Below are 144,179 nucleotides of genomic sequence, written 5' to 3' on the forward strand. Positions count from 1 at the left end.
CCCGTCAGTGTGTGTCCCCTCTCAGCAGTGTGTGTCCCCATCCCCGTCCCCTCTCAGCAGTGTGTGTCCCCATCCCCGTCCCCTCTCAGCAGTGTGTGTCCCCATCCCCGTCCCCCCGTCCCCATCTCAGCAGTGTGTGTCCCCATCCCCGTCCCCTCTCAGCAGTGTGTGTCCCCATCCCAGTGTGTGTCCCCGTCCCTCTCAGCAGTGTGTGTCCCCATCCCCGTCCCCTCTCAGCAGTGTGTGTCCCCATCCCCGTCCCCTCTCAGCAGTGTGTGTCCCCGTCCCCTCTCAGCAGTGTGTCCCCATCCCCGTCCCCTCTCAGCAGTGTGTGTCCCCATCCCCGTCCCCTCTCAGCAGTGTGTGTCCCCATCCCCGTCCCCTCTCAGCAGTGTGTGTCCCCATCCCCGTCCCCTCTCAGCAGTGTGTGTCCCCATCCCCGTCCCCTCTCAGCAGTGTGTGTCCCCATCCCCGTCCCCTCTCAGCAGTGTGTGTCCCCATCCCCGTCCCCTCTCAGCAGTGTGTCCCCATCCCGTCCCCTCTCAGCAGTGTGTGTCCCCATCCCTGTCCCCTCTCAGCAGTGTGTGTCCCCATCCCCGTCCCCTCTCAGCAGTGTGTGTCCCCATCCCCGTCCCCTCTCAGCAGTGTGTGTCCCCATCCCCGTCCCCTCTCAGCAGTGTGTGTCCCCATCCCCGTCCCCTCTCAGCAGTGTGTGTCCCCATCCCCGTCCCCTCTCAGCAGTGTGTGTCCCCACCCGTCCCCTCTCACAGAGGTGTGTCCCAGTGTCCCCATCTCAGCAGTGTTGTTATCTCAGTCTTTCACTGTGTGTGTCCCCATCCCCCAGTCCCCTCTCAGCAGTGTGTGTCCCCATCCCAGTAGTACCCAGTCTCAGCAGTTTCCCCGTCCCCTCTCAGCAGTGTGTGTCCCCATCCCCGTCCCCTCTCAGCAGTGTGTCTCAGCAGTCCCCATCAAGTCGTCCCTCTCAGCAGTAGTACCCAGTTCACAGAGACTTTTGTACAAGTCTTTCCCTCTCAGCAGGTGTGTGTCCCCAGTTCACAGAGACTTTTAGTACAAGTCTTTCAGCGGTGTGTGTCCCCATCCAGAGAATTTTCCCCACCAGCACAAGTCCCCTCTCAGCAGGTGTGTGTCCCCATCCACAGTCCCCTCTCAGCAAGTGTGTTCCCCATCCCGTTCCAGAGACTTGTGTACAAGTCTTTCACTGTAGGTGTGTACCCAGTTCACAACCGTACTCACAGAGTTACTGAGACACCCAGTTCAGCAGAGACTTTTATTACAAGTCTTTTCAGCAGTAGTCTGTTCACAGACACATCCTCTTTCACTGTAGGTTGCAGTAGTACCCAGTTCACAGAGACTTTTAGTACAAGTCTTTCAAGGTTGCAGTAGTACCCACCAGAGACTCAAAGTCTTTCACTGTAGGTTGCAGTAGTACCCAGTTCACAGAGACTTTTAGTACAAGTCTTTCACTGTAGGTTACAATAGGGACTAGTTCACTGAGACCTTTAGTACAAGTCTTTCACTGTAGGTTGCAGTAGTACCCAGTACACTGAGACCTTTAGTACAAGTCTTTCACTGTAGGTTACAATAGGGACTAGTTCACAGAGACTTTTAGTACAAGTCTTTCACTGTAGGTTGCAGTAGTACCCAGTTCACAGAGACTTTTAGTACAAGTCTTTCACTGTAGGTTGCAGTAGTACCCAGTTCACAGAGACTTTTAGTACAAGTCTTTCACTGTAGGTTGCAGTAGTACCCAGTTCACAGAGACTTTTAGTACAAGTCTTTCACTGTAGGTTGCAGTAGTACCCAGTTCACAGAGACTTTTAGTACAAGTCTTTCACTGTAGGTTGCAGTAGTACCCAGTTCACAGAGACTTTTAGTACAAGTCTTTCACTGTAGGTTGCAGTAGTACCCAGTTCACAGAGACTTTTAGTACAAGTCTTTCACTGTAGGTTGCAGTAGTGCCCAGTTCACAGAGACTTTTAGTACAAGTCTTTCACTGTAGGTTGCAGTAGTACCCAGTTCACAGAGACTTTTAGTACAAGTCTTTCACTGTAGGTTGCAGTAGTGCCCAGTTCACAGAGACTTTTAGTACAAGTCTTTCACTGTAGGTTGCAAAAGGGCCTAGTTCACAGACACTTGTCTGTGATGTTTCTCACGGCCAAGGAACAGTGCTCTGATGCTATATTCATAGTCACTATTTTGGTATTTAGTAAATTACGGTTGTTTTTTCCCCCTGGGCTGTCTAAGGATGTCTCGCGCTCGCTCTTCAGGGAGTTGGGTACAGCCCGGGGTGTGTGGAGTTTCTTCCCTTGTAAAACACACTCCTATCCCCAGCTGTTTACATCTCCACGACACACGTTTGCTGTTTCCATGGTGATGGGTGTAAAGATAGTTGGGATGTCTCTGAGTTACCGGCACGTAGGGGCTGATTGCCGCCGGACGCCAGCTGGAGAATTAGAGGCAGCACAGGAGAGAGAACTGGGAAAAGGCATATCATTATCACAACGACTGCTATCATTATCGTTGACGATAAGCCGTAGGAGTACAGGGTGATGCTAGATATCTGAATGAAAATGGATCCTTCTTCAATTCGTCAACAGAGTAAAATGGTGTAGCTTGAACAAAGACAATTACAATGCAATTACCTGTGTGAGTCTTATGAAAAAGGATGGACCTTAGTTGGATCAGCGTTGTGCTATAGACGTTCCCCTATCAAAGACAGTACTTCTGCTGCATTTGTGTGAAGTAAAGAAACAACAATGGTTTAAAAGTTAAATATGTTTATGTGATTTTCTCACATGGCATTTCATTTTACACATCGCTTGGAACGTGATATATGTTGTCATCCTGTTTTACCATTTGACATGTTTCCTTTTTAGAGCATGCACTTCAGAATGACAACACGTGCTCCACAGATACAGACTTCAAACTACAATTGTCCTCACATTAAAAGATACACAACATGAAGCTGGATCAAGCCCAAGTGACAGTTGTAGACGTAATGGAGAGAAACAGTGTTGGGATACTATGACTTTCACAAGTAAACCAAGCACTCCACAAGAGACACATAATTACATGTTCTGGATTCAAAAAAATAAACACATTTAAATCACTTTTGTCATAGAAGAATAGATACTGATTGGTGTCCCTTGACATTTCAAAGAGTTAAGCAGCATTGCACTACACAGAGAGTTGTGTGTGTTTGTGTGTGTGTGTGTGGGGGGGGGGGTCCTCACTGTGCAGGTCACAGTATTCCAATCCCCCAATTACTGATGGTCAAAATCAACCCTCACTATCAAGTCAATGGAGGGGTGCTTTAGCATTGTCCTGTTATTTAGGCTGTACTAGACCAGTGTATCATTTCTTGTGGCAGGTAGCTAAAATCACAGTGCAAATCGGTGCCTTTTGTTTGGGTGTCATTATTGCAAATTGTATCTGATTGTTGGGGTATGGTGTCCAGGATAACACATCTCTACAGGGTACTTTAAGCTTCCTTGTTATATGTGTTCAAACTAGCTGGAAGAGTGAAATGGGTCTCTTATAGGTTTTCATTTTTCTGCTTTACAACTGCATGTTGTCTAGATGTTACCCTGGAGTTCAAAACACACGCATTTAAACGCACACCACAGCAATGTCATGGAATCCACCAAAACGTCTAAGGGAAACAAAAGCATTGAAGAAACCCTATGTCACATGTATTCAACTTATCCCACGTTATTCTCTCTTCACTCTATATGAAGCAGAATTCACATATGAATACAGTCCATTTCCAGAACACGTAGTGCCTGATGCATCTTCATAACACGTATTACGAGGAGGGAAACCACGGAGAGGGATGGATCTGGAGGTCTCAGCATGACCGTGTACCTGGCTCCCAATCCAGAGGACAGATGAGAGAGAGAGGAGCTCCTCGACCATGTGCTGTATCATGTTATTATTTACAAACACAATATCTAGATAAAGCAGCTGGCCTCGTCTTCCTAGAAGGGTCCTTTCTTCTTCTTCTTGTGACAGTTTTATGCTTCACTCAATATCCATGACATTGAGAATCTGGGAAAAAGACAACTTCCCCTGTCCCATCTATTCCCAGAATTCCAATTGACCTCAGTCTTGGACAGTTCCTGTTTTCCCAGGCAGCGTCATTGGACCTGACGCTTGTCAGTCAACAATCCTTCACCGATGTGAGTGTTCTGGTTGGTTCACGTCCTTGAGTGACGCTGTGTGATCCAACAGGATCCACACACCAATAGGTCTTGTTAGTCCACTGATTGGCTGATGACTGCCGTCATTCCAATAGGACACGTAAACGGCTAAACAGAATGTAAAGCAGGTCACATCTCTAAATATCAGAAATGCATCTCTAATGATAATAATCTAGTCATTATACGAATAACCACATGCAGATTCATGCTATTTTTGTGTTCAGATATTTGCTTCTCATTTACAGTTTATATGTAATGATGAATATATACAAATCGATGGCATTCTATGAAGTCATGATCGTAAACACTCAATCTATGAACAGTATTGCAATGGGAGGGGGGTGATTCAATAATTATTTTAATATAGAAATATGGAAAGCGCTGGTCGTGAGCTTTTCGTTTGAATTAGGAGACAGTTTCTGTGTTCAGCAACTGTGAGATGCGTCCGACTATGTGCCAGTTGCTTAGCAACCTTCCTGCTACTAGTATAGACAAAGGATTGGGTGAGGCACATTGCTGAATGGTAATGTCCTCTGTCGTGCGACACACCTGTTAGCATCGGCAACAATTTATGTGAGTAGTAAATTCTCTCATCAATAATGAATTACATCGCTATTAATAAAACAAAAGCTCTGTTTGATAGGACCATCAAAGGCATTCCTGCTGTCTTTTAAAGAATATACAGAAATGTGTGTGTGTGTGTGTGTGTGTGTGTGTGTGTGTGTGTGTGTGTGTGTGTGTGTGTGTGTGTGTGTGTGTGTGTGTGTGTGTGTCTGTGTGTGTGTGTGTGTGTGTGTCTGTGTCTAATGTGGTGTGTGTGTGTGTGCACACGCCTGTCAAATGTTTGTGTGTGTATATGAGTGCACATGCACGCATGTGTGTATAAAGCCATGAGTCATGATGCAGAGGGGCTGCCGATGTCATTTCCGTGACTACAATTGTTGAATTACCCCCTTCTGCACACACACTAAAACAAAAGGCCATTAGCCAGAGGTGACCACCAGGGATCAGCAGCACAGTGTTCAGCAGGCAGTTCACATGCCATTGAGAATGACAATGTTACCTTTCCACCAGGGATGTGCCTTCCCCCAGCAATTAAAGAATGCTGCTCTCTGCTTGCGTGAAACCAGTAAAGACAGTCTCTTTGCAGTTATCTGTGAGTAAACAATATCAGAGACACTTCAGCTTGGCAACACAGCGATTGACAGTTAAATAAGATCACAGTAAAACATTTGAAACAGTAGCAAACCAGCATAGCCCACATGCAGAGAAAACAGAAAAACACTGTTGTGCATTACATGTTGTGTGTTCAGTCCCCCAGGTGGAGGCCAATGGCACGATGCAGACACACAAGTCCCATCCCCATTCCCACGGCCCAGGCCCACCGTTTCTAACCTGTCTTCTCTTTAGTTTTTATCTCTCCTTCTCTCTTTCTCACCACTCCGCTGGCAGATGATTACACAGGATGATCCATGCAAACAGGATGACCGGGCCCAGCCAGAGGCAGGTGAGAGCAACAGGGTGGCAGGTGAGAGCAACAGGGTGGCAGGTGAGAGGGACAGGGTGGCAGGTCAGAGGGACAGGGTGGCAGGTCAGAGGGACAGGGTGGCAGGTCAGAGTGACAGGGTGGCAGGTCAGAGGGACAGGGTGGCAGGTCAGAGGGACAGGGTGGCAGGTCAGAGGGACAGGGTGGCAGGTGAGAGAGACAGGGTGGCAGGTGAGAGGGACAGGGTGGCAGGTGAGAGTGACAGGGTGGCAGGTGAGAGAGGACAGGGTGGCAGGTGAGAGGGACAGGGTGGCAGGTGAGAGGGACAGGGTGGCAGGTCAGAGTGACAGGGTGGCAGGTGAGAGGGACAGGGTGGCAGGTGAGAGCGACAGGGTGGCAGGTGAGAGTGACAGGGTGGAAAGTGAGAGTGACAGGGTGGGTGGAAAGTGAGAGGGACAGGGTGGCAGGTGAGAGAGACAGGGTGGAAAGTGAGAGTGACAGGGTGGAAAGTGAGAGTGACAGGGTGGAAAGTGAGAGGGACAGGGTGGAAAGTGAGAGGGACAGGGTGGCAGTTGAGAGGGACAGGGTGGCAGTTGAGAGGGACAGGGTGGAAAGTGAGAGGGACAGGGTGGAAAGTGAGAGGTACAGGGTGGCAGGTGAGAGGGACAGGGTGGAAAGTGAGAGTGACAGGGTGGAAAGTGAGAGGGACAGGGTGGCAGTTGAGAGGGACAGGGTGGCAGTTGAGAGGGACAGGGTGGAAAGTGAGAGGGACAGGGTGGCAGTTGAGAGGGACAGGGTGGCAGTTGAGAGGGACAGGGTGGCAGTTGAGAGGGACAGGGTGGCAGGTGAGAGCGACAGGGTGGCAGGTGAGAGGGACAGGGTGGCAGGTGAGAGGGACAGGGTGGCAGTGAGAGTGACAGGGTGGAAAGTGAGAGGGACAGGGTGGAAAGTGAGAGGGACAGGGTGGAAAGTGAGAGGGAGCAGTGACAGGGGGTGGAAAGTGAGAGGGACAGGGTGGCAGTTGAGAGGGACAGGGTGGCAGTTGAGAGGGACAGGGTGGAATGTGAGAGTGACAGGGTGGCAGTTGAGAGGGACAGGGTGGAAAGTGAGAGGGACAGGGTGGCAGTTGAGAGGGACAGGGTGGCAGTTGAGAGGGACAGGGTGGCAGGTGAGAGGGACAGGGTGGCAGGTGAGAGGGACAGGGTGGAAAGTGAGAGGGACAGGGTGGCAGTTGAGAGGGACAGGGTGGCAGGTCAGAGGGACAGGGTGGCAGGTGAGAGGGACAGGGTGGCAGGTCAGAGGGACAGGGTGGCAGGTGAGAGCGAGAGGGTGACAGGTGAGAGTGAGAGGGTGACAGGTGAGAGCGAGAGGGTGACAGGTGAGAGCGAGAGGGTGACAGGTGGAGAGCGAGAGGGTGACAGGTGAGAGCGAGAGGGTGACAGGTGAGAGCGAGAGGGTGGCAGGTGAGAGCGAGAGGGTGGCAGGTGAAAGCGAGAGGGTGACAGGTGAGAGCGAGAGGGTGGCAGGTGAGAGCGAGAGGGTGGCAGGTGAGAGCGAGAGGGTGACAGGTGAGAGCGAGAGGGTGGCAGGTGAGAGCGAGAGGGTGACAGGTGAGAGCGAGAGGGTGACAGGTGAGAGCGAGAGGGTGGCAGGTGAGAGCGAGAGGGTGGCAGGTGAGAGCGAGAGGGTGACAGGTGAGAGCGAGAGGGTGGGTGAGCGAGAGGGTGGCAGGTGAGAGCGAGAGGGTGGCAGGTGAGAGCGAGAGGGTGGCAGGTGAGAGCGAGAGGGTGGCAGGTGAGAGCGAGAGGGTGGCAGGTGAGAGCATGTGAATCAAGACATAGTCCATGACAAGTTCTCCCCCCCACAAAATAAAGTGACATTTTTCTTATTTTTAATGGAAGCACGTATGTTCTAAGTATCTAAATATAGCAACATGTAAATCTCCCTGATTATGAATACGTAGTTACTAAATGTTGTGGCTGCTACTTTTAGAGCCACCATTCAAGAGTCATTTTATTGCCATTATTAAAGTACAACAAAACTGAAGTAATGGGAATTCAAAGTGATGCACAGCTACTTCAGGGGTGGTCACCACATCTACAGTTCAAAGCAACGTTTGTATGGAAGAGGAGAAGAGCAGGGTCAGTCTGTGGTCGAACCCACTAAGGTTAGTCTCTAAAGTAGCTAACAACATTCACAAAGTATGTTATATGATTCCAGGATGCTACAGAGAGCTAACACCTATGAAGCTGGCTTCTGTCGGGTGTTTTGGGGGTGGGGGAGGGGAGTGTGCTCAGACGGAAGGCAAGCCTCGCTCTGGGCCGGGCCTCACAGGACGGATGGTATTGGGGAGCGGGAACGCCTCAGGGGGCACGGTGAACCGTAGGGTGAGGTCGCTGGAGACAGCCTCAGGGCGTTACCAGCCAAGCCCGCTATGTTGCTTAAGCTTGGGGATTTCTCACAGCCTTCGGAAGAGTGGGCGAGGGTGCAGGAACGGGACATGAACACACACAGGCACGCGGTCAAGTATTCCAGGTCCAAGCCAGCCACGTGAATGAAACAAGACAGGAGACGGGAGTGAGACAGAGCAGCAGTACATACATACGGTGATTCATGCACACATGTAGTTTCTCATGACACATGTCAGACGGCAAATTTAATTGAATATGTTGACAGAACTTTGTTTTAATTACTGCTTTTGAAGTTAGGCCAATATGAATGTCTCATATAATGGCATCATTACTATGTTTTGTCACACACAATTTATTCAAGCAATAATCTCATACAGATGTGTTCATATTTCAATTGCTAATTAAATATATATATCAGGCTGAAAACTGCTTTTCATTCAGGAGCTCTAGCTGATGTGTACAAAGTCTCTGAAATAAAGCCAGCATCAAAAACACAGGGCGTGCAAATGTAAAATAACTGTGTTTAAATGTAAAATAACTGTGCTTAAATGTAAAATAACTGTGCTTAAATGTAAAATAACTGTGTTTAAATGTAAAATAACTGTGTTTAAATGTAAAATAACTGTGCTTAAATGTAAAATAACTGTGTTTAAATGTAAAATAACTGTGTTTAAATGTAAAATAACTGTGCTTAAATGTAAAATAACTGTGTTTAAATGTAAAATAACTGTGTTTAAATGTAAAATAACTGTGCTTAAATGTAAAGCAAGATGATGAGGAGTATGATGATTGTGGAAATGATGGTGATGATAATGGGAAAGAGAACCGATGAGCCTGTAATAATGACTGTGATGATAGACAGTAATCAGCGAAATATCACACTATCCTTAAATGGCCTGATCAGCAGGTGGTGCACACCAACTAAATGTACATTCATTTCTATCAGCAGTCCTTTTTAAATGTCCAGACGCCAGTGAGAAACAAACAAACGACAAACCAGCCAGACCATTAACAGAGTTGGCCAATCAGCTGGCACAAAGACAGAGGGAGAGGAAGAAAGACAAGCTAATGGGATTGCAGCATCATTACCATACTGTAGATGGATCCATTTGTTTCAGCGTTTACTCAAAAGGGACGGCGCGCAAATGAGTCCGCTTCAGAACCAGCCGAGCTGCCAGAACAAAGGGCAGCTTCAGCTTGTGCCGACAGGTAGTGCTGGGGACTAGAAAGGACCTCATGTTTTATGCATTAACCGCTGCACTGCTGCGACCGCCACCGCCGGCTGAGGAGGCTGAGACGAGGGCACAGCTGGACACTCGCCTTGTGGCACCCAACTGTTCCATAGCCCATGATGAAGCAGAGTCGCCCTGTGGTGGGCACGGGTCCAGGTGGTGGGAGGCCCAGGGTTGTCTCATGCCTGGCAGATTGCCTCAAGACCCAGGTGGGCTGAGCATGGCACAGCACTGTCCCGGTCAACACGTGGGGGGCTGTGAGGTTTATGAGTTGGTACCCCAGAGAGATTTACTGACTGGCTATGTGTGTGTCTCCGTGTAATGGATGGTTGAGTTAAACAGGAGCACTAACTGTGCAGACATCAGAGCTGCTCTAAGTCAATATCAAATCAATGAATCAACCATAACAATGTGAACCATAGAATGAATCATAATAAGAAAAGACTCCTGCAACAGTTAAAAGTATCCTATAGTAATAATGTAATAATTAACATTAACCCCAAATGACAGTTATAACCATGTCCTTCTCCAATTACACACAGAGGAGTGGGTTGATTGCCAGGCCATACAGCAGACCCAGTGTAAGCATGAGATTTAGATTGCCTTCTGGAGAGGCAGTTCACTTCTGATAAGAGGCAATTAGCAAAAGCGTAACGGAGTTCCATATTACAGTGTAGAATAGATTAACACAGCATTAACTGCTCAAGATGACAGAGATAAAGCTTGGGAATTAAGACAGTGAAGCACGATTTAGGCCTAAACGTTCATTAGGCCCGAAATGTAATTTCTCATTCCAACAAAAAGGTTATTTTGAAGACACTATACAGTATGGTAATGACTTCTAACTCAACACAGGCATCACCTGTACAAACAGCAGGTCATTCTAACTCAACACAGGCACCCGTACAAACAGCAGGTCATTCTAACTCAACACAGGCACCCGCACAAACAGCAGGTCATTCTAACTCAACACAGGCATCACCTGTACAAACAGCAGGTCATTCTAACTCAACACAGGCACCTGTACAAACAGCAGGTCATTCTAACTCAACACAGGCATCACCTGTACATTCTATTTCTATTGTTTCTATTTGTCTAGTTTTTAGTATTGTTCTGTGTTGTGTTCTTTAGCCTACATTTTAGTGACGGCATCTAGCATGCCTTTCAGAGATAGAAAGCTTGTCGCGCACTTTGTCTGCTCTGTCTGGTGCTGCAGATGGATACTACCTTCCAGATGACCTTTAGGGCACAGTGGTGGGAAGACTGGGTCACCACACAACATGACCTTTCCATAGACACACTACAGGACTGCGCCATTGCAACATCCCCCTATAGCCTCAGGCTGGATTACATTAGCAGACGAGGGCCTCTGTCTTCCTCCCTTTTCCTGGGAGGAATTCAACATGTGGGCAGATACAGGAAGGAGACTTTTCGTGGATCATCTGATCGTTGTCCATATCCCAAGGGGTGAGTAGTGTGAACTGAATGTAGCAGTAGGTCTCCCTTATCACACAAGCTAGACTAGTGGATTAGGTTTGGTGGCGGTATTTTAGTGACCGATACCACAAATGAAGCCCCACGGCCTTGAATGAGCAATGACAGAAACGCCTAAATGATTTAGTTATGAATCACCGTTAATGAATGATGATTTATGAATTCCCAATAATGATGTAACAATGAATAATGGATCATGGATAAATGTCAGGGAAGAACATGACATTGACATTTGCCATGCCTTTCAAAACCAAACAAAAGCCATGAAAATAGACACGTCCATGATGACGGGTGCTGATGCACATGCATGAAGATGCTGATCCAGAGCGGTGGTGCAGTACCTGTCTTCCTGACCCCACCGTCGGCAGGGCAGGTGTAGTCACTGGCAGCCAGCAGGAAGCACGTCCCCCCACTCCTCCGCTCCTGCTCTGGGCTGCTGGACCTGCGCATGGGGACCCTCTCCTCTGTGCTGGGGGACATGGTGAGATCACTGCCTCCACTGCCGTCCCCTGACAGCACTGGTGACCGCAGGGAGAGAGGAGGAGGGGCAGGAGGAGGGGTTAAGGGTGGTAGGGCGGAAGAGGGGGCGAGAAAAGGCAGGTCAAGGGATCGAATCAGGACACATCAAACAGCCTCCCACATCAAGAGTGCTTGCCAAATGCCACGAGGACCAGGCGCGCTGGGGGACAAGGGTCAAAGGTGAAATAGACAGGACCCCAATCGATGGTGTCAGCGCACCTAGTGTCTGCCTATAAAAGAGCTTGCCAATGTCAAAACAAAACAGGCTGAAATTGAGCATTTATCACATCTTATAATGAAAAGGCTTAGTTAGGATTAATCTATGAAACAATTCCACTTTGAATTCAGCATACCATTTAATTGCACACAGCATGTTAAGAATAAATAGCCAATGTTATTGTCTGCATTTCAAATTACCCGCACCACCCCCACCCCCCAAAAAAATTAGATTTAATCTGTGTTTGAATACATTCATTAAAGCATGTCTAGTTCTGAACTTATTAAATGTTAATATTTCACATCTAATAAAGCAACATATTGCAAAGAAACCAGAGCATGTGCATACCCTGAGGAATTTCTGGATTATAGTTCAAACAAACTATGGAGACAAGGGTCAACACTCATTTCCATCAATATCAGATGTGTCAGAGTGATTTATAGATGAACGCCTGCAGGGGGAAAACGGCCACCTACAGTCAAGTCACAAATGAACAATCCCTACTTTAAAACCTTAAGAGTCAAAGGCTTTTTCTGTTTTCGTCCAAAATCTTATTAGTGAAGAAATATTTCACAGCAATCAGTCTCATCTCCGACCCATCAATTCCTTTCGCATCATTCTCTTATCTCCGTGGCAACAGAAGTGCAAAACATTCTAAGGACATCAGTGGTGCTAGAGTCTCTCAAGAGGAAAACCATGTGTAAACCCAGGGGGTCTGTTAAAAGGCCACTGTTTTCCACCTGAATGAGACCCCTTATAGATTCTCCCCTTGCCCCCCCCCCCTTCTGTCTATACATGAATAACCCCTAACCCACTGACAAATTCCACCTTCAGATACAATGGTGGTGTGCTGGCGGTCTCACCTGATTGGTTGCGTTCCAGCACCCTGCTCCCCTGCATGTTGCAGAGGTCCCCCTGGGGGCTGTTGAAGGTGGTGTTGAGGTCTACTTTGAGGCAGGTTGGGGATCCCCCCAGTGCGACCTGGGGGATGTGCCTCTTTCTCTTCTTGGGAAGCTTCTGCTTGGCCATGGCCAGCGAGTAGTACATTCCAAAGTTGTTGACGATGACGGGCACAGGCATGGCTATCGTCAGCACGCCCGCCAGGGCGCACAGCGCGCCCACCAGCATGCCCGACCACGTCTGCGGGTACATGTCACCATAACCCAGCGTGGTCATGGTGACCACGGCCCACCAGAAGCCGATGGGGATGTTCTTGAACATGGTGTGTTCGCCAGCCGTGGGGTCGTTGGGGTTGGCGCCGATGCGCTCGGCGTAGTAGATTGCGGTGGCGAAGATAAGCACACCTAGGGCGAGGAAGATGATGAGGAGGAGGAACTCGTTGGTGCTAGCCTTCAAGGTGTGACCCAGCACCCGCAGCCCCACGAAGTGTCGCGTCAGCTTGAAGATACGCAGGATCCTGACAAACCTTACCACTCTGAGGAAGCCCAAGACGTCCTTAGCTGCTTTAGATGAGAGTCCACTTAAGCCTACCTCCAGGTAGAAAGGCAGGATAGCCACAAAGTCGATTATGTTGAGCAGGCTCTTGACAAACTCCAGCTTGTCTGGGCTGAAGATGACACGCACCATGAACTCCAGGGTGAACCAAAGAACGCAGACACCCTCCACGTAGGTGAGAGCTGGGTCCGTCTCGATAATGTAATCAGGACCCAGGTCCGGCAGGCTGCCGTTGAGCACCGCCTCAGACTTGTTGATGATGGTGATGGTGTTGAATGCCTCATGGGTCTCCAGGCAGAAGGTGGTGATCGAGACCAGGATGAAGAACAAGGAGGCAAAGGCCACAAACTGGAGAAGAGGAGATGAGATAAGGAGAGAGAGGGGGGGAGATTAGAGAGAGAGGGAGGGGGGGAGATTAGAGAGAGAGGGAATTAGAGAGACTTTTGAATGTCAAACTCTGTCATTGCAGCTCATAAAGCACAATATATGCAATCTGGATAACCTTCTATTTACTCATTAATTTATTCACTCATCACACAGAGAAAGAAAGAGAGAAAGAAAGAGAGAGAAAGAGAAGAGAAAGAAAGAGAGAAAAAAAAAGAAAGAAATAGAGAGGAGAGGGAGGGGGAGGGAGGGAGGGAGGGAGGGAGGGAGGGAGGGAGGGAGGGAGGGGGAGGGAGGGAGGGAGGGAGGGGGAGGGAGGGAGGGAGGGAGGGAGGGAGGGAGAACCATAGCAACTTTAATTAACATCACCTTCATCGAATACAATACACTCCATAGAGAGAGAGAGAACAATCTATTATTACTAGCAATAAACCCAGCCAGTGGCTCACTGGGCTGTGCCCTGGCAGTCTTAATGCAGTACAATCCTGCTGACTGGCCCACTCATTCCCTCAAACCTATCGGTGAAGGTTCATTGATGCAGAAGGGCTTACAGTATTCAAGTCTTAATAAACGTTCAGTCACTGTTATAAAGTGTGTTGGAGTGAATGAGGTGTCATCCTGTTGAGTGGATGAGGAAAGATCTGTCCAGTCCATTTGGTAGCCTGGTAGTGGGTACCAGTCTGTTTCTGCCATCATGCCACTCCTTTCCACCCTGTCATGCCATATTTGGTTTGCATGACCGTATGGAGTAGGTAAGAGCTCAAACAGATAAAGGATCAGGCTGGGTTTTTGTTCAGCACGTGAGTCACAAATTGTAACAAATATATTTATAAAAAGCCATATACAAAAACAAATACTTGATTGATGGATCTCATTGTCTGCGTTTAAACAGGTAGCACAATTCAGATTTTTTTCCTCTCTTTGGTCTTTTGACCAATCACATCAGATCTTTGGGTCATAAGACACAAATTAGTATGGAAATGCAGCCCTTGTCCTCCACATTACAGATTTACAATCCAGCCCCAATGACCGAGTAGAAAGCGGTATAGAATTGTCGTTCTACACAGCACAAGCCCACATCCTCTGTGTAATGGACTCAGACTACATCTTCAGGTCAGTTCAGATTGTCTCTCGAAAACTAGTCTGTACACATTGCTTTAGATGAGCAGAGTGGCACAAGGGAATTCAGCTTATAGGTTAGTCAATAACAAATATTTCAGTTGAATGTAGCTAAAGGTGATAACTACAAGAGGAAATCCTTGAAGTATATTATTTTCTAATATAATAGACAACAAAAAAACATTATTTTTTACATGTGGTGAATGTCAACCTTATATTAGTCAACCTTATAAAACCCCCTAAATAATAAAGCAATTGTGTGATTTTAACCAAAACATCTGTCACGCCCTGACCTTAGAGATCCTTTTTATTCTCTATGTTCGGTTAGGTCAGGGTGTGACTCGGGTGGGAAGGTCTATGTTTTCTATTTCTTTGTTTTTGGCCTTGTGTGGTTCCCAATCAGAGGCAGCGGTCTATCGTTGTCTCTGTTTGGGGATCACATATAAGTTGTTATTTTCCTTTTGGGTTTTGTGGGGTCTTGTTTTCTGTTTAGTGTCTGCACCTGGCAGAACTGTGCGCTTTCGTTATCACTTTTGTTATTTTGTTTGAGTGTTTTTTGAAAATAAAAATCATGAACACTTTCCACGCTGCGCTCTGGTCCACTCCTTTCGACGAGAGCCGTTACAATATCGATGCAGAGAGAGAGAGAGACAGTGACAGAGACATAGAAGGATATATATTCCTAGGAATGAGTCACCTTTTAATTAAACATCAGCTGTTGGTGAGACACAGTGAAGATTCCTTAATCCGTCTCTCTGTCCACTGCCTATACCTCTGTTTCAGTCTTCACGAGCTGAAATCTCTCTGTCACTCACAAAACATATCTCAGGGTCTGCACAGTGCCCCCACGGCAAAGTCAAGCAGAGACAGGGATGACTAAATAGCCCTCATTGGTCCTATTCATTAACACCTGTATAACGATATGCGCTGAGAGTTGGAAAGCAAGTTCAGGGAGTGAGTGTTTTAATCAAATAAATGGACCATAATACAAAACAAGAAACACTAACAGAACACAGACATCAAACTGAAACAGAAACAATGATGCCTGGGGAAGGAACCAAAGCGAGTGACATATATAGGGAAGGAACCAAGGGGAGTGACATATATAGAAAAGGTAATCAGGGAAGTGATGGAGTCCAGGTGAGTCTGATGACGCGCAGGTGCGCGTAACGATGGTGACAGGTGTGCGCCATAACGAGCAGCCTGGTGACCTAGAGGCCGGAGAGGGAGCACACATGACACCCTGGGTCTAGTTTACTGACCAAAACCTTGTCTTTATGGACAAGCCAGAGGAAGTGGGAGACGCCAGGGGGATTGATTTCATTGGGACTATGTTGTATATCCTCAGTGGCAGAGATTGTGACCTTTCTGGTTTACATGCATCCCTATCCATGTTTTTATGACTACCGTGAAACATTCAATGAATTAGTGTATTCTTCAGTGGAAGACTTTCAGCTTTGCCCTTTAAAAGTAGCCACTGTATGTATGAATGTCAACAGCATGGTCGCTACACAAAACTATTTACTTCAGAATGTCCACTGCAGCCAGACCTGATTTCCTTGGCAGACAAACTTCAGTCTGTTTGACCCAGATGTGTAGACTGTGTGCGCGGGCGTATGCATTTGTGTTTGTATGTGCAAATGGAGCTGGGTCCAGAGAGGTGCACAATTTGCTCCTCTCCTCCCTCCATCGCTCTCCCTCCATCTCTCCTAGAGCTCAGAGGAAGTGGTTTCACACCCTCCCTTGTTTTGAATTGTATGCGTTTCTGGTAGAGCACTATCTAGGGAATAGTGTCCCATTTGGAACGTAGCCTCTGACTCATGCAGTCTCAGAACATCATTCTGCACTCATAAAGTGTATCTGTGCATTCATCCTGGCAGTCACTGGTTGCATACAGCCTTTTCACATGTATTATTTATGTCTATTCCAGAACGTGACTTTATTTTATTCATAAACTTTCTGTATTGTTTTCACCAGGAGCACAAGTTCTAAAAAGGCAGCAGGCATCAGGCAACTGAGAGAAACTATAAATGAAAACCCCTGAATTTACTTTGCAAAGTTAACAAGCATTCGTTGTTACAGAACCGAGGTACTAGCTATTTAATAATGGATCTCTAGAGCGAGCCAAGTGAATAGTCAAGGCCGCAACAGAACAGAACATGAAATGGTGAAGCACATTTACCATTTTGAAGTAGGAGGCACGGGAGCCATACAATGGACAGAAGCTCAGATGTTTAGTGATTTACAATGTGCCGCAGCGCCATCTGTTCCAGACAACATCTTTACTTTCCAGAGTTTCACAAAAGCCCTCACGTTTTTCTACTGCATCTATTTCAACATAATAATGAGCAGATTCATAACACACTTCCCCCTAACCACAATCTTGTGCAACTTAGGCACAAAAACACCACTTTGACCAGAAAAACAGTGCGGCGGTATCAACAACAGCCGGGTTAAGTGTGTAAACTGGTCCTCAAAATGGGGAATATCCTCCTTTTAAAGTAGCAACCTTACTAATAAATATCTAATGTATCTTGAGGAATTGTATAAGTTATTGTATGAGTTATAAAGCTCAAACTATAACTTATACTATTTCTCTTTCTCCTGCCATTCTCATGAACACAAAACAAGAAGACTGGCGGCCATTATGCTTCCTTCCTTCCTACCCATGAGGCTTCCTTCCTTCCCATGATACTTTTTTCCTTCCTACCCACGAGGTTCCCTTCTTTCATACCCATGATGCTTCCTTCCTTCCTACCCATGAGGCTCCCTTCTTTAATACCCATGATGCTTTTTTCCTTCCTTCCCATGATACTTCTTTCCTTCCCATGATACTTCTTTCCTTCCTACCCACGAGGCTCCCTTCTTTCCTTCCCATGATGCTTCCTTCCTTCCTACCCATGAGTCTCCCTTCTTTAATACCCATGATGCTTCCTTCCTTCCTACCCATGAGGCTCCCTTCTTTAATACCCATGATGCTTCTTTCCTTCCTTCCCATAATGCTTCCTTCCTTCCCATGATACTTCTTTCCTTCCTACCCATGATGCTTCTTTCCTTCCTTCCCATGATGCTTCCTTCCTTCCTACCCATGAGGCTCCCTTCTTTAATACCCATGATGCTTTCCTTTTCCCCTTCCTTCCTTCCCATGATACTTCTTTCCTTCCCATGATTCTTTCCTTCCTTCCCATAATGCTTCCTTCCTTCCCATGATACTTCTTTCCTTCCCATTATGCTTCTTTCCTTCCTTCCCATGATGCTTCCTTCCTTCCCATGATGCTGTGAAGAATAATGGCAACTGTCATTTCACGCTGTGGTGTAATTGTCTCGAATACGCACACACTCATCATTCCCAGAGATGGGGCACATTATATAGTCTTCCCAGCTTCTGTTGATTAATACATACCTGTCTGCCCCCTGATGACCTGTAACAACTGAATCATGTCATGTAACAGAGAGGGGCTGCCGTTGACACACAGAATACACACATGAATTATGTCATATATCAACTGAATCATGTCATATATCACCTGAATCATGTCATATATCACCTGAATCATGTCATATAACAACTGAATCATGTCATATATCACCTGAATCATGTCATATATCAACTGAATCATGTCATATAACAACTGAATCATGTCATATATCAACTGAATCATGTCATATAACAACTGAATCATGTCATATATCACCTGAATCATGTCATATATCACCTGAATCATGTCATATATCAACTGAATCATGTCATATAACAACTGAATCATGTCATAACAGAGGGGCTGCCGTAGACACACAGAACACACACATGGGAAGGCAGACATAATGCACACACACACTCTCTTGCATACAGACACACACACAAGCATAATCACATCCTCTCTCACACACACACGCGCGTGCACACACACACACACACACACACACACACACACACACACACACACACACACACACACACACACACACACACACACACACACACACACACACACACACACACACACACACACACACACACACACACACATCATCTCTCTCTCACACACACGTTATGAATGACAGGCATCAAAATGCAAAAAAAGAGATGCTGCTTCCATTCCATCTGATGTAAACACTCTAAACACACTTAGTAGGCCAAATTAGTTTAGGGAGCATTACCACGTGGAAAGCACACCACCATATAAATCCTACTTTGTGGTGCGTGGAGGTTTGACGCCGTCCCTCCTGGCTGAGTGTTTGGCCCAATGCTCGCCGCACTGAAACAAGTTCCATCCCTCTTAAGGCCTCCATAGTGGCTTGATCTAATCAGAGGGCTCCATCAGCCAACCCAAACACTTGACAGGAAGCAATCTCATACCCTGGCAGAGAAGACGGGGTAAGACAGGCCCTCTTGATAAGATGAATCACTGCACTTTGCCCATGTGCATCTGTCGCGTCCGCCGCCTCTTGGACCTACGCATGTTTTCAGATCACAGCAGAGACTTGTGAGGAAAGGGGCCATACGACACAGTTCCATCAGACCACTACCCCACAGATTAGGTTAAACCCTTTGACTAGAGAGCTGAGAGGAGAGCCAAGCTGCACCCCAAATGGCACCCTACTCCATACATCGTGCACTCCTTTGGACCAGAGCCCTATGGGAGCCACGACCTGCCCTATGGGAGCCACTACCTGCCCTATGAGCCCTGGTTAAAAGTAGTGCAATACACAGACAAATCAAATCAAATCAAATGTTTTTGTCACATACACATACACATGGTTAGCAGATGTTAATGAAAGTGCAGTGAAATGCTTGTGCTTCTAGTTCCGACCATGCAGTAATATCTAACAAGTAATCTAACCTAACAATTTCACAACAACTACCTTACAAGTGCAAAGGAATGAATAAGAATATGTACATAAAAATATATGAATGAGTGATGGCCAAACGGCAGAGGCAAGATGCAGTTGTTGGTAATCAAGCCTACCAAAACTATCGGCCTGTATCAAATCTTCCATTCCTCTCAAAACATTTTGAACAAGCCACTCACTGCCTTCCTGAAGACAAACAATGTATACGAAATGCTTCAGTCTGGTTTTAGACTCCATCATAGCACTGAGACTGCACTTGTGAAGGTGGTAAATTACCTTTTAATAGCGTCAGACCGAGGCTCTGCATCTGTCCTTGTGCGCCTAGACCTTAGTGCTGCTTTGATACCATCGATCACCACATTCTTTTGGAGAGATTGGAAACCCAAATTGGTCTACACGGGCAAGTTCTGGCCTGGTTTAAATCTTATCTGTCGGAAAGATTTCAGTTTGTCTCTATGAATGGTTTGTCCTCTGACAAATCAACTGTGAATTTCAGTGTTCCTCAAGGTTCCGTTTTAGGACCACTATTGTTTTCACTATATATTTTACCTCTTGGGGATGTCATTTGAAAACATAATGTTAACTTTCACTGCTATGCGGATGACACACAGCTGTACATTTCAATGAAACATGGTGAAGCCCCAAAACTGCCCTCGCTAGAAGCCTGTGTTTCAGACATAAGGAAGTGGATGGCTGCAAACTGTCTACTTTTAAACTCGGACAAAACAGAAATGCTTGTTCTAGGTCCCAAGAAACAAAGTGTTACGATAACTAGGAGTGGTGGGTGGAATCAGGCGTAGAGAGCAGGGTTCAGTCGTTTGTCAAATTTATTCACCAGCGCAACAAAAACGGTCACGCCAACACACAGGGCATATATAAGTTGCCAGTCCAAACAACAGGACAGAAATAGTCCGGCGAATAACGACAAGAACCAAATAACACCATCCAACACAGAGTAACAAGAAACAAGCCCGCACAAATACCCAGCGGGCCTAGTGCCCTTAAATACCCTACAAACAAACCCTAATACAAAACAGGTGTACCCAATTAACCAAAAACAAACGGAAAGGGAATCGATGGCAGCTAATAGGCCGGAGACGACGACCGCCGAGCCCCGCCCGAACAGGAAGAGGCACCATCCTCGGCGAGATTCGTGACACAAAGAGATCTTCTGTTGAATCTGACAATTCATCTTGATGGTTGTACAGTCGTCTCAAATAAAACTGTAAAGTACCTTGGCGTTACTATGGACCCTGATCTCTCTTTTGATGAACATATCAAGACCGTTTCAAGGACAGCTATTTTCCATCTACGTAACAAATTATGCATAAAAATGTATCCATGCTTTTGTCACTTCTAGGTTAGACTACTGCAATGCTCTACTTTCCGGCTACCCGGAAAAGCACTAAATAAACTTCCCTACACTGGCTTCCTGTTAAGGCAAGGGCTGATTTCAAGGTTTTACTGCTAACCTACAAAGCATTACATGGGCTTGCTCTAACCTATCTTCCGATTTGGTCGTGCCGTACATACCTACACGTACACTACGGTCACAAGACGCAGGCCTCCTAATTGTCCCTAGAATTTCTAAGCAAACAGCTGGAGGCAGGGCTTTCGCCTATAGAGCTCCATTTTTATGGAATGGTCTGCCTACCCATGTGAGAGACGCAGACTCGGTCTAAACCTTTAAGTCTTTACTGAAGACTCATCTCTTCAGTAGGTTATATGATTGAGTGTAGTCTGGCCCAGGAGTGTGAAGGTGAACGGAAAGGCTCTGGAGCAATGAACCGCCCTTGCTGTCTCTGCCTGGCTGGTTCTCCTCTCTCCACTGGAATTCTCTGCCTCTAACCCTAATACAGGGGCTGAGTCACTGGCTTACTGGTGCTCTTCCATGCCGTCCCTAAGAGGGGTGCGTCACTTGAGTGGGTTGAGTCACTGACATGATCTTCCTGTCTGGGTTGGTGCCCACCTTGGGTTGTGCCGTGGCGGAGATCTTTGTGGGCTATACTCGGCCTTGTCTCAAGATGGTAAGTTGGTGGTTGAAGATATCCCTCTAGGGGTGTGGGGGCTGTGCTTTGGCAAAGTGGGTGGGGTTATATCCTTCCTGTTTGGCCCTGTCCGGGGGTATCATTGCATGGGGCCACAGTGTCTCCTGACCCCTCCTGTCTCAGCCTCCAGTATTTATGCTGCAGTAGATTATGTGTCGGGGAGCTAGGGTCAGTCTGTTATATCTGGAGTATTTCTCCTGTCTTAATTCTTTCTTTCTTTCTCTCTCTCGGAAGAGGACCTGAGCCCTAGGTCCATGCCTCAGGACTACCTGGCATGATGACTCCTTGCTGTCCCCAGTCCACCTGGCCGTGCTGCTACTCCAGTTTCAACTGTACTGCCTGCGGCTATGGAACCCTGACCTGTTTACCGAACGTGGTACCTGTCCCAGACCTGCTGTTTTCAACTCTCTAGAGCAGGAGTGGTAGAGATACTCTTACTGATTGGCTATGAAAAGCCAACTGACATTTACTCCTGGGGTGCTGACTTGTTGCACACTCGACAACTAATGTGATTATTATTATTTGACCATGCTGGTCATTTATGAAGATTTGAACATCTTGGCCATGTTCTGTTATAATCTCCACCCAGCACAGCCGGAAGAGGACTGGCCACCCATCATAGCCTGGTTCCTCTCTAGGTTTCTTCCTAGGTTTTGGCCTTTCTATGGAGTTTTTCCTAGCCATCGTGCTTCTACACCTGCATTGCTTGCTGTTTGGGGTTTTAGGCTGGGTTTCTGTACAGCCCTTTGAGATATCAGCTTTATAAATACATTTTATTTTATTTGATGTATAGAGTACAGTATATACATATGAGATGAGTAATGTAAGGATGTAAACATTATATAAACTGGCATTGTTTAAAGTGGCTAGTGATACGTTTATTACATACATTTTTCCATTATTAAAGTGGCTGGAGTTTAGCCAGTATGTTGGCAGCAGCCCCTCAACGTTAGTGATGGCTGTTTAACAGTCTGATGGCCTTGAGATCGAAGCTGTTTTTCAGTGTCTCGGTCCTCGCTTTGATGCACCTGTACTGACCTCGTCTTCTGGATGATAGCAGGGTGAACAGGCAGAAGATCTGGAGGGCAGGTAGTTTGCCCCCGGTGATGCGTTGTGCAGACCTCACTACCCTCTGGAGAGCCTTACGGTTGAGGGCGGATCAGTTGCCGTACCAGGCAGTGATACAGCCAGACAGGATGCTCTCGATTGTGCATCTGTAAAAGTTTGTGAGTGTTTTTGGTGACAAGCCGAATTTCTTCAGCCTCCTGAGGTTGTAGAGGTGCTGCTGCGCCTTCTTCACCACACTGTCTGTGTGGGTGGACCATTTTAGTTTGTCCGTGATGTGTACGCAGAGGAACTTAAAACTTCCCACCTTCTCCACTACTGTCCCATCGATGTGGATAGGGGGGTGCTCCCTCTGCTGTTTCCTGAAGTCCACGATAATCTCCTTTGTTTTGTTGACGTTGAGTGTGAGGTTATTTTCCTGACACCACACTCCGAGGGCCCTCACCTCCTCCCTGTAGGCCGCCTCGTCGTTGTTGGTAATCAAGCCTACCACTGTAGTGTCGTCTGCAAACTTGATGACTGTGTTTGAGGCGTGCATGGCTACGCAGTCATGGGTGAACATGGAGTACAGGAGAGGGCTGTGAATGCACCCTTGTGGGGCCCAAGTGTTGAGGATCAGCAGGGTGGAGATGTTGTTACCTACCCTCACCACCTGTGGGCGGACCGTCAGGAAGTCCAGTACCCAGTTGCACAGGGCGGGGTCGAGACCCAGGGTCTCAAGCTTAATGATGAGTTTGGAGGGTACTATGGTGTTAAATGCTGAGCTATAGTCGATGAACAGCATTCTTACATAGGTATTCCTCTTGTCCAGATGGGTTAGGGCAGTGTGCAGTGTGGTTGCGATTGCGTCGTCTGTGGACCTATTGGGGCGGTAAGCAAATTGGAGTGGGTCTAGGGTGTCAGGTAGGGTGGAGGTGATATGGTCCTTGACTAGTCTCTCAAAGCACTTCATGATGACGGAAGTGAGTGCTATGGGGCGGTAGTCATTTAGCTCAGTTACCTTAGCTTTCTTGGGAACAGGAACAACAGTGGCCCTCTTGAAGCATGTGGGAACAGCAGACTGGGATAAGGATTGATTGAATATGTCCGTAAACACACCAGCCAGCTGGTCTACGCATGCTCTGAGGACGCGGCTGGGGATGCCGTCTGGGCTTGCAGCATTGCGAGGGTTAACACGTTTAAATGTTTTACTCACATTGGCTGCAGTGAAGGAGAGCCCGCAGGTTTTGGTAGCGGGCCGTGTCGGTGGCACTGTATTGTCCTCAAAGCGAGCAAAGAAGTTTTTTAGTTTGTCTGGGAGCAAGACATCGTGGTCCGCGATGGGGCTGGCTTTTCTTTTCTAGTCCGTGATTGACTGTAGACCCTGCCACATACCTCTCGTCTCTGAGCCGTTGAATTGCGACTCTACTTTGACTCTATACTGACGCTTAGCTTGTTTGATTGCCTTGCAGAGGGATAGTGAATAGGGTTCCATTTGGAACACACTCCCAGTCCAGCCAACAGACACTATAGTTATACTACTGAGCTGCAGCCGTAACGGATACCATGAGAGCTTTGGCGAGGAGTAGGACATGTTGTTGGTACTGTATAGGCATCCTGGATGCAATTTCTACTGGACGCAACAACATACTTACAATTGAGCTAGAACTTTACCATAGGGAGTTTGTGAGAACAAATGCATTCAAACCCTGGTCTGTGAGCCACAAGCTTGCTAACTCTCTGAGCTAATGCCATAGGCTTGGGGAGCTAATACGAGTCTTCAGGTATCCGGAAAGGTAATTCGTCATGTGTGGTTCACCAAACCTCTGTTACACTTACAATGAAGCACTATACAGCACAGTCATCCCAGTGGGGGCAAAAATCAGACGGATCCATCTCAGTCTGGAAACAGAACGTCCATCTTGGCTCCAAGTCCACACACATTGCTTTGACTGCTGGCACAACAACAGACGTGGATGGGAAAACCCTGGCGTCAGTCCATCAGAAGAAAAACCCGATCAGGCTACTACTCCTCTGCTATCCGTGTCATCGACAGCCCGACACATTCGGCCAATCAGAGGGCCCATTAGCCCTATCCAGCACTGAGCCATTGTGACGTCATCTCCCACCAAGGGGAATTCAGAGGTTTCTGACATTAACATGGAATATTTTCAAAAACCCTGCTTTCCAACCCAGGGAGGCACTGTTTATCTCCTGCTTTCCAACCCAGGGGGGCACTGTTTATCTCCTGCTTTCCTAACCCAGGCGGGCACTGTTTATCTCCTGCTTTCCAACCCAGGGGGGCACTGTGCATCTCCTAAAAGGATTACTGTCGCACACAGACCCCCTCATCAAACATGCCATATGGAACATGGCGTGTGCTGGTGGTGGTGGGTGTCATGTCGACGGTTTGGTTTCAGCTGAATGTGATAAAACAGAGGATAACAAGTCAAGAGAGGGATGATTGGTAGCGCTGGTGCACCACCATACATACTAATACTGAATAAGATTAATTAATCATGTCAACCATATTTGCTCGTCTTGTCGGCTCAAGTTTCCTATGCCTGTTCCAGAAATAAACAGTAGTTAAAACCTACATCATGTACCGCAGTTTCCAGATCTGTTCATTTACAAACGACATAACACACATGTAATTAATCTGCCAAATAATAGGTTTTCATCTCAGCTGAATTCTTCAGAGACCTTGAAGAGTCTGGGGTTCATAATAAGGTGAAGCTGATGAAACAGTATTCCCAGGGAATATCCTCGGGAGGAAACAGGAGTGAATTGTCCCCATGTAACAATGAAGTCCCACACAAAGCCATTGTCACACACCCTGCCTGCTCTTCTCTCTTGATCAAGTGCATGGCGCCGTGGTAACGGCAACTTTTTCTGACAACTTGGCATGGTAAAGTCCTGTTGTCGAGAGAGAAAGAGAGAGACAGGGAGAGAGAGAGACCAGGCTGAAGAGAGAGAGAAAGCGAGAGACAGGGAGAGAGAGAGAGACCAGGCTGAAGAGAGAGAGAATGAGAGAGACCAAGAGAGAGAATGGGGGGGTGAATGGATGTGTTCCTGGCAGAGAAAGGAAAAGGGTTTCCTCCTCTTTTCCCCAAACACAAACGCAGCGGAGAAGAGATTTCTGTGCTGACAGACTAAGAGAAAGAATCCATTGAGGTAAAAATAGAAAAGGTGGAATCAACCTCAACTGAAGATGATTAGAGGTAGAGAAAGCCCTTCCTCTATGAGAGACATTTGCTATTCTCTCCCTCGCTCTTTTTCTCTCCCACTCTACTTCACTGTCTCCCTCTCACACTTACCCTGGCTTCCGTTCTCATTATGCATCTCGCTGTGACATGACAGCAGATGCGCTCGGGGAACCCTTCTAAAACCCCATAGCTTTTGGCAACCAGCCAGATACCGGGTCTAAAAATAGCCTATCAAACCTTTCCAGACGTTCTAATTTGAATAATTCATTATTACTTTTCCTCATAAAGTCGACGTGGGGGGATGAGAAACTGACAGTTGGATCCTTGCCAGACACAATACTGTCAGTCCATGGAGCTTCGCAGGGCCCCGCAACAATAATACTCAAAGCAGCTGTCCAATAGAGACGAATTGTAAACTGCAGGCCTACACGTGTGCCCTACCATGTGTAGGAAATTAGTCGGAGAAGAAACGCTGACCCATTAGAGGTCAGAGGTCAGGGACTACAAGACCCAGGTCATCCTGCTGCTGGGGCAATGACATCAATAGCGGAGACATACACGACAACAGCAGGTAAAAATAGACATAGTTGGTGGCCTGCCCAATGGGGAAACTATTTGGTTGTCATTCACGGGAATGGTGTTTATAGGAAAAGAGTGTTTCAAACACCTTAACAAGTACCAATGTGCAGTTTGACACGTTACAGAGACTGAGGAATGGGCATTCTGAACACGTGAGTACGTATGGGGCATCAGCGAAGGTCTTTCTTGAAATACCCTCCACATAGAACATCCATGTGTTGTCATGCCAACATCACACACAACATACTCTAGGCGCCGTACTCTTCTTCATTCACTCATCTGGCCATAAATATTTCAAGACGTGCTTCTATCGCAGACATGCTATTGACTCACCAGAGCCTGTGTTTCTGAGAACGCATGTGGCGGATGCATAAATATCCCCCATGACACAGGTGATGTTCACCGATGGGGGAAACCCCATGAAGAGTGTATCACAGAGACATGACCGAAGCATGGCGGCGTTTTGGTGATGTATTGCATTGAGGGACTGTCTATATGAGATGTAATGAAACACGTCTGCCTCTCTGCACTGCATTACTTTACATTTTTAAGGGGCTCGTTGGAGATCCTTGTCCCAGAGACCATACTGAAAACTGTCCAGTATTTGGACAAAAACACACGCTTCCAGATTTTTGGGCCAGTAACTGAAAGCTCACTAGGTGAAAAATCTGTCAATGTGACCTTGAGCAAGGCACTTAACCCTAGTTACTCTGGATTAGAGCGTCTGCTAACTGACTAAAATGTAAACACAAAAATTATACCTATTTGGCCGGGAGAGTTCAGTCCAATTGCTTGTAGCTACTTGAATGCTCTCCTACCAACAGCCTTGTCATAAAACAAGGAAATACATAAAGGAAAACTCCACACCAAAAACAATATTTTGGTTTGTCCATTAGTCCATTGTTGTCATAGTCCCAAATGTTTTGCTTGTCAGCACTCAAGTTTTCAAGATATGTAACCTTCAAAATTGTAACGGTTGTCTTTGTTGTCTGACGATGAGTATGAAATATCGGACCAATGCGCAGCGTGTTAAGTGTCCATTATTTTAATGAAACAACTGAACACCGAACAAAACAACAACGTGAATAAACGAAAAACCGAAACAGTCCTGTAAGGTGATGAAGAAACACTAAACAGAAAATAATCACCCACAAAACACAGGTGGGAAAAGGCTACCTAAGTATGATTCTCAATCAGAGACAACGAACGACACCTGCCTCTGATTGAGAACCATACCAGGCCAAACACATAACCACAATATAGAAAAGGGAACATAGACTACCCACCCCAACTCACGCCCTGACCATACTAAAACAGAGACATAACAAAAGAACTAAGGTCAGAATGTGACAAAAATACAGAAATCAACCCGTAGGATGCATTTTGCTAAAAACTAAAATATATTTTTGGGGTGGAGTTTTCCTTTAATAAAAGACAACTCTCCTCAGACTAGTCTGTAAAGTTCTAGTCAGGTTCCCTTCCTCCCTGACTAAATATCAACACATAGAGAAGGCTGTGGCCGGCAGACATCTTTTGCCTGCAGTCTTCTCTAGGTAGAGAACACAAGGGAGATGAAAGCAGTACATGCTCCAGTTTCCTGATCAATAGTGTGTGTGTGTGTTTATACATGTGTGTGTGTGTTTATATATGTGTTTGTGTGTTTATATACATGTGTGTGTCAATGTCAGAATCCAGGCTTTTTTCCTCTTTGATAAAACCTAGTTGGCAGGCATTTGTTCAGCCCTCCCAGAGCTTCCAGAATACATGAATATATTATTGTCATTTTGAAAATCAACATGATATCACCGTGTGAGGAGAAATACATGGGGGGGGGGATCCTTACAGTATGTGTCAGTGCCTTGTCAGATGTATAACACACACACACACCAATCCCCCCCCCCCACACACACACACACCCTGCGTGAACTCAAGAACAGACATCCACATTCATGTGTACACACAAACACACCTTCCTCCCGGCAACTCTTGATGAAAAATATCCGCTCCTCGAATAGATAGCTCTTTAATTTGTCACTTAATGGACTGATGAATAGTTTGTTCCAGATTTAATATGATGCTTTTTTTAGTATAGCATTAGCAAAGTGGGTCACCCAAAAATAGTGGGTTGGGAGGAAGGTTAGAGGTACAGGCTGTCTGGGTAATTTCCCTTCCCACTAGCCCCGGTGCTGTTGGCTAATTGGCGTTGGCATAAATAATCAGTTTACCATCCACAGTGTCCAGGCCATCCGTTATGCAGCCAGAGGTAGTGGATACTGTGTATCCTGTACCATCCACGGTGTCCAGGCCATCCGTTATACAGCCAGTGGGAGTACCATCCACAGTGTCCAGGCCATCCGTTATACAGCCAGAGGTAGTGGATACTGTGTATCCTGTACCATCCACGGTGTCCAGGCCATCCGTTATACAGCCAGAGGTAGTGGATACTGTGTATCCTGTACCATCCACGGTGTCCAGGCCATCCGTTATACAGCCAGAGGGAGTGGATACTGTGTATCCTGTACCATCCACGGTGTCCAGGCCATCCGTTATACGTACCATCCACGGTGTCCAGGCCATCCGTTATACAGCCAGTGGGAGTGGATATTGTGTATCCTGTACCATCCACGGTGTCCAGGCCATCCGTTATACAGCCAGTGGGAGTGGATACTGTGTATCCTGTACCATCCACGGTGTCCAGGCCATCCGTTATGCAGCCAGAGGGAGTGGATACTGTGTATCCTGTCTCAGCCTCCAGTATTTATGCTGCAGTAGTTTATGTGTCGGGGGGCTAGGGTCAGTTTGTTATATCTGGAGTACTTCTCCTGTCCTATTCGGTGTCCTGTGTGAATTTAAGTGTGCTCTCTCTAATTCTCTCTTTCTCTCTTTCTTTCTCTCTCTCGGAGGACCTGAGCCCTAGGACCATGCCTCAGGACTACCTGACATGATGACTCCTTGCTGTCCCCAGTCCACCTGGCCGTGCTGCTGCTCCAGTTTCAACTGTTCTGCCTTATTATTATTGGACCATGCTGGTCATTTATGAACATTTGAACATCTTGGCCATGTTCTGTTATAATCGCCACGCGGCACAGCCAGAAGAGGACTGGCCACCCCACATAGCCTGGTTCCTCTCTAGGTTTCTTCCTAGGTTTAGGCCTTTCTAAGGAGTTTTGCCTAGCCACCGTGCTTCTACACGTGCATTGCTTGCTGTTTGGGGTTTTAGGCTGGGTTTCTGTACAGCACTTTGAGATATCGGCTGATGTAAGAAGGGCTATATAAATACATTTGATTTGATTTCTGTACCATCCACAGTGTCCAAGCCATCCGTTATGCAGCCAGTGGGAGTACCATCCACGGTGTCCAAGCCATCCGTTATACAGCCAGAGGTAGTTGATATTGTGTATCCTGTACCATCCACGGTGTCCAGGCCATCCGTTATACAGCCAGTGGGAGTGGATACTGTGTATCCTGCAGACCTGAGAAATAAAGCTTGATGGGGCATTTAACAGTTTAGAGGTCAAGGCTACGGAGGATGGGAGGGAGGATGGGAGAGAGGGATTGAGGGAGGATGGGAGGGAGGGATTGAGGGCGGGGTTACTTTTCTGCCTGGCTGGATTTCCCTTGCCTTTCCCTTGTTTGCTTGACCCCAAAGAGGACTGGTCATGATGACAAAAACATCTAGGGTGCATCCCAAATGGCACCTTATTCCCTACATAGTGCACTACTTTTGACGCAACCCTTGACTAAATGACTGTTCAGCAAGTAGAGTTTTTTTATTTTATTATATTTGCAAATGTCACATTAATTCAGAGATGTTTTGATCTCGGAGGAGTACACACAAACAATTATGACCAGAACCGGCATCTCAAATTGATGGAGACATGCATTTAAAATGTAAATTCACATTCACAAGATTTTGTTGAGTTATTATTGAGCATGGAGCTCTTCCTGAGGGAGCAGCACTGGGTCCACTCCATCCCTGCACTGGGCATGTCCACTGGGTCACCCCCCTCCCCCAGTCATAGATAAAACAAGCAGATCTTCCTGAGGGAGCAGCAGACTGGGTGCCACTCCATTATACCTGCCAGATCTCTCCTGAGCATGTCCACCTGCCAGATCTCTCCCCAGTCATAATAAAACAAGCTCTTCCTGAGGGAGCAGCACTGGGTCACTCTACGTGCCAGATCTCTCCCTGAGAGAGCAGCACTGGGTCATTATACCTGCCAGATCTCTCCCTGAGAGAGCAGCACTGGGTCATTATACCTGCCAGATCTCTCCCTGGGTCAGCACTGGGTCATTATACCTGCCAGATCTCTCCCTACTGGGTCCTGCCAGATCTCTCCCTGAGAGAGCAGCACTGGGTCATTATACCTGCCAGATCTCTCCCTGAGAGAGAGAAGCCAGATCTCTCCCTGAGAGAGCAGCACTGGGTCATACCTGCCAGATCTCTCCCTACTGGGTCCTGCCAGATCTCTCCCTGAGAGAGCAGCACTGGTCATTATACCTCAGATCTCTCCCTGAGAGAGCAGCACTGGGTCACTCTACCTGCCAGATCTCTCCCTGAGAGAGCAGCACTGGGTGCCAGATCTCTCCCTGAGAGAGCAGCACTGGGTCATTATACCTGCCATAGCAGCACTGGGTCACTCTACCTGCCAGATCTCTCCCTGAGAGAGCAGCACTGGGTCATTATACCTGCCAGATCTCTCCCTGAGAGAGCAGCACTGGGTCACTCTACCTGCCAGATCTCTCCCTGAGAGAGCAGCACTGGGTCATTATACCTGCCAGATCTCTCCCTGAGAGAGCAGCACTGGGTCAGATCTCTCCCTGAGAGAGCAGCACTGTCACTCTACCTGCCAGATCTCTCCCTGCCAGAGAGCAGCACTGGGTCACTCTACCTGCCAGATCTCTCCCTGAGAGAGCAGCACTGGTTCACTATACCTGCCAGATCTACCTGCCAGATCAGATCTCCCTGAGAGAGCAGCACTGGGTCATTATACCTGCCACCTGCCAGATCTCTCCCTGAGAGAGCAGCACTGGGTCACTCTACCTGCCAGATCTCTCCCTGAGAGAGCAGCACTGGGTCATTATACCTGCCAGATCTCTCCCTGAGAGAGCAGCACTGGGTCATTATACCTGCCAGATCTCTCCCTGAGAGAGCAGCACTGGGTCACTCTACCTGCCAGATCTCTCCCTGAGAGAGCAGCACTGGGTCATTATACCTGCCAGATCTCTCCCTGAGAGAGCAGCACTGGGTCATTATACCTGCCAGATCTCTCCCTGAGAGAGCAGCACTGGGTCATTATACCTGCCAGATCTGGGTCTCTACCTGCCAGATCTCTCCCTGAGAGAGCAGCACTGGGTCAGATCTCTCCCTACCTGCCAGATCTCTCCCTGAGAGAGCAGCACTGGGTCACTCTACCTGCCAGATCTCTCCCTGAGAGAGCAGCACTGGGTCACTCTATACCTGCCAGATCTCTCCCTGAGAGAGCAGCACATGAGAGAGCAGCACTGGGTCATTATACCTGCCAGATCTCTCCCTGAGAGAGCCATGACTGAGCCTGCCAGATTTCCCTAAACAGCACTGGGTATACCTGCCAGATGCATTTATTTCCCTGACTGTTAGTTGCACTGGGTTTTCTCAGATCTCCCCGACACCTACAAAGGAATTTAAAAATAGAATGTTGGGGTTAAGAGCAGATACGTATAATGCCCACAACAGGACATCTGTGTGATCACATTTTCCAGTTTTTGCTTTGAAGCGAGAATAAATATAATATCAGGACAACTATTAAAATCATAATCTTATCGCAACACACTGATAGTCCAACATAGTCCAACAGATAACATCACTTTCAGCACTTTCTCCTCTTCCTTTGACATGTAATCTAGAAGCATCGTTGCTATCATCTATGACTTATTATTGGGGCTGTGGCCCTGGCTGGAAGAGACGGAGGAGGATGATGTAGTTGCTATGGTGATGCGGAGCATGAGGCCGGGGTTACATAAATTGTCATTGAGGAAGCGTTCTGAGGACAGAGGACAGGTGTGACGAAGCCTGCCTGTTGTCCCAAAGGCTAGCGGCTGAGTGTCATTACTTTTGACAATGTTCAGTCAACGTTCAGAGGACCTTATTGCAACCGCTTACTTTCCAGGATGGCCGGACATGGTTGGAAATGGTGGTTTCCATGGTGAGGGTCCCAACCCAATCACTCAGCCAATTCAAAGTATTTATAAAGCTCTGTTTACATCAGCAGTTGTCATAAAGGGCTTTACAGCAGCCCGGCCTGAAGCCCAGACCAAAACAGAAGCAGAGGCACAGTGGTTAGGAAAAAGTCCCAGAGGAAAGAAACCTTGAGAGGAACCAGGTTCAGAGAGGAGGCCCATATTCTTCTGGCCACCCTTATCCCACGCCCAGGCCAGTTGGCGCAGCAGCGCCTCTTCAACCTCAGGAGGCTGAAAAAATTTGGCTTGTCACCAAAAGCACTATAAAACTTCAACAGATGCATTTATTGGATATTTCAAACTTTTTAGCAAATCCTGGCGGGCAAAATTATCACCGCCTGGTACGGCAACTGCTCCGTCCCTCATGTCTCTATCAGTTTTGCTCTCCAGAGACTGGTTTTCCCAGGTCTGCAAAACGCATCACCAGTGAGGGGGGAAGCATTTGCCAGTTTCCAGGACATTCTCGATTGGATTCACACCACCCGATGTTACAGGAAGGCCATAAAGATCATCAAGGACATCAACCACCCGAGCCACTGCCTGTTCACCCCATCAGGTTTTCTTCCAGAATCATCCAGATCTTCCCATCAATTTTAACCATCTTCCCTGTCCCAGCTACAGGTGCATCAAAGCTGGGACCATGTTTGAGAGTGAAAAACAGCTTCTATCTCAAGGCCATCAGACTGTTAAACAGCCACCACTAACATTGAGTGGCTGCTGCCAGAGCACCTTCTTCCACATGTTTGGACTCAACTCCAGCCACTTTAATAACAAATTTTATGGAAATCTTGTAAATATGGCTTTCACTAGCCACTTTAAACAATGCTTTTATATAATGTTGCTTCCCTACATTATTCATCTCATATGCATAGTGATATATACTGTACTCTATATCATCGACTGCATCCTTATGTAGATTTACATGTATCACTAGCCACTTTAACTATGCCACTTTGTTTACATACTCATCTCATATGTATATACTGTACTCGATACCATCTACTGTATCTTGCCTATGCTGCTCTGTACCATCACTCATTCATATATCCTTATGTACATATTCTTTATCCTCTTACACTGTGTATAAGACAGTAGTTTAGGAATTGTTAGTTAGATTACTTGTTGGTTATTACTGCATTGTCAGAACTAGAAGCACAAGCATTTCGCTACACTCGCATTAACATCTGCTAACCATGTGTATGTGACAAATAAAATTTGATTTGATTGATATGACTCCCCTGCATTTTCACACTTACAGTATTTATACACAGTGAGATGGACTCCCAGAGTTAACCACTACTATTCCACACAGTGATGTTGGCAGGTGTTTCACCACTAACTGTAATTTGACCCCTGTAGTATACATAGCTATTCTCCCTATTATATATTTTTTTTTTTTATTTTATTTAACCTTTATTTAACCAGGTAGGCTAGTTGAGAACAAGTTCTCATTTACAACTGCGACCTGGCCAAGATAAAGCAAAGCAGTTCAACACATACAACAACACAGAGTTACACATGGAATAAACAAACATACAGTCAATAATACAGTAGAAAGAAAATCTATATACAGTGTGTGCAAATGAGGTAAGATAAGGGAGGTAAAGGCAATAAATAGGCCATGGTGGCGAAGTAATTACAATATAGCATTTAAACACTGGAATGGTAGATGTGCAAGGTCACTCAGGGAATGCAATCCTTGTAGACAGCATCATGCAAGGTGTGAATTACATGGATGCTTGGTGGTGCCATGACAATGGTGAAGGAATAGTCCATTCTTTTTGCATTTATAGGGAGGTCCACATGACATTTATAAGCACAATGGGATGGCTTGACTTGTTGAGGGAGTTCTCACTTCCTAGTGGACAACCCAGTCATTTAAACCCGTGGGACAAACCACTACTATAACGGAATTATTTCAGTGACTGAAATGATGTCAGACAAAGCTCCATTGGAAAAAGGCCATTTATGCTCCAATTCGCCGCCCCTCCCTCTCTTCTTACTCACCCAGCTTCAAGGACAAGAGATTCACACACCCTGGGAGGCCTCAGCCAATGCTAGCCCAAACTGGTCTGTGACTGGTCTGTGACCCAAGTATGCTGGCCATAGTATAACTATGTCTGGGACTCCCCTGTGGGACCTAAACATGGGAATGGACTTCTGATTGATGAGTAGCCCCTGGCTGAATGGAAAATACCTTGTTTTTCCATTTGACAGAATCATAGGGAAATATATTTAGTTCACTAGGTCCCTGCCCACTGGAGCAACTAAGCAGCAGCGGAGATAAATGGCCCATACGATAAATAAATGATCCACTGTCAGATAGCAGGCTGCTGGGGTCTATATTCTACTGGGAGACTATGGGTTCTGGTCAAAAGTAGTGCACTATATAGGGAATAGGGTGCCATTTGGGACGGACCCGTGGTACAGGCTGCAACAGGCTTGTTCGTTCAGACACCGGAGACACACATGACCTCAATCCAGAGGTCATTGAGAGTGCATGACGGGAGGTGTTGTATCTAAGAGAACAGCATCATGCTCTACATCAGAATAATGACTGTATAATAACATGCATATGAATGCACACCTTATTCCCTGTTACTACAGAGTATGAAATGATGAAGGCCTATAACCTTAAGAAGAATACATCACAATACTCATGCATGTGAACTAAACTGGACAAATCTAGACCTCTGTATATGTCATTATCAACAAAATATTGATAATAGATTCATTATATCAACCAACCAACCAACCAACCAATAAATCAAGTAATCAATCAACCAACCAACTAATCAAGCAACTAATGAATCAATGAATAAACCATCCCCTATCAATCAATTTACTGAGCATTCTGTGTGGATATTATTAGTATCATTCTATGATGCAGTGTCACCTGTCCTTAGTTCTCCACTCTATAGCACTGTTTGATTTCAGTGGGAATTTATGACACTGCTCCACAACCTTTAGATTACACTTGTTCTTTAAACAGGATCAAAGTGAACAGAGCGACAGCAAACTGGTGTTTGTCGCTTCGCCATTAATCTATTCATGGTGTATCTGCTGAATTATTAATAGCACTCGTGCTTACAGTCTGATCCCAGATCAGCACCAAGTAGTGCACAGGTAAAAAGTGTTGCCTAATTCCCTAAAACAAATGTCAGTTTACTCTGTGTTGCTAAGGCTGTGTGTAAAATGTTGATAACACTGAAATGAGCCATGTGTTTATAAATGGTACTTAGACATCCATTTGTACTTGGTGATCCTCATTTAGAGTCAGTCCACGTAGGAGGTACCAGTTGTCCGTATCTTTCAGGGTCAAATGATTTCCTATCATTAAGGCTACAGGTGACACAGTCCTTGCAATTCACTACACAGGGTGGCACAACCATTTACCAAACTGCATATTCATGAAGTAAACTGATATTCTAATTCAAATTTTCCTCATTGGTTTTCAATTTCAGTTTACTTCCTGTGTTGATTGAACTGAAATGCATGCAAAACATGCAGTATGTCTCAGTATCTATCATAGCTCTGGACTGTGGAATTCAGAATGGGAATTCCGTTAATGGAACCCCCAGTCTGGAAAACTCTAATGATGGATGAGCTGGACCCCCAGAAACCAGCCCAACAATCCATCTCCCCACCCTCCTCCTTCAATAATGGAGTTCAAATGAAAACACTCAGCATCCACGCTACTGAGTGGAGCAGCGGTCTAAGGCACTGCATCTCAGTGCTAGAGGCATCACTACTGACCGGTTCGATCACAGGCTGTATCACAACCGGCCGTGATTGGGAGTCCCATAGGGTGGCGCACAATTGGCCCAGTGCCATCCGGGTTAGGGGAGGGTTTGGCCGGGGTAGGGGAGGGTTTGTCCAGGGTAGGGGAGGGTTTTGTCCGGGGTAGGCCGTCATTGTAAAATAAGAATTTGCTCTAACTGACTTACCTAGTTAAATAAAGGTTAAATAAATACAAAATCAATCAAATCACTCAAATGCAGAAAAACAAATACCTGATAAAGAAAGATTCATGAAGATCCCAGTCACTGTCACTGTATATAAGGTTCTAGGGTTCTAAGTGTGTCGTACTGGAGAGTTCTGAATGACTGAAAACTGTCCTGTGACATTTTTAACAACAACGCAAATTCAATCTACAGGGAACACTTCAAGTATAGCATCTAGTCATCCATAAGGATGTTTCAAACACAATGCATTCAGATTAGCAGTCCTAATGATGCACAAACTTGGATTTGGTGCATTTTAATAAGAGTGTTTAGTGAATTAACATGCTTGCCTGACTTCTGTGCAGGCTCCCATGCAACCTGAGAGGCACAAAACGACATTTGGGAGCAGCATTAGCTCGGCTCGGTAGCAAGTGCATCACGCAGGCACGCACTGGCAGACAGCGCACGGTCGTATGCATATGCCTGCCTACCTTGCTCAGAGGCAGGCAGAGAGGTAGGCAAAGAGGAAGACAGGCAAATAGGTAGGCAGGCAGAGAGGCAGGCAGGCAGAGAGGCAGGCAGAGAGGCAGGCAGGCAAAGACTACAATCCCCTAGCGGATACATATCAACTCTTAGCATTAGGGGGAAGCTATCTAGGCATTTCACATCCAGTTAGCCCAATTAGTCTGGAGGGAGCCAGGGAGCTCATGGAGAGCAGGGTAGAACAGTACAGTACACAAAGAACTATGGAGCCTCACGGCACCTATTACCAATAGTGGGGGTGGAAGAGTGGGAGGGATGGGAGGAGTGGGAGGGGTGGGAGGAGTGGGAGGGTGGGAGGGGTGGGAGGGGTGGAGGGGTGGGAGGGTGGGAGGGGTGGGAGGGTGGGAGGGTGGGAGGGGTGGAGGGGTGGGTGGGTGGCAGGGGTGGAGATGGGTGGAAGGGGTGGGAGGGGTGGAGATGGGTGGAAGGGTTGTAGGGTTGTAGGGGTGAAGTGGGAGGGGTGGAAGGGTTGTAGGGTTGAAGTGGGAGGGGTGGGAGGGGTGGAGGGGTGGAGATGGGTGGAGGGGTGGATTAGGGCGACTGCACTTCTTGATTTGGCCTCGTTTCGAAGATTGCTCATTAAGAAATGCTAGTGGCCATGACTGAAGCCAAACGAAAGCTGTCTTGGGGGTGTGGTTTGATGTGGGTGTGTTATGGTCGTATACTGTACCCTGACAGGTACTCCTGTTTGTCCCTCCGTAACAACAACATAGCCACTTCCTCAAAATAGTCACTTCCTTAAAATAGTCTGAATTAATCTAAGACAAAGAAATCTGTAATTAATTTCGACGTTTCTTCCTAGGTGGTCTTAATGACACAATTCTACATTTAGCTAAGGTGTTTGGTGCAGCATTTCTCATGTAAAAATAGACATTGCACTGCATACAGTCTATCGAGTCGGGAAAGTCTGGCTGTGTGCTCAGGACTGATTTCTGAGAACAATAACACGTCTACAACTTGTCAAACAAGTTGCCAAACTATCGTAAATTAAGCGCAAGCTACAGTACACGCTTTTTATCAGTCCCCAAAATCTCTTGCTAACTAGCTAAGTTCCAACTGTGTTTGTTAATGATGCTAGCAAGTAGTAGTTAACAGGCACTTCGAGCATCTAGGCCACAATCAGCTTATCAATTCACTGGTGAGTGGTGACCTGTGTACTTCAGTACCGTTTAGTTCACTTTCTCACTATCTTTTACCAGAGTGTGCATCTGTCTGGCAGTGTTTCATTGGGAATCATGTTACAAAACAGATCACAGGGCGACACAAGATATTTATACAAATAGGTTTTGGAATATTGACAAGTTGCAGTTGGTATACAAGTGCTCTCTGATCGTCTCAATTCTCATTTTGCCCCAAAAAGTGGCAGACTGGAGTGATTGACACTGTCAAACACATCAGCAAGTGTCCACTCCATAAAGGGCCAAGGGCCTGAGGTTATTTCAACATAACTTTGGGGACGTGATGTCTTACGAAAACAAGGCGCTGTGTAATGGGCAGGTCTGTCTCTGTGTGGAGGTTCTGTGAGCTGTGATTGGATAGAGCGTGTGCAGCTGATAGAGTGCAATCAACACAGCTGCTTCTGTCTTGTTAGTGGGCACGGTGCCAGTGGGCATGATCTTAATCCACCCCTCCAGTAAGTCATGGAGAACTCACCTACAAAACTCAGCTTTGGACAAGACAAACTTTACGACCAAAATTATCCTATTTATACTTATATTTATATTTATACTTTAAAACCAGAGGAGCAGTTGACCTTTTTACGGGTGTCAGTGCAACAGACATCCCACTGGGCACAGATGTCAATTCAACGTCTATTTTTGCTTAAGGTGTCAACTAACGTGAATTCAATGTGAAAAATAAAATACACAATCACAATGTCATTGGATTTAGGTAAAAAGTTAGGTATAAAAAAAACTAAATGTCTTGACTTTTTGCAAATCCAATCAGTTTTCCACGTTGATTCAACGTCTTCACATATCATTTTTTTGTTGAAATGATGTGGAAACAACATTGTTTCAAGTAGTTTTTGCCCAGTGGGATTGATTTAAATGTGCTTTGTATAAAAATACAAATACAAATTCAGCAGCATCGCTGTGAGGCAGAATGGATCATGTGTACAGTTGGTTATCCCAACTCGACTATGATAAGCATCACAGCAAGGCAGCGTGCCTGCAGAGCACAGCCCTGGAGATTGACGTGGGGTAAACATTAAAGGGGTTGCTAGCGGGATGCGGACGGCTACAGTTCAGATAAGAAATCAAATAGCAGTGCAGAGTGTTGTTGTTGTTGTGTGTAAATGGACCGCTGTGTGTGTCTGTGCGTGTGTGCGTGTGTGTGTGTGGACAGAAGCAGCATGGACACTCAAAAGACTATGTCTGTGGCGTTACCAGTACCCTGCCTCCTGTCTGTACTGTAGCCTGCTTGGTGCCCTTGCACTTGGCTGCTGGTGGGTATCACCTTGTGTAACCAAAGCACACACTTGCTCGCTCCCTCTCCTCTAAATCCCTAATGTGAGGATCCTGGACTGCTCCTTCGAACAAACGGGTGAAATGAATCCCTTAAAACACTCCTCGAGTTCCTTCGCCCCTCTCCCCAAGTCTCCAAGTGGATGATTCCTGTAATTCTCAGCTGCTTCAAGGTCATTGTTTCTCCATGTCAGACAGAGAGAGAAGAAAGAAAGAGCAGAAGGGAGGGAGGAATGAAGGGAGGGAGAGAGGTAGGAAGGGAGGAATGAGTGCATCCTCCACTCGCTCCTTGATTTCCTCAGTCTCTCCAGGCCCGAATAAAGGCCATCTCATAAATCGCCACGGCAACCATCAGTCACACCCCGTCGCCAACCGGCGATGAGTGATGACCAATGTTGCTTCTCCATTGTGGAAGTGTGCGCTACGTCCTAGCGCTCCTGGCCATCCCAGGCAACAACACCATTTGAACTCTCTGTATGTGCTATTAACAATCGTTAGAATGTCTAACCCCTCAGGGAGGCCATAGTGCTTTTACCACTGGTAGGTGGACAATGGGTGATATTCTTATGAAGTGACAAGTTGAGTGATGTGGGGTTTTCAAATGAGTGGAGTCATTGTTGCCGGGGTTACATATTTGCACCCAAGGAACAGGCTCCAAGCTCCCTGATGAGTGAGTTGCTTCACACCAGTGGAAGTCTAAGTGGCGATAGGGTTAGTCTCAGAAGGTAACAGCCGAATGTCTTCTCTAATGGCACTTCTAAAATATCTCAGTCTTCATGACGAACTGACCAGTCTTAATCCTTAATGAGAAACATGCCATGAGAGGCATGCTGGACACCCAGGGGAATATCACCCCTGTAGAGTGGACGGTGTGCAATTCTGAGGAGAAAAGCTAAAAGGAGCTATTCACTATGAGAGTCCATGATGTGAAGGCAAGCCATGTGGAATGGAGGGATATTTATGGGTTAGTGTGCAGGCAGGGCTCATGGCAGCCTGTGACAGGTGTTAGATGAAGGAGACCTTGTAAGATATGGAGAGCCTGGAGCTGCCTAGTGACCCGGACAGCACCACCCTGGGCCCAGTCTTCCAGTAGATTGGCTGGAGATGACTTGGCAGTCAAGCGGGGCTATTTCTGTTTTTAAAGTTTCATTTACTGCTGCTGGCTGGTGACAAATGGTCAATATCTGACCTCTCAGGCTTGCCATTTTCCACCTTCACATGGAGTTTTCACTTCACATTTAAAAATATTGATGCTTGAAATAACAAACCACCTCCACGCTCCCTCGGTGTGAGAGGAAAATAAACCCATTGAAAGACGCTGGTTGGCTAAAGACCCAACAACTGAAGAAGTCTATGAATAAATACAGCCATGCTGTGAGAATTGGATGATACAGCCCACCAAACGCCTTCCCTGGGTTTCTTGTGGTACAGACGGAAAGTGAGAGGCAGAGAGATGCATGCTGTCTCATAAAAACAGGGTGAAACACTTTTTCTTCAGTGGGAGAGGAGGAGAGGATTAAAGGAGGTGTGCCAGGGGATCAGTGCCAGCCAGACTTGCAGTCGAAACTTGCCACACGTCTTGTCTTACAGCACTGGGCGGGGGGCCGAATAGCGCTACAGGGGGGATTACATGGGGGGGGGGGTATGGGGAGAGAGGGAGGTGGGTTGGGAGACGCACATGGATTGGACTGTTCACACTGTTCCATAAAAGGGGAGAAGTCCAGAGGAGAGTCAGAGGGTGGATGGGGTGGAAGGCTGGGGTACTAAAGACTCGAGGGGGATGGGGTGGAGGTCTGGGGTACTAAAGGTTCGAGGGGGGTGGGGTGGAGGCCTGGGGTACTAAAGGTGCGAGGGGGTGGGGTGGAGGCCTGGGGTACTAAAGGTCAGAGGGGGTGGGGTGGAGGTCTGGGGTACTAAATATGGGGTGGAGGTCGAGGGGGGTGGGGTGGAGGCCTGGGGTACTAAACGTCAGAGGGGGGTGGGGTGGAGGTCTGGGGTACTAAAGGTTCGAGGGGGGTGGGGTGGAGGCCTGGAGTACTAAAGGTGCGAGGGGAGTGGGGTGGAGGCCTGGGGTACTAAACGTCAGAGGGGGTGGGGTGGAGGTCTGGGGTACTAAAGGTTCGAGGGGGTGGGTTGGAGGTCTGGGGTACTAAATGTCAGTGGGGGGGGGTGGGGTGGAGGCCTGGGGCACTAAACGTCAGAGGGGGTGGGGTGGAGGTCTGGGGTACTAAAGGTTCGAGGGGGTGGGGTGGAGGCCTGGGGTACTAAACGTCAGAGGGGGGTGGGGTGGAGGTCTGGGGTACTAAAGGTTCGAGGGGGTGGGGTGGAGGCCTGGGGGCACTAAACGTCAGAGGGGGTGGGGTGGAGGTCTGGGGTACTAAAGGTTCGAGGGGGTGGGGTGGAGGCCTGGGGTACTAAAGGTTCGAGGGGGTGGGGTGGAGGCCTGGGGTACTAAAGGTGTCGAGGGGAGTGGGATGGAGGCCTGGGGTACTAAACGTCAGAGGGGGTGGGGTGGAGGTCTGGGGTACTAAAGGTTCGAGGGGGTGGGTTGGAGGTCTGGGGTACTAAATGTCAGTGGGGGTGGGGTGGAGGCCTGGGGTACTAAACGTCAGAGGGGGTGGGGTGGAGGTCTGGGGTACTAAAGGTCGAGGGGGTGGGGTGGAGGTCTGGGGTACTAAAGGCTCAAGGGGGAGTGGGGTGGAGGTCTGGGGTACTAAATGTCCGAGGGGGTGGGGTGGAGGCCTGGGGCACTAAAGGTTCGAGGGGGGTGGGGTGGAGGCCTGGGGTACTGAAGGTCAGAGGGGGTGGGGTGGAGGCCTGGGGTACTAAAGGTCAGAGGGGGTGGGGTGGAGGTCTGGGGTACTAAATGTCGAGGGGGTGGGGTGGAGGTCTGGGGTACTAAATGTCCGAGGGGGTGGGGTGGAGGTCTGGGGTACTAAAGGTTTCGAGGGGGTGGGTTGGAGGTCTGGGGTACTAAATGTCAGTGGGGGTGGGGTGGAGGCCTGGGGTACTAAACGTCAGAGGGGGTGGGGTGGAGGCCTGGGGTACTAAACGTCAGAGGGGGTGGGGTGGAGGGCTGGGGTACTAAAGGCTCGAGGGGGATGGGGTGGAGGTCTGTGGTACTAAACGTCAGAGGGGGTGGGGTGGAGGCCTGGGGTACTAAATGTCCGAGGGGGTGGGATGGAGGCCTGGACTACTAAAGGTTCGAGGGGGTGGGGTGGAGGCCTGGGGTACTAAATGTCCGAGGGGGTGGGATGGAGGCCTGGACTACTAAAGGTTCGAGGGGGGTGGGATGGAGGCCTGGGGTCTAAACGTCAGATGTGGGGTGGGGTGGAGGCCTGGGGTACTAAACGTCAGAGGGGGTGGGGTGGAGGCCTGGGGTACTAAATCGAGGGGATGGGGTGGAGGCTGGGGTACAAAGATCATCAGGTTATAGGGGTGGATCTTCTGGGGTAACATCATCATTACACGTCTTCAGGGGGTGGGGACATTGGAGGTCTCAGGGGTACTTGTCAGTGATGGGGTCAAAATGTGTGGGTGGAGGCCTGGGGTGACAATCACCTCAAGGAGAGGGGATCCATTGGGGTGGAGGCCTGGGATGGGTGACTAAATGTCAGGTGGGGTGGGGTGGAGGTCTGGGGTACTAAAGGTGTCTCACTGTGGGGGCATCTGGGGTGGAGGCCTGGGGCACTAAACGTCAGAGGGGGTGGGGTGAGGTCTGGGGTACTAAAGGTTTGATGGGGGTGGGGTGAGCTCCTCCCCCTTCTCCCTCCTGGGGACAATGCGTGTTTAAGAGGGGGTGGGGTGGAGGTCTGTTCCTGCTTTATCCTCAGGGGGTGGGGTGGAGACTGGGGTACTAAAGGTTCAGGGCTGGTTTGACCTGGGGACTGAAAAGTACACACCGAGGGGGTGGGGTGGAGGTCTGGGGCACTAAACGTCGAGGGGGTGGGGTGGATTTCCCTGGGGTACTAAAGGTTGCGAGGGGGTGGGGTGGGGTGGATTGGCCTGGGGTTTAATAGGGGATATGGAGGCCTGGGTTATAAAACAGTCCGAGGGGGTGGGGTGGAGGCCTGGGGTACTAAATATAGAGGGGGTGGGGACAAGGTCTGGGGTACTAAACGTTAGAGGGGGTGGGGTGGAGGTCTGGGGTACTAAATGTCCTGTGGGTTGGGGGGTGGGGTGGAGGGCTGGGGTACTAAACGTCAGAGGGGGGTGGGGTGTAATATAATAAATAATATAATAAAATCTAATAAAATAATAAAATATATATAAAATATATATAATACTACTATATATATATATATAAATATATATAATAGGTCTGGGGTACTAAAGGCTCGAGGGGGGTGGGTTGGAGGTCTGGGGTACTAAATGTCAGTGGGGGGTGGGGTGGAGGCCTGGGGTACTAAACGTCAGAGGGGGGTGGGGTGGAGGCCTGGGGTACTAAACGTCAGAGGGGGGTGGGGTGGAGGGCTGGGGTACTAAACGTCCGAGGGGGTATAATGGAGGCCTGGGGCACTAATACTTTAGGGGGTGGGGTGGAGGCCTGGAGTCACTGAAACATGTGAGGGGAGTGGGGTGGAGGCCTGGGGTACTAAATGTCCGAGGGGGTGGGATGGATGCCTGGACTACTAAAGGTTCGAGGGGGTGGGGTGGAGGCCTGGGGTACTAAAAAAGGGGGTATATATAAGGTCTGGGGTACTAAACGTCAGAGGGGGTGGGGTGGAGGTCTGGGGTACTAAAGGTCCGACGATGTGGGGGTGGGGTGGAGGTCTGGGGTACTAAATGTCCGAGGGGGGTGGGGTGGAGGTCTGGGGTACTAAATGTCCAAGGGGGGTGGGGTGGAGGTCTGGGGTACTAAAGGTTCGAGGGGGGTGGGTTGGAGGTCTGGGGTACTAAATGTCAGTGGGGGTGGGGTGGAGGCCTGGGGTACTAAACGTCAGAGGGGGGGTGGGGTGGAGGTCTGGATCACTGAGGGCACTAAATTATTATGATGTTTTTCGAGGGGGTGGGGTGGAGGTCTGGTTTTACTACATGTCCGAGGGGGTGGGGTGGAGGCCTGGGGTACTAAAGGTTCGAGGGGGTGGGTTGGAGGTCTGGGGTACTAAATGTCAGTGGGGGTGAAAGTGGAGGCCTGGGGTACTAAACAGTCCCAGAGGGGGTGGGGTGGAGGTCTGGGGTACTAAAGGTTGGATAATAGGGCAGGTGGGTTGGAGGCCTGGGGTACTAAAGTTTTGGTGGGGTGGAGGCCTAAAAATGTAGGTCAAGGTCAAATGTGGCACAGTCAAAGTCACAGAAGACAGGACTTTTTTGGTATCAAAAAACCCCAGCATGTAAAGAAACGGCCGATCAACGGCCAATGTTAACTATTTAATTGAGGCTATGACAGTCTAGAGAAGTTCACAAGATCATCAGGCTATAGTTTTGGATGATCTTCTGTGTAGAAAATAACATCATCATTACACGTCTTACACGGCTTGGGGACATTGTAGGCAGGAGTCAGTTTCAGACAGTCTTTCAGTGATGGGGTCAAAATGTGTGTGTGTAAAATTCTTAGTCCCAGAATAGTTCTGACAGATTCAAGTGCAGAGGGTATCACATTCTCATCACATGCCCTGGGATGGGCCTGACTGCACAATTAGGTGAGATTGAGGACTCTGGGAAACAGCAAAACACACACACACATTTGGACAGGTCATCCAGGAACACAAGGAAAACTCTCCCATCCTTCTCACTGTGGATTACATTACTTCATCATTACAGGGGTGGGTGTGGACTGACAGCATCTGTCTCAAATATGAAAGTGATCCCATTGATGGGTAATCCCATCTTGGTCTTGGATTTGTTCAGGAGTGACAGCTCCTCCCCCTTCTCCCTCATTTACAGCGAGACAATGCGTGTTTAAGAGGTAATAGTACATGTCATGTTCCTGCTTTATCCTCAGGCTTGGTTTAGTGAGACTTGGCCCCAGTCCCAGGGCTTGGATTTGACAGGAGGAAAAGTACACACCGAGCCACTTTGAGTCAGTCCCAGTTAACAGAGCTTGGATAATATGTAAACATTTGCCCTCTGGTTTAATGGCTATTGAGACTTCCCAGCTACAGGTTTAATAGATATAAAAAAACACTGTTATAAAACAGTGCTGACTGAAGCCAGTCCCAGCCAGGCTTGGAAAATATAGAAGTTGGCCAGCAGACAAGGATTCCCAGAATTAAACCGTTAACTATTGAAAAGAAGCATCCCCAGTCCCAGAATGGTTTATGTGTCGGGAGGACCGTTTGCCATTAGAAGGCAGATAATATGAGGGAGGAGGCATATCGGAGACAGTCCCAGCTACAGGCTTGGAATATGTGCAGGAGTCACAGTTTAGCAAAGCCCCTTTAGTGTAGGCCTAATCACTCTTGGATAATATGTAGGCAGGAGGACTTGCCACAGTCCCTCTCAATGATATACAAACCAGGGCTATAATACTGTTAGGAGGAATATAATACATAATATAATATGTAGGATCAATATCATCATTAGTAATTAGGCAGGATAATATAATCCCAGTAATATAATAAATAATATAATAAAATCCAATAAGGCTTGGATAAAAATAATAAAATATACGGCCACAGTCCCAGCTACTATATATATAATACTGTTAAGAAGCCAACAGGAGGACAGTCAACAGCCACAGTCCCAGCTACAGGCTTGGATAATATGGGGCTGGGGCTGTGGCACAGCCGATGCCAGGATATATCAATGAGCAACTCTATGCCACAGTCCCAGCTGGAGTTGGATAGGATGTATGGCAGGAGGGTGCCACAGTCCCAGCTACAGGCTTGGATAATGGCCTTGTCACAATGACAAACGGTCCCAGCTACAGGTTGCTATAGGCAGGGGTCATTCCACAGGAACAGGACATTTGACCAACAAATTCTCAAGTGTCATTTTCGGCCACAGTCCCAGCTCTTGGATCACTGAGATTAGGATACGGCCTGTATTTAGCTATTTCATAATTATTATGATGTTACAGCCACAGTCCCAGCTACAGGCTTGGATAATATTTACCACAGGAGGACAAAATACCAAAACAGTCCTGGATAATATTTTTTAACATTGCTCCCCTAATGAAAAGGCTTGGATTTAAACATTACACTGAAATTACAAATATCCCAGCTGACAGGCTTGGATTTGTACGTAATAAATATTATAGTTTAACTTGGATAAATGTAGGCAGGAGGACAGTATACGGCCACACAAGTATACAATTGTTATGATTTATGGACAAACTACAACAGCAACATATTTTGGATAATATTCAGGAGGACAAATACGGCCACAGTCCCAGCTAAGGTAAAATTTTATAAAATTACCTGAGAATTTAATCTGGATGCATTTCAGTAATGACAGTTTAGTCCCAGCTAAAATGCTTGGAAATGTATTTAAAATAAGACATCTTAGTCCACAGAATCCCAGCTAGTTGATTTTTGCAGATGCATCTTTACACAATCTCCCTATTATGAGAGCACTGGGTTACAGTGTAAAACAATGCCACTGTGGTAGTTCACCGTGACATTGGACAGTCCCAGCATAATCACAGGCTCTATTTGGATAATATGTAGGCAGGAGGACAGTAACAGCCACAGTCCCAGACAGGCTTGGATAATTTCCTTGGGTGCTAGTGATTCTCGTGGGGAGAGACTTCCATTCCTATCCAGTCCCAGCTACAGGCTTGGATAATATGTAGACAGGAGGACAGACGGCCACAGTCCCCTACAGGCCCTACAGATGACACTTGGATAATATGTAGACAGGAGGACAGTATACAGCCACAGTCCCAGCTACAGGCTTGGATAATATGTAGGCAGGAGGACAGTATACAGCCACAGTCCCAGCTACAGGCTTGGATAATATGTAGGCAGGAGGACAGTATACAGCCACAGTCCCAGCTACAGGCTTGGATAATATGTAGGACAGCCAGTCCCAGTCCCAGCTACAGCTTGGATAATATGTAGGCAGGAGGACAGTATACGGCCACAGTCCCAGCTACAGGCTTGGATAATATGTAGGCAGGAGGACAGGAGGACAGTATACAGCCACAGTCCCAGCTACAGGCTTGGATAATATGTAGGCAGGAGGACAGTATACGGCCACAGTCCCAGCTACAGGCTTGGATAATATGTAGGCAGGAGGACAGTATACGGCCACAGTCCCAGCTAGTCCCAGGCTTGGATAATATGTAGGCAGGAGGACAGTATACGGCCACAGTCCCAGCTACAGGCTTGGATAATATGTAGGCAGGAGGACAGTATACGGCCACAGTCCCAGCTACAGGCTTGGATAATATGTAGGCAGGAGGACAGTATACGGCCACAGTCCCAGCTACAGGCTTGGATAATATGTAGGCAGGAGGACAGTATACGGCCACAGTCCCAGCTACAGGCTTGGATAATATGTAGGCAGGAGGACAGTATACGGCCACAGTCCCAGCTACAGGCTTGGATAATATGTAGGCAGGAGGACAGTATACGGCCACAGTCCCAGCTACAGGCTTGGATAATATGTAGGCAGGAGGACAGTATACGGCCACAGTCCCAGCTACAGGCTTGGATAATATGTAGGCAGGAGGACAGTATACGGCCACAGTCCCAGCTACAGGCTTGGATAATATGTAGGCAGGAGGACAGTACGGCCACAGTCCCAGCTACAGGCTTGGATAATATGTAGGCAGGAGGACAGGAGGACAGCTTGGATATATGTAGACAGGGACAGGAGTCCCAGACAGCCACAGTCCCAGCTACAGGCTTGGATAATATGTAGGCAGGAGGACAGTATACGGCCACAGTCCCAGCTACAGGCTTGGATAATATGTAGGCAGGAGGACAGTATACGGCCACAGTCCCAGCTACAGGCTTGGATAATATGTAGGACAGGAGGACAGTATACGGCCACAGTCCCAGCTACAGGCTTGGATAATATGTACAGGCAGGAGGACAGTATACGGCCACAGTCCCAGCTACAGGCTTGGATAATATGTAGGCAGGAGGACATATACGGCCACAGTCCCAGCTACAGGCTTGGATAATATGTAGGCAGGAGGACAGTATACAGCCACAGTCCCAGCTACAGGCTTGGATAATATGTAGGCAGGAGGACAGTATACGGCCACAGTCCCAGCTACAGGCTTGGATAATATGTAGGCAGGAGGACAGTATACGGCCACAGTCCCAGCTACAGGCTTGGATAATATGTAGGCAGGAGGACAGTATACGGCCACAGTCCCAGCTACAGGCTTGGATAATATGTAGGCAGGAGGACAGTATACGGCCACAGTCCCAGCTACAGGCTTGGATAATATGTAGGCAGGAGGACAGTATACGGCCACAGTCCCAGCTACAGGCTTGGATAATATGTAGGCAGGAGGACAGTATACGGCCACAGTCCCAGCTACAGGCTTGGATAATATGTAGGCAGGAGGACAGTATACGGCCACAGTCCCAGCTACAGGCTTGGATAATATGTAGGCAGGAGGACAGTATACGGCCACAGTCCCAGCTACAGGCTTGGATAATATGTAGGCAGGAGGACAGTATACGGCCACAGTCCCAGCTACAGGCTTGGATAATATGTAGGACAGGAGGACAGTATACGGCCACAGTCCCAGCTACAGGCTTGGATAATATTAGGCAGGAGGACAGTATACGGCCACAGTCCCAGGATAATATGTAGGCAGGAGGACAGTATACGGCCACAGTCCCAGCTACAGGCTTGGATAATATGTAGGCAGGAGGACAGTATACAGGCTTGGATAATATGGCCACAGTCCCAGCTACAGGCTTGGATAATATGTAGACAGGAGGACAGTATACGGCCACAGTCCCAGCTACAGGCTTGGATAATATGTAGGCAGGAGGACAGTATACAGCCACAGTCCCAGCTACAGGCTTGGATAATATGTAGGCAGGAGGACAGTATACGGCCACAGTCCCAGCTACAGGCTTGGATAATATGTAGGCAGGAGGACAGTATACGGCCACAGTCCCAGCTACAGGCTTGGATAATATGTAGGCAGGAGGACAGTATACGGCCACAGTCCCAGCTACAGGCTTGGATAATATGTAGGCAGGAGGACAGTATACAGCCACAGTCCCAGCTACAGGCTTGGATAATATGTAGGCAGGAGGACAGTATACGGCCACAGTCCCAGCTACAGGCTTGGATAATATGTAGGCAGGAGGACAGTATACGGCCACAGTCCCAGCTACAGGCTTGGATAATATGTAGGCAGGAGGACAGTATACGGCCACAGTCCCAGCTACAGGCTTGGATAATATGTAGGTTGGGGAAGGGGTGAGGAATAGGGGTTATGAGGAAATTGAGAGAATTAAGGGGGAAGAGGAATTGGGGATGAGGGGGATGTATTCACAGTCACACTGCGAAACCGCATCTGAAAGAATCTGCTCATAGAGTTGTTTTACCCATGATGACTTACAAAAGGAATTCTGGAATTCTCGGAAAGAATCCAGTCCTTGGATTTGTCCGTTCTTGTTGTTAAGCTCTAGATAGGGCATGGCTATAAATACTGAGTTGCTGGATTTTTGACCTTATAAGCCAAGTCTTCTCAGAGACTTCTTGTCAAACATGCACATCACAGACTGCCAGGGAAGGAAATAGCTCAGTTTGTCTCTCTCGCTCTTTCATTTAGTCTCTCTAAGTTATGGCCAAGAATATCCTAACCAATCTGAGTTTCTGAACAAGAGAGAACACATGCCACCTTCACAGAGAGACAGACAGAGAGAGAGACAGAGAGAGATAATTTAATAAATTTTATAATAAGGCTGTAACGTAATAAAATGTGGAAAAAGTGAAGTGAAGAATGCACTATATATCATGACACGTGTTATGACGTTTTTGTTTAATTTGGTGTTCGGCAGCGTTCGACAGGGATTTTTTCGGCTGGTCGAGCACACCATTTTTTTTCTTGAATCTCGTCGAAGTTCAGAAGCCAAAGTCTATGCCCCTAAGTCTGTGATTGGTCAACAGTAGGGATTTTTCAATTAAGTGTTTGCAGTTAGATGTAAAATTGCTCGACTAAGACCTTGGAAAAAACATCTAAATTAATTAGAGATTTCTTGAGCCATCTTAGATTCATTTGGACTATTTTGAGGAAGTGTACTGGCTATGGCATCTAAAGAGGGACAAACAATAATATTGATATTTTTTTCTCAATTTTCAAGCGAACCTATGTATGCAAAACCCTTTATATATACTCCTGTAACACCTGAATCCTCTTTATGAGCTGGCCAATGTCCACTGACGCCACAGTTGAGTTGAGTCCCAAAGGACACCCTATTACCTACATAGTGCACTACTTTCGACCAGATCCCTATGAAGTAGTGCACTATATAGGGTGCCATTTAGGGTGCAACATTGGCCTCTGTGTGACAGCCCACGCTGGCTGTCGATGGGCGTTAGGGTGGGTTGGAACCCACAGTCCAAACACATTGCATCCTGGGTGTGTGGAAGTGAGACCCTGAGGGCCATGGCAGGGATGTCCCAGAATACCACTACCATTGCTGGGCAGGAGACGCCACCTTTCACCCCTGTCCGCCACACCACCATCACCACCCCCTCACACACACGTGGCAACAACACCCAGGGTTGTCAAAGTCACTGGTTTCTCCCGAGTGGTTTTATACATCAGGGTCCATAAAGAGGCCCACCACATATTATACCTCCTCAGCCGTGGGCTCAGAGGTTTACAGTACACAGGTCAGGGTTACTCCATCAACAACAGTACAGTGATATTGTAAAGCATCCAGAAAACAAAACGTAGTTGAACCGTGTGGTAAAGAGAGGATTACCAGGGATGCTGTGGTGCTTAGGGAACCGTTTAGACAGCATGGGTCAGGTATATTCCATGCTTGATAGAGTGTAATGATATCAAGTATACCCAAAATGAGATGGTGGTAGTTGTACAGCGTGGTTTGTAGACAGAGGATCTGTAACTGCAGAGGTGCTATTTTGTTGAACCACCTCAGACATGTGGTCACTGTTAAGATACCAAATGAATGACTGAAGTGCATTATGCAACAAGGGGGAGATAGTGGACTCAGTCTCTCAACGGCAGTGGTTCCCAACCCCTCACAGTTTACCGGGAGGGTCGTTGGGCCTTACTTGATTTGAGAGGTGGCATGAATGCATCAACGGTGAGATATGTGAAATAGGGGTCCCTGGGGGGAAAAGCTTGGGAACCCCTACTGTAAGGTACAAAATGGCCTACGTTATTGCTCCGCTTCTTTGCGTGCTATGGACTAACCACGTCATACTTATTTCCCCGCTGTCTCTTAGCAGATCCATTAGATCCACTCAGCCTGCCTCGCCAGGGTTCTGGACAGACATCAGGGCAGCGGCATGTCGACAGTCACGAACAAACGATGCATCGTGGGACAGATCAAGGCAGCGACTCTGACATGCTCAGGCGAGGGAGCCTCAGATCTGCCGTGAGCGATTAGGCCAGAGCTGTGGAGACAACGAGGCTTTTTCCTGATGGCTAGTGATATCGTCTCTTAACATTTACTATGAGCCGATCGCAATATCTCTTTTCTCTCTCAGGACTCTCGGGGGTCTGAGGTGTGATGCTGTAATGTTATGTCTGTATGTCTGCCTCTGGCTGTCTATCTGTCTGTCTCTGGCTGGCTGGCTGGCTGGCGGTCTGTCCCTCTCTCCCTGTCCATCTGTCTGTCTCACTCGCTGTCTGTCTCTCTGTCTGGCTAGCTCCTGTAGTTAAGGAGTGGGGAGTGACGTTGGTGGCTCATGTGATCTTTCGCTCGCTTGGCTCGGCCGAGCATGGCACAGATGGTGTCAGTGCAGGGCTTCTCCAGTGCCACAGATATCCTGTGCTATATCACTCACTCTAAAACTGTCCAGTCAGTAACATAACAATGGTCTGTTTACTAAAAGGGAAAGAAGACTTAGACATTTGACTGAGAAATCCCACCCTCATTGAACATTGATAATAGTAAAAACATTTACATATTAAAAAAAGCACACGACACCTCAAACAATGCGCTTAGAAAGTGCAATAGCGGTTTGACATCTACACCATCCAATTAGCTGGATGCTACATTGAGGGGTTGAGAGATCCATGGGAGGCGAAGCAAAAGCTAACTGGAGTCAGTGCCTCTGAGAGCAACACACACTCTCATTACAAATCACTAATGAGAAGCGGGCAGGAGGACACAAGACTGTGAGATAGCAAGATAGTCGCTAGACAGCGCGAGGAGGAGCTGCTATAGTGATCTGTTCTGGAGTGCCAGGAGAAGAGGGAGGACAAGTTCTGCATCCTGAATGGCACCCTATTCTACTATATAGTGCACCCTATGGGCCCCTGGTCAAAGCTAGTGCACTGTATATATGAATAGGGTGCCAGACGAGCTATTACGCAGACGAGCTGTGTAATAGACATGGATACAGATGGGGGGCCCTCCACTTCCCTGTCGAATGTCTCATTGGTGTTGATAGCCACTCAAATGGAGTGGACCTAGAGCTCAGTGAGAGACCCTCTAACAAGAGTCACTCCAGAACTGTGCTAAAGGGACTTCTAGACTGCGTCCCAAATGGAAACCTATTCCGTATATAGTACCCTATGGTCCCCGGTCAAAAGTAGTGCACTATATAGGGTATAGGGTGCTATTTGGGACGTAGATATAACAAGAGAAATTCACGGTTCAGGCAGTGTGTTTGGCTGTGAATGGAGTGAATAGCACAATTGTCTGAGGAGGGAGGGGATACGAAGGTGTTGGAGTGAAAAGGGTATATTTACATGCTGAGAGTGTTGTGAATGTAGCTAGACACAGAACAACGTTTATACCTGATACTGTCGTTAGTAGGACAGTACAGCTGTCAGACACAGAACAACGTTTATACCTGATACTGTCGTTAGTAGGACAGTACAGCTGTCAGACACAAGGAGAACATGTAGCAGAATGTATTTGGTAACACTTGTAGTTACTAAGTGGTTACTATGTAACTACATGTTAATACAACGCTACTACAGTTATTACTGTGTAGTAACATACAGTAATGGGGACAGATTAAGGCAAAGTGTTACCATGTTTTTTTACTCCATAAACTGGTCATGTAAAGCAATGCTATTTTGAGAGGAAACACAGTATTGCTTAAAATCAGATATAAATTAATTGCAGAAAGACGGCCATGGAAAAAGTAGCGAGGATAAATAGACAGCGGTCTTTGAAATTCTATCTGTGTGACAGATTACATTTGAAGCCTGTGATGTCTTCAGTGCTGTTAGTCCACTACTAACCTAACGTAGCAGGCGTATAAGAAATGCCTGAAACGAGATGCCCTACATACTGGTCTTGACAAGAAGAAAAAACCTGTCGGGGGAGGTTCTCTTCTGCACTGTTCAACCAATCCAGTAAATGTGGAGGAGGGGTTAAGATGGAGTGTCGCCTTGTTAACGTCCAATAGTGGAAGTTGCCTCGGAGGCTCTCTTTTCCTTTCAGCAGAGGCTAGCTGACTACAGTAGTCAAACATTTATTTCTGGGTGGCCGAAGGGAAAAATATCCATTTGTGTCCTTCAACTAAAGTCAGACTGACACGTTCAGCTTACTACAGCAGGACTTCCAACGCACTTTCCCTAGAGAAAGCTCAAAAGTTTCATCTCTTCAGAGAGAGAGAGAGAGAGAGAGAGAGAGAGTTTGCCCAGTTCCTGAAGAAGGATCCAAAAAAAGGAGCTCTCTCTGACAGGGGCGGTCTGATCTGATGGATCACCACAGCAACCAAAGACTGGGTTACCGGGGGAACAGGGTAAACTGGAGACATTACACTAAAGTCCAACATGGCTGAAATAGGCTTACACCAGTGATGAGTTAGTACAAGAGACGCTATGGTAAATATCATTATAAAAGGTGCCCTTCTCGAAGCGTTTATTTCATTGCGCTCTGACATATTTGTGGGGGTGTACTGTGGACGTCTCAAATGAACTTTAAATTCCTTATCACACCTTTTCCAGCCATCCTGTCTCACTCCCAGCCGCCAAAATAGTTTGCCAGGGTTAAAGGACAGCGTATCATCATGGCTCACCAACAAGAAGGAGGTAGAGGATTAAAAAGCCCTGTGGTTCAGCCTCGTCTATTTAAAAACACTTCCTTTTTATAATTACTCTGAGGAGCGCCAGTGAATGCATCCAAAATGGCACCCTATTCCCTGTGTAGTGCTCTACATTTGACCAGAGCCCAATGCCATTTGGGATGTAGCCTTAAGAAACAGCATATGCCAAGAAGCATAAGTAGCTGGCACGCATCTGGTTAGATAAATCCTCTCACACGCTGTAGAATATTTTCTGTCCAACAAGGCTTGGAATTAATGGAAACGGTGCACTTCGCTAATGTCAGGCTTGGCCGAGAGGGTCAATCTCTCACGGCTCGAGCAACATTGGAATCAGGCTGTTAAAATGGCCCTAGCCCACAGCGCCTGACAGTACTGCTCTGGACCCATCTATCTGGTTTCCTCATTCACCTCAACTCCTGTGGAAGTGCATCAAATGAATTAGCGTGTTATCTGTCGGGAATAATGCTTCATCCAGATGCTTTCTAGTCATTCTACGACAGGGAGAGGAGCCATGGTGCTGATCCCAAGTCAGAATGTGTCAAGAAAAGGAACGCTTAAAGGGGCAGTCACCAGTTGCTACATCCATTTTTGGACCTCGTAAATGAATGATATGTAGGCATCAATTGTTGAAGAATATAACTTCTAAATGTCTCGGGTTTAACAGTGTTAACAGAAGCCAAAATATAAGAATGTTGTATTTCAATGTTTGTAAACAGTCTTTTTTATTTTATTTTATTTAACCTTATTTTACTAGGTAAGTCAGTTAAGAACAAATTCTTCTTTACATAATGGTACATTTCAACAAACACTATATAGCCTCAAAACATGGTTACAACTATAATTTTGATATGGTCAGTCCTTGCATCCATAGCTCTGTCTATGAATTTGAGAGTGGTTACATTTCTCCAGGTCCATGATTGTTGCTTTAAGGAAGATGGTGGTACAGAACAATGAGCTGTGCTGTTGTTAAGCTTCACCACATTGGAAATAACCACATTTACAGTTTCTTGTGTTATCCTGTGGGATTCCTTTGTACTTTTTAAACTGTACGATCAATCAATCATGTATTATTTGTCCGTTTTCTGCATAAATGAACAAATTCTTCTTCTTCTCCAGTCCCCTCCCCTCCTACACCAAAGACTGTTGAAGGGCATGTGTATTTTTGTGAGGACAAGCTTTATACGTGTGTGGTCAGCTGCCTTGCAAAATAACAGGACATGAGGTAGGCGTCTGAGTTTTTTTACCCCTGCTTTTCAGTCAAAGTCCAAAGGTCAAAAAGCATCCTCAATTAAAGTGTGTGTGTGCTGGCTTCACACAGAAAAACATTTAAATTACATTTCTCTTAGAAATCTCTCAAAATGATCAAGCAAATTATTTGTTATTGATTGAGTCACAGTGCAGTGGGAGAAAAATGCACCTCTTGGGCTCACCGAGCGAGAGAACCTCTCTCAAGCCCAGAGATTTCCCCTGCTGCTTGTATTTTCTGAATGCTACTTTATCGTTCTGACTTCGCTCAATAGCGCTCCACAAAAACATTGCCCCCTGGGAACCTATTCAGAGGGGCGGGAAGAGCAAAAAGGTCACTCAGTGCTAAACTCAGAGCAGTGGCCTTACTCAGTGGTAGAGGACGCCAGGGGGGCTGGCTCAAAAGATCTGCCACCCGCCCTATGGGGCGGGTCCGACCGTCCTGTCGGTTTACAACACTTTGTGTAAGGCCCATTTACAATGTGGCGGCCATTATTGTTGCTCTCCAAAGTGCCTCTTCATTTGACCCATGTCTCTTTCTGAGCCAAAACAACTGTGTCTCTCCTCCCTTCAGCAACTTAGAGGATGACCCGCTGATGACCCTAACCTGTCAATCACCCAGCCACCTCCTGTTTCTCTGTCTTCTGAGTGTAATATAAAGTCAATGTAAAGTGTTATAGGCCGACAATGGTATCAGTAGGTTGAATGAATGGAGCTTGTAATTTAAAGGTGGCACGCTCTAACGCCTAAGGGGCCCTTGAGCTTGCCAATAAATGTTTATGGCACTGTGTTAGTGCCTCAAGACCCCAGTTTGAGACAGTTTGCTAAAGGAGGAAAACAATCCTTCCATTAACAGGTAATGTGAATTATTATGTGGATTATAATTAATGGACATTTTTGAAGGGGTTAATACATTTCTCGTCAGGGAAAATCAAGTCTGGAATTTCAAAGTGGAAATTACAGACTTCAGAAGCCTTTTTAAACCTCAAATACACTACAAGTTGTACATTTCCTAAAAGTTCCCCTGAACTGTATTAAAGGGAGAGGATTATTAGTGACCTCCTCCCCAGGTCCATGTCGGCTCCTGCATGTCTGCGTGGCTGTTCCCATAAACACCTCTTTCTTCCTGTTGACACGTTCATCTATTTCTCCCCATGTTATTCACTCTTTTATATTATTCAGGGGAGACCAATCGACACCAGAGTCTCATTTTCAATGGTGCCCTGAGGACGTAAAGGAAAATATAAAACTACAAGATACAATAACAGGTACATTACATTAGAACATCACGAACATCACAGGCATTATAAACAAGTTATTAAAGTCAATCAATCAAAACAATTGCACACCTCGGTGAACACGTTTATCATCAGGGTTTTAAACGGCCCTAGTGGCACCAGGCAATCCAAATGTAATGAATTTTGTAAGTGATTCCCCCCAAAATAAAAAAGAATACAGATATATCTAGTTCTGTGGTGACCCGAGGAACCTCAAGAGTTGACCAACCCTGTGAATGGGTTTGGCATCTCATGTTTTATACTTTAACAACAAAGTCAGACTGTAATGAGGACCAGCCAACCTTTTGATAAGGGTACAGCGGTGAGTATTGAAACTGTTACCTGTGATAAAACGAAAGGCGCCATTGTAGACGGCATCCAAAGGTTTAAGTGATGTCACCATAGTCAAGAACTGTCAGGAAAGTTGACTGTATAATCTGCATCCTGCTATTTAGAGAGAGGCAATATCTATTTCTAAAAAAGAAGCCCACTTTAAATCTTAGCTTTTTAACAAATTCATCAATATGTTTTTTAAACATCAAATCTTTATCAATTCAAATGCCCAGATGTATATAGGTGAGAACCCGATCGATGAGAGAACCATCCAATGAATGAAAATGTAGTCCATCTGAAATGTTTTGTTGAGAATTAGAGAACAACGTGTATTTAGTCTTGCCGACACAACATAGCCTGCCTCCCAAATGGTGCACTATTCCCTATATAGTGCACTACTTTTGGCCAGGACCCTGTAATGGATGTTGGTGGAAGAAGGTGAGGACCAAGGTGCAGCGTGGTACGTGTTCATCTTTTTTTATTCAAAACTGAACACTGTATAGCAAAACAATAACGAGAACAACCGAAACCGTTCTGTCTGGTGCAGACACAAAAATAAAGCAACAACCCACAATACCCTGGTGGGAAAAGGCTACCAAAGTATGGTTCTCAATCAGAGACAATGATAGACAGCTGCCTCTGATTGAGAACCACGCCCGGCCAAACACAGTGATCAGAGCTGGGACGATTAACCGAAAATGATTGACACTGACTATAACGACCACTTATCATGGTCGTTTTGCTGATATTGCTCATTATGAAAAGTAGCCTATACGAGAGAAATGTGAAGTTTGAAATTAAATTAGAGTGCTAATGTGGGTGATTGTTAATGGGACAATTGATAGCTACAACATTCAATCAAGTAGCAGTAGTTTAACCTCACTTGGGTAGTGGGCAGTATTTTCACGTCCGGATGAATAGCGTGCACAAAGTAAACTGCCTGTTACTCAGGCCCAGAAGCTATGATATGCATATAATTGTGAGTATAACAGAACTGATATGGCAGGCAAACCCAGAGGACAAACCATCCCCCCAAAAAACAATTCAGCCTACCACTGTTTTCAATGGCTGTCACTTTTTTTATAAGGCAAAATCCTCCCAGATTGCAGTTCCCAGGGCTTCCACTAGATGTCAACAGTCTTTAGAATGAGTTTCATGCTTGTTTTTGGAAAAATGAGACAGAATTGTAGTTTTTCTAGGTGGCTCCCATTTTGGCTGTAGTGTTTCCAAGTGCGTAAAAGAGAACGCGTTCTTTGGTATTCCACCCCCAGCTACCACTGTTTTCAATGACTGTCACAAACAAAATCCCATTGCCCCAAAAACAATTCAAATGCTTGTTTTGGAAAAATGAGCCAGAATTTTCTGCGGTAAAGACAATAACGATTCTCAGTATTAAATTGTATCGTTTATTTACGTACTAGGGTACCTAAGGTTGAATTATAAACGCTGTTTGACTTGTTTGGAAAAGAAAAGGGACCATTTGTGATGTATCTGGAACCTTTTGGAGTGCCAACAGAGGAAGATCATCAAAGGTAAGGCATTTATTATAGCGCTATTTCTGACTTTCGTGGCGCACCTGCCTGGTTGAAATATGTTTTTCATGCTTTTGTACGCGGGACGCTGTCCTCAGATAATCGCATGGTGTGCTTTCGGCGTAAAGCCTTTTTGAAATCTGACACAGCGGCTGGATTAACAAGAAGTTAAGCTTTATTTTGATGTATTACGTGATTTTATGAATGTTAAATATTTATAATTCTGTAGTTTGAATTTCGCACTCTGCAATTTCACCGGATGTTGGCCTGGTGGGACGCCACCTGCCCATAAGAAGTTTAAAGGGTAGTTAAAAAGATCTGTGGTTGACATTAATGTTGTAAATGTATGATTATATTTATCATTATTGTATTAATTCAGGCAATTTATTGCAATATGGATTTTTTTATAGATATGCTAAAGAGCCCATCTTGAATCTATACAATGGCCTCTTCTGTCACACCCTGATCTGTTTCACCTGTCTTTGTGATTGTCTCTACCCCCCTCCAGGTGTCGACCATGTATTTATACCTGTGTTCTATGTTTGCAGCCTGGGAACTACCGATGGATCTTATGGATCTCCACTTGCTCATCGCCTTGACCATTCGGATCGATGGACGACTATGGGAATGAAGGAAGGAGAAGAGAGTCGATTCCACCTCGCCTCCAAGGTATCCTGGAAATCCCCGATGGCTCCGTTGTCGAGAGAACCCGAGGCTACCCAAGCTTCCATTAGAGCCTCCGAAGACTGACGATTCACCTCTTCCCGAGCCCATGCAACAAGGCAGAGATAGGCTGTCTCCAGCTGAACGTCTATACAGGCTTTACACTAAGAGTTGCCTGTATTGCAGGACAACTGGTCATATTTGTCTCCACCTGTCCACTAAAAGACCAGGCTCACCGGTAGGAGCGAGTACTCTGGTGGGCCATATGGAGAACTTTTCCTCTCGCCTTACTCGCATTCCATTTCATGCCATGTTGCTGTGGGGGGAACCAGTCAAAAATCTCTCCGGGTACTCCTCGACTCTGGGGCTGATGAGAGCATTATGGACGCTACCCGGGCCTCCGAGCTGGATATCCCCACTCAGCCCCTCTCCATTTCCATGGACGTTAGAGCACTGGACGGGCACTCTATTGGCAAGGTCACCCACAGTACCACCCCCATCAACCTACGTGTGTCAGGGAACCACAGTGAGATGATTCAGTTCCTGCTCATTAAAGTCTCCTCAGGTTCCCTTTGTGTTGGGATGCTCCTGGCTCCAGCGACACATTCCCCTCATTCACTGGTCTGCGGGTGCCATCATGGGCTGGAGCCCGTTCTGCCACACCCACTGCCTGAAGTCAGCACAGCCTGTTCTGGGACGTCTTCCTGGGGCCTCGGAGGTTGCCCCAGAACTCTCCACCATTCCCACGGAGTACAAGGACCTCCGTGAGGTGTTCAGTAAGGCCCGGGCCATTTCACTGACGCTGCACCGACCCTCTGACTGCAGGATTGATCTTCTCCCAGGCACCACTCCGCCCCGGGTACGACTGTACTCTCTGCCGGGTCCGGAGACCACAGATATGGAGACCTACATTGTGGACTCCCAAGCTGCCGGGTTCATCCGTCCTTCTGCCTCCCCCATCAGCACAGGGTTCTTCTTTGTGGAGAAGAAGGACAAAACCCTGCGTCCGTGCATCGAATACCGACGTCTCAACGACATCACGGGTAAGAACCGCTACCCGCTGCCTCTCATCTCCTCAGCCTTCGAGCCACTCCGGGGTGCTACCGTGTTCTCCAAGCTGGACCTACAGAACGCCTACCACCTGCTGCGGATACGGGAGGGGGATGATTGTAAGCCCTGCCTTCAACACATCCAGTGGCCACTACGAGTACCTGGTCATGCCCTTTGGCCTTACCAATGCCCCTGCTGTGTTCCAGGCTCCGCGACATGTTGAACCAGTTCGTCATTGTCTACCACGATGACATCCATGTCTTCTCCTGCTCCACCCAAAAACATGTGCTCCACATCCGACAGGCTAGAGATGCCTCTTCAAGGTGCGGGACTCGAACCCGGAAGCATATAAGAAATCCAGCTATGCCCTGCGACGAACCATCAAACAAGCAAAGCGTCAATACAGGGCTAAGATTGAATCATAATACACCGGCTCCGATGCTCATCTTATGTAGCGGGGCTTGCAAACTATTACAGACTACAAAGGGAAGCACAGCCGCGAGCTGCCCAGTGACAAGCCTACCAGACAAGCTAAATCACTTCTATGCTCGCTTCGAGGCAAGTAACACTGAGGCATGCATGAGAGCATCAGCTGTTCCAGATGACTGTGTGATCACACCTTTAAACAGGTCAACATACACGAGGCTGCGGGGCCAGACGGATTTCCAGGACGTGTGCTGCGGGCATGTGCTGACCAACTGGCAGGTGTCTTCACTGACATTTTCAACATGTCCCTGATTGAGTCTGTAATACCAACATGTTTCAAGCAGACCACCATAGTCCCTGTGGCCAAGAACACAAAGGCAACGTCCATAGCCATGAAGTGCTTTGAAAGGTTGGTAATGGATCACATCAACACCATTATCCCAGAAACCCTAGACCCACTCCAATTTGCATACTGCCCAAACAGATCCACAGATGATGCAATCTCTATTGCACTCCACACTGCCCTTTCCCACCTGGACAAAATGAACACTTATATGAGTATACTATTCATTAACTACAGCTCAGCGTTCAACACCATAGTACCCTCAAAGCTCATCACTAAGCTAAGGATCTTGGGACTAAACAACATTTGCCACGCTGATCCTCAACACTGGGGCTCCCCAGGGGTGCGTGCCCAGTCCCCTCCTGTACTCCCTGTTCACTCATGACTGCACGGCCAAGCCCGTCTCCAACACCCTCATTAAGTTTGCCGATCACCAACAACGACGAGACAGCCTATAGGGAGGAGGTCAGATACCTGGCCGTGTGGTGCCAGGACAACAACCTCTCCCTCAATGTGATCAAGACAAAGGAGATGATAGTGGACTACAGGAAAAAGAGGACCGAGCACGCCCCCATTTTCATCGACGGGGCTTTAGTGGAGCAGGTTGAGATCTTCAAGTTCCTTGGTGCCCCTGCACATTGACTCTGTACCGGTACCCCCTGTATATAGTCTTGCTATTGTTATTTTACTGCAGTTATTTAATTACTTGTTACTTTTATTTATTTTTTATTATTTGTACTGCATTGTTGGTTAGGGGCTCATAAGTAAGCATTTCACTGTAAGGTAATACCTGTTGTATTTGGAGCAAGTGACTAAAAACATTTGATTTGATTTACTCTGCGCTGCCTGGTCTCGGCTAACCCCACCACCTGGAGCCAGCAACTTGTGTGGGTCGAATATGCCCAAACACCCTTCCCTGCTCTGCCACGGGCCTATCACCTTCTGAGTGTTCCCTTGGGTATCAGCCCCCGCTCTTCCCTGAGCAGGAAGAAGATCATATTTTCTGCCCAGATGTTTGTCCGCCATTGTCGTCGTACCTGGAGGAGAGCCCTCCTCAAGACCACCTCCAGGTATTGACGACAAGCGGGTCGCCACCGGACCCCGGCTCCCCGGGTATAGTCTCGGGCAGAAGGTATGGCAGTCTACCCGGGATCTGCCCCGACAGGTGGAATCCAGCAAACTCTCCTCCCGGTTTATCAGCCCATTTCCCATTACCAAAATCATTAGCCCCTCTGATGTTCGTCTTCTGTTGCCTCGTACCCTTCGTATACATCCTACCTTTCATGTGTCCAGAGTTAAACCTCTGTCTCACAGCCCTTTGTCTCCTGCTTCCTGCCTGTTTCTTGCTCCTGTTTTCTAGTCCTTCGCCCTCTAGCCACCTCTATGTGTGAATGGCATTGTATCAAGGGCACAGGAAAAATAAATCACGGTTCTGATAGTTTTGACATGGAACTTCACAAGGGGTTCTCCAAATCTCCAGGAAAGTATACCGGGGGGCAAATCATTAGGACTCATGGACATGTCAAATGCCACCTCTGACGCACAGATGGAGCAGTAACTAACAAATAGTTTTCTGATCAATATAAATTGGCGTTGAGTTTTGCATGTCATAATTGAGAAGTGTCCAAGTTTGAGTTGAAACATAAAAACTATGGGTAGGGAAGTTTGATTGCTGAACACAAGGTATGTTAAACATCAACCTAATCAAGTCGCAGTACAGTACTGTGTTATTCTCAGAACCAGAGTATGTGAGCGGAGCTGAAAAATAGGCAATATGGCAGGCCTATTAGGCCAAATTCAATTATAGCCTATTGTATAGATAATATAACCTCCTAAGAGATCAGATTTTTCGTTTATAAACACTTTGTTACAATAACACACTTAGCTAGCTACCCACCTCATTCCTTTCTGCTAGCATATGCACGTAGTAAGTACACCATCATGCTTTCTGAATACGTGTTTTTTCAGATTGCACAATGATTCTTTAGTTGTGGCCACTACATCACAGCACTCCCTCTCTTTAGTTGTGGCCACTACATCACAGCACTCCCTCTCTTGCTCTTGGTCCTCCTCATCTTTGTAAGTCACTTTGATTTTGCACCTGTGTGTTTCATCAGTTTCTTTATGAAAATATCTAGCGAACTCCATGACAGTAGCTAAAGCAAGGGGATATAGCAGCACACAAGTAGACTACAAATGCATTTTGGGCCGGTTAAAATCCCTGCCTCCACTTCAAGCACCATGGAATGTGACTATGTGAATATGAAAACCAACTCTGAACTTAAAATAGTAAGTAAAACAGTTCTATTCCAAAATCTTTATGAATCAGCTATTTAGGGATGTTTCTGTAGAAGCATAGTGAAATAATGAAAACCAATTGGATGCTAACATTAGCAATGTGCCAACATGAGAAACTAGGACATCCAAACGGTGGTTGAATTCTCCCTAGGTAATAAAACGGTGGTTTGATTCTCCCTAGGTAATAAAACGGTGGTTTGATTCTCCCTAGGTAATAAAACAGTGGTTTGATTCTCCCTAGGTAATAAAACAGTGGTTTGATTCTCCCTAGGTAATAAAACGGTGGTTTGATTCTCCCTAGGTAATAAAACGGTGGTTTGATTCTCCCTAGGTAATAAAACAGTGGTTTGATTCTCCCTAGGTAATAAAACAGTGGTTTGATTCTCCCTAGGTAATAAAACGGTGGTTTGATTCTCCCTAGGTAATAAAACAGTGGTTTGATTCTCCCTAGGTAATAAAACAGTGGATTGATTCTCCCTATATAATAAAACGGTGGTTTGATTCTCCCTAGGTAATAAAACGGTAGATTGATTCACACCTAAGTAAGAAACCGATTCTCGCTAGGTAAGAAAACGATTAAAAACCTATCTAACTGTCCTCTGTCCTACTTCCACACAAAAGTTAGAAATATCAAACTTTGATTTCACCTTGGATGATGAAATGCCAAACTTGGCCGCGGGCCACAGTCCTCTTCCTCTAATGAGCCGGTTCTCTCTCGGGCTAGAACCTCGATGTATGATGTTCACACATCTGTCTAAGGAACATGGGGGCTGCCTTTGAGGAACAAAGCTACTCATCACAGGCAGCGCGAACATAGATATATCGTCCCTGACACAGATAAGGCTTCTGTCCTGCAAAACCCTGTGGCTCAGACTGACTCCGTAGCGGAGCTCCTGATTGCGATCGGTGAAACACAAAACGCCCCCGAGTGGGACTCTTCCTGTCAGGGTCAAGAGGGGTCGAGGAGGAGAGGTGGGGGCCCCAGGGGTGTGTGCCAAATGGAGGATTCTTAATAGCGAGGGTGGGGTATCTACCTGGCCTGGATCACTGGGCCGTATAGAGGAGAAGAGACAGGCAGAGATAGTGCTGTTACTGTTATACTGTATATTCTCCTGGTTGATTCCCTAACCCCTGGGTAGTCAATATAACTGGTCTAGACATTCTCCTGGTTGGATTCCCTAACCCCTGGGTAGTCAATATAACTGGTCTAGACATTCTCCTGGTTGGATTCCCTAACCCCTGGGTAGTCAATATAACTGGTCTAGACATTCTCCTGGTTGGATTCCCTAACCCCTGGGTAGTCAATATAACTGGTCTAGACATTCTCCTGGTTGGATTCCCTAACCCCTGGGTAGTCAATATAACTGGTCTAGACATTCTCCTGGTTGGATTCCCTAACCCCTGGGTAGTCAATATAACTGGTCTAGACATTCTCCAGGTTGGATTCCCTAACCCCTGGGTAGTCAATATAACTGGTCTAGACATTCTCCAGGTTGGATTCCCTAACCCCTGGGTAGTCAATATAACTGGTCTAGACATTCTCCAGGTTGGATTCCCTAACCCCTGGGTAGTCAATATAACTGGTCTAGACATTCTCCTGGTTGGATTCCCTAACCCCTGGGTAGTCAATATAACTGGTCTAGACATTCTCCTGGTTGGATTCCCTAACCCCTGGGTAGTCAATATAACTGGTCTAGACATTCTCCTGGTTGGATTCCCTAACCCTGGGTAGTCAATATAACTGGTCTAGACATTCTCCTGGTTGGATTCCCTAACCCCTGGGTAGTCAATATAACTGGTCTAATTCTCCAGGTTGGTCTTGGTAGAACTGGTCTAGACATTCTCCAGGTTGGATTCCCTAACCCCTGGGTAGTCAATATAACTGGTCTAGACATTCTCCAGGTTGGATTCCCTAACCCCTGGGTAGTCAATATAACTGGTCTAGACATTCTCCTGGTTGGATTCAATATAACCTAACATTCCCAGGTTGGGTAGTCAATATAACTGGTCTAGACATTCTCCAGGTTGGATTCCCTAACCCCTGGGTAGTCAATATAACTGGTCTAGACATTCTCTGGTTGGTTGGATAACTAACCTAACCCCTGGGTAGTCAATATAACTGGTCTAGACATTCTCCTGGTTGGATTCCCTAACCCCTGGGTAGTCAATATAACTGGTCTAGACATTCTCCTGGTTGGATTCCCTAACCCCTGGGTAGTCAATATAACTGGTCTAGACATTCTCCAGGTTGGATTCCCTAACCCCTGGGTAGTCAATATAACTGGTCTAGACATTCTCCAGGTTGGATTCCCTAACCCCTTGGTAGTCAATATAACTGGTCTAGACATTCTCCTGGTTGGATTCCCTAACCCCTGGGTAGTCAATATAACTGGTCTAGACATTCTCCTGGTTGGATTCCCTAACCCCTTGGTAGTCAATATAACTAACTGGTCTAGACATTCTCCAGGTTGGATTCCCTAACCCCTGGGTAGTCAATATAACTGGTCTAGACATTCTCCAGGTTGGATTCCCTAACCCCTTGGTAGTCAATATAACTGGTCTAGACATTCTCCTAAGGTTGGGACATTCCCTAATTCCCTAACCCCTGGGTAGTCAATATAACTGGTCTAGACATTCTCCAGGTTGGATTCCCTAACCCCTTGGTAGTCAATATAACTGGTCTAGACATTCTCCAGGTTGGATTCCCTAACCCTGGGTAGTCAATATAACTGGTCTAGACATTCTCCAGGTTGGATTCCCTAACCCCTGGGTAGTCAATATAACTGGTCTAGACATTCTCCAGGTTGGATTCCCTAACCCCTGGGTAGTCAATATAACTGGTCTAGACATTCTCCAGGTTGGATTCCCTAACCCCTTGGTAGTCAATATAACTGGTCTAGACACAGGTTGGTCTGGGTAGTCAATATAACTGGTCTAGACATTCTCCTGGTTGGATTCCCTAACCCCTTGGTAGTCAATATAACTGGTCTAGACATTCTCCAGGTTGGATTCCCTAACCCCCGGGTAGTCAATATAACTGGTCTATACATTCTCCTGGTTGGATTCCCTAACCCCCGGGTAGTCAATATAACTGGTCTATACTGTATATTCTCCATGTTGGATTCCCTAACCCCTGGGTAGTCAATATAACTGGTCTAGACATTCTCCTGGTTGGATTCCCTAACCCCTGGGTAGTCAATATAACTGGTCTATACATTCTCCTGGTTGGATTCCCTAACCCCCGGGTAGTCAATATAACTGGTCTATACTGTACATTCTCCAGGTTGGATTCCATAACCCCTGGGTAGTCAATATAACTGGTCTAGACATTCTCCTGGTTGGATTCCCTAACCCCTGGGTAGTCAATATAACTGGTCTAGACATTCTCCTGGTTGGATTCCCTAACCCCTTGGTAGTCAAAAGAACTGGTCTATACGGTACATTCTCCAGGTTGGATTCCCTAACCCCCGGGTAGTCAAAAGAACTGGTCTATACTGTACATTCTCCAGGTTGGATTCCCTAACCCCAGGGTAGTCAAAAGAACTGGTCTATACTGTATATTCTCCAGGTTGGATTCCCTAAACCCCTGGGTAGTCAAATAACTGGTCTAGACATTCTCCAGGTTGGATTCCCTAACCCCTGGGAGTCAAAATAACTGGTCTAGACATTCTCCAGGTTGGATTCCTAACCCCTGGGTAGTCAAAATAACTGGTCTAGACATTCTCCTGGTTGGATTCCCTAACCCCTGGGGAGTCAATATAACTGGTCTAGACATTCTCCAGGTTGGATTCCCTAACCCCTGGGTAGTCAATATAACTGGTCTAGACATTCTCCAGGTTGGATTCCCTAACCCCTTGGTAGTCAATATAACTGGTCTAGACATTCTCCAGGTTGGATTCCCTAACCCCTGGGTAGTCAATATAACTGGTCTAGACATTCTCCTGGTTGGATTCCCTAACCCCTTGGTAGTCAAATAATAACTGGTCTAGACATTCTCCAGGTTGGATTCCCTAACCCCTGGGTAGTCAATATAACTGGTCTAGACATTCTCCAGGTTGGATTCCCTAACCCCTTGGTAGTCAATATAACTGGTCTAGACATTCTCCAGGTTGGATTCCCTAACCCCTTGGTAGTCAATATAACTGGTCTAGACATTCTCCAGGTTGGATTCCCTAACCCCTGGGTAGTCAATATAACTGGTCTAGACATTCTCCAGGTTGGATTCCCTAACCCCTTGGTAGTCAATATAACTGGTCTAGACATTCTCCAGGTTGGATTCCCTAACCCCTGGGTAGTCAATATAACTGATCTAGACATTCTCCAGGTTGGATTCCCTAACCCCTGGGTAGTCAATATAACTGGTCTAGACATTCTCCAGGTTGGATAGCCTAACCCCTGGGTAGTCAATATAACTGGTCTAGACATTCTCCAGGTTGGATTCCCTAACCCGTTGGTAGTCAATATAACTGGTCTAGACATTCTCCAAGGTTGGATTCAGTAACCCCTGGGTAGTCAATATAACTGGTGTAGACATTCTCCTGGTTGGATTCCCTAACCCCTTGGTAGTCAATATAACTGGTCTAGACATTCTCCAGGTTGGATTCCCTAACCCCGGGTAGTCAATATAACTGGTCTATACTGTATATTCTCCATGTTGGATTCCCTAACCCCTGGGTAGTCAATATAACTGGTCTAGACATTCTCCTGGTTGGATTCCCTAACCCCTGGGTAGTCAATATAACTGGTCTATACATTCTCCTGGTTGGATTCCCTAACCCCATGGTAGTCAATATAACTGGTCTATACTGTACATTCTCCAGGTTGGATTCCATAACCCCTGGGTAGTCAATATAACTGGTCTAGACATTCTCCTGGTTGGATTCCCTAACCCCATGGGTAGTCAATATAACTGGTCTAGACATTCTCCTGGTTGGATTCCCTAACCCCTTGGTAGTCAAAAGAACTGGTCTATAGTACATTCTCCAGGTTGGATTCCCTAACCCCCATGGGTAGTCAAAAGAACTGGTCTATACTGTACATTCTCCAGGTTGGATTCCCTAACCCCTGGGGAGTCAAAATAACTCACCAAGACATTCTCCAGGTTGGAGTACAGTAACCCCTGGGTAGTCAATATAACTGGTCTAGTACATTCTCCATGTTGGATTCCCTAACCCCTGGGTAGTAGTAATATAACTGGTCTAGACATTCTCCTGGTTGGATTCCCTAAGCCCCTGGGTAGTCAATATAACTGGTCTAGACATTCTCCTGGTTGGATTCCCTAACCCCTGGGTAGTCAATATAACTGGTCTAGACATTCTCCTGGTTGGATTCCCTAACCCCTTGGTAGTTAATATAACTGGTCTAGACATTCTCCAGGTTGATTCCCTAACCCCGGGTAGTCAATATAACTGGTCTATACAGTTAGATTCCCTAACCCCGGGTAGTCAATATAACTGGTCTATACTGTACATTCTCCAGGTTGGATTCCCTAACCCCTGGGTAGTCAATATAACTGGTCTAGACATTCTCCTGGTTGGATTCCCTAACCCCTGGGTAGTCAATATAACTGGTCTATACTGTATATTCTCCATGTTGGATTCCCTAACCCCTGGGTAGTCAATATAACTGGTCTGAGACATTCTCCTGGTTGGATTCCCTCCTAACCCCTGGGTAGTCAATAACTGGTCTATACATTCTCCTGGTTGGATTCCCTAACCCCGGGTAGTCAATATAACTGGTCTATACTGTACATTCTCCAGGTTGGATTCCCTAACCCCTGGGTAGTCAATATAACTGGTCTAGACATTCTCCTGGTTGGATTCCCTAACCCCGGGTAGTCAATATAACTGGTCTATACTGCAATTCTCCATGTTGGATTCCCTAACCCCTGGGGAGTCAAAAGAACTGGTCTATACTGTACATTCTCAAGGTTGGATTCCCTAACCCCTGGGTAGTCAATATAACTGGTCTAGACATTCTCCTGGTTGGATTCCCTAACCCCTGGGTAGTCAATATAACTGGTCTAGACATTCTGGTTGGATTCCCTAACCCCTTGGTAGTCAAAGAACTGGTTTATAGTACATTCTCCCCTAACCCCTTGGGTAGTCAGTAAAGAACTGGTCTATACTGTATGATTCTCCAGGTTGGATTTAACTGTCTATATTACATTCTCAGGTTGGATTCCCTAACCCCTGGGTAGTCAAAAGAACTGGTCTATACTGTACATTCTCCAGGTTAGATTCCCTAACCCCTTGGTAGTCAGGCCCAGATCTTATTGGGCAAACACACAAAAGACTGGTCTATACTGTATATTCTCCAGGTTGGATTCCCTAACCCCGGGTAGTCAAAAGAACTGGTCTATACTGTACATTCTCCAGGTTGGATTCCCTAACCCCTTGGTAGTCAAAAGAACTGGTCTATACTGTATATTCTCCAGGTTGGATTCCCTAACCCCAGGGTAGTCAAAGAACTGGTCTATACTGTATATTCTCCAGGTTGGATTCCCTAAGCCCCCCGGGTAGTCAAAAGAACTGGTCTATACTGTACATTCTCCAGGTTGGATTCCCTAACCCCTGGGTAGTCAAAAGAACTGGTATACTGATGGGTAAATTCTCCAGGTTGGATTCCCAACCCCGGGTAGTCAAAAGAACTGGTCTATACTGTATATTCGAACCCCTGGTTATCTAGATTCCCTGGAAACCCCGGGTAGTCAAAAGAACTGGTCTATACTGTCACATTCTAACCCCTTGGGAGTCAAAATAACTGGTTGGATTCTCCCCTAACCCCTGGGGAGTCAAAATAACTGGTCTAGACATTCTCCTGGTTGGATTCCCTAACCCCTGGGAGTCAAAATAACTGGTCTAGACATTCTCCTGGTTGGATTCCCTAACCCCTGGTCAGTTAAAATAACTGGCTATAATAAAGACGGCCTAACCCCATTCTCCAGGTTGGATTCCCTAACCCCTGGGTAGTCAAAATAACTGGTCTAGACATTCTCCTGGTTGGATTCCCTAACCCCCGGGTACAGTAGATATTCTCCAGGTTGGATTCCCTAACCCCCGGGTAGTCATATAGGAATCTGGTCAGACTGGCCCACATTCTCCTGGTTGGATTCCCTAACCCCTGGGTATCAATATAACTGGTCTAGAATTCTCCCTGGTTGGATTCCCTAACCCCTGGGTAGTCAAAGGAACTGGTCTAGACACTGGTTGGATTCCCTAAGTACAAAAGAACTGGTTTATCTGACATTCTCCAGGTTGGATTCCCTAACCCCTTGGTAGTCAAAAGAACTGGTCTATACTGTATATTCTCCAGGTTGGATTCCCTAACCCCTGGTACAAGTAGAACTGGTCTATACTGTACATTCTCCAGGTTGGATTCCCTAACCCCTGGGTAGTCAAAAGAACTGGTCTATACTGTACATTCTCCAGCCCCATGGTAGTCAAAAGAACTGGTCTATACTGTATATTCTCCTGGTTGGATTCCCTAAACCCCGGGTAGTCAAAAGAACTGGTCTATACTGTACATTCTCCAGGTTGGATTCCCTAACCCCTGGGGAGTCAAAATAACTGGTCTAGACATTCTCCTGGTTGGATTCCCTAACCCCTGGGGAGTCAAAATAACTGGTCTAGACATTCTTCCTAACCCCTAGATCGAGGTTGGACCTAACCCCTGGGGAGTCAAAATAACTGGTCTAGACATTCTCCAGGTTGGATTCCCTAACCCCTTGGTAGTTAAAATAACTGGTATATATGTGTATTCCCCAGTTTGGATTCCCTAACCCCTGGGGAGTCAATATAACTGGTCTATACTGTATATTCTCTAGGTTGGATTCCCTAACCCCTGGGTAGTCAAAATACCTGGTCCATACTGCCATGTCCTATTGAGATGTGTGACACTGGGAAGCACATTATAGAAGCCTTGATCCAGGCTTTTTCCAAATCTGACACTGACAGGGAAAGGACAGTACTTTTCAAGAATCATGTAAATAAATGTTACTACTAGAGGGGAAAACTAGCCAACCATGAAGGGTCTTCTCAACAGTTGGTGTCAAATCTCAGCCTTAATAAATTGTCTCCAAGCCCTATGGCAGTACAGTAGATCTCAGCCTTAATAAAGTGACACCAAGCCCCATGGCAGTACAGTAGATTTCAGTGGTAATAAAGTGACACCAAGCCCCATGGCAGTACAGTAGATCACAGCCTTAATAAAGTGTCACCAAGCCCCATGGCAGTACAGTAGATCACAGCCTTAATAAAGTGTCACCAAGCCCCATGGCAGTACAGTAGATCACAGCCTTAATAGTGTCACCAAGCCCCATGGCAGTACAGTAGATCACAGCCTTAATAAAGTGTCACCAAGCCCCATGGCAGTACAGTAGATCACAGCCTTAATAAAGTGTCACCAAGCCCCATGGCAGTACAGTAGATTTCAGTCTTAATAAAGTGTCACCAAGCCCCATGGCAGTACAGTAGATTTCAGCCTTAATAAAGTGTCACCAAGCCCCATGGCAGTACAGTAGATTTCAGCCTTAATAAAGTGTCACCAAGCCCCATGGCAGTACAGTAGATTTCAGTCTTAATAAAGTGTCACCAAGCCCCATGGCAGTACAGTAGATCACAGCCTTAATAAAGTGTCACCAAGCCCCATGGCAGTACAGTAGATTTCAGTCTTAATAAAGTGTCACCAAGCCCCATGGCAGTACAGTAGATCTCAGCCTTAATAAAGTGTCACCAAGCCCCATGGCAGTACAGTAGATCACAGCCTTAATAAAGTGTCACCAAGCCCCATGGCAGTACAGTAGATCACAGCCTTAATAAAGTGACACCAAGCCCCATGGCAGTACAGTAGATCACAGCCTTAATAAAGTGTCACCAAGCCCCATGGCAGTACAGTAGATCACAGCCTTAATAAAGTGACACCAAGCCCCATGGCAGTACAGTAGATCACAGCCTTAATAAAGTGTCACCAAGCCCCATGGCAGTACAGTAGATTTCAGTCTTAATAAAGTGTCACCAAGCCCCATGGCAGTACAGTAGATCTCAGCCTTAATAAAGTGTCACCAAGCCCCATGGCAGTACAGTAGATCACAGCCTTAATAAAGTGTCACCAAGCCCCATGGCAGTACAGTAGATCACAGCCTTAATAAAGTGACACCAAGCCCCATGGCAGTACAGTAGATCACAGCCTTAATAAAGTGTCACCAAGCCCCATGGCAGTACAGTAGATCACAGCCTTAATAAAGTGACACCAAGCCCCATGGCAGTACAGTAGATCACAGCCTTAATAAAGTGTCACCAAGCCCCATGGCAGTACAGTAGATCACAGCCTTAATAAAGTGACACCAAGCCCTATGGCAGTACAGTAGATCACAGCCTTAATAAAGTGACACCAAGCCCCATGGCAGTACAGTAGATCACAGCCTTAATAAAGTGTCACCAAGCCCCATGGCAGTACAGTAGATCACAGCCTTAATAAAGTGACACCAAGCCCCATGGCAGTACAGTAGATCACAGCCTTAATAAAGTGTCACCAAGCCCCATGGCAGTACAGTAGATTTCAGTCTTAATAAAGTGTCACCAAGCCCCATGGCAGTACAGTAGATCTCAGCCTTAATAAAGTGTCACCAAGCCCCATGGCAGTACAGTAGATCACAGCCTTAATAAAGTGTCACCAAGCCCCATGGCAGTACAGTAGATCACAGCCTTAATAAAGTGACACCAAGCCCCATGGCAGTACAGTAGATCTCAGCCTTAATAAAGTGTCACCAAGCCCCATGGCAGTACAGTAGATCACAGCCTTAATAAAGTGACACCAAGCCCCATGGCAGTACAGTAGATCACAGCCTTAATAAAGTGTCACCAAGCCCCATGGCAGTACAGTAGATCACAGCCTTAATAAAGTGACACCAATATGGCAGTACAGTAGATCACAGCCTTAATAAAGTGACACCAAGCCCATGGCAGTACAGTAGATCTCAGCCTTAATAAAGTGTCACCAAGCCCCATGGCAGTACAGTAGATCACAGCCTTAATAAAGTGTCACCAAGCCCCATGGCAGTACAGTAGTAGCCTTAATAAAGTGACACCAAGCCCTATGGCAGTACAGTTCAAGCCTTATAAAGTGACTTTAGACAGTGATATGGCAGTACAGTAGATCACAGCCTTAATAAAGTGACAAAGTACTTAATATGGTTTAAGTGACACCTTAATAAAGTTAAGCCCCATGGCAGTACATAGAAAGCCTTAATAAAGTGTCACCAAGCCCCATGGCAGTACAGTAGATCACAGCCTTAATAAAGTGACACCAAGCCCCATGGCAGTACAGTAGATCACAGCCTTAATAAAGTGTCACCAAGCCCCATGGCAGTACAGTAGATTTCAGTCTTAATAAAGTGTCACCAAGCCCCATGGCAGTACAGTAGATCTCAGCCTTAATAAAGTGTCACCAAGCCCCATGGCAGTACAGTAGATCACAGCCTTAATAAAGTGTCACCAAGCCCCATGGCAGTACAGTAGATCACAGCCTTAATAAAGTGACACCAAGCCCCATGGCAGTACAGTAGATCACAGCCTTAATAAAGTGTCACCAAGCCCCATGGCAGTACAGTAGATCACAGCCACCAAGCCCCATGGCAGTTTGATCACAGCCTTAATAAAGTACACCAAGCCCCATGGCAGTACAGTAGATCACAGCCTTAATAAAGTGTCACCAAGCCCCATGGCAGTACAGTAGATCACAGCCTTAATAAAGTGACACCAAGCCCTATGGCAGTACAGTAGATCACAGCCTTAATAAAGTGTCACCAAGCCCCATGGCAGTACAGTAGATCTCAGCCTTAATAAAGTGTCACCAAGCCCCATGGCAGTACAGTAGATCACAGCCTTAATAGATGTCATAAAGCCAGTTCAATAAAGTGACACCAAGCCCTATGGCAGTACAGTAGATCACAGCCTTAATAAAGTGACACCAAGCCCTATGGCAGTACAGTAGATCACAGCCTTAATAAAGTGACACCAAGCCTCATGGCAGTACAGTAGATCTCAGCCTTAATAAAGTGACACCAAGCCCCATGGCAGTACAGTAGATCACAGCCTTAATAAAGTGTCACCAAGCCCCATGGCAGTACAGTAGATCACAGCCTTAATAAAGCGTCACCAAGCCCCATGGCAGTACAGTAGATCACAGTCTTAATAAAGTGTCACCAAGCCCCATGGCAGTACAGTAGATCACAGCCTTAATAAAGTGTCACCAAGCCCCATGGCAGTACAGTAGATCACAGCCTTAATAAAGTGTCACCAAGCCCCATGGCAGTACAGTAGATCTCAGCCTTAATAAAGTGTCACCAAGCCCCATGGCAGTACAGTAGATCTCAGCCTTAATAAAGTGTCACATATAGCAGATGGAGAAGGCTTGTCACAATTATTGTCACGTTCTGACCATCGTTCTTGTGTGTTTTCCTTGTTTTAGTGTTGGTCAGGACTTTTGGGTTTTTTGGTTACACAGCTTCCAATTTTTTCACTGTGAGAATATTGTTTTTTCCCCCTTGATTCCTTGCGTCCTCTCCTCGCCTCCTTCTCAAAACGCATTGGAGGAGGTTCCATGGTACTTTCCCTAATCTACTCATTCGATGCATTTGGAGGAAGGCGAGAGGAGAGGGGACACGAGGACGTGAGGAATCAAGGAAATCCCATTGAGAATTCCACCATCTCTGATGGTGTGTGCCTGATCCTTCCTCTGACGTACAGTGGAGCAGAGATTGACATTCTGATTTCTGCCAGAGGGCAGAGGCAACTCATTGACCCTCTGTGCGACTTGCTTATTCCCTGAAACAACCTCCAGAGAAGCTTATGTTACATGGGGTCCGTCTCAAATGCACCCTATTCCCTACAAAGTAAACTATGTTCATATTCTGTATACACCTTATGGGCCGTGGTCAAAAATAGTGCACTATGTATAGTAAATAGGGTACCATTTGGGATGCACCTGTTCAGTCAATACCCAAGCTGACTGGGCTTTCACACAGCACCATTTATAATTGTCTTCAAGACACCCACTTGGCAGGTAACTAAGATCGGTAGATGCACATAATTGGGTCATAGTATATATCAGCATAGCATCCAATTCACTTGAGAAACTACCTCACTGATATGATATATTGCATGGATTGAGTGATGCAGTTAAACGTATATAAATATTGCATTGTGCCATTAATCAATATCAGGTCAATTACATATAATATAGAAGGCGAGGTTGTCAGTATCCCACCCACTGATCCTGTTGAATTCTTATAAACCTAGGCACATATTCATAAAGACTAAGAGTGCTGATCTAGGGTCAGTTTAGACTTTTAAGTCATAATGAATAGGAAGGGGGACCTGATTCTAGAGCAGTACTCTAGGATGATATGTGAATACAGGCCCAGATCTTATTTAAAAATAATGGGCAAACACATACTGAAGTCCAACTTTAACAACAGCTTTGCTGTTCTTACACTGATCACATAATGTGTGCATTAGTAAGGCATCTGCCCTCAACGAACCCATTATCACAGAGACACCATTTACCCTGGCACACTGCAGAAGGGCTGACCGTTTTGTGCTATGATCAATCATCCATTTCAAGCTCTCGCTCTGCCTTTTGGTTTTCTGCAAGGATGGACGTCCAAAGTTGAAACGTCTCGTCTAATTGGCCACCAAGCTCCGGTTGGCTATATTAAATAATGGGCATGTCTTCAAGCCACGTCTTTGAACCAATGGAAATGATCAGTGCAGCAAGTTGAAAGTCACATAGTTCATTTCCCAGGATAACCAGGCGTGCAATTAGCATTTGACAAAGATGGGGGAAATAAATGGCTTCCTTCAGTGTTTGGAGGCCTGTATTTGGAAGGGGGAGGAAGAGAAATGAATGGACTCTGTGGCTTTTTGCTTCTTCAATCGAACCCGTGGCTATCTGACGGCGAGGCAGACGGCCCACCCCTGGTCACGAGGAATCTGACAGCGAGGCAGATCGGCCCACCCCTGGTCACAAGGAATCTGACAGCGAGGCTGACGGCCCACCCCTGGTCACAAGGAATCTGGCGGCGAGGCGGACGGCCCACCCCTGGTCACGAGGAATCTGACAGCGAGGCGAGGAATCTGACGGCCCACCCCTGGTCACGAGGAATCTGGTGGCGAGGCGGACGGCCCACCCCTGGTCACGAGGAATCTGACAGCGAGGCAGATGGCCCACCCCTGGTCACGAGGAATCTGGTGGCGAGGCTGACGGTCCACCCCTGGTCACGAGGAATCTGACACGAGGAATCTGACGGCGAGGCGGATGGCCCACCCCTGGTCACGAGGAATCTGACGGCGACGGTCCCCCTGGCGGATGGCCCACCCCTGGTCACAGGGAATAAGAGGTGAGAACTTAATTTCGTCGCCACGTCTCTGCCAACGTCTCATCGCGGCCATGACGTTTTCAATTTTCTGCCTGGCCTCCAACCGCGTCTGGAAATAAATTCTCTCTCCTCCAAGTGTTAAATGAACGATTGGATATGCAAATCACAGGCCTGCTAAGATGGCCTTCTGCCATGAAGGGAGGAGAGGGAGTCAGTCCCCAGAATATCCCTTACTCTAAATATGACAACTTCACTGATTCATTAGTCTGAGTTTTAAACAACATGGGCGCCCCTGTGAAAAGTGTGACAATTGACTAAAGACCTCCAGAGGTCTCGTCCATAAAAGGCCTTTAAATCCTTACAGACAAAAGCTAACCTTAAGGATGACATACTGTCCTGCGAGACACAATTAGTATTACCAGAGCTCCAACACTCCAACTTTCCCACAGTTTTACTATTCACTGACGGCCAATTGGGGGTTGATTTGGAGAGAAAAAATTAATCAGTTTTATTAATCACGTTTTTAATGTGTGAGCATAAGAGTTGAGGGATGGTGCTGGAAAATGTCATGCTTAATATGCACATTGTCCTTAGGAGGCACTTGATCTTGGTTAACAGTAGGAACATCAATAATTTAGCAGGAATCCCAGACAAATGGAGTTTCTATTAAAACTAATGTGGCCCTGTGTTAGCATCACCCACGTAGGTACCTTTACGTACACTGTATCTGCACGTGTGCACAAGAGAGTGGCTCCTGCTTCGTACTTGCTTTGTTTGTGTCTGAAGCCGGACATTTGTGGTAATGTCACATTGATGAATTGAGGCCGTCAGTCACCTGACATTAATCAGTCACCTGTCATAATGTGGTTGACTACCATCATGGACTACCTTCACATGTGGTCCTTTAGACAGTGTGTTTTCTGATAAATCCTCTCTAGGGTATGTGGGACACTAGCGTCCCATCTGGCCAACATCCAGTGAGGTTGCAGAGCGCCAAATTCAATTACAGAAATGCTCATTATAAAAATGCAGAAAACAAAACATATTTTACATAGGTTTATAGATGAACTTCTTGTTAAACCAACCACAGTGTCATATTTATAAAATGCTTTTCGAGCGAAAGCACACCTAGCCCAGAACATAGCCCAGTTGACAAATTATTACAAACAGTAACCAGCCAAGCAGATGTATAGATAAAATTAATCCCTTACCTTTGATGATCTTCATATGGTGGCAATCAGAAGACATTCATTTACTCAATAAAATGTTCCTTTTGTTCGATGAAGTCTCTTTAAATCCAAAAACCTCCGTTGTGTTAGCTCGTTTTCTTCAATAATCCAAAGGCTCAAACTCAGTCAAAACAATCAGACAAAAAAATCCAAATTGTATCCGTAAAGTTCATAGAAACATGTCAAACAATGTTTATATTCAATCCTCAGGTTGTTTTTTAGCCTAAATGATCTATAATATTTCAACCCGGACAATAATGTTGTCAATATAAAAAGGTAAACAAGAAATGTACATGCACCTGAAAAAACTCTGCGTCACGTTAGGGTCCACTCGTTCAGACTGGTCTTACTCCCTCATAAGAATAAAAGCCTGAAACGATTTCTAAAGACTGTTGACATCTAGTGGAAGGCATAGGACCTGCAAATGGAGTCCTAAGTCAATGGATACTGTAATGGCATTGAATAGAAAACTACAAAACCAAAAAAAGAACTACTTCCTGAATGGATTTTTCTCAGGTTTTCACCTGCTAAATCAGTTCTGTTATACTCACAGACACTATTTTAACAGTTTTGGAAACTTTAGAGTGTTTTCTATCCAAATCTACCAGGTATATGCATATCATATATTCTGGGCCCGAGTAGCAGGCTGTTTAATTTGGGCATGCTTTTCATCCAAAATTCCGAATGCTGCCCCCTACCCTAGAGAGGTTAACTGGTAAGTGTAGTGATATTTCTTTATGGCTTTTGGCCAAGGCGTGAGTTGATGCCGCATGCAGGAAAGGAGGGAGAAAGAGAGAAATGGATGCAGCCTTGTGAAGCTCAGTACATGACAGGGCAGACGTCCTCTACTCTCTGAGGCGTGGGTTACAGGCGTGGATCATTCACCTGTCATGGTTCAGTCACCTGTCATGGATCAGTCCTACGTCATGGATCAGTCCTACGTCATGGATCACATCATGGATCAGTCCTACGTCATGGATCAGTCACCTGTCATGGATCAGTCACCTGTCATGGATCAGTCACCTGTCATGGATCAGTCACCTGTCATGGATCAGTCACCCGTCATGGATCAGTCACCCGTCATGGATCAGTCACCTGTCATGGATCAGTCACATGTCATGGATCAGTCACCCGTCATGGATCAGTCCCTGTCATGGTCATGGATCAGTCACCTGTCATGGATCCTGTCATGGATCAGTCACCTGTCATGGATCATGGTCCTACGTCATGGATCAGTCACCCGTCATGGATCAGTCATGGTCAGTGGATCATGGATCACCTGTCATGGATCAGTCCCCGTCATGGATCAGTCCTACGTCATGGATCAGTCACCTGTCATGGATCAGTCACCTGTCATGGATCAGTCACCTGTCATGGATCAGTCACCCGTCATGGATCACGTCATGATCAGTCACCTGTCATGGATCAGTCAACCATGGATCAGTCGTCATGGATCATGGATCACCTGTCATGGATCAGTCACCTGTCATGGATCAGTCCTACGTCATGGATCAGTCCTACATCATGGATCAGTCCTACATCATGGATCAGTCACCTGTCATGGATCAGTCATGGATCAGTCCTACATCATGGATCAGTCACCTGTCATGGATCAGTCCTACGTCATGGATCAGTCCTACATCATGGATCAGTCCTACATCATGGATCAGTCACCTGTCATGGATCAGTCACCTGTCATGGATCAGTCCTACATCATGGATCAGTCCTACATCATGGATCAGTCCTACATCATGGATCAGTCATGGATCAGTCCTACATCATGGATCAGTCCTACATCATGGATCAGTCACCTGTCATGGATCAGTCCTACATCATGGATCAGCCACCTGTCATGAATCAGTCACCTGTTATAATGTGGTTGACTACCGTCATGGATCAGTCACCCATCATGGATCAGTCCTACATCATGGATCAGTCACCCGTCATGGATCAATCACCTGCCATAATGTGGTTGACTACCATCATGGATCAGTCACCCATCATGGATCAGTCCTACATCATGGATCAGTCACCCATCATGGATCAGTCACCCATCATGGATCAGTCACCCGTCATGGATCAGTCACCCATCATGGATCAGTCCTACATCATGGATCAGTCACCCATCATGGATCAGTTCTACATCATGGATCAGTTCTACATCATGGATCAGTCACCCGTCATGGATCAATCACCTGCCATAATGTGGTTGACTATTATAAACAACAGTAGGAAAATAAGTCCACTTGTGAGCACTTGATGATGACGAGTCCAAAATAATAGCTCCTTAACGACGTGGCTCTCCACTCTCTCTAATATTGTGAGTTATTACACTCCAAAGGCGAGGAGTGTGGGATGATTGACGGGAGAGATTAACGTGACTGGCAGTGGCTACAAACATACCCAGCGGCGTGCCGACGCCACCCACGCACAGGCAGGCATTTGCCCTTCCTCCTCTTCCAGCGTCAGGTCCATTCTGTTTACACATCAGGTTGAATTCCCTCAAAGGGCACAGCAGTCAGTTTTTACCACATCACCGGGTTACCTTGCACTCCTAAACTTAGACAGAATAAGCCTATAGGTGCTTGTAATGGCTGAACAGGCCTATAGAAAGGCACAACGGGCATATTATGTGCCAGCATTGTCACAGGCAAGCTCTCTCTCACACACCTGTAGCAGTGACAATTCACCACAGAAAGAAGCAGACTAACAAAACCTCCTTCATCCACCGAGCTGCTCAGACTATCTTATAGGAGACAATATTAAAAACGCATGCATAAAGATGACGGCCCTATTGGCACTCAAAAACATTTAATACCTTTTTTGCATCCAATATGCAAGTACATAAACAGTTATGGAGCGGTGGTGGTGGGGGGTCATATTTGAGCGAATTCCTGAAATCAAATGGTTTCATGGAGCAGGCAGCTCTGAATGAAAACAGGAAGAGAGCGAGCATGTTGCCATGACAACAGGCTGAGCGAGCACAAGCCTGGGCCGGGGTCGGAAGCATCTCCAGGCGCGCGGCGGGCGGGCGGTAGCGGCAACCCAGACGGTGTGGGTTTAACCTCTTAAGTGGCGGGAAGCAAAGCGTCAGTCACTGATGGGATCATGGGAAATGAAAGAAAGCGTAGGAAAGAGTCAGAACCTGGGCGTAGGGGGACCTCCGCCTCGAGTCACTGTATGCAAGCACAAACAACATGATAATGGTAATGAGTTGTTTTACCACCCCAATCCTGCCACGGCCAACTACAGAGATACAAGGATAGACAAACAAACTGATTAGCAGCACAGGAGAACACACAAACACAACTGGGCATAACTTAAGGGGAGAGGCTGCTCAGCGTGGGGAGAACAGTATGGATTCATTCATCTGTCTTAAGGGGAGAGGCTGCTCAGCGTGGGGAGAACAGTATGGATTCATTCATCTGTAGGATACACACACACACACACACACACACACACACACACAACTGCTGTTGTTATCAGCTAGCATAAGCATTCACAGATGGAGGAGCACATTGACATTCGGAAGCCTGCTATGTGACGTCAGCAGGGGGGATGTGAAGGAGCTAATTCTAAGGGTTTTCCTCCAATCAGTAATCGGTTCCTAGCACTACCAGAATTCTCTGGGCATTCTAAGGCCAGTTCTAGCTCCTATTCCATGAGAGAGTTTCAATGAACACTGGGCAAATAGACACTAGACACTAGAACACATCTGTAGAATGATGTCAGAAATGGAGACACTCGGGTCATATGGAGCTGTAGCTCTTGCACCTTCACATACTGTGCAAACTCATGGTGAGCATCTCAAATGGCACCAACTTCTCTACCTGCTGTGGGAATAGGGTGCCAGGGAATAGGTTGCTATTTGGGACGCAGGCATATACATTCTAATTTTATTGGTCACATACAGACGTTATTGTGGGTGTAGCGAAATGCTTGTACACACGTATCATCATCATAATCACCACCCCAACTACTGTTGTCATTGTCACCATCACCATCATATCCATGCAACACACTGCCCTGTAAACAGAAGCAGCATTGTTCAAAACACATTATCCTCCCTACAGCAAATCCCAGACTGAGATCCTGACTGTGGTGTTGTGGTCTTCCTGTCTGTTTTAGCAGAGGTCCAAGTTGAGGGGCAAGGAGGTCGTCAAAGTTTAGGGGCATGGAAGAGGTCAAAGTTGAGGAGCACGGAAGAGGTCAAAGTTGAAGAGCACGGAGGAGGTCAAAGTTGAGGGGCACGGAAGATGTCAAAAGTTGAGGGACACGGCAGAGGTCAAAGTTGAGGGGCACGGAAGACTCTAGATTGCGTTGAGAGAACTCGTAAAATGACTACCTCAAATGGCAACACCAGTGTTAATTAAAACAACTGGAGATAACTTCTCAAGCTTTAGCGTTTCTATGTGACAGAAAACAAAGCCAGGATAGGGGACAGGGCCTGTGTTCTGGGACCTGTCCTTGCTTTCATCCGTCATTGCTGAAAGGCATGTGAGATGTGGGGATTTGGTCCCTCCGTTAAGTGTTTGTTGTAGACATGCTCTCTTGTCTTGGTGCTAGTCAGTTCTGGTAGGAAAAGACAAGTGCATTTTTCACTGTCTGATCCGTGGGACTAATTTAAGATAATGCCCACTGGCATCAGTCGTTCTCTGGTATAACAGTGACTGAGGGGAAGGCGGTGGTGGCTGGAGTTGCAGCAACGCCAACTCGCCATCTAATTTACATGGGAATAAGTCTTCATTATTATACTTTAACACCCTGTCAAGGGAGGATTAGGAGCCTGTGGGTTCTCTAGCACACGCAGTCTGGGGAGGTGAGAGATCTTAGCCTCGCAGCGCTCAGGGGAGAAGTGAAGCCCAGGAGCACAGGAATAACATGAGAGAGGGGCTTAGGCATCAAAGTGAAGCAGTCAGGAAGCCTCCTCCACCACACTGAGACATGAGATTACCATGAGCATCATCAGAGGAGCATGGGGGGGCGAACTCTATGAACGCAATTTCAGAAATACTGTAGTTGAAGGCTGAGTGGGGGCTTTGTTTGTAAATTCTTCTCGGTGTCACTCCGTTCTGAAAGAGAGAGAGAGAGAGAGAGAGAGAGAGAGAGAGAGAGAGGGGGCGAGCGTGCGTGCGTGCGTGCGGTCATCGTCATAACCCATCCCACTAACAGTCCACGAGGTATTGACTGACTGACTGGAAGAAGGCGACAACGCCTCCATTCCATCCCCCGTGCCACTACCTTAAAAATGTAGATTGCTGGCAGACAGAGCTTCGGATTAGACGGTTGGGGAAATAATGAATTATTGACTGAATCAATGGTCCAGACGTTTTATCGCCTTGTGTGGTGCTCTCTATACTCCTGGTGTGGTGCTCTCTATACTCCTGGTGTGGTGATCTCTATACTCCTGGTGTGGTGCTCTCTATACTCCTGGTGTGGTGCTCTCTATACTCCTGGTGTGGTGCTCTCTATACTCCTGGTGTGGTGCTCTCTATACTCCTGGTGTGGTGCTCTCTATACTCCTGGTGTGGTGCTCTCTATACTCCTGGTGTGGTGCTCTCTATACTCCTGGTGTGGTGCTCTCTGTACTCCTGGTGTGGTGCTCTCTATACTCCTGGTGTGGTGCTCTCTATACTCCTGGTGTGGTGCTCTCTATACTCCTGGTGTGGTGCTCTCTATACTCCTGGTGTGGTGCTCTCTATACTCCTGGTGTGGTGATCTCTATACTCCTGGTGTGGTGCTCTCTATACTCCTGGTGTGGTGCTCTCTATACTCCTGGTGTGGTGCTCTCTATACTCCTGGTGTGGTGTGTGGTGCTCTCTATACTCCTGGTGTGGTGCTCTCTATACTCCTGGTGTGGTGCTCTCTATACTCCTGGTGTGGTGCTCCTGTACTCCTGGTGTGGTGCTCTCTATACTCCTGGTGTGGTGCTCTCTATACTCCTGGTGTGGTGCTCTCTATACTCCTGGTGTGGTGCTCTCTATACTCCTGGTGTGGTGCTCTCTATACTCCTGGTGTGGTGCTCTCTATACTCCTGGTGTGGTGCTCTCTATACTCCTGGTGTGGTGCTCTCTATACTCCTGGTGTGGTGCTCTCTATACTCCTGGTGTGGTGCTCTCTATACTCCTGATGTGGTGCTCTCTATACTCCCCCGGTTTGGGGTCAAAGGCAGTTATCTACTGGAGACTTTGATTGACAAGTTATGTCAAGATGCAGGAGAAAGAGAGGGATCAAATAAATAAATAACGTTGTTATTGACTGTATCTATGTATCAAAAGGGGAGTGGCCAGTGTATATATATGTATAAAAAGGGGAGTGGTCAGCGTAGCTATGTATCAAAAGGGGAGTGGCCAATGTATCTACAGTGGGGCAAAAAAGTATTTAGTCAGCCACCAATTGTCCAAGTTCTCCCACTTAAAAAGATGAGAGAGGCCTGTAATTTTTATCATAGGTACACTTCAACTATGACATACAAAATGAGAAAAAAAATCCAGAAAATCATATTGTAGGATTTTTAATGAATTTATTTGCAAATTATGGTGGAAAGTAAGTATTTGGTCACCTACAAACAAGCAAGATTTCTGGCTCTCACAGACCTGTAACTTCTTCTTTAAGAGGCTCCTCTGTCCTCCACTCATTACCTGTATTAATGGCACCTGTTTGAAGTTGTTATCAGTATAAAAGACACCTGTCCACAATCTCAAACAGTCACACTCCAAACTCCACTATGACCAAAACCAAAGAGCTGTCAAAGGACACCCGAAACAAAATTGTAGACCTGCACCAGGCTGGGAAGACTGAATATGCAATAGGTAAGCAGCTTGGTTTGAAGAAATCAACTGTGGAAGCAATTATTAGGAAATGTGAAGTATACAGTTGAAGTCGTTTACACTTAGGTTGGAGTCATTAAAACTCGTTTTTCAACCTCTCCACAAATTTCTTGTTAATAAACTATGGTTTTGGCAAGTCGGTTAGGACATCTACTTTGTGCATGACACAAGTCATTTTTACAACAATTGTTTACAGACAGATTATTTAACTTAGAATTTACTGCATCACAATACCAGTTGGTCAGAAGTTTACATACACTAAGTTGACTGTGCCTTTAAACAGCGTGGAAAATTCCAGAAAATTATGTCATGGCTTTAGAAGCTTCTGATAGGCTAATTGACATAATTGGAGTCAATTGGAGGTGTACCCGTGGATGTATTTCAAGGCCTACCTTCAAACTCAGTGCCTCTTGGCTTGACATCATGGGAAAATCAAAATAAATCAGCCAAGACATCAGAAAAAAAATTGTAGACCTCCACAAGTCTGGTTCATCATTGGGAGCAATTTCCAAATGCCTGAAGGTACCACATTCATCTGTACAAATAATAGTATGCAAGTATAAACACCATGGGACCATGCAGCCGTCATAGCACTCAGGAAGGAGACGCATTCTGTCTCCTAGAGATGAACATACTTTGGTGCAAAAAGTGCAAATCAATCCCAGAACAACAGCATAGGACCTTGTGAAGACGCTGGAGGAAACAGGTACAAAAGTATCTATATCGACAGTAAAACAAGTCCTATATCAACATAACCTGAAAGGCCACTCAGCAAGGAAGAAGCCACTGCTCCAAAACCGCCATAAAAAAGCCAGACAACGGTTTGCAACTGCACATGGGGACAAAGATCGTACTTTTTTGGAGAAATGTCCACTGGTCTGATGAAACAACAATAGAACTGTTTGGCCATAATGACCATCGTTATGTTTGGAGGGAAATGGGGAGGCTTGCAAGCCAAAGAACACTATCCTAACCGTGAAGCACGGGGGTGGCAGCATCATGTTGTGGGGGTGCTTTGCTGCAGGAGGGATTGGTGCACTTCACAAAATAGATGGTATCATGAGGATGGAAAAAGATGTGGATATATTGAAGCAACATCTCAAGACATCAATCAGGAAGGCTTGGTAGCAAATTCGTCTTCCAAATGGACAATGACCCCCAAGAATATTTCCAGTTGTGGCAAAATGGCTTAAGGACAACAAAGTCAAGGTATTGGAGTGGCCATCACAAAGCCCTGACCTCAATCCTATAGAAAATGTGTGGGCAGAACTGAAAAAGCGTGTGCGAGCAAGGAGGCCTACAAACCTGACTCCGTTACACCAGCTCTGTCAGGAGGAATGGGCCAAAATTCACCCAACTTATTGTGGGATACTGTGGAAGGCTGCCCGAAACGTTTGATCCAAGTTAAACAATGTAAAGGCAATGCTACCAAATACTAATTGAATGTATGTAAACTTCTGGGAATGTGATGACAGAAATAAAAGCTGAAATAAATAATTATCTCTACTATTATTCTGACATTTCACATTCTTATAATAAAGTGGTGATCCTAACTGACCGAAGACAGGGATTTTTTTACGAGGATTAAATGTCAGGAATTGTGGAAAAACTAAGTTTAAATGTATTTGGCTAAGGTGTATGTACATCCGACTTGAACTGTATATACAGGGAGGACCAGTACCTAATCAATGTATAGCTGTTTACAGGGAGGACCAGTACCTAATCAATGTATAGCTATTTACAGGGAGGACCGGTACCTAATCAATGTATAGCTATTTACAGGGAGGACCAGTACCTAATCAATGTATAGCTATTTACAGGGAGGACCAGTACCTAATCAATGTATAATCAAGCTACCTAATCAATGTATAGCTATTTACAGGGAGGACCAGTACCTAATCAATGTATAGCTATTTACAGGGAGGACCAGTACCTAATCAATGTATAGCTATTTACAGGGAGGACCAGTACCTAATCAATGTATAGCTATTTACAGGGAGGACCAGTACCTAATCAATGTATAGCTATTTACAGGGAGGACCAGTACCTAATCAATGTATAGCTATTTACAGGGAGGACCAGTACCTAATCAATGTATAGCTATTTACAGGGAGGACCAGTACCTAATCAATGTATAGCTATTTACAGGGAGTACCAGTACCAAATCAATGTGCAGAGGTATGATGTATTTGAGGGAGATATGTACATGAAGGCAGTGTAAAGTGGTTAGACATCAGGATAGATAATAATAAGGTATTTGAGGTAGATATATTACATGGGAGGGTATTTGAAGTGACTAGGCATCAGGATAGATAATAATAAGGTATTTGAGGTAGATATGTACATGAAGGCAGGGTAAAGTGACTAGGCATCAGGATAGATAATAATAAGGTATTTGAGGTAGATATGTACATGAAGGCAGGGTAAAGTGACTAGGCATCAGGATAGATAATAATAAGGTATTTGAGGTAGATATGTACATGAAGGGTAAAGTGACTAGCATCAGGATAGATAATAATAAGGTATTTGAGGTAGATATACCTAATACATTTAGGCAGGGTAAAGTGACTAGGCATCAGGATAGATAATAATAAGGTATTTGAGGTAGATATGTACATGAAGGCAGGGTAAAGTGACTAGGCATCAGGATAGATAATAATAAGGTATTTGAGGTAGATATGTACATGAAGGCAGGGTAAAGTGACTAGGCATCAGGATAGATAATAATAAGGTATTTGAGGTAGATATGTACATGAAGGCAGGGTAAAGTGACTAGGCATCAGGATAGATAATAATAAGGTATTTGAGGTAGATACGCTGGACCTAGTTTTGTCCCATGGAATAAATGTTGTGGATCTTAATGTTTTTCCTCATAATCCAGGATATCGGACCACCATTTTATTACGTTTGCAATTGCAACAAATAAAGTGGTTAGGAACATCAAAAGTCGTGATAAATCACAGACAATACAAAGTATTTGATGTCCTTAGATCTGTCTACCCAATGACACCAGAGGACAAAAATCAGTTAACCAGGCTAATCAGGAATAATAATAATAAGATGCAGTTATTAAAAGGTAAAAATATTTCTCATAAGAAACTAGCTCCCTGGTAAAGAAAATGAGCTCTGAAGCAAGCTTCAGGATAATAATAATAAGGTATTTGAGGAAAGATATGTACATGAAGAGCCCTTACTGCTGGATCATCCTATTTTTCTAACTTAATTGAGGACAATAAGAACAATAAAATTCCTTTTTGATACGGTAGAAAGCTAACTAAAAAGCAGCATTCCCCAAGAGAGGATGACTTTCACTTTAGGATGATAAATTCATGAAGGTATTTGAGGAAAAAATATGATTATTAGAAAGCAAATTACAGACTCCTCCTTAAATCTGCGTATTCCTTAAAAGCTCAGTTGTTGAGTCTGCACAACTGTACATGACCTAGGATCAAGAGAGACGCTCAAGTGTTTTAGTACTATATCTCTTGACACAATGATGAAAATAATCATGGCCTCTAAACCTTCAAGCTGCTTACTGGATATTCCAACTAAACTACTGAAAGAGCTGCTTCCTGTGCTTGGCCTCCTATGATTGAAATAATAAGGCTCTCTATCCAGGGATATGTACCAAACATAAAAGTGGCAGTAATAAAGCCTCTCTTGAAAAGCCAAACCTTGACCCAGAAAATATAAAAATAAGGTATTTGATCTTCCATTCCTCTCAAAAATCTTAGAAAAGGCTGTTGCTCAAACTCACTAGGCTTCTGAAGACAAACAATAAGAAATTTCAGTCTGGTTTTAGACCCCATGTAGCACTGAGACGGCACTTGTGAAGGTGGTAAATGACATTTTAATGGCATCGGATAGATGCATCTGTAAGTGTAGACCTTAGTGCTGCTTTTGATACCATCGATCACCACATTCTTTTGGAGAGATTGGAAACCCAAATTGGTCTAACGGTCAAGTTCTGGCCTGGTTTAGATCTTATCTGTCGGAAAGATATCAGTTTGTCTCTGTGGATGGTTTGTCCTCTGACAAATCAACTGTAAAGTGTTCCTCAGGTTCCGTTTTAGGACCGCTGTTGTTTTCACTATATATTTTACATCTTGGGGATGTTATCGAAAACATAATGTTAATTTCACTGGTATGCGGATGATGTACAGCTGTACATTTCAATGAAACATGGTGAAGCCCCAAAATTGCCCTCGCTAGAAGCATGTGTTTCAGACATAAGGAAGTGGATGGCAGCAAATATTTAAATCGGATAAAACAGAGATGCTTGTTCTAGGTCCCAAGAAACAAAGAGATCTTCAGGAATCTGACAATAATAATCTTAATGGTTGTACAGTCATCTCAAATAAAATGAAGGACAGGGTTACTCTGGACCCTGACTCTTTTGAAGAACATATCAAGACCATTTCAAGGAGCTTTTTTCCATAATAACATTGCAAAAATCAGAAACTTTCTGTCCAAAAATGATGCAGGGTAATCCATGCTTTTGTCATCAGGATAGACTACTGCAATGGTATTTGAGCTACCCGGATAAAGCACTAAATAAACTTCAGTTAGTGCTAAATACGGACTGCTAGAATCTGATAGAACCAAAAAATTTGATCATATTATTCCAGTGGTAGATCCCTACACTGGCTTCCTATCAAAGGCAGGGCTGATTTCAAGTTTTACTGCTAACCTACAAAGCATTGCATGGGATTGATAATACCTATCTCTCTGATTTGGAGGTACAGATATGTACGGTCACAAGGCAGGCCTCCTAATTGTCCCTGATTTCTAAGCAAACAGCTGGAGGCAGGGCTTTCTAATAGAGCTCCATTTGATGGTAGATATGTATATGAAGGCAAACTCGGTCTCAACCTTTAAGTCTTTACTGAAGACTCATCTCTTCAGTGGGTCATATGATTAAGTGTAGTCTGGCCCAGGGTGGGAAGGTATATGAAGGCTCTGGAGTAAACCCTTGCTGTCTCTGCCTGGCGGTTCCCCTCTTTCCAGGATAGATAACCCTATTAAGGGGCTGAGTCATTTGGGGTAGATCATGCCGTATATGAAGGGGGGTCAAAGTGGGTTGATTCACTGATAGGTCATCCTGTCTGTATGGGTTGGCGCCCCCCCCCTTGGGTTGTGCCGTGGCGGAGATAATTTGCGGGCTATACTCAGCTTTGTCTCAGGATGGTAAGTTGGTGGTTGAAGATATCCCTCCAGTGGTGTGGGGGCTGTATTTGGCATAGTGGGTGGGGTTATATCCTTCCTGTTTGGCCCTGAAGGGGTGTCCTCGGGTGGGGCCACAGTGCTGATCCTGTCTCAGCCTTCAGTATTTATAAGTAGTTTATTCGGGGGGCTGGGGTCAGTTTGTTATATCTGGAGTACTTCTCCTGTCCAATTCGGTGTCCTGTGTGAAAGTGTGATTCTCTCCTTCTCTCTCTCGGAGGACCTGAGCCCAGGACCATGCCCCAGGACTACCTGACATGATGACTTTGCTGTCCCCAGTCCACCTGTGCTGCTGCTCCAGTTTCAACTGAAAGTGCCCTAGGACCATGCCCCAGGACTACTTGACATGATGACTCTGTCCCCAGTCCACCTGGCCGTGCTGCTGCTCCAGTTTCAACTGTTCTGGCATCAGGATAGACCATGCTGGTCATTTATGAACATTTGAACATCTTGGCCATGTTCTGTTATAATGACAGCCAGAAGGGTGGCCACCCCAAAGCCTGACTAGGTTTCTTCAGGTTTTGGATTTAATAAGGTTTTTGAGTGCTTCTACCTGCATTGCTTGCTGTTTGGGGTTTTAGGCTGGGTTAAAGTGACTTTGAGATATCAGCTGATAGATATATAAATAAATTTGATTTGATTTGATTTGATATGTACATGAAGGCAGGGTAAAGTGACTAGGCATCAGGATAGATAATAATAAGGTATTTGAGGTAGATATGTACATGAAGGCAGGGTAAAGTGACTAGGCATCAGGATAGATAATAATAAGGTATTTGAGGTAGATATGTACATGAAGGCAGGGTAAAGTGACTAGGCATCAGGATAGATAATAATAAGGTATTTGAGGTAGATATGTACATGAAGGCAGGGTAAAGTGACTAGGCATCAGGATAGATAATAATAAGGTATTTGAGGTAGATATGTACATGAAGGCAGGGTAAAGTGACTAGGCATCAGGATAGATCATAATAAGGTATTTGAGGTAGATATGTATATGAAGGCAGTGTAAAGTGACGAGACATCAGGATAGATAATAATAAGGGTAAAATAAAGAACGGAGTAGCAGCAGCAAATAATGAGTGTAAAAGTGTGTCTGTCTGTGTGAATGTGCGTGTATGTATGTATGTATGTGTGTATGTGTGTGTGTTTGTGTTGTGTCGGTATGCGTGTGTGTAGTGTTTGTGAATGAGTGAGGGTTTTGTGTCAGTATAAAAGCTTAGTGTGTGTGAGTGAGTGTGTATATGGTGTGTATATAAAGTGGATGTGCGCAGGGGGAGTGCAAGATAGAGTCAGTACAGACAGTTTGGGTAACATTAATTGTAGTCTGGCTATTGAGCAGCCTTGTGGCTTGGGGTAGAATCTGTCTCTGAGCTTGTTGGTCTGAGAGCAGATGCTTCGATACCGTTTTCCGGTCAGCACCACCCTTTGTAGTGCTTTGCTGTCAAGGGAGGTGATATTGCCATACCAAGTGGAGATGCAGCCAGTCAAGATGCTCTCAATGGTGCAGCTGTAGAACTTTTTGAGGATCTGAGGGCCCATGCCAAATCTTTTCAGCCTCCTGCTGTGCCCTCTTCACAACTGTGCGGGTGTGTGGACCATTTTAAGTCATTAGTGATGTGGACACCAAAGAACTTGAAGCTCTCGACCCGGTCCACAAAAGCCCTGTCAATGTGGATGGGAGTGTGCTCTCCCCTCTTTCTCCTATAGTCCACAATCAGCTCCTTGGTCTTACTAACGTTGAGGGAGAGATTGTTATCCTGGCACCACACTGCTAAGTCTCTGACCTCCTCCCTGTAGGCTGACTCATGATGATGGTGTTGAAGTCATGCACGGCCACGCAGTCGTGGGTGAACAGGAAGTACATGAGGGGACTAAGCACACACCCCTGAGGGGCCTCGTGTTGAGGGTCAGCGTGGCAGAGGTGTTGTTGCCTACCCTCACCACCTGGGACAGGCCCGTCAGGATGTCCAGGATCTAGTTGCAGAGGGAGGGGTTCCGTCCCAGGGGCCCAAGCTTGGTGATGAGCTTGGAGGGGACTATTATGTTGAACGCTGAGCTGTAGTCTATGAACAGCAATCTCACATAGTTATTTCCCCTCTTGCCCAGGTGGGAGAGGGCAGTGTTGAAGAGCAATTGAGATTGTGTCATCTGTGGATCTGTTGGGACGGTATGTGAATTGGAGTGGGTCTAAGGTGTCTGGGATGATGATGTTGATGTGTGACATGACCAGCCGTTCAAAGCACTTCATAATTACAGATGTGAGTGCTACAGGCACTTAGGCAGGTTACCTTGGAGCTCTTGGGAACAGGGACAAGGTGGTCAATTAAAATGATGTTGGGATTACAGACTGGGACAAGGAGAGATTGAAAATGTCTGTGAAGACACCTGCCAGCTGGTCTGCGCATGCTTTGAGAACACACCCTGGTATTCCATCTGGCCTGGCGGCCTTATGGTTGTTAACCTGTTTTAACGTTTTGCTCACATCGGCCATGGAAAGCGAGATCACACAGTCATATGGAAAAACAGGGGCTTTCACGCAAGGCACAGTGTTATATTCCTCGAAGCGAGCATAAAAGGCCTTTAGCTCGTTTGGGAGTTCTGTATCGCTGGACAGCTCATTTCCCTTTGTAATCTGTTATCGTCTGCAAACACGACCACATACAACGAACGTCGTAGCCGGTGAATTAGGATTACACCTTCCTGCTATATTGTCTATTTGCATGTTTGATGTCTCTCGTCAGAGGTCGTAGCGGGATTTACTGCATGACTCCATGTCCATGTCCCGTTCATTGTAAGAGGTAGCGCTAGCCTTTAGCCCAGCGTGGATCTAGGATCAGTTGTGCCTTTTAGATCATAAAGGAAAAGTATTACATGGGCAGTGGGGATCTGATCCTAGATCAGCACTCCTACTCTGAGTGACAAGCTTTGTGGATATGGGCCCTGGCTTCATTATTCTATTAGCCCAAGACAGCCCTGTCTGTTTCAAGGCACCATCAACAGCACAATCTCCCCAGGGAGATGCTATTAATGAGCCTCCTACTAGTGAGAGATGAGCTGGATATAAACAAGGCCGTTTAGGCAGGAGGGAGATGAGACAGGAGGTCATTTTAGACTCTGTAAATGATGGAGTATACATTGTGACATGACAGTGGCCAGGAGCCTCTGGAGCGCTGACTCCACAGCCAGTCGGCCAATGAGATGGTTATTTCCTGCTTATTGAGCAAAACAACTGCATGCCAGTAAACACTAGTCCTTCACTGGTCATGTGAGCATACAGTTGGCATGGATAAGGTAGGTAGATATGTCGGAGGCTCTCCCTAACATTTCAGTAAGAGAAGACACGTTTGCCAGGTGTACAATGAACAAATGATTGACAGCAACCTATAGAATTCGACTTAAATCAACAAGAAATAACTGATAGATAACCAAGTATGCAAAAGAGAATTGTAAGTGACAATTAGTCTAATGGCCTCTGCGATACGTAAATATTCTGAAATACTTTCTCACACAGGCTATTAATATGCGGAGCACATCTCACTCCAACGTGTAAAATTGCCCATGAGGTGTTTACATTGTTGCACTGATCGAATTTAGACTCATGTCGTGAATTACTGCGGTAAACATTTCAAATGAATTGATGTGTTAAACTTATATTTTGAAATTAATTAATCATTTCAAATAAATAACCGCCCAAAACTTGTTCGTAAAGGTAGGCTTAAAGGCCAAATACGTAATGTTTCTGGTATAGGATTGCAGATAAATGGTACCATTTGGGAATATGGTGGTGTGGCTAACCACAGGTTCTACATTAGCCTATTTCTGTTGAGCGATGGACCATTCCATCACTCATCTATTATATGGCATGCTCAATATCAAACAAACCCAACCGATAGAAGAAAAAAACAGTAATCTAATTCGTGAAATATTTCTACTTGATTCTCATGATCATGGATAGGTAGTGTAGCTTAACTTAAATATGTATTTACGCACCACAAGTATAGTGCATTGATATGTTTAAATGCATACTTGTGTATGACATAAAGAGGAAAAATATCGAGTTTAATTATTTGAACTATTTTCAAGTTTAAAAAGGTCATTATGAAAGCAGTCGTGGGGAAATCATATTTGATGCACACTGAAATGTGAATAAGCAGACAACCTACGTCCCTTACAGCGAATGTAAAATGTTAATAATGTATGTTATATTTGTGTAATAATGTTTATTTTATTAGAACGAATTGATGTCTAATGTAATTACACTTTTCTGTGCAAAAAAGGAATCGGGGGAACTTGTTGTGCATGGACTGTTATGTGAGCTCTCCACACCAGCGCGCGCTCTTACCCTGGCCGCTCTGGAAGAATAGGGATCCTCAAATAGATTCCAAATCACAGGTCGCCACTTTTTCCAGCGGCTGATATTAGGATCAACCACGTCCTCAATGCCGAGTCTTTTCCCCGTCTCTTCGTCGTCGTCTCCATTGTCAACGTTTATGTCAAACACATCGAGCGCCTCCTCGGCGTCCCTGTGTTGGCGATAGGTCATCCAGCAGCAAGGCTCCACGTCCGTCTCATCGATTCCCCAGAAGGACAGCTCTTCCTCGAACAGCGGACCACAAACATCTGCTGGGCAATGGAGTTTCCCGGTTCGATAGTAGTTAAGGACATAAGCGAATACCCCTGGGTGGCGGTCAAAAAAGTATTCGTTGCTCCGCGTGTTGTACTCTATGAAGCCGGGGACTTGTTGCAGCTGATCCAAAACGGACTCGATGTCAGAATCGGAGGCAAGAAGGGCCAGCCGAGTCCCCGGCAGTGTCCTCAGCGTGTTCTTGTACGTCTCGTGCCTAGTTCCCCCAACGTTGAGGATTATCCTCTCGTTGTCGTCGAACTTACCCATCGCTCTGTATAAGACATGACTTGGTAAATAAGGTATATCGAGTGCAGTCCAGAGTAACAGCGGGCACGGTGCTGTACACACCCAGTTGGGTTAGAAAATGTCACGAAACCCCTTTTGGATTCAGCTGAGAGCAGCCACTCCAGATTCAGCCTGGAGCTCTCATTGCGTTTGGTGAAGGTGCTTTACCAATTTCCTCGTTGTTGGTGATTTGGAAGAGAGGATCTTATCGCTTGTCAGACTCCCTCTAGTTCCTCCTTATGCGAAGGATCTGTCAGCCAGTAGCTCCAAGCACAGGCAGCGCTGGTGATGTGTGCCTTGGGGGTGTCTTGACTCTCTTCTCCGCTCAACACTTGGACAGGTGAAGTCAAACGAAACCATTCCAATTATTATTGATTTGTAACCTTGAGCTCTGTGCACTTTTCGTTAAAGTCATGACAATGCCGTGGTGAATAGCAAGTAAGCAAACCTGGATATGGTTCTCTCCGAAATGTGAGTCTTTGACGAGAAACGACGTCAAGGGCACACCCTCTCCCTTTCTGCACACAGGTTGTCTGTTGCTATAGTGTGTGTGTGCGTCCGTGTTACTAGCGATCGTCTCACACGTGCTCATGTTGCTATGTAGCAACGATCACTCATTACATTTGGATTGGCAATCAAAATAGTTAAAATCTATGCCAACGAATATCTAGTGCAACTTTTTCAGCTTTTATGATTCGCCGAAATAAGATGTTGAACGTGAGTGTTCTCAACAAGTCAGATTGCTTGACTGAGAAACATGTCTCATGTGGATCCCGTTCTATTTCCATCACAGAGTGTGGTCCTACATTTCATAGTGCAATTATCTATAGGAATTATCTTCGATCTAGTTTCACACTGACGCGAGATGCGCTTTCAAAGTGAGGGAGCTGTCCTTTCAGCACCTTACATCTGTGACATCAGCAACCGCAGGAACATAGTTCAACTTTAGGTTCCATTTGTTGGGTTCTATTTCAACACGTTGATTTAGCTTACATGGCATGCTGAGTGGTTTAATTCGAGCAACATAGGCTATCAATTACATTCTCATAATAACTCGTGATTCGGACCAGTTGCCAAGAGCAGAACAGAACTGGTCAGGTCAGTGTGTCTCTCTCTCTCACTCTGGTTAACTCATTGAATAGATCGGCCACAATACACTCTTAGAAAAAAAGGTTCTGGATTTAACCATCATTTTTTATTTTGGTTCCAAATAGTACCCAATATGGGAAGCCTATATGGAACCATTTTCGGTTCAATACAGAACCTTAAGTGTTGCCATATAAGAAGTAAGCATAGAACCCTTTTTGGAGTAACATAACTCATAGGCCTATGTACTAACGCAATAGCTATAGGCCTATACGATACTAAAGTGCTGGGAATTAGCCAATGCGGAAAATAAACAAAATAAAGACATCGTGAAAACAAGGCACTCAAGCCTAAAATATGACATCTCTTTGAATGTCTCCACTTGGTTGGGTGGCACTAGAGAGCGAGTCTCATTTGATGTGCTCAGCGCAGCTCAATCAACGCGATGAGGCCTTGAGAGGAGGATAGCTATAACTATGCGCATCATATTCCCCGGTGTACATGCAGTGAAAACGTGCCACGCTCCGATTGAACTGTAATGAAAACTCATTTCTCATCTACAAAGGGGGAAAACACCACTCCCATTCAGAGTTTATTTGTTTTAAAAATGTTAGATTACAATTTACAAATCGTAGCCAATGAAAAGAGTAGGCTATAGCCTACATATACAATTGTGCTGTAAATAGAAAAGGAGAAAAAAAAGAACTAGGCTTTTTCTCAAAATGGAGCCTCAATCTGTGAGATGGCTCTGATCAGAGCAGTTTAACCGTCTGTTTCAATGGCGTTTTGTTTAGTACTATTGGGAGCCATTCATCATGCAACATTATGGCCCTCAGTACATGTGGACTGAAAAGGACCTTTCCCAATAATCAGCTCACTGGGCACAGATGCCAATTCAATGTCTAGTCCATATGTTGGTTCAATGTCATTTCATTGAAATGACATGGAAACAACGTTGATTCAACCAGTGTGTGCCCAGTGGGAGGTATACTTCCACATGACCAATACAAGAACCAAACAACCAGCAGCACCTATCTATTTCCCCCCTCTCCCACAGCTCTTTGCTAAAAATAGAACAGCCAGACTGCTAGAGAGCTGATCTTTATCGGGAAGTGAAGGGTAAAAAAGAAGTTTCAGAGAGCCAAGGTGGTTCCTAGGCTGCCCATATCAGCCATGGAGATCTGCATGGCCATTTCTCCAGGGAGGGTTCTTGCAGCCGGGGTTTGAATGCATTTGGGCTCAAGTGCAAGTTAAATTTTTACACATTAATTGTGTCATATTTTAAGCCCATAGTCTACCCCAGAGGCACATTTAGATGCAGAAAGCACAATGTCCAAACTCTTTAAATATATGTCTCTGGTCTACCCATCCTCTCTGTCTAGTAGGCCTAATAACTATATCACGGATATAGGTAGAGTCTACCCACCCTCTCTGTCTAGTAGGCCTAATAACTATATCACAGATATAGGTAGAGTCTACCCACCCTCTCTGTCTAGTAGGCCTAATAACTATATCACGGATATAGGTAGAGTCTACCCACCCTCTCTGTCTAGTAGGCCTAATAACTATATCACGGATATAGGTAGAGTCTACCCACCCTCTCTGTCTAGTAGGCCTAATAACTATATCACGGATATAGGTAGAGTCTACCCACCCTCTCTGTCTTGTAGGCCTAATAACTATATCACGGATATAGTTCATCTGAATCAACTAGAACTCAAGCAGATAATATAAACAATATAATGAAAATCTTTCAGAAAGATTACATTTTCATAAAACTAGGAGGGGGTTCGTATGAGTAGAGACATTTCCTAAAAATACCCTTCAACTAGCTTAGCTTAATGGCTAATGTTTGACCTTCCATTGTGTGGTACTCACAGCTTGTTTTACACAGTTCAGACAAATTAATCTTTTCGGGGCAAATCGACTAAGACAAATTCAAATGGCACTAGTCTGAATGTGTCAAATCAGGCCTGATACAAAAACAGAACAGATAGCAGCACTTAGATAACATTTAACATTTGTCAAGGAGCTATGGCAACAAGATACTTTCTTCAAGAGCAAGGAGCCATAGTATTGTAGCGAATGGCGGGGCAGGGAAGTGAACCCGGGTCGCTGGCGTGAAAAGCAAACACTCATTGCGCCAAAAGGGTTAAGCCACTTGGTGGGAATTGTGACATGGCTCATATATAGCGAGGATCGCTACACTGCCCCCTCCGAAAGGGAAGACCTCCCTGTGCTTCGACTGCTCAGCCTCCTCACACATCCGGGCTGTGCTCTCCGATGGCTTCAAAGCCGCCATCCCACTTCTGACACCAGCATAGCAAACTGCAGGGTATGGAAGCTGGCTTGAAAGGCAAACACCATACACATCGCGCCGACAGGGTTAACACACTTGATGGGAATTGTAACATGGCTCACGTCCAGCATAAGGACCACTAGTATGTTTTGTTCACTGTAAGCTACTCCCATTTGACCAAAGACATTATTATAGTCAGGAAACTAAAAGGTTTTCATGGATATTAGCCTAATCAAAAAAATGAATTTTGTTCAAAAGAGTTTGACAAGTTTGGCTCTGAGGATGAAAATGAAAGATAATTGGTTACAATTGTGATAGAGAAGGCTGTTAAGAAGAGATTCATTCTATACAATGTCCTGAGAGCTTGCTGAATCGGCAAAGCCTTGCCAATATGAAGCCTTTTCAAACATCAGCTAACACTCTCACAGAACTATGAGAAAGTGACCTTGTGAAGGCTGAGATGCAGTGTTCCTGAACACACACACAAAAACACAACCTCCTTGCCTTCATGCCGTCCTGTTCGGCCTATCCTAATTTTATCCCAGATCATGAGCTCTCCCTCTCTCCCAGTAGACTAGCTTGCTGACATTTAAGATGCCCAATGAACAAGCATCTACAATTCTCTGTTCGTCCTCCACGATAAAAGTGGAGAGAGGACACAAAGAATCAAGGAAAGACTACATTGCAAACTTGTCCAAGACAATACCCTGGCAGACAATGGGTGTCTTTAGGCCACACAGAGCTTCAGCAAACACCATGTGCTGCTTTCCAGGATACAGATGAAGCCTTGTCCTGGACTAAAAAACATGGTCAATTGAGAATCTCCATGAAAAATTGGTTAGTCCAGGACTAGGCTTAATCTGTGTCTGGGAAACCAGCCCCTTGAGAAACGTTCAGGGCTTTACTCAGTCTCAGGGGTCCTAGGTTACAGGTTTAGTGTAAATTGGCAGACAAAGGAATAACGATTAAAAGTTGTGTACCCACAGGACCACTGATCGTCAGGCTAAACAATTGGTGTCTGTTGTCTATGCCTCCAATTAATATGGGAGCAACTGTACCTAAACAGATAGTTGACTCAAAACGAATCAACATCTAATTTGTGCTCTGTATCTACTGAAAGTGCTCCATAGCAGCACCCACCCGTAGCACGCACTCCAGCAGGTATATCTCACTGGCCACCCCCTTAGCCAATTCTTCCTTTGGCCACCTCTCCTTCCAGTTCTCTGCTGCCAATGACTGGAACAAACTGCAAATATCACTAAAGCTGTAGACTCTTACCTCCCTCACTAGCTTTAAGCACCAGCTGTCAGAGCAGCTCACAGATCACTGCACATAGCCCATCTGTAAATAGCCCATCCAATCTACCTCATCCCCATACTGTAATTATGTATTTATCTTGCTCTTTTGCACCCCAGTATCTCTACTTGCACATTCATCTTCTGCACATTCTACCATTCCAGTGTTTAATTGCTATATTGTAATTACTTTGCCACCGTGGCTTATTTATTGCCTTTACCTCCCTTATCCTACCTCATTTGCACATGCTGTATATAGATGTTTCTACTGTATTATTGATTGTATGTTTGTTTATTCCATGTGTAACTCTGTGTTGTTTGTGTCGAACTGCTTGGCTTTATCTTGGCCAGGTCGCAGTTGTAAATGAGAACTTGTTCTCAACTAGCCTACCTGGTTAAAAAATTAAAATAAATCTTGAAAACTTGACTACTGACATGCAAGACTGTTTGGGATCGTATTAACAGTGGACTATTAAACAAACAAATACTAAGACAGTTTGAGTGAACCATCACAATAAACTTCTGGACATAACCCAAATTAGTAAGGGTTTTGGTATAGTTTGCTTCCGATTGGTGACATAGCCTATCTTCTGCCACTATTAGGCTGAGTTTACACAGGCAGCCCAATTCAGATATTTTGCATATCTGAAACCAATTTGAACTTCTCCCTAATGTGTAAACAGCAACAACAAAAACACACATGGAATCTGATCTTTTGACTTGCGATTTATCGCACCAATCCTGATACAAACCCCATCCTCCACATGCGACCTCTGTCTAGAAGCTCAGATCAGATGTTTGTGCTCTGAAGTGTTCTTTTGTGGGGTTTTTGCACAGTACCTTCTGTTACCATGACAACCACCCCAACATGTAAAATGAACATTGCATCGGTGTGCTGGTTCAGAGGCTACATCCATGTGAATACTCAAATCTGATATGTGTCACATGTAAATCTGAGTGTGGACTTTCAGAAAAATAGACTGGATATATGATGAAAATCAGTTTTGGGTTCTTAGGGTGGCTGTGTAAACACAGCCTTAGGCTAAACAGCATATTCATATGCATTATTCAAGTTTGGAAAGTGATTTGAACCCTACATTTCAAATGACGTCAGTTGAACTATTAACATGTAGTTTCCTTAACAGGGTTTAGTGGGTGTGGAAAAGAGGACCACAACAAGCAGAACCGCAGGGTTGTGTTCAATACGGCATAACTCAAAACATTTGGTGGCTGATGAACACGACCCTGGTATCATAGCACTGCTTACATGTGAAAGGACTCCCTTTGCTGCCACTGAGTGTAATTTAAGTTTATTTAACTAATTGACGAGCTCGGGTATTGCAGTGAAAGTCGGTTGAATCTCTGGGGTAAATTTTGACCTGATTAGATGGAAACTGAGGTGCGTTCTGCTAATTAAAAGAGGCATATTAATTTGTGGTGAATGACTGTGAACCTTCACAGTTAAGCTACAAGCATACAGTACATGTCTAGCTAATATAGCTTCAGGATATTATTTAGGGGTTTTAACGTTTCTTAAAAAATGTCTTCCCTCTTGCTGAAACATCTGGTCAATTCTTTTTGAAGTGTTTGTCTGACATTCAGTCAAGGCAATGCGGTTCTGACTGCTATACAGCTCAGTTGGTAAGAGCATGAAGGAAGCAACATCCAGGATTAGGATGTGGGTTCAATTCCTGCAGGGAATCACATACACCTAGTGTAAGTTGCTTTGGATAACAGTGTCTGGTTAGAGGCATATACTGTTATATAAGGCAACGGTCAGACTATTTGTGATCTCTCTCAATATAGAGAGGCAATAGTTCAAATGTTTTACATTTGTTTTACATTTGAACTGACATTTTGATTTTGCTCAGATAGAAGCAGGTGTAAAAGTATTGAGCGTCTGAATAAGATTCTGCTGGGGAATTGCGTTGAAGTATTGTGTTCCTCTACCGCCATCTTCTGTATACAGAGGAACATTACACACAGTGCCGTCTGACAGCTCTTTTCTCAGTGGAATTACAGCAGTAGATATCCACTGCCTGCTGTGGGTTGGTGTTTTACTTAAAGCTCTATTGTGCTTAGCTCATTCAACCACAAGTCCGCCTGAGGTATGAATGATACGTTTAAATGATTTGCAGTGTTAACCCTCGCAAGGCTGCAGGCCCAGACGGCATCCCCAGCCGCGTCCTCAGAGCATACGCAGACCAGCTGGCTGGTGTGTTTACGGACATATTCAATCAATCCTTATCCCAGTCTGCTGTTCCCACATGCTTCAAGAGGGCCACCATTGTTCCTGTTCCCAAGAAAGCTAAGGTAACTGAGCTAAACGACGTAGCACTTACTTCAGTCATCATGAAGTGCTTTGAGAGACTAGTCAAGGACAATATCGCCTCCACACTGACTCCCTAGACCCACTCCAATTTGCTTACCGCCCCAATAGGTCCACAGACGACGCAATCGCAACCACACTGCCCACTGCCCTAACCCATCTGGACAAGAGGAATACCTATGTAAGAATGCTGTTCATCGACTACGGCTCAGCATTTAACACCATAGTATCCTCCAAACTCCTCATCAAGCTCAAGACCCTGGGTCTCGACCCCGCCCTGTGCAACTGGGTACTGGACTTCCTGACGGGCCACCCCCAGGTGGTGAGGATAGGTAACATCTCCACTCCGCTGATCCTCAACACTGGGGCCCCACAAGGGTGCGTTCTGAGCCCTCTCCTGTACTCCCTGTTCACCCACGACTGCGTGGCCATGCCAGCCTCCAACTCAATCATCAAGTTTGCGGATGACACAACAGTGGTAGGCTTGATTATCAACAACGACGAGACGGCCTACAGGGAGGAGGTGAGGGCCCTCGGAGTGTGGTGTCAGGAAAATAACCTCACACTCAACGTCAACAAAACAAAGGAGATGATTGTGGACTTCAGGAAACAGCAGAGGGAACACCCCCCTATCCACATCGATGGAACAGTAGTGGAGAGGGTAGTAAGTTTTAAGTTCCTCGGCATACACATCACGGACAAACTGAATTGGTCCACCCACACAGACAGCGTCGTGAAGAAGGCGCAGCAGCGCCTCTTCAACCTCAGGAGGCTGAAGAAATTAGGCTTGTCACCAAAAGCACTCACAAACTTCTACAGATGCACAATCGAGAGCATCCCGTCAGGCTGTATCACCGCCTGGTACGGCAACTGCTCCGCCCACAACCGTAAGGCTCTCCAGAGGGTAGTGAGGTCTGCACAATGCATCACCGGGGGCAAACTACCTGCCCTCCAGGACACCTACACCACCCGATGTCACAGGAAGGCCATAAAGATCAAGGACAACAACCACCCGAGCCACTGCCTGTTCACCCCGCTATCATCCAGAAGGAGAGGTCAGTACAAGTGCATCAAAGCTGGGACCGAGAGACTGAAAAACAGCTTCTATCTCAAGGCCATCAGACTGTTAAACAGCCACCACTAACATTGAGGGGCTGCTGCCAGAATTTTGACTCAACTCCAGCTCACTTTAATAATGGAAATTGATGGAAATGGATGTAAAAAATGTATCACTAGCAACTTTAAACAATGCCACTTAATTTAATGTTTACATACCCTACATTACTCATCTCATATGTATATACTGTACTCAATACCATCTACTGCATCTTGCCTCTGCCGTTCTGTACCATCACTCATTCATACATCTTTATGTACATATTCTTTATCCCTTTACACTTGTGTGTATAAGGTAGTAGTTGTGGAATTGTTAGGTTAGATTACTCATTGGTTATTACTGCATTGTCGGAACTAGAGGCACAAGCATTTCGCTACACTCGCATTAACATCTGCTAACCATGTGCATGTGACAAATAAAATTTGATTTGAAATCAAATCAATCCATCAAATAGATGCATGAAATGGAGTAAATATTCACACAACAAAGGGTTGCCACAAAGCACCTTTATTTTCTAGTAAGGAGTGAAACATTTTCTTCCATCTTTCAACAGTCCTCAGTTATGCCCAAGAGCACAGCTACACAAAATACAGAGTTCGCCGACAAATTACCTCTCAAACAGGAGACAAACGTCGCAGTGTTTCTATAGTTTCCAGATATAGGAATTGTGTGTTCGCTAAACATTCGCTCCAAAGCTATAGTTATCACAAGACAAGATATTTGTCAGTGTTTTGAGAAGTCTTGTGGTACACAGCATTTCTACAGAAACGTGATTGTTTGATTGATGGTACAGTATTACTACACAGATCATGTCACCATTTCCCTACTTTTGACCAGAGGCCTACTATATAGGGAATCGGTAGGGTGCAATTTAAGACAAAACCAATGAGATCATTTGATTTCTGTTCTATCCTGTAGTTTCACTGGGTTGGTTCTAACCAGAGGCTAACTTCTGTGTTAACTACAGTCAACGATAGATCACATAAAATACTTAGAAAGGAAACAGGGAGCAGAATGCATGTTTGTGTTTGGCTAAATACACATATCGTGCTTAATCTGAACTACATAACTAGACAAACGCAAATTAATTCAGACCATGGATCTCCAACTCTGCTCCTGAAGAGCTACCCTCCGGTAGGTTCCCACAAACCCCTTATCACTAACTGGATTCCCCTTATCAACCAGCTAATTATTAGGATCACGTGTGCTAGATTAGGGTTGGAGAGAAACCCAGTGGACAGTAGCTCTCCAGGAACAGGGTTATAGAGAAACCCAGTGGACAGTAGCTCTCCGGGAACAGGGTTATAGAGAAACCCAGTGGACAGTAGCTCTCCAGGAACAGGGTTATAGAGAAACCCAGTGGACAGTAGCTCTCCGGGAACAGGGTTATAGAGAAACCCAGTGGACAGTAGCTCTCCGGGAACAGGGTTATAGAGAAACCCAGTGGACAGTAGCTCTCCAGGAACAGGGTTATAGAGAAACCCAGTGGACAGTAGCTCTCCAGGAACAGGGTTATAGAGAAACCCAGTGGACAGTAGCTCTCCGGGAACAGGGTTATAGAGAAACCCAGTGGACAGTAGCTCTCCAGGAACAGGGTTATAGAGAAACCCAGTGGACAGTAGCTCTCCGGGAACAGGGTTATAGAGAAACCCAGTGGACAGTAGCTCTCCGGGAACAGGGTTATAGAGAAACCCAGTGGACAGTAGCTCTCCGGGAACAGGGTTATAGAGAAACCCAGTGGACAGTAGCTCTCCAGGAACAGGGTTATAGAGAAACCCAGTGGACAGTAGCTCTCCGGGAACAGGGTTATAGAGAAACCCAGTGGACAGTAGCTCTCCGGGAACAGGGTTATAGAGAAACCCAGTGGACAGTAGCTCTCCGGGAACAGGGTTATAGAGAAACCCAGTGGACAGTAGCTCTCCGGGAACAGGGTTATAGAGAAACCCAGTGGACAGTAGCTCTCCGGGAACAGGGTTATAGAGAAACCCAGTGGACAGTAGCTCTCCGGGAACAGGGTTATAGAGAAACCCAGTGGACAGTAGCTCTCCGGGAACAGGGTTATAGAGAAACCCAGTGGACAGTAGCTCTCCGGGAACAGGGTTATAGAGAAACCCAGTGGACAGTAGCTCTCCGGGAACAGGGTTATAGAGAAACCCAGTGGACAGTAGCTCTCCGGGAACAGGGTTATAGAGAAACCCAGTGGACAGTAGCTCTCCGGGAACAGGGTTATAGAGAAACCCAGTGGACAGTAGCTCTCCAGTGGACAGTAGGGAACAGGGTTATAGAGAAACCCAGTGGACAGTAGAAACCAAGTGGACAGTAGCTCTCCGCTCTCCGGGAACAGGGTTATAGAGAAACCCAGTGGACAGGGTAGAGAAACCCAGTGGACAGTAGCTCTCCGGGAACAGGGTTATAGAGAAACCCAGGGTGGACAGTAGCTCTCCGGGAACAGGGTTATAGAGAAACCCAGTGGACAGTAGCTCTCCGGGAACAGGGTTATAGAGAAACCCAGTGGACAGTAGCTCTCCGGGAACAGGGTTATAGAGAAACCCAGTGGACAGTAGCTCTCCGGGAACAGGGTTATAGAGAAACCCAGTGGACAGTAGCTCTCCGGGAACAGGGTTATAGAGAAACCCAGTGGACAGTAGCTCTCCGGGAACAGGGTTATAGAGAAACCCAGTGGACAGTAGCTCTCCGGGAACAGGGTTATAGAGAAACCCAGTGGACAGTAGCTCTCCGGGAACAGGGTTAGCTCTCCGGGAACAGGGAGAAACCCAGTGGACAGTAGCTCTCCGGGAACAGGGTTATAGAGAAACCCAGTGGACAGTAGCTCTCCGGGAACAGGGTTATAGAGAAACCCAGTGGACAGTAGCTCTAGAGAAACCCAGTGGACAGTAGCTCTCCGGGAACAGGGTTATAGAGAAACCCAGTGGACAGTAGCTCTCCGGGAACAGGGTTGGAGAGGCATGATTTAGACTCTGTCATCAATACATTCATGATTGTCCTGCATCTCCTTCTAGTAAGAGAACTCATGCACTTTTATCCACCAGGACATTCAAGATCAGTTGCAGAGAAAAACACATGCATAAGATGTCTGAAAACGAGCAAATCATACCACAAGCCAATCACAAGCTTGCACTTGTATCTTGTAGACTCGAGTACATAGTAGAAAAACTAAATGTAGCTATTTATAGTTAACTATGTTTGACATATTTTTATTTTGACTATTCTATGACATACAGATGGCAGTTGCAAGATTGCATAACACACTTTGAGGTCTTGATATTTAGGGCCGAAATGACCGCTTCTAAAAGATGGCAGCAGATAATGAATTACAGGGTTTCCAAGCAGCAGTCACGTGATGAAAGCACATTTACAGGTGCCTTACATACTAACTAACATTTGGTTCAAGGATGGAAAACTCAGGACTCATACTTGGGGCCTGACAAGGAAAACCTCCAGACCTAAGTCAAATGTTATATGGAGTTAGGCTTCTGGGGATTTTATTTGTCAGGAGTAAGTCCTAACCCTACACATTGGCCTAGCCAGGGATCTGCTATGCTTTAAGGGATGGAACACAAGAAGAAAAAAAAATAATATCACCTTCATCACACACAACCTTAGACAAAATTCTTTCACATTGATAGCTGCCCTTTCTTATTCAACTGTGAGCCAAAAGCCAGAGCATTACTGAACAGACTGCTTAAGAATGAGAAAATACACATATGGCTTTATTCATGTACAGTTTAAAACAACCCCCTTTTTTCTGTTCATTCCAGCCTGTTGCGTCGTCTGAGCCCAGTTGTAGGCATTTCTTCTGGAATGTTCTGGGCTCGGCCTATGTCCTCAATGTTTGTCTCACAAGAATCCTCCAAGGAGGGCATGTCCTCCTCCTCAGCGTCGGTCACTGAGTGCTCATCCTTGGATTCAGGGTGGTGCTGCTGGTGGACTGGCTCCTCTTTCACCACACCACTTTGATAGTCTTCCGCAGGAGCAACCAGCTCTGGCGAGGTGTGGCCGTGGGCTGCCAGAGACTCGATGAGGTCATCCAGGTTCCTTTCGCACTGCGGCTCTGAAAGACGAAAAAGGGAAATGTTGCGATCATACGCCGTAGTCACCGCAAATAGACACCCCATTTCAGGATGGGTGTGTTTGAGTCATGATCTCAAAACTGCTCATGTGGATCATGTATGATGGGGAGTGGGACTCTTGCTGCCCAACTCATTTCCCCCCCCCCAAGACAAATAAAGGGAATTTAATTTTGCACCCCCCAAAAAAAAAAAAAAAAAAAAAAAAAAAAAAAACCTTCCATACACGTTTGTTCACTGTATTTTTATTTTACAGTCAGAAAGTTACTTTTTGGAGCTGAATGCCAAACCATTCAGGAGAGAGCGGTGCTCCAACCTGGCCCATTTTTAGATACCATACCAAGAAAACCAGAGTAATATAAAATAGGGAACACGACAGAAAACATTTAAAATTTATATTTTTTTGTTGCAATGGATAACAAAATAGTTTACTTTTATCGAGGGGCCTCATTTATCAATTGTGCTGAATTTCAAACTAAATTCTGGGCATGTGGAGATCCTAGAATTTGGAAACACAACAAATTGTGGAGGTGTTGGCAGAATGTTTTAATCTTTTTACAGTGACTTTTTCAAACTAAACAGGCGAGATCCAAACTCTGTCCGCGATTTCCGCAAAATTGATTGTCTATTTGAGAAATGTTAAACTAAGTGCGACAGCCCACAATGCTTCAACACAAAAGACCAACTGTTGTTCAATATTTTGTTCATCAATATCTCCTGCCTTGGTATAGGCGCGGAGATTAAATATGTTATGAGGTCACACTCCTGCACGGTAAGTCCATAGCCTACTGTTAAATACTTGAAATAGTCTAGGCTGCTGGTCTATTTCCTGTCAAGAAGCTTGACCTATTGAATGGTAAATATTTGTTGTATAGTAGCAGGAATAAACCATTAATGTCAGAAAAGGACAGATGTCCTGCAATATGGTTGGTTTGCATAATAAACATACAAGCCCAGTGATCTCCTTACCAACGGAAAATCTGTTTTATCAATACGCTTTGTGTTTATCAGCATTGTTAGTAACTGTAATTACAGTCATTCGGTGTCACCAAGCAACGCAGCTTCCACAAAATTACAATATTTGCTTGCAATACAATTCTTCAACCACAAGAAGTTGTGTGGAGGCAGAGTCTGAGATGTGTGTGGAGATACGCACACTTCCTGTCAGGTTTAAATATGTAAATACCAACCGTAGCAGGAAAACTTGCAGAACGTAAGGTTTAGTCTTTTTTACAAACCTTTGATAAATGAAACCCAAAGTAGTCCTTATTGGTCTATATTCTTCCATTTGGTGCCTAATGAACATGTCCCAGCAGGAGGTGGGGCCACCTACCTTCAATGTTAAGGGGTGGACAGTCCATGCCTCTCTTCTTCATCAAGTGGCGGATGGACTGGAGTTGGGACATGATCTCGTTCTTCTGTTCCTGGGCCACAGACTTGACACTGGAGAGGAGCGAAATGGCCAGGAGAGAGCAGGGTCACTGAGGACAGAACTCTGGGAAACGCAGTCCCTGACCAGTTGCCCTTCTTAGGTTCAGTTCATAGCTCCGGGGTGAAGTTTCTCTAGGTACAGATCTAGGATCAGCTTCCCCAATCCTAACCTTAACCATTAGTCGGGGAAATGTGAAACTGAGACTCAAAAATCAACGTCTTGGCCCTAGGGGCCACTTCACCCAACACCCAGTTGATACAGAAATGTGCTTCGGTAAGACACTATCTCCCATTTGGTGCCTGGTCAACACCCCCCAGAGTCACATTACCATAAACGCTCTTAGATTCAGCAGGATCAATAGTGTCAACAGTTTATCAAGACCATGCAACGTCCCCCAATAACTTATTACGACCTTGTCAGGATAAACTGGTCTTAATCACGACAGACATGTATTTAATTACATGGGGTTATTTACAGAGTAATATTACACAGAAACAGAAGACAAACCGGAGCTCCGTGGTTTATGGGTCAGTTGGCTTACTTACCAACTTGTCAATGGGTCCAGTTGGGTCAGAATGGAGTTGAGCATCTTCTCTGTTTGCGCGAGCCGCTGCTCCAGCTCTGTAAGCTGATTCTCTATGGAAAGAGACAAAGCCACCATGTAAAACAAACAGCTGATTCTCTATGGAAAGAGACAAAGCCACCATGTAAAACAAACAGCTGATTCTCTATGGAAAGTGAAAGCCACCATGTAAAACCATGTAAAAAAGCATCTGCATGATGGGTAAGATGAACAAAGGTATGCAAACAGACCCTTGTGGCACACCACATGGACACAACACACCTGTCTCCTCCGACTTCTTGGGACCTTTGGCATCCTTGTTCTTTTGGGCTTGGGAGTCATCTGCAGACTTGATCTTAGAGAGAAGGGAGATATGAAAAGCCATGTGTGTGTTTAGTCCACTCAGGCTCAGACTGACAGTGTTGCCATAGTTCACCACAATCACGTTTGTTCTGATTAGCAATCTACTCCAATCCATCTCCCTCTGTCTGTGTAGGCGTGTGCACGCATGCCTGTTTAGATATCCCCAAGCAACCCCATCACAATCATCACTGCTACAATATTTTTCAGTGGTGGAATTCCTGCTCCAGCTTATACCTTCAGAAATTTGTACGCTGCAAAGAGGCCGACTCCGATGGCGTAGAGCGGCATCAGCGTGAACACGTAGCCCTTGTTGCTGTTGGTTTTGTATTTGTCACCCTTCATCTCCTGCTCCATCATCACCTTCATCTGCTGCATGTTCTCCAGGGTCTGTGCTTTGCTCATGGAGCCAGCAGTGTTCTTGTTGACCAGCTGCCCTCTCACTGCACCTGGTCCTGGACCCGCTGAGAAATAACATGAGAGAATTAGAAGACGATGGTGATGATTATGATGAACAGGCCTATTCATGACATTTGTCTTATTGCGAAATCCTTAAGAGGCTACGATGTTGCACACTTTTGCAAATAGACATATCTTGTTTTAAATAAGTTTGACATTTTTGAACATAGTCAAACTTTTGGCTACTAAACAAATATACCATTGCAGGAGCAAAACATTGCATAGGCTAGGCCTACAGAATATGACGGTGCAGTCACATTGCCAATTCAAATACTATTTTAAAATGCAAATTCATGCTACCTTTTCTGTTGTAGCGTGCATCAAAACCTCTTGTTTCCTTCGCTCCGGATCCTACGCCGAACATTCTAGGGAACACCACAAACGCAAACAGCACCGCTGTAAATGCGACCACCACTTGCTGGGACGATGAGAAAACCATATCCTTCTGCACCGTAAAGCACCAGAACAGCGACGAAGACAACCGGAGCCTTTGGTCCAGACGTGCAACACCGAATCTTTAGCGTTTCTAGGCTATTACGCAGAAAGGAAACTGACTCATTGCCATTTCAAGCTGAAAACCACGTAAATCCTGTGCTGACTATTGAGGTACATATGAACCGTGCTGACTGAAGATAAACAGCTGCTTCTTCTCCTCCTCCTCATCATCTTCTTCAGGATTTGGTTGACAGATCGCATCCAACCTTTAGGTCTATACACCGCCACCTATTGTACTGGAGTGTTAGGCCAGCCACGGTTTATCTATTCTGATACAAATATATATGAGCTGAAATAAAAGTACCCAGAAATGTTTCATAAGCACAAAAAGTTTCTCAAATTTTGTGCACACATTTGTTTAAAACCCTGTTAGTGAACAGAGAAGGGGTTTCTCCTTTGCCAAGATAATCCATCCACCCGACAGGTATGGCATATCAATAAGCTGATTAAACAACATGCTCAATACACCAGTGCACCTTGTGCTGGGGAAAATAAAAGGCCACTCTAAAATGTGCTTTTTTGTCACACAAAACATGCCACAAATGTCTCAAGTTTTGAGGGAGTTTGCAATTGGCATGTTGACTGCGGGAATGTCCACCAGAGATGTTGCCAGATAATTGAAAGTTAATAAGTCGCCTTCAACATCGTTTTAGAGAATTTGTCAGTCTGTCCAACCGACCTCACAACTGCAGACCATGTGTATGGCGTTGTGTGGGTGAGGGGTTTGTGGATGTTGTTAACGTAGTGCACCATGGTGGAGGTGGCGTTAAGGTATGGACAGGCTTAAGCTTAAGCAATAGCATTTTATCCATTGCAATTTTGATGCACAGAGGAACCGTGACGAGATCCTGAGGCCCATTGTCGCACTGGTGTAAAGTACTTAAGTAAAAATACTTTAAAGTATTACTTAAGTAGTTTTGGGGGGGTATCTGTACTTTACTATTTATATTTTTACTTAACTACATTTCTAAAGAAATGTACTTTTTACTCCATACATTTTCCCTGACACCCAAAAGTTACATTTTGAATGCTTAGCAGGACAGGAAAGGGGTCCAATTCACACGCTTATCAAGAGAACCTCCCTAGTCATCCCTACTGCTCTGATCTGGCGGACTTACTAAACACACTTCATTTGTAAATGATGTCTGAGTGTTGGAGTGTGCCCCTGGCTTTCCAGGAAATAAAAATAACACTAACGGTGCCATCTGGTATGCTTATTATAAGGAATTTGAAATCATTTGTACTTTTACTTTTGATAATTAAGTATATTTTAGCAATTACATTTACTTTTGATTCTTAAGTATATTTAAAACCAAATACTTTAAAAAACTTTTACTCAAGTAGTATTTTACTGGGTGACTCACTCTAACTTGAGTCATTTTCTATTAAGGTATCTTTACTTTTACTCAAGTATGTCAATTGGGAGGTTTTCCACCAGTGTATTACCATGCCATTCATCTGCTGCCATCACCTCATCATCACAATCATCACAGCATCACACTGCACGGACCCATATCACAAGGATCAGTACACAATTCCTGGAAGGTGAACTTCACACAGCCATTGAAGAGGAGTTGGACAACATTCCACAGGCCACAATCAACATCCTGATCAACTCGATGCAAATGAGTTGTGTTGCGCTGCATGAGGCAAATTGTGGTCACAACAGATACTGACTGGTTCTCTGATCCAAGCCCATGGCTTTAAAAAAAAAAGGTATCGGTGACCAACAGATGCAAGTCTGTATCCCCAGTCATGTGAAATCCATAGATTAGGGCCTAATTTATTTATTTCAATTGACTGATTTCCTTATGTGAACTGTAACTCAGTAAAATCTTGGAAATCATTGCACGGTGCGTTGTTATTTAAAAAAAACATTATTACCTTCATTAGTCCTCTTCCTCTAAGAAAGTGAAATATAGCCCTCGACACCGCCACCTACACATTAAAAACACACTGCCCCATTGCACTACTTTGACCCTATCTGCTAGTGCACTATGCCAACGGCCTGGGAGGACGGGACACCACCACTCAACACACCCTGGAACTCTTCTGAAGTCAAATTTCGTGTAGCCAAATACATCTCTGCAGCTGCCACCACAACATCTATCTTCTGTGATTTACGTTTCCATTCTGTGGTACAGTTGATAACCATTGATATGAACACTAAGAGGACAACCTTACTGAAGCATAAATCAGTCGTTGGCATATCCCTCTGTGCTGGCACAAATCTACTACTCACCTCCTTCCTACACACTGCTGCGACATGACCATAAACGCAAGATGAACAGCTCTTATTATGTGACTTCCTTGATTGAGAATGTGTTTATTAATGCGTCTTCTTCAGTTACTGTAGTTGAGTTAATCTAGTGAATGTTACACACACACACAGAAAACTAGTGCATCCACTTCTTTGTTAGCTATAGTCCTAGACCGCACATTCTTTAATTATGATATCTTACAACATTTTAACAGGATGATTTAATAATATTGAATTTCACCCAAATACAAATCCAGTCAGGATGTTCCCCTGCACTACTTGGCCAACTCACAATAGAAGTAAATACAAGAAATTCTGATATCTTCCCAAGTAGCAGCTTAAACTACAGACAGGAATTTGAATGTAACCTGACTCTTTATCATCGAACCCACTGGCCCTTCGGAGAAGGTGATAGATAATCAGGGCTACAGACTGGTGACAGACATCTCTGGAATAGGTTGCTTTCATACAGCTTTTTGATACCATTTATACTCTTTCAACTATAACCACACAACAGATACTGACTGGTTCTCTGATCCACCCCCATGGATTAAAAAAAAGGTATCTGTGACCAACAGATGCAAGTCTGTATCCCCAGTCATGTGAAATCCATAGATTAGGGCCTAATTTATTTATTTCAATTGTCTGATTTCCTTATATGAACTGTAACTCAGTAAAATCTTGGAAATCATTGCACGGTGTGTTGCTATTTAAAAAATATTATTACCTTCAGTAGTCCTCTTCCTCTAAGAAAGTGAAATATAGCCCTAGACACCACCTCCTACACTCATTAAAAACACACGACCCCATTCCACTACTTTGACCCTATCTGCTGGTGCACTATGGCCTGGGAGGACGGACAGCACCCCTCAACACACCCTGGAACAAAGACACAGAGCAGGGGTTGATTTCGGGCTTAGGGAGGTCAGTATGGGATTGATGCTCAAGCCTCCATTTCCTAACAATTCTATCCACGGGTGCCTGCTGGGATAATTATACCTTACAGAGTCAGTAGTTCATACCGTGAAGACTGACTCACCTCTCCCGAGGCGAGTTCTAGGCCATAGAGGGATCTGCCTGCTTCCTTCTACCACATTAGGTAAGTTTGCTCCCTTCTTGTGACCACCCCAACATACATGTGTCCCATGTTCCCCGGCTAACCTCTCAGTTCTTCTCCCAAAGGACAGTCCTGTGGTCTTCCTTCGCCTAGTAGGTTGTTTCTCATTACCTCTCTGCATAAAGTATAAAAACCCACATTCAAACTCTATCCTTCTCATAGGCTCAACCTATGAGAAGAACCTATGACTCCCAAACAGTTCAGTGGTTGGTGTAGGCTTTCTAAACACTAAAACCTGGGTTCCTGGCCTCTTACTCTGATTTCCAATTTTTCTCACCATTTGTATCCATTTGTTGTTTTCCTCAGATCCCCCAGGGGGACCTGTGGCTGCGCCAACAAGGAGACCCATGGAAAGGATGGGGAAAACAAACCCCCAGACCCGGGCTAGTCTCTGCCTCCTAGTTACAGAACCTCAGTGTGAGTGTGAAATGATGTCTCCTTCTTCCACTTTGGATAGAGCCTTCTTTTTCATCTTTCTTTCCGGCCTTTTGGTCTGGGCCCTCTGCTTCTGTCCAGTCGCTCATCCATGGCGTCCACTTTGGGAGATGCTTGCAGTGGGAGAGATGATGCCAGCAGGACCTCTCTGCTACCCGGATTGAAGTCGGTGTTGCCATGGTCACCTGGAAGGGTCCCATCCATCCTGGCTGGTTCCATTTTATTTTATGGACTCGTAGTTCCACCCAGTCTCCTATGCAGATGGTCAGAGCATCTGGATCCTTTACCTGAGATTGGTTCTGCTGCTTTCCTAGTGTGAGAGTGGAGAAAACTGACAATAGAAGTTTTTCATGTACTCAATGTGATCACACTGTGCCTCAGTTATGTCTGTTGGTCAGTCATAGGTCTCACCCCTGGGGTGTTCATTGGTCATCTTGTTAACATTTCATAAGGTGTACACCCAATACCTTTGTTAAGGCTGCTGCGCATTTTCATAAGGTCAATTCCAGTGGAATGGCATAGTTTGGCAAGGGAGCCTTTCAGAGTCTGATTAGCCCTCTCAGTAACTCCTGTTACTCCGCGGTTGATAGATGGACACAAACATCTGGTCAACACCCATCATTTTGGCCACTTGGGCAACCACATCTCCTATGAGATGGGTGCCATTGTCTGCAGACAAAACCTCAAGCACTCCGAACCTGGGTATGATTTCCCTGACTAGCAATTTTGCAACTGTTCGCGCAACACAATTGGTAGTGAGAAATGCTTCCACCCACCTGGTGAACATGTCAATTATCACCAGACAGTATCTCTTTCTTTCTTTTCACTCTACCATGTCTATGAAATTCATAGCAAGGTGGACAAAATGTCCTTTTGGAGTGGGGAACTTCCCTGGTTGTAGTGGAGTTCCCTTGTCTGTTATATAACAAACATGTCCCAACGGTAAATTAACTGTTTTACGTGCTGATTCAAATCTGGGCAAAACCATTGGGCCGAAATATTCTCCTCCTTCATATCCCCCCTTGATGAATGGCTCACTCCATGAGCCAATCGGCAAATAGTAGAGATCATGGTTGATGGTAAACAGGGCATGTCAGACAAAAGATGCAGCCATAAGCCAGACCTAGGACAAAGAGCACACCCTCTCTCCCTCCACACTTGGTGATTGAGAATATCAGCCTGCTGCTGTTTCTCAAGATCATTAGTTTCAGATGACACAAATAGAATGCATGTGTGTGACAACGGAAAGCAGCCAATTTGGCCGCCTCATCAGCTATGCTGTTACCAATACTAGCATAATCACTCCTACCTGGGTGTGCCTCTACCTTAACAATAGGCAATTTGTTAGGTTTTCGCATTGCTCCAATCAACTGTTCAACGTATGTCCTATTCATAAACTCTCTAGGGTGCGTGGGACACAAACGTCCCACCTGACCAACATCCAGTGATAGTGCAGGGCGCCAAATTCAAACAACAGAAATCTCATAATTAAAATTCCTCAAACATACACCATTTTAAAGATAAACGTGTTGTTAATCCCACCACAGTGTCCGATTTCAAAAAGGCTTTACCACAAAAGCATACCATGCGATTATGTTAGGTGTGCACCCACTCACAAAAAAACACAACAATTTTCCAGCCAAAGACAGGAGTCACAAAAAGCAGAAATAGAGATAAATTGGTGCAACACTATATATTGCTTCCAAAACATCCTGTGATTTTCAGAGAGCCACATCAATTTATAGAAATAGTCATCATAAACTTTAATATGAGATACAAGTGTTATGCACAGAATTAGAGATATACTTCTCCTTAGTGCAACCGCTGTGTCAGATTTTTATTTATTTATACTTGACGGAAAAAGCAAACCATACAATAATCTGAGTACAGCACTCAGACAACAAATCAAGAGCCATGCAGATATCCGCCATGTTGGAGTCAACAGAAGTCAGAAATAGCGTTATAAATATTCACTTCCCTTTGATGATCTTCATCAGAATGCACTCCCAGGAATCTCAGCTCCACAATAAATGTTTGATTTGTTCGATAAATCCATCATTTATGTCCAAATAACTCCTTTTGTTAGGGCGTTCAGTTCACAAATCCAAACTCACGACACGCAGGCAGGTCCAGGCGAAAGTTCAGAAGAAAAGTCATACTACAGTTCGTAGAAACATGTTAGACGATGTATAGAATCAATCTTTAGGATGTTTTTATCATAAATCTTATAATAATGTTCCAACCGGAGAATTCCTTTGTCTGTAGAATTGCAATGGAACGCAAGCTAACTTTCACGTGAAAGCGCGTCACCAGCTCATGGCACTATGGCAGACCACTGACTCATTCAGCTCCCATTACCCCCTCCTTTATAGTAGAAGCATCAAACAATATTTTAAACACTGTTGACATCTAGTGGAAGCCTTAGGAAATGCAATATGACCCCACAGACACTGTATATTCGATAGGCTAAGACTAGAAAAACAACAAACTTCAGATTTCCCACTTCCTGGTGGATTATTCCTCAGGTTTTTGCCTGCCATATGAGTTCTGTTATGCTAGTAGACATCATTCAAACAGTTTTAGAAACTTCAGAGTGTTTTCTATCCAGATCTACCAATAATATGCATTTCCTAGCATCTGGGCCTGAGTAGCAGGCAGTTTACTCTGGGCATGCTTTTCATCCGGATGTGAAAATACTGCCCCCTACCCCAAAGAGGTTAATAGGTGTTCCTGTGGTGTCAGTAAACCCTCTTGTTCTCCAAAACCCCACACCATGACAAACAAACCCCAACAGCATATGCTGAGTCTGAATAAACAGTAAATCCTACATGTTTTTTTAACCTGTACTTTGATCTATATTTGCAGAACCATCAATGGACAGCACCATGTCAGAGTCAAGCAGAGGTTCATCAACAATTATTTGTCCAGTACACATTCCTGGGCTGCCCCGATGGCCCTGTTACTGATGATTTGCTCAGGGAAGCCCGAACACCTTGTCCAGGTTTGCCTACGTAACAGGGTTGGTTATGTTTCCACTTGCCTCTAAAAAAATGTGTATTTAATGTTCAAGCATTCTTATTGGTTGGTTCAACTCTGATGACAATAAGGCGTGTTGTGATTGGCCCGCTTGCAAATAGGGGGAGATCTTGAACGTCAGGTCTCCACAGTATGAAAATGTGATGCAAGGGGTAGGTCACGTTCTGAATACTGTTTTCTATTTTCTATTTTACAATGTGTACAAGTTTGCTGTACATTACTAATTTATACATGTGTGGGTATATGGTACCTGTTAGGGATTGAGGGGCTTTCTGGGATGTGAGTCTGCCACTAGCACAGTCAGTGAAGTCAGCTCAGCTATCCCCATTGAGACCGTGTCTGTGCCTCGACCTAGGTTGGGAAAAACTAAACATGGCGGTGTTCGCCTTAGCAATCTCACTAGAATAAAGACCTCCTCCATTCCTGCCATTATTGAAAGAGATCGTGATACCTCACATCTCAAAATAGGGCTACTTAATGTTAGATCCCTCACTTCCAAGGCAGTTATAGTCAATGAACTGATCATAATCTTGATGTGACTGGCCTGACTGAAACATGGCTTCAGCCTGATGAATTTACTGTGTGGTTACACTAGTGGTTACACTAGTGACCATATACCCCACGCATCCTGCAAAGGCGGAGGTGTTGCTAACATTTACGAAATAAAATGTGTTTTCATCCTTTGAGCTTCTAGTCATGAAATCTATGCAGCCTACTCAATCACTTTTTGTAACTACTGTTTACAGGCCTCCTGGGCCATATACAGCGTTCCTCACTGAGTTCCCTGATTTCCTATCGGACCTTGTAGTCACAGCAGATAATATTCTAATTTTTGGTGATTTTAATATTCACATGGAAAAGTCCACAGACCCACTCCAAAAGGCTTTCGGAGCCAACATGTTTCTGGACCTACTCACTGTCACAGTCATACTCTGGACCTAGTTTTGTCCCATGGAATAAATGTTGTGGATCTTAATGTTTTTCCTCATAATCCTGGACTATCGGACCACCATTTTATTACGTTTGCAATTGCAACAAATAATCTGCTCAGACCCCAACCAAGAAGCATCAAAAGTCGTGTTAAAAATTCTCAGACAACACAAAGATTCCTTGATGCCCTTCCAGACTCCTGCTGCCTACCCAAGGATGTCAGAGGACAAAAATCAGTTAACCACCTAACTGAGGAACTCAATTTAACCTTGCGCAATACCCTAGATGCAGTTGCACCCCTAAAAACTAAAAACATTTGTCATAAGAAACTAGCTCCCTGGTATACAGAAAATACCCGAGCTCTAAAGCAAGTGTCCAGAAAAATGGAACGGAAATGGCGCCACACCAAACTGGAAGTCTTCCAACTAGCTTGGAAAGACAGTACCGTGCAGTATCGAAGAGCCCTTACTGCTGCTCGATCATCCTATTTTTCCAACTTAATTGAGGAAAATAAGAACAATACAAAATGTATTTTTGATACTGTCGCAAAGCTAACTAAAAAGCAGCATTCCCCAAGTGAGGATGGCTTTCACTTCAGCAGTAATACATTCATGAACTTCTTTGAGGAAAAGATCATGATCATTAGAAAGCAAATTACGGACTCATCTTTAAATCTGTGTATTCCTCCAAAGCTCAGTTGTCCTGAGTCTGCACAACTCTGCCAGGACCTTGGATCAAGGGAGACACTCAAGTGTTTTAGTACTATATCTCTTGAATCAATGATGAAAATAATCATGGCCTCTAAACCTTCAAGTTGCATACTGGACCCTATTCCAACTAAACTGCTGAAAGAACTGCTTCCTGTGCTTGGCCCTCCTATGTTGAACATAATAAACGGCTCTCTATCCACCGGATGTGTACCAAACTCACTAAAAGTGGTGGTAATAAAGCCTCTCTTAAAAAAGCCAAACCTTGACCAGAAAATATAAAAACTAATCGGCCTATATTGAATCTTCCATTCCTCTCAAATTCTTTTGAAAAAGATGTTGCGCAGCAACTCACTGCCTTCCTGAAGAAAACACCAAGTGTCACGTTCTGACCTTTATTCCTTTGTTTTGTCTTTATTTTAGTATGGTCAGGGCGTGAGTTGGGGTGGGCAGTCTATGTTCGTTTTTCTATATTTTCTATTTCTGTGTTTGGCCTGATATGGTTCTCAATCAGAGGCAGCTGTCTATCGTTGTCCCTGATTGAGAACCAGATTTAGGTAGCCTGTGTTCTATTGTGTTTCGTGGGTGGTTATGTTCTGTGTCTTCCACACGGAACTGTTTCGGTTTGTTATCGCACTTGTTGTTGATTATCTGAGTAAGTTCTGCATCCCACCTAAGGACACAGCTGATTTTATACATGTGATCACTCCCTAGTGGTATGATCACCTACGTCTATGTATGCATGCATCAATAAGCTGAGGTTACCTTATAAGGCAACCTAGTACAGTAGCTTCTCTGAATTTCTTAGAATTGTCCTCTGTCACACAAGATCAAAATGTAAAAACCAAACAGTGGTTACTTCTTTTTATCTAGTTTCGGTCCGACTCAGACCCAGCCTGCAAGCACACTCTCACAACAGCCAGGGCTTAACCACAAAGACTAATATAGATGGCTTGTGTAACGTATAGTGGCAGAGTTTTTAGACACATAGCAACAGTATATTATTATAAGGTCTGCAGCAAAACATATGAATCGTAAGGTCCCCTTAATAATGGGGAGGGTTTTTGGGACCCACCCCCTACAACGTCCTCATTGATGACAAGTGCGCTCTCGGTTGACATGACATCCTCCTTCACACAGGCAGGGGGAGCGGGCCGCCCCCTGCTTCAAAGCGGGTGAAGAACTTGTTTAGTTAATTGGCTGTAGAGAGGCACACCCTCATCTGAGCAGGGATAAATACGTTGCCTCACTTTGAAGGGGGCATTTGCCATATTCTTAAAGCTCATCCAGGCAGTCTCCCTGTAACATTATCTGTTGCACCTTATCCTTGTACTGGAGTCTCCCTGTAACATTATCTGTTGCACCTTATCCTTGTACTGGAGTCTCCCTGTAACATTATCTGTTGCATCTTATCCTTGTACAGGCATCTCACCTTTTATCTATTTTTTTCACCTCTCTGTACCTTTTTTCTCTCGAGTGGATTTCCTGAGGCAAACACTTGATTCTTCTTGTTAATAAGCACCAACAATTAGTTCACTGCTCAATGCAAATGAACAAAGAAAGACTCATCTGGGTCTAAACTTCAAATTCCAAAGTGTCAAGTCAACATAAGTCTGCACAAGGTAATGCTCTTTATTATTTATGCTTCTCTTAATATTTGCTATGTTGTGACCATTAAGAAATGTACATTGTTTAAAGGTGACAGACAAAAGTAGTTTAAAACTTCTTATGGCTAGGGGGCAGTATTGAGTAGCTTGGATAAAGATGCCCAGAGGTGCCCAGAGTAAACTGCCTGCTCCTCAGTCCCAGATGCTAATATATGCATATTATTAGTATTTGGATAGAAAACACTCTGAAGTTTCTAAAAACTGTTTGAATGATGTCTGTGAGTAAAACAGAACTCATATAGCAGGCAAAAACCTGAGAAAAAAATCCAACCAAGAAGTTGGGAAATCTGAGGTTGGTCGATTTTCAACTCAGCCCCTATAGAAGATAGTGGGATATTGGTCATCTTGCATTTGTGAACTGAACTGAACGTCCTAACAAAAGGAGTTATTTGGACATAAATGATGGACATTATCTAACAAATCAAACATTTATTGTGGAACTGGGATTCCTGGGAGTACATTCTGATGATCAAAGGTAAGTGAGTATTTATAATGTTATTTCTGACTTCTGGTGACTCCAACATAACGGATATGTATTTGTTCTCTGAGCGTCGTTCTCCGATTTATAGCATGGTTTGCTTTTTCCGTAAAGCTTTTTTGAAATCTGACACAGCGGTTGCATTAACCTGTTATGGCTGCAATCCCGATACTGGGATCGATATGACAACTACCAGTGAAAATAGAGGGCGCCAAAATTCAAAGCACAGAAATCTCATAATTACAATTCCTAAAACGTACATGTCTTATATCATTTTAAATCTATTTTCGTTGTTAATCCCACAAGTGTCCGATTTCAAATAGGCTTTTCAGCGAAAGCACTACAAACGATTGTTAGGTCTCCACCAAACCACAATAAGCACAGCCATTTTCCAGCAAAATATAGCCTTCACAAAAACCAGAAATAAAGATCAAATTAATCACTAACCTTGAATTATCTTCATCAGATGACACTCATAGGACTTCATGTTACACAATACATGCATGTTTTGTTTGATAAAGTTCACTAGTTCCAAAAACATCAAGTGATTTTGCATAGACACATCATTCAACAGAAATACTCATCATAAATGTAGATGATGATATAGTTATACGCATGGAGTTATAGATATACCTCTCCTTAATGCAACCGCTTGGTCAGATTTAAAACATTTTTTTACAGAAAAAGAAATGCATGCAATAATCTGAGACGGAGCTCAATTTAAAAACACCACAGCCGCAAAGATGGCGTCAACATAAACAAGAAATTACATGATAAATATTCCCTTAACGTTGATCTACATCAGAAAGTACTCCAGGAATCCCAGGTCCGCAATAAATGTTTTTCGTTCGAAAATGTCCGTTATTTATGTCCAAACACCTTCATTTGTTAGAGCGTTTGGTATACATATCCAAACCCTAATTCTGGTCAGCGTTAAATCGGACAAAAACTTAAAGTGATATTACTGGTCAAAGAAATTTCAAACTAAGTACAGATTCAAACATTAGGATGTTTTCAACATATAGCTTCAATAAAGTTCCAACCGGAATATTATTTCTTCTCAAGTGACTACCATGAGGAAAAAGTGGGATCACAAAACGGTTGCTTGATGGACAGCTGATATATTCTGCTCTCATTCACTCTCACAATAACATAGAAGCCTCATTATAATTTATATTGATGGTTGACATCTAGTGGAACCCCTAGGCAGTGCAACATCATTCATATCTCAAGGGGATTTCATTGGGGACTGGTGAATACATACAAGCTCAGATTTCTGACTTCCTGTTTTGATTTCAACTCAGGATTTTTCCTGCCAATATGAGTTCTGTTATACTCAGACATCATTCAAACAGTTTTAGAAACTTCAATGTTTTCTATCCAATACTACTAATAATATGCAAATATTAGCAACTATGACTGAGGAGCAGGCCATTTGATATGGGCACATTTTCATCCAAGCTACTCAATACTGCCCCTGCAGCCATAAAAAGTTAAGGAGAAGTATATCTTTAATTCCACGTATAACACTTGTATTTTCATCAACATTTATGATGAGTATTTCAGTAAATTGATGTGGCTCTCTGCAAATTGACCCGATGTTTTTGGAACTACTGAACATAACGCGCCCAATGTTTCCCGTGATTTTTTAAATATAAACATGAACTTTCCCGAACAAAACATACATATGAGTGTCATCTGATGAAGATCATCAAAGGTTAGTGATTCATTCTCTATTTATGCTTTTTGTGATTCCACTCTATGGCTGGAAAAATGGCTGTGTGTTTTTGTGACTTGGCTCTGACCTAACATAATCGTTTGTGGTGCTTTCGCTGTAAAGCCTATTTGACACTGTGGTGGGATTAACAACACGATTACCTTTAAAATGGTATGAGATACATGTATGTTTGAGGAATTTTAATTATGATTTTTGGTTTGAATTTGGCGCCCTGCACTTTCACTGGCTGTTGCCATATCGATCCCATTAACGGGATTTCAGCCCTAAGAAGTTAACAGATAAATACATTATAATATTGAATTTAATTTATTTCGCTACAAACATATACAGTGAGATGTACCATTGTATTCTGAGGATAGCACTTAATAGCATTAAAACATTTAGCTAATTTATTTATTTTGCTTATGGTAGTTTACATAAATTAAGCTCTGTGAATTTTCAAAAGATTAAAATGCAGAAGAATTACATCAAATTACAATGACAGTTCAAAAGATGAATGTAAAACAAAATTGACAAACAATTTTGTGCTTTACTTCTCTGACCTTGAATCATATTTACCACTTTCTGCCTGTATCTGTGTACTGGACACCAAATATTTGTGTTATCCGGGATCCTTGGGACTTCCTTACCCCATAGAAGTTCAGGTTAAGGTTAGGAGTTATGGTAGGGACGTCCCAAGGGTCCCAGATATCACTGACCATACCAAACATCACTCAACACAATTTGATACGTAGGCTATGGTGTAATGGAATGTTTTGCCTTGTGTGGTAGGTTTTGTGGGTTTTGAAACTCATATGTGTCATAACCACCCATAAAATATCATAATATATGTGACAACAGGTCTAAACATATGTAACAGTGTTATGAGCATATTATGACAGGTTATGACACATTGACAGTTGTTATGACATGGTTATGACACTACGTGTGAAGTAAAGTGTTACCGCATATTCATATATTTCCCCTTTCTGTAATTCACGATTTCCAGTGTTTTGTTTGTGATACTAGAGTTGATGGTCACTAGCCTCGACGCTGTATGTTATGGATTAAACTCACATCTGTTGATAGTGTTTGATGCCAGACTGGAGATACAAGGACCGAGGACACACTGATTATTATTGTATTGTCTGAACACTGTGATTCTGTAGCAATGTCACTTACTTGTTTGGACTTCCCTCTTGCCTCTGGGGCTGATGTTTACAGAACAGTTGTCTGCTGATTAGGATATAAGGCCAGTTAGACATTTTCTCTGGTTCTGTGCTGGAAGTATCTCCCTGTTGCAACTTGTAATTAACTGAATATATTGTTTTATTGCCTTTATCGATGACTTCTGTTCGGTTCACTTGTAAATTCTTCTTATGAGTACCATCCACTTATACTCCTCTACTTTTCTCATCAGCACTTCAATTCCACCACTCAAATGACAGTCCAGTCTTCAAAGACAGTGCTGTCCCTGGACTCTGAGGCGGTGTTCTCACTCAAAGATGGCATCAACTTTAAGAAGAGCCCAGATGATGGCAAGTGCTACATCATATACAAAGAAAATGGAGAGCTGAAGGCCTGCAAGAACCAATGCAAACACCAAGGAGGCCTGTTCATCAAAGACATAGAGGACTTAGATGGAAGGTAAGTAGACTTAAAAGGGAAGTTCAGGACTCTACAACTAAAGATAGTTGGAGTTAGTAGCAGCTGTTTAGAGAATACCGAACCTTGGATTACAGTTTCTCCTGGCCCATAGACTACTTTCAGGCTGAGGAACCATTTAACATCAAGTGGTAAAATCCTGAACTACTTCTTTAATACCGAGGCTTAGATAAAACATATCTATTCCATGGGACTGAAAGGTTTTTCTGATGCAGGACGGTCCGATGTACAAAACACTACTGGAAGCTGAACGTCTCAACTATGCAGTATGTGAACCCTCCTGACAGCTTCACACAGGATGAGCTAGGTAAGTTGAGCTGCCATTTTTCTCAACCTGAAAGGTTATTGAATGGCATTTTAAGTCTATTTGCCATTTTAGGTCATAGGAAACAGTATGTCTAATCTTTTGTGTTCTCTGACAACTTGTGTATATTTGTACACATTGTGTGATACTGATCATTAAATCAAATGTTATGTCACATCCAATTTGTAAGTCGCTCTGGATAAGAGCGTCTGCCAAATGACTTAAATGTTAAATGTAATGTACATGCTTCGTAAACAACAGATGTAGACTAACAGCTTACTTACGGGCATGCCAACAATGCAGAGAGAAAAAGAGAAATAATAACACAAGGAATAAATCCACAGAGTAACGATAACTTGGCTATATAATGTTACAAGTGGTACCAGTACGGAGTAGATGTTCAGGGGTATGAGGTAATTGAGGTAGATATGTTCATATAGGTGAGAACGTGACTAGGGAACTGCTAAATGACTTAAATGTAAATGGAACAGGATAGTTAATAAACAGTAACCGCAGCGTATGATGAGTCAAAAGAGTTAGTCCAAAAAGGGTCAATGCAGATAGTTAGCCAATAGCCACCTGGACTAACTGTTTAGCAGTCTTATGACTTGGAGGTAGAAGCTGTTCAGCGTCCCGTGGGTTGAGTGCCCAGCTCCAGCTGTCCATTCCTTTGGCCATCTAAAAATGACACGAGGAACACAATGTAAATAATAAGTCAGATGTTTAATATGTCTATATGTACAGTTGAAGTCGGAGGTTTACATACACTTAGATTGGAGTAATTAGAACTTGTTTTTCAACCATCCACAAATTTCTTGTTAACAAACTATAGTTTTGGCAAGTCGATGAGGACATCTACCTTGTGCATGACACATGTAATCTTTCCAACAATTGTTTACAGACAGATTATTTCACTTATAATTCACTATCACAATTCCAGTGGGTCAAAAGTTTACATACACTAAGTTGACTGTGCCTTTAATCAGCTTGGAAAATTCCAGAAAATTATGTCATGGCTTTAGAAGCTACTGATAGGCTAATTGACATAATTTGAGTCAGTAGGAGGTGCACCTGTGGATGTTGCTTGACATCATGGGAAAATGAAAAGAAATCAGCTAAGAACTCAAAAAAAAATTTTTTATAGACCTCCACAAGTCTGGTTCATCCTTAGGAGCAATTTCCTAACACCTGAAGGTACCACGTTCATCTGTACAAATAATAGTACGCAAGTATAAACACCATGGGACCATGCAGCCGTCATACTGCTCAGGAAAATTATCTATATCCACAGTAAAACGAGTCCTATATCAACATAATCTGAAAGGCTGCTCGCCAAGGAAGAAGCCACTGCTCCAAAACTGCCATAAAAAAGCCAGACTACGGTTTGCAACTGCACATGGGGACAAAATATCGTACTTTTTGGAGACGTCCTCTTGTCTGATGAAACAAAAATAGAACTGTTTGGCCATAATGACCATCGTTATGTTTGGAGGAAAAAGGGGGAGGCTTGCAAGCCGAAGAACACCATCGCAACCGTGAAGCACGGGTGACAGCATCAAGTTGTGTGGGTGTGTTGCTGCAGGAGAGACTGGTGCACTTCACAAATAGATGGCATCATGAGGATGGAAAATTATGTGGATATATTGAAGCTACATCTCAAGACATCAGACAGGAAGTTAAAGCTTGGTCGCAAATGGGTCTTGCAATTGGACAATGACCCCAAGCATACTTCCAAAGTTGTGGCAAACTGGCTTAAGGACAACAAAGTCAAGGTATTTGAGTGGCCATCACAAAGCCCTGACCTCAATCCTATAGAAAATGTGTGGGCAGAACTGAAAAAGCGTGTGCGAGCAAGGAGGCCTACAAACCTGACTCAGTTACAACAACTGTGTCAGGAGAAATGGGCCAAAATTCACCCAAGTTATTGTGGGAAGCTTGTGGAAGGCTATCCCGAAATGTTTGACCCAAGTTAAACCATTTAAAGGCAATGCTACAAAATACTAATTGAGTGTATGTCACGATCGTCGTTGTAATCATACTCAGACCAAAGCGCAGCGTGGAATCGGTTCGACATCTTTTAATTATCAGAGAACCGAACAAAAAAGAATAAACGACAAGTGAAGCTCAAGCAGTGCTCACAGGCAACTACACAGAAACAAGATCCCACAAAACAGTGGGGAAATGGCTGCCTAAATATGATCCCCAATCAGAGACCACGATAAACAGCTGCCTCTGATTGGGAACCATACCAGGCCAACAGGGAAAAAAACTACCTAGATTACCCACCCGAGTCACACCCCGACCTAACCAACATAGAGAATAAAAAGGCTCTCTATGGTCAGGGTGTGACAGTGTATGTAAACTTCTGACCCACTGGGAATGTGACGAAAGAAAAAAGCCAAAATAAATCACTCTCTACTATTATTCTGACATTTCACATTCTTAAAATAAAGTGGTGATCCTAACTGACCTAAAACAGAGAATATTTACTGGGATTAAATGTCAGGAATTGTGAAAAACTGAGTGTAAATGTATTTGGCTAAAGTGTATGTAAACTTCCGACTTCTTCAACTTAAGATAATCAAATAAAAGTAATTAATTAGATTATTTATCGGAAGAGTTTTGACTTTGGCTTGATTTTGCTAACGCAGACGTCGTGATGACAGACGAGGGTGGTCTTCAGCTCGTGGAGGTGATCGTCTGGGACCCCTGGTTGGCAGACCCCCAGGATCCACAGGAACTGCAGGAGGGAGAGGTGACTGTGAGTACAGCTCGTCACACACACCCACGGCTGGACAGATCTGAGGCCTTTCCCAGTGGGCAAAACTGGTTGCAATTACATTATGACATCTTACATGACGTCATGGTCAGAAGACGTTTTGTTAAGGTCAGAAAAACATGTCTTGATCTGGTTGTGATCTTGGTCTCGTCATGAAAAAGATGTCTTCACCAGGCTGGTTGAAACTAATCTGGAACACATTACCATGTTTAGTCACAGATTTGTGACAAGAACACAAACACTAGCTATGATCCAAGGCTAGTTAGTAATTACCCGGAGGGAATCAAATATGAGCCTTAAAATGATAACCGAGAGTTGTGTGTCTACACAATCTTCTACTCATTTTAACCTCATCACCACTTTTATAATGTGAGATCTGAGGGTGTGTTCTCACCTGAAAGGCTGCAGTGCCAAACTTAAGCCTGGGACACATAAGGGAGATGGGCCAAGGTTGAAATATCACCAACCGCCATCCAAGATTCTAGATGACGTCTCAGGATAGACCTCCGATCACAGCCGTGCCCAACAACAGTGCAGGACACATTGCTGGGACTCTGAGTGACAGTTGGTCACAGATTACTTTTTGACCATCTCCCCTGTGTTCATTTAAATTCCAGAGACACAGAAACGACAGTCCCAACACCGACACCTCTGAGATTTTCCCCATATGGCCGACAGGCTATTTATATCAATGTGATTGATGGTCAACCGCGCCGCACGCAAATCTAAAAAGATAGCACGTCAGGCGACAAGATTCTCCGCTCCAAACTCGACCTTCATGTTCCTCCAGGTGACCTACCTTACCCATGCATGTATGGAGCTCCAGCTAGGGGGGAAGAAGATGATATTCGACCCCTGGCTGACGGGTCCGGCCTTCGCCAGGGGCTGGTGGCTGCTCCATGAGCCCCCTGCTGACTCCATGGAGAGGCTGTGCATGGCCGACCTCATCTACATCAGCCACATGCACTCCGACCACCTCAGGTATTCAGGGATGGTACCTGTATGGAATGTGGTACAGGTATGTAGAGATGGTACCTGTACGTAGTATGGTACAGGTATGTAGAGATGGTACCTGTACGTAGTATGGTACAGGTATGTAGAGATGGTACCTGTATGGAGTATGGCAGAATGAAATGGATTGATATGGGAGGATGGGCTCCGTGAAACTGGAAGGGAATGGATTGAATGTATCAAACACATACTATTCCAAACATTACAATGAGCCCGTCCTCCGCAATCTCCACCCACCAGCCACGACTGATTTCAATGTATTTCTAATTCCGGTCCCACTTTAAGAAGTATAAAGGCTTTAATAGCATGAAGTTTCTGAAGCACTACGCAAATGCTTCAGATCATCTATAAGCGTGTCATATTCTATAAATGGTGTATAAAACTATGTATGTTTATACACCATTTATAGAGTATGAGATAGATGATCTGAAGCATATATAAGTTATATTGAGCCCGCCAGGACAGCGGAGTCAATCACCACCTTCCGGAGACACCTGAAACCCCACCTCTTTAAGGAATACCTAGGATAGGATAAAGTAATCCTTCTCACCCCCCCCCCTTAAATGATTTAGATGCACTATTGTAAAGTGGCTGTTCCACTGGATGTCATAAGGTGAATTCACCAATTTGTAATTCGCTCTGGATAAGAGCGTCTGCCAAATGACTTAAATGTAAATGTCTTTATAAGTTGTACTTAGTTTAAAGTGGGACCCTAATTTCAATTATGGAAGTAAGCAGAAATGTTGATTCATATTTTCCTTATGAGGATGAGCACACACAAGGCAGGACGTTTTAAGATAATTCCTGAAAAATGTATTTTCAGCTACCCAACCTTACAATCCCTCTCTGTGACGAGACCCGATGTTCCTATTTATGTTGGCGACACATCAAGGCCAGTGTTCTGGTAAGGGTTATCTATATACAGTTGAACTCGGAAGTTTACATACACTTAGGTTGGAGTCATTTAAAACTTGTTTTTCAACAACTCCACAAATATCTTGTTAACAAACTCTAGTTTTGGAACGTCGGTTAGGACATCTACTTCGTGCACATGACAGAAGTCATTTTTCCAACAATTGTTACAGACCGATTTATTTCACTTATAATTCAGTGTATTACAATTCCAGTGGGTCAGAAGTTTACATACAATGATTGTGCCTTTAACCAGCTTGGAAAATTCCATAAAATTATGTCTTGGCTTTAGAAGCTTCTGATAGGCTAATTGACATAATTTGAGTCAATTGGAGGTGTACCTGTGGATGTGTTTCAAGCCTACCTTCAAACTCAGTGCCTCTGCTTGGCATCATGGGAAAATCAAAAGATCAGCCAAGACCTCCGATAAAAAATTGTAGACCTCAAGTCAGGTACCTGGGAGCAATTTCCAAACACCTGAAGGTACCATGTTCATCTGTACAAACAATATTACGCAATTATAAACACCATGGGACCACGCAGCCGTCATACCGCTCAGGAAGGAGAAGCATTTTGTCTCAATCCTAGAACAAAACCAAAGGACCTTGTGAAGATGTTGGAGGAAACAGGTACAAAAGTATCTGTATCCACAGTTAAACGAGTCCTATATCAACATAAGTTGAAAGGCCTCTCAGCAAGTAGGAAGCCACTGCTCCAAAACCGCCAAAAGCCAGACTACGGTTTGCAACTGCACATTGGGACAAAGATCGTACTTTTTGGTGAAATGTCCTCTGATCTGATGGAACAAAAATAGAACTGTTTGGCCATAATGACCATCGTTATTTTTGGAGGAAAAAGGGGGAGGCTTGCAAGCTGAAGAACACCATCCCAACCGTGATGAATGGGGGTGGCAGCATCATGTGGTGTGTGTGTGGGGGGGGGGGGTGCTTTGCTGCAGGAGGGACTGGTGCACTTTACAAAATAGATGGCATCATGAGAAGGGAAATTATTTTGAAGCAGCCTCTCAAGACATCAGTCAGATTGTTAAAGCTTGGTCGCAAATCGGTCTTCCAAATGGACAATGACCCCAAGCATACTTCCAGTGTTGTGGCTAAATGGCTTAAGGATAACAAAGTCAAGGTATTGGAGTGGCCATCACAAAGCACTGACCTCAATCCTATAGGAAATGTGTGGGCAGAACTGAAAAAGTGTGTGCGAGCAAGGAGGCCTACAAACCTGACTCAGTTACACCAGCTCTGTCAGGAGGAATGGACCAAATATTCACCCAACTTATTGTGGGAAGCTTGTGGAAGGCTACCCGACATGTTTGACCCTGTCACACCCTGACCATAGAGAGCCATCAGTTCTCTATGGGGTAATAGGTCACAGCATGACCGGGGGGGTTTTCTAGTTATTATAGTTCTGTTGGTGTGTGAGTATGGTTCCCAATTGGAGGCAGCTGAATATTGTTGCCTCTAATTGGGGATCATACTTAGTGTGTCCCTTTTCCCACCTGCATTGGGGGATATTGTTGTTGTGTTTGAGTGCCATTGTGAGCTACACATTTCACGTTCGTTATATCTTTGTTTTTTTTTGGAAGTTTCACTATTAATAAAATGTGGAACTCTACTCACGCTGCGCCTTGGTCCACTTATTTAGACAACGATCGTGACAGACCCAAGTTATTAAACAGTTTGAAGGCAGTGCTACCAAATACTAATTGAGTGTATGTAAACATCTGACCCACTGGGAATGTGACGAAAGAAATGAAAGCTGAAATAAATCATTCTCTCTACTATTATTCTGACATTTCACATTCTTAAAATAAAGTGGTGATCCTAACTGACCTAAAACAGGGAATTTTTTAACTGGGATTAAATGTCAGGAATTGTGGAAACTGAGTTTAAATGTATTTGGCTGAGGTGTATGTGAACTTCGAACTTCAACTGTATCTGTCAAACATTAACATGGTTTTACAACCATAAAACAAATGAGGGTGTCACCTTTTATGGGTTTATGCTGTCCTCATTTGAATCATGATACAGGATGCTGGAGAAAAGGCAGGTGCAGCTGACAAATATCAACGTCGTTCCCTTTGGCATTTGGCAAAACGTAAGCATAAACAGCTCCCTTTGCATGAACAGTTTATACGATAAAGGAACCTCTGTCAAAAGGCTCTTCTTTAATGCCCTTCTCCTGTTATCTCCCTCAGATTGATGAGCACCTCAGATTCATGATTCTGAAGGATGAAGTGCACCCTGAAATGGACACCTGTATCATTGTTGAATATAAAGGTAGTCATGTCCTTTGTAAGAGCATGTGGTGCTAGCTTCGCCAGAGCCCTGGGTTCAATTCCTGCAGTCACAGGAAGTCACTTTTCATAAAAGGGTCTGCTAAGTGGTATATACACCGAGTGTACGAAACATTAGGAACACCTTCCTAATATTGAATTGCACCCCCCTTTGCAATCAGAACAACCTCAATTGGACTCTATTGGCATGGACCCTACAAGGTATTGAAAGTGTTCCACAGGGATGCTGGCCCATGTTGACTCCAAAGCTTCCCACAGTTGTGTCAAGTTAGATGGATTTCTTTTGTGTGGTGAACCATTCTTGATACACACCGGAAACTGAGCATGAAAAACCCAGCCGCGCTGCAGTTCTTGACACACTCAAACTGGTGTGCCTGGTACCTACTACCATACCCCCTTCAAAGGCACTTAAATGTTTTGTCTTGCCCATTCACCCTCTGAATGACACGCATACACAATCCATGTCTCAAGGGTTAAAAATCCTTCTTTAACCTGTCTCCTCCCCTTCATCTACACTGATTGGAGTGGATTTAAATAAGTGATCATACCCTTCACCTGGATTCACCTGGTCAGTCTATTTCACGGAAAGAGCATGTGTTCCTAATGTTTTGTCCAGTCAGTGTACAAGCAGGTCACACATTCTGACTTTCATCCCACTTTATCCACCTACAGATTATACATCCATATAAAGATGGGCTCCATCAGGATAATTAAGAGTCATTATGTCATTGACCATACACATCCTGTCTGATTCAGGTCCTTGTCAGTTCAGTAGTAAAAGCATATGCCAGTGCCACCTGGTAGGCATACGATGCACCTTAAAGCCTTGTCTCAACCTTATCTCATTTGACGGGTGCATCTGATCCTGGTTCTCCCACCCAGGTCATATGATCCTCAACACGGTGGACTGCACCAGGCCAAACTACGGCCGACTGCCCCACAATGTAGACCTGATGATGAGTGACTTTGCTGGGGGGGCGTCTGGCTTCCCCATGACCTTCAGTGGAGGAAAATACACAGGTGAGGTGGACAGGTATACAGCATCCAAATGTATAGCCGGACAAATAACAGAGAAATGAATTGCTCCCTTGGGTTTTCCTTTCTATTGCCTGCAGATGGAGTGAATCTCAATTGTATTTCCTCTCTCCTTATCTCCTCCTCAAAGCACATCAGAACAGATATGAGGTTACTTCCCTCGGATGTTCTCCTCCAATGCATTTTGAGGAGGAGGCAAGGGGAGAGGAAGCGAGGAATCAAGGAAACACAACTGAGGTTCGGTCAATGACTAGTGTCGATTTCACCCTGCAGAGAGCTGGAAAGCTGATTTCATCAAGAATGAAAGGAAGAAGCTCATGAACTACAAGGCCCAGCTGGTAAAATCCTTGCAGCCCAAGATCTACTGCCCGTTTGCCGGTTACTTTGTCGAAGCACATCCCTCAGACAGGTATTACAAAATGTTTACTTTTGTGTACAAATTCCGTTCTAGGTTCAGGTTAGGTTTTGACCCCTCTTATTGCTTCAATTGCAGTCACTCAATATAAGTTGCATCCCAAATTGACATTGACAACTGACATAAGTTAACTGACAGGTACATTAAGGAAACTAACACGAAAAACAAAGCGGAGGAGCTCAATGCCCTGATAAAGAAGAGCGCTCCAGGCATAACAACATGGACACCCAAGCCAGGCGCTGTGCTCGATCTGGCACTGGCTCTGATGAGCCCCAGCCGGTAGGATTGCTCATCAATCAGCAAATCGTGTGTCCATGTCTGTCATATCAGTCCATAGAAATGCCAACAATGATCAATATTTACAAATCACATTTTGGTGTTTGATGTTTCCCTCTGTTGTCAATACCATTATTACCTCACTTCCCTACATTGTTAACCACTATTAAATCACTTCCCTACATTGTCTACCATTATTACATCACTTTCCTACATTATCTACCATTATTGCATCACTTCCTTACATTATCTACCATTATTGCATCACTTCCTTACATTATCTACCATTATTGCATCACTTCCTTACATTGTCAACCATTATTATCTCACTTCCCTACATTGTCTGCCATTATTATCTCACTTCCCTACATTCTGTTTTTTCCTACATCATTGAATTCCTTTTTAATGTTGTAACCCAGGTCAAATGCACTTTAAATCATGTACGATTTGACTGTAACCACAGGAAAGCCATCACCGACCCTCCATCCGGGACAAACATCTATAAGGACAGTTGGGACTTTGATTTGTACGTGGATGAACTGAACAGGGCCATCACCGCTGAGATATTTAAACATAAAAGCTGGATCCAATTTTATTACATCTGGGCAGGGTTTAAAAACTACAATCTAGTTGTCCGGGTAAATATTGCAGTCCATATAAAAGTCCTCACAGCTCTTAGTGCTCTACTGCACATCTACAAGCTGACTCCTGGGGTGGATTCATTAGTTGCAGACTGTTGCAAAACGTTTTTTCAACAGAAACCGATTACTGTTTACTCTTGGAACCAAACGGAAGCCTAAATTTGTCCAATAGAAACTTTTCATTGCAAAATGTTTTTTGTTTGGATTAAACGGACTAAACTTTTTTGCAACAGTCTGCAATTTAGGAATACACTTCTGGTTACTCCTGACTCGCATTCAGTAGGCAGTAAAACATGCAAGGAAAATTTTAAATATTATTGGACAATCTCCATTTTAAAACGTTTCTAGGTTTTGTACCGACTGAACGCGACACCTTCCATTCACTTCCTCTCTCTGCAGATTTCTGGAATGTTTAAAACATGTACGGACGCTCTCACGGACACGGACTAAGCCTATTCCTGAATTGAAAAAAATTAAAAGCTCAATGGAGAATCTCTATCAGATTTTTGGGGGGTTCCAGGACTAGGCTTAATTTATGTCCAGGAAACTGCCCTTGGAACAGCTGATTTTGGCTGCTTGGATTGTCAGATGGGCAGGCTAGACACTTTAGGGACTATGACCCTTGGTTCCATTGTGCCAGGCATGTTCAATCAATTTGAAAAATAAAAATACATTTTTAACCCAAATCTAGTGGGTTCGAGGGTTGTAATTAGAACAAATCTTTTCCAATTCTTCTCATTCTTTTGCTACTTTCTTTTAAGATTCTAGTAATTCTTTAGATTCTGTTTATTGATTATGGTTATTCATATTCTAGTTATCTGGTATTTATCATAACTGCAGGTCAGTGAATAACACAAATTGTTTGAATTCCAACTAAACATAGCCTAACTGTTTGTAATATGTATTTAAGGTCATAGAGACGGATGAGGACTTCATTCCAATAGACAATGGCTACAACTATCTGGTGGACTTCATGGATCTGTCCTTCCCTACTCAGAGGCCCACTAGAGAGCACCCTTATGAGGAGGTGAGCATGGCTACAACACCTGCTCACCTATATACTATTAAGTACACTGCACTCAACTTGAGAAGAATCAAAACAATCATTGTGGAGCAGGAACATAGCATGTTACATCTGTCAAGGGTGGCAGGTAGCCTAACAGTTAAGAGCACTGGGCCAGTTACCGAAAGGTTGCTCGTTCAAATCCCTGAGCTTACTATGTGAAAAATATTTTGATGTTCCCTTGAGCAAGGCACTTACAGTGCATTCGGAAAATATTCAGGCCCGTTTACTTTTCAATATTTTGTTATATTACAGCCTTATTCTAAAATGGATTAAATAAAATAAATCCTCATCAGTCTACACAATACCCCATTTTGACAATGCGAAAAGAGGTTTTTAGAATTATTTTTGCAAATGTCAAGAAATGATAAAATACCTTTTTTACATAAATATTCAGACCATTTGATATGAGAATCGAAATTGGGCTCAGGTGCATCATCCTGTTTCCATTCATCATCCTTGAGATGTTTGTCCAACTTGACTCCACCGGTTGTAAATTCAATTGATTGGACATGATTTGGAAAGGCACAGAACTGTCTATATAAGGTCCCACAGTTGACAGTGCATGTCAAACCAAGCCATGAGGTCGAAGGAATTGTCCATAGAGCTCCGAGACAGGATTATGTCAAGGCACAGATCTGGAGAAGGGTACCAAACATTATCTGCACCATTGAAGTTCTCCTAGAACAGTGGCCTCCCTCATTCTTAAATGGAAGACATTTGGAACCACCAAGACTCTACCTAGAGCTGGCCGCCTGGCTAAACTGAGGATTCGGGGGAGAAGGGCCTTGGTCAGGGAGGTGACCAAGAACCCGATGGTCACTCTGACAGAACTCCAGAGTTCCTCTGTGGAGATAGGAGAACCTTCCAGAAGGACAACCATCTCGGCAGCACTCCACCAATTAGGCCTTTATGGTAAAGTGGCCAGACGGAAGCCAGTCCTCAGTAAAACGCACATGCCAAAAGGCACCTAAAGGACTCTCAGACCATGACAAACGGGATTCTCTGGACTGATGAAACCAAGATTGAACTCTTTGGCCTGAATGCCAAGCGTCACGTCTGGAGGAAACCTGGCTTTGGGACAAGTCTCTGAATGTCCTTGAGTGGCCCAGCCAAAGCCCGGACTTAAACCCAATCGAACATCTCTGGAGAGACCTGAAAACAGCTGTGCAGCTACACTCCCCATCCAACCTGACACAGCTTGAGAGGATCTGCAGAAAAGAATGGGAGAAACTCCCCAAATACAGGTGTGCCAAGCTTGTCGTATCATGTCCAATAAGACTCAAGGCTGTAATCGCTGCCAAAGGTGCTTCAATAAAGTAAAGGGTCTGAATAATTATGTAAATGTGATATATGTATTTTTTTTAAATGCAATACATTTACAAAAATTTCTAAAAAGCTGTTTTTGCTTTGTCATTATGCGGTATTGTGTGTAGATTTGTTTTCTTTAATCAATATTAGAATACGGCTGTAACGTAACAAAATGTGGAAAATGTCAAGGGGTCTGAATACTTTCCGAATGTACTGTAACCCTAATTGCTACTGTAAGTCTCTCTGGATAAGAGCGTCTGGTAAAATTGTCGCGGACGTCGTCGTGGAAATGACTGGACCAAGGTGCAGTGTGGTGAGCGTACATTTTCTTTTATTTAGGTAAATGTCGCCAACAAAACAAACAAAAACGACCATGAAGCTTACTCGGGCTATAGTGCCACTAGCAAAGATAACTACCTACAACATACAAAGGAAAAAAGGCTTTCTAAGTATGATTCCCAATCAGAGACAACAATAGACAGCTGTCCCTGATTGAGAACCATACCCGGCCAAAACATAGAAATAAAAAACATAGAATGGCCACCCCACATCACACCCTGACCCAACCAAATAGAGAAATAAAACGGCTCTAAGGTCAGGGCGTGACACAAATTGTAAATAAGAATAAACTTTTCCTTGGATTCATGTCATTCTCATGAGGTGAACGCTGTTCACAGACACAAAGAGATGGCAGGCTGCTATGCATAAGTTCAGGGGTTTGAATGTGTGGTGGCAGATGCAAATCTGATGCAAAGCTGTTTTCAGTTTAAGATCATTGTTGCTGGATTAAATGCAGTGCTTGATAAGTACAGTGTCTTCAGTATTGGTTTGGGGATGCTTTGCTGGCTCGGGACCTGGACAACTTGCCTTAATAGAAGGAACCATGAATTCTGCTCTTTATCAGAGAATTCTACAGTAGAAAGTCAGGACATCCATCTGTAAGCTGAAGTGCAGCTGGGTCATACAGCAAGACAATGATACAAAACACAATCAAGTCTACATGAAAATGGCTAAAAAGCAACAAATTTGAAGTTTTGGAATGGCCTAGTCAAAGTCCAGACCTAATCCCAATTGAAATGTTGCAGCAAGACTTGAAACGAGCAGTTCATGCTTGAAAACCCACAAATGTTTCTGAGTTAAAGCAGTTCTACATGCAAGAGTGGGCCAAAATTCCTCCACAGCGATATGAGAGACTGATCAACAACTACGGGAAGAATTTGGTTGCAGTCATTGCAGCTAAAGGTGGCACAACCAGTTATTGAGTGTAAGAGGGCAATTACTTTTTCGCACAGGGGAATTAGGTGTCGCATAACTTTGCATTTATTTAATTAACAATCTTTTTTTGTTCTAAACTTAGGTTCCCTTTATCTAAAATTAGGTTTGGTTGAAGATCTGATAACATTCAGAATCACAAATATGCAAAAATAGAGAATCAGAAACGGGGCAAATACTACTTCACGGCACATCGGTAACAGGCTGACCACACCACTGGCGTGAGCGTTGCAAAATAAATGTAGGAATCTATATTATTGCACCCGCACTGCTCGCACGCGCCAACAAGCATCTGAGTTGCCAAGGGCTAAAATAGAAGTCAGTTCTATTTCTGATGCAGATCGCGCTGCAAGTCCTGCCTCTCCCTTCTCCTCATTGGTTTATAGAAGCAGGTACACACGTGCCATCTCATTGGTTATACCTACGTGGGTGACTGAAGACGAATGAGGTCAGTGGCGGTAAATCACCTAATTTATGAAAGTTGCCAATCGTAATATAAAGTCGAGAAGAAAAAGCCTGGAAGGATGAGACTAGAAACAATTTGGTTGACCATTTTATGTGTGGATTAATTGGTGGAGTAGAGGACCTTGTGCATTTCAGGTAAAATAACATCAATGTTTATATCCCAGGACAAATTAGCTAGGAACAGCAAGCTAGCTAAATATGACAAATTAGCTAGCAAGTGCAAGCTGGCTAGCTAAATTGCCATAAATGTTTAACGCTTTTTGACCTGTCCCCAAATTAATATAATTGGTTCAGAGTTTGTTTTGATATTTTAACCTGCGTGTCGTTATCGCATCTGGTGTGGGGGGACAAAATATATTTATGCACGATGGTGCAGCCAGGTTTGAGTTTCTAGTTAGTCTCTGAGAGCTTTGCACACCTGGATTGTACAATATTTGCCCATTTTATTTTATAATTCGTCAAGCTCTGTCAAATTGGTTGTTGATCATTGCTAGACAGCCATGCCTTAGATTTTCAAGCTGATTGAAGTTAACACTTTAACCAGGCCAATCAGGAACATTTAATGTCGTCTTGGTAAGCAACTCCAGTGTATATTTGGCCTCTTGTTTTAGGTTGTCCTGCTGAAAGGAGAATTTGTCTCCCGGTGTCTATTGGACTGAACCAGGTTTTCTTCTAGGATTTAGCCAGTGCTTAGCTATATTCCATTTATTTTTATCCTCCCTAGTCCTTGACCAAGACAAGCATACCCATAACATGATGCAGCCACTACCATGCTTGAAGAGTGGTACTTAGTGATGTTGCGTTTTCCCCAAATATTACACTTTGCATTCAGGACAAAAAGTTTCTTTCTTTGCCACATTTTATTGCAGTATTACTTTAGTACCTTGTTGAATTTTTTCTTCTTCTACAGGCTTCCTTCTTTTCCCTCTGTCATTTAGGTTAGAATTATGGAGTAACTACAATGTTGTTTATCCATATTCAGTTTTCTCCCATAACAGCCATTAAACTCTAACTGTTTTAAAATCATAATTAGCCTCATGGTGAAATCCCTGAGCGGTTTCCTTCATCTCCAGCAACTGATTTAAGAAGGGCGCTTCTATCTTTGCAACGACTGTGTGTATTGATACAGCATCCAAAGTGTAATTAATAACTTCATTATGCTCAAAGAGATATTCCATGTCTACTCCCCCCCATCTACCAATAGGTGCCAGCCCCCTGGTCTTTGTGGTTGACTCTGTGCTTGAAACTCACTGCTTGACTGTGGCAACTTACAGCTAATTATATGTGTGGGGTACAGAGATGGGGTCGTCATTTCAAATAACAATGTTAAATAATATTATTGCACACAGTGAGTCTATGCAACTTGTGACTTGTTAAGCACATTTTTACTACTTATTTAGGCTTGCAATAACAAAGGGGTTGAATACTTATTGATTAATTATTTTTTATTAATTTGTAAACATTTCTAAAAAACATAATTCCACTTTGACATTATGGGGTATTGTGTGTAAATCAGTGACACAAAACCTAAATGCAATCCATTTGTAATTCAGGCTGTAACACAACAAAATGTGGGAAAAGTCCAGGAGTGTGAATACTTTCTGAAGGCACTGCAATCCACTTATGAGAAGGATCAATACAAAATACAACTGGGGCAGAAACATACCATGATCCAAATCTGTCATAAGAATAACATTTCATGGATGATATGGAATCATGTCACTCTCATAAGAGGTGAACGCTGTACGGGGCACAGACACACCGAGATGGCAGGCTACTGCAAAACTTTAGGGCTTTGAATGTGTTGTGGTTGGCAGATGGAAATCTGATGCCAAGCTGTTTTCAGTTGAAGATAATTGTTACTGGCTCAGTTCTCACTACTGCCTTAAGTGTAAGTTCCGGATTACGGAACGGGCACACAGGGCAAAATGTGTAGAATAGCAATACATTCGATTAACATGGAAAAATGTTCTGTCATATGTGTAGAATAGCATAAATTGAACTATAAAACAGCACATTTTTTCTCTGCCCCATGGCAAAATGTGTTGAAATGCAAGAAGTGAGCTGTTTAGCTGGTGGTAGGGGCCCCGGGGCCCCAAATGCTGTAGCCCTGCTTCAATGCCAACATGCTTTGTAAGGAACCACCATTTATCTGCAAGTGGATCATTCGTTTGTTTTCCATTTCATGTAACTTGATTGGACTGAGAGACGGTGTACTACTTTCTCTTCTGTAAAGATCAAGAACAGGATCGGAGTCATGAGGCACGTGGTGAAGAATGGCCTTCTTTGGGACGACCTGTATATCGGCTTCCAGAACCGTCTGAGCAGAGAGCCAGACGTCTACCACCACCGGTAAGTCCTCGTCTCCTCACCTTCCCTCCTTCGCTTCCTTCCTCCCTTACTAGATGTCTACCACCACAGGTAAGTCCTCGTCTCCTCACCTTCCCTCCTTCGCTTCCTTCCTCCCTTACTAGATGTCTACCACCACCGGTAAGTCCTCGTCTCCTCACCTTCCCTCCTTTGCTTCCTTCCTCCCTTACTAGATGTCTACCACCACAGGTAAGTCCTCGTCTCCTCACCTTCCCTCCTTCGTCTCCTCACCTTCCTTCCTCCCTTCCTAGATGTCTACCACCACCGGTAAGTCCTCGTCTCCTCACCTTCCCTCCTTTGCTTCCTTCCTCCCTTACTAGATGTCTACCACCACCGGTAAGTCCTCGTCTCACCTTCCCTCCTTTGCTTCCTTCCTCCCTTACTAGACGTCTACCACCACCGGTAAGTCCTCGTCTCCTCACCTTCCCTCCTTTGCTTCCTTCCTCCCCTTACTAGACGTCTACCACCACCGGTAAGTCCTCGTCTCCTCACCTTCCCTCCTTTGCTTCCTTCCTCCCTTACTAGACGTCTACCACCACCGGTCACCTTCCCTCCTTCGCTTCCTTCCTCCCTTAGTCCTCGTCCTCGTCTCACCTTCCCTCCTTTGCTTCCTTCCTCCCTTACTAGACGTCTACCACTACCAGTAAGCTCTCGTATCGTTATAAAGTCTATTGTGTTGCTGTACATTAGAGCAACGATTCTCAAATGGTGGGTTGGGACCCTAAATATTGTACCTGTCTTGGTTATTTGTTCAGGTTCTGGAACCACTTCCAGACAGAGTTGCCAGTCGCTGGGCCGGACTGGGACTTGTTCCTGCAGCAGGTGTCATCATACCAGAGGTCTGCTGAACCCCAGGGAATCCAAACAGAAAGTGTCTCTGCTTCTACATTGTCTTAGAAAAAGCAGACTGTACTGTCTCATGAGAACCAAGCTTTGTGCCTGTATCTATTAATGAATAGTAATGAATAAGAGGTGCTCTCCCTGTAGGCACCACCAACCTCCCTGTGCTCCTGAAACAGGGAAAAAGGGACGTGGCTGACAATATTTAATTTCTGAATTGGTTCATTTAGGGTTCATTTTCAAATTGTTTTTTTCATGTAATGGTGAAATCTGTTAGCATAGCGTCTTGTTGCTTGGCAGGTCTGTATGTAGGGGACTAGTACCAAAAAGTAGGAAAATATGCACTCACTACTATGTCGCTCTGGATAAGAGCGTCTGCTAAATGACTAACATGTGAATATGAATAAACCTTGTATCATTGATTATGTGTATTCTTGATTATGTGATTTTGGACATGTGCCAATTTTAGATTTTGGCTAGTAAGACTGTGATTAGGATGCTGGTCAGAGATCAGCTTAGTCATTTATGAATGTACAGTTATAAGTCTATTGTATTAAGCTGCTGTACACTGTGGCTGAACTAGAACTTGTCAACTTTAAAGTTATGAACTGTTGTGTGATTTCAATGTACCTGACAACCAATGAAGTTCCTCTGGGAGAAATATAGTTATTCTAAGTTATGAGTAGGGCCCGATACATGTAATATATAGCTTCTCAGAAGTAACTCAATCCTCCAAAAATTATTTTAAAAAACAAAAATACTTCATCTGTTGCATTGATTGACAGACATGTAAAATACGGTGACAAAGCTACCCAGAGTTACTGTCTGCCTGAAGAGTGATGAGAAGTTCACAGAACTGACTCAATAGAAGTTCAGAAAACCACAGCCTTGAAGACACACACACTCCAGTAGATTCAAACAGAACTGCTGAATTCTCTCGTTCACACACATGAATAAGGGAAGTTAAGCTAAGCACAATAGCACACTTTTTCCTAGCCTTACAGGATCCCAGAGAGACCGTAACTCTCTCTAGCTATCGCTCTAGATAAGTCTCTCCCTGTATCTTCCTCTCTGTCTCACTTTTCAACAATGACATGAAATGACCATAATCTCCTTTATGAGTTGGATGCCACCATCGCCAAGGCTTTCCCACTGTCCACAGACGTCAATTCAACGTCTAGTTTTGATTTACATTTGTTTGAGTTGTCAACTGTCAATTCAAACCGAAATCAACAAATGTCACAATTTCATTGGATTTAGGTTAAAAAGATGAAATGTGCTTATATTGACTTCTTGCGAATCCTATCCGTTTTCAGGTTGATTCAACGACATCACATGGATTTCTTTCCGGTTGAAATGACGTGGAAACAAAATGTATTCAACCATTTTCTGCCCAGTAGGTTACCTCAATCTTTTGGCAGTTTATTACACGACATAGACTCACTAGTTCACAGCATTTCACATTGACTTCCTTCCTCCTCACCATCCAGCAGTAAAATATGCAGACATCTCAGTTCCTGTGTGACACAAGGTGCTTTACCGAGAAAGGAGATGTGATGTGAGACGTTTATGTCCTGTCCTGGTTCAATCGTCTGTATCTGAAGCATGGGGCAGCTACTGCTGCAGGGATTGCTGTGGGCTGTGATTTTCCTGGGCTCATCTGTCCCTAATATCGAGTCCTCAGAGTACAACCCATTTCCTGGCATCACCGATAAGAAGTTCATCGACGACTGTGTGAGGATACACAACGACAACCGATCCTCGGTGAATCCACCAGCCAGAAATATGCTCTACATGGTAAGCAGTGAGCCAATGAGTGGTTAGAGCGTTGGACTAGTATCCGGAACTGACAAGGTACAAATCTGTCGTTCTGCCCCTGAACAGGCAGTTAACACACTGTTCCAAGGCCGTCATTGAAAATAAGAATTTGTTCTCAACTGACTTGACTAGTCAAATACAGGTTTTAAAAAATTAGAGCATGCAACACTATTCTCAAGTCAAAACTCAGTAATGCCATAATATAGCTAATACTGGTTCCATGTAAATTATTCAGAATTGGATTGTTTTTGCAGTTGGAAAAGTGACAATTACGAATATACAATACGTGAATAGTGCTTAAGCTTCCTAAAGCAACAACAATGCATATAAACATTGCCTTGTAAGTTATAGTTGAATAAGACAGGGCTCTACTCTACACTGTCCTTTTTTACAAGAACGTGTAACGCCTAAGTTGAAAACTGTAGGCGCACACAAAGAAATGTAGGAGCACAATGAAAAATTTGAGGTAAAGTAATAAAGCTAGAATCCTACATTTTTCGAGGCGCACTGGTGCACCT

At 44.8% G+C, this 144,179-nt stretch overlaps 4 protein-coding genes across 7 annotated transcripts in view; 2 read left to right on the forward strand and 2 right to left on the reverse strand.

Moving 5' to 3' along the window:
- Positions 1 to 2,794: 2,794 nt before the first annotated feature.
- Positions 2,795 to 95,819, reverse strand: kcnc2 (potassium voltage-gated channel, Shaw-related subfamily, member 2). 4 transcript variants are annotated; one of them, XM_064939285.1, is made up of 6 exons: positions 94,735 to 95,819; positions 12,443 to 13,382; positions 11,185 to 11,361; positions 8,088 to 8,171; positions 5,284 to 5,374; positions 2,795 to 4,328 (listed from the first exon to the last, which is right to left on the reverse strand). In XM_064939285.1, the coding sequence occupies exons 1-5, from the start codon at positions 95,284 to 95,286 to the stop codon at positions 5,316 to 5,318; spliced, it is 1,812 nt and encodes a 603-aa protein (XP_064795357.1). In that variant the 5' UTR covers positions 95,287 to 95,819; the 3' UTR covers positions 2,795 to 4,328; positions 5,284 to 5,315. The 4 variants fall into 4 exon arrangements, with proteins under 4 accessions (XP_064795357.1, XP_064795355.1, XP_064795356.1 ...); XM_064939283.1 differs by lacking the exon at positions 8,088 to 8,171; XM_064939284.1 differs by lacking the exons at positions 2,795 to 4,328; positions 8,088 to 8,171 and having other exon boundaries at positions 5,001 to 5,374.
- A 10,798-nt stretch (positions 95,820 to 106,617) lies between these two features.
- On the reverse strand, positions 106,618 to 111,007 carry ccdc107 (coiled-coil domain containing 107). The gene is made up of 6 exons (XM_064939287.1): positions 110,632 to 111,007; positions 110,110 to 110,336; positions 109,795 to 109,867; positions 109,496 to 109,586; positions 108,852 to 108,961; positions 106,618 to 107,502 (listed from the first exon to the last, which is right to left on the reverse strand). The coding sequence occupies exons 1-6, from the start codon at positions 110,768 to 110,770 to the stop codon at positions 107,201 to 107,203; spliced, it is 942 nt and encodes a 313-aa protein (XP_064795359.1). The 5' UTR covers positions 110,771 to 111,007; the 3' UTR covers positions 106,618 to 107,200.
- A 13,607-nt stretch (positions 111,008 to 124,614) lies between these two features.
- On the forward strand, positions 124,615 to 142,225 carry cmah (cytidine monophospho-N-acetylneuraminic acid hydroxylase). The gene is made up of 14 exons (XM_064939290.1): positions 124,615 to 124,820; positions 125,054 to 125,145; positions 127,794 to 127,903; positions 128,712 to 128,902; positions 129,756 to 129,836; positions 131,890 to 131,956; positions 132,057 to 132,138; positions 133,038 to 133,175; positions 133,464 to 133,599; positions 133,744 to 133,884; positions 134,345 to 134,519; positions 135,433 to 135,549; positions 140,870 to 140,985; positions 141,759 to 142,225. The coding sequence occupies exons 1-14, from the start codon at positions 124,615 to 124,617 to the stop codon at positions 141,898 to 141,900; spliced, it is 1,794 nt and encodes a 597-aa protein (XP_064795362.1). The 3' UTR covers positions 141,901 to 142,225.
- Positions 142,226 to 143,348: 1,123 nt separating this feature from the next.
- Positions 143,349 to 144,179, forward strand: part of glipr1a (GLI pathogenesis-related 1a) — a 5,055-nt gene continuing 4,224 nt past the window's right edge. Inside the window, exon 1 of the mRNA XM_064939289.1 lies at positions 143,349 to 143,640. Coding sequence (XP_064795361.1) covers positions 143,449 to 143,640 — 192 coding nt within the window. The 5' untranslated portion in view covers positions 143,349 to 143,448. The remainder of the gene's footprint in view (positions 143,641 to 144,179) is intronic.

Source organism: Oncorhynchus masou, chromosome 27, assembly GCF_036934945.1.
Source record: "Oncorhynchus masou masou isolate Uvic2021 chromosome 27, UVic_Omas_1.1, whole genome shotgun sequence".
Classification (NCBI taxonomy): domain Eukaryota; kingdom Metazoa; phylum Chordata; class Actinopteri; order Salmoniformes; family Salmonidae; genus Oncorhynchus; species Oncorhynchus masou.

What these genes read in the sequence shown, in the direction of transcription:
- ccdc107 (XM_064939287.1), bottom strand. Translation starts at nt 110,770, where the DNA reads ATGGTTTTCTCATCGTCCCAGCAAGTGGTGGTCGCATTTACAGCGGTG. An exon ending in CAGCGTACAAATTTCTGAAG is followed by an intron (nt 109,868 to 110,109) that starts GTATAAGCTGGA and finishes CTTCTCTCTAAG; the next exon opens with ATCAAGTCTGCAGATGACTC. An exon ending in CTGGACCCATTGACAAGTTG is followed by an intron (nt 108,962 to 109,495) that starts GTAAGTAAGCCA and finishes GCTCCTCTCCAG; the next exon opens with TGTCAAGTCTGTGGCCCAGG.
- cmah (XM_064939290.1), top strand. Translation starts at nt 124,615, where the DNA reads ATGACAGTCCAGTCTTCAAAGACAGTGCTGTCCCTGGACTCTGAGGCG. An exon ending in CTTCACACAGGATGAGCTAG is followed by an intron (nt 125,146 to 127,793) that starts GTAAGTTGAGCT and finishes TTGCTAACGCAG; the next exon opens with ACGTCGTGATGACAGACGAG. An exon ending in TGCAGGAGGGAGAGGTGACT is followed by an intron (nt 127,904 to 128,711) that starts GTGAGTACAGCT and finishes ATGTTCCTCCAG; the next exon opens with GTGACCTACCTTACCCATGC.
- kcnc2 (XM_064939285.1), bottom strand. Translation starts at nt 95,286, where the DNA reads ATGGGTAAGTTCGACGACAACGAGAGGATAATCCTCAACGTTGGGGGA. An exon ending in GCTGGAACGCAACCAATCAG is followed by an intron (nt 11,362 to 12,442) that starts GTGAGACCGCCA and finishes TGCGGTCACCAG; the next exon opens with TGCTGTCAGGGGACGGCAGT. An exon ending in TCCAGCGACCTCACCCTACG is followed by an intron (nt 5,375 to 8,087) that starts GTTCACCGTGCC and finishes GTTTACTCACAG; the next exon opens with ATAACTGCAAAGAGACTGTC.